The sequence below is a fragment of the Protomyctophum bolini genome, assembly GCF_963924005.1.
Source record: "Protomyctophum bolini genome assembly, chromosome: 3".
Taxonomy (NCBI): domain Eukaryota; kingdom Metazoa; phylum Chordata; class Actinopteri; order Myctophiformes; family Myctophidae; genus Protomyctophum; species Protomyctophum bolini.
Window position 1 is genome coordinate 35,125,361 of NC_137864.1, and position 144,179 is coordinate 35,269,539.

General features: G+C 42.9%; 4 protein-coding genes across 10 annotated transcripts in view; 1 reads left to right on the forward strand and 3 right to left on the reverse strand.

Annotated features, from left to right (window-relative positions):
- Positions 1-6,223, reverse strand: part of rptor (regulatory associated protein of MTOR, complex 1) — a 153,296-nt gene extending 147,073 nt beyond the window's left edge. For all 3 annotated transcript variants that reach the window (XR_013963856.1, XR_013963857.1, XM_080760133.1), the window contains exons 1-2: positions 5,779-6,223; positions 1,343-1,517 (exon numbers count right to left, since the gene is read on the reverse strand). Coding sequence is in view for 1 of the 3 variants with exons in the window: in XM_080760133.1 (XP_080616259.1) it covers positions 1,343-1,510 (168 nt within the window). In the remaining 2 variants the exon portion in view is untranslated. The remainder of the gene's footprint in view (positions 1-1,342; positions 1,518-5,778) is intronic.
- A 16,081-nt stretch (positions 6,224-22,304) lies between these two features.
- LOC308311471 (neuronal pentraxin-1-like) lies at positions 22,305-26,536 on the forward strand (the record flags this gene model as incomplete). Its single annotated transcript, XM_080758157.1, has 5 exons — positions 22,305-22,733; positions 23,063-23,270; positions 24,279-24,523; positions 24,700-24,879; positions 26,135-26,536. The coding sequence occupies 5 exons, from the start codon at positions 22,305-22,307 to the stop codon at positions 26,354-26,356; spliced, it is 1,284 nt and encodes a 427-aa protein (XP_080614283.1). The 3' UTR covers positions 26,357-26,536.
- Positions 26,537-26,717: 181 nt separating this feature from the next.
- LOC308311482 (endonuclease V-like) lies at positions 26,718-105,348 on the reverse strand. 4 transcript variants are annotated; one of them, XM_080758169.1, is made up of 9 exons: positions 105,184-105,348; positions 103,664-103,835; positions 101,488-101,622; positions 100,616-100,655; positions 100,090-100,202; positions 95,992-96,060; positions 95,778-95,906; positions 85,683-85,766; positions 26,718-26,850 (listed from the first exon to the last, which is right to left on the reverse strand). In XM_080758169.1, exons 1-8 carry the CDS (start codon positions 105,228-105,230, stop codon positions 85,710-85,712), a joined length of 762 nt encoding a protein of 253 aa, XP_080614295.1. In that variant the 5' UTR covers positions 105,231-105,348; the 3' UTR covers positions 26,718-26,850; positions 85,683-85,709. The 4 variants fall into 4 exon arrangements, with proteins under 4 accessions (XP_080614295.1, XP_080614293.1, XP_080614294.1 ...); XM_080758167.1 differs by lacking the exon at positions 26,718-26,850 and adding an exon at positions 52,205-52,331; XM_080758168.1 differs by lacking the exon at positions 26,718-26,850 and adding an exon at positions 80,855-81,256.
- A 13,352-nt stretch (positions 105,349-118,700) lies between these two features.
- LOC308313237 (SEC14-like protein 1) overlaps positions 118,701-144,179 on the reverse strand; it is a 39,684-nt gene continuing 14,205 nt past the window's right edge. Inside the window, exons 3-17 of one of the 2 annotated variants that reach the window (XM_080760239.1) lie at positions 137,781-137,930; positions 137,457-137,588; positions 135,488-135,616; positions 134,180-134,432; positions 133,895-134,004; positions 133,283-133,472; positions 132,657-132,745; positions 131,691-131,761; positions 129,765-129,936; positions 128,458-128,592; positions 127,053-127,187; positions 125,570-125,815; positions 125,105-125,283; positions 123,740-123,766; positions 118,701-121,680 (exon numbers count right to left, since the gene is read on the reverse strand). In XM_080760239.1, the coding sequence (XP_080616365.1) occupies positions 121,581-121,680; positions 123,740-123,766; positions 125,105-125,283; positions 125,570-125,815; positions 127,053-127,187; positions 128,458-128,592; positions 129,765-129,936; positions 131,691-131,761; positions 132,657-132,745; positions 133,283-133,472; positions 133,895-134,004; positions 134,180-134,432; positions 135,488-135,616; positions 137,457-137,588; positions 137,781-137,930 (2,118 nt within the window). In that variant the 3' untranslated portion in view covers positions 118,701-121,580. The remainder of the gene's footprint in view (positions 121,681-123,739; positions 123,767-125,104; positions 125,284-125,569; positions 125,816-127,052; positions 127,188-128,457; positions 128,593-129,764; positions 129,937-131,690; positions 131,762-132,656; positions 132,746-133,282; positions 133,473-133,894; positions 134,005-134,179; positions 134,433-135,487; positions 135,617-137,456; positions 137,589-137,780; positions 137,931-144,179) is intronic. The other variant, XM_080760240.1, reaches the window with a different exon arrangement.

Consider the following 144,179-nt stretch of genomic DNA (forward strand, 5'->3'; position numbering starts at 1 on the left):
AAAAATATCCTCTATGAGGCAGTTCTCTGGGCAATATCAGTAGAGGGCGCAGCGGAGTAACTAAAAATGTTTTTTTTTCCGGTGGAAACAAAATCCCTTTTTGGCCAAAAAGTACAGTTTATACGTGTGGTGGGGGGCTCAGAGTGCTTCCACTAAGGAAAGTAGTCTTTCTATTGACACAACCCGCCTTTGTTTTGGTGAGTAGCAAAAACGTTATTTTTATTTACACTAAAGAGTAGAGGCTGGTCTGCATTCATGCGAGCGGCGGAAGTTGAAAGTAACATAGCTCTAAGGCACGCATTAGAGCTATGGATCAGAGCTACATGTGCCCTATAAAAAAAGCTGCATATACTGTAGATGCACAATTGCACATTTTATCTTTGTACATTGTTTTTGTATGTATGTTTTTATGCTTTGTTTCCGAATGTAACGTATTACACTGTCTGTCCACACTGTTTTTTTTAGGTTGTGTGTGGGGAGTGGGTACTGCGGATGTAAACTAGCATCTTTGCTAAATCCGATGTATTGTATTTATGCTGCATTCATATATAATGTCCATTAATATGCAATGCAATGCTGTCTAAATAAACAAATGTAGCAAACACAGCCACATTAACATATAATCTGCAGCAACCACGTCTCTGTCTTTGACAAGACATTCCTCTAGCCCCAAACTGCCACCTCAGAATCAGGATATGATTTTCATTTTAGGCCTTGACACGCTTAAGGTTGCCCACCTGCCCCTGGCTGGTAAATAAACCTTTCAGGCAGGTGGAGTGTGAGAGGGGACACAACCATCTATAAACAACAGAACACGACTGTGGACGTGGACTGTAAAATAAGAGCACTGTTTACCTATAATGTGCGGTTTTCACTGTTGCTACACATGAAATACCCATAGTAATATTCATAGCTATGTAGGTATTTGGCATAAAAATGTAGTTATGACATTTTCTATTGCACAGCCTAAGAAAGTAAAAAAACTAAACGTGTTAAATTGAACAGTAATTCAACTTTTACAATGGACGATTCACTTTTCGGGCAAGTGGGGATGACCTTTGGGAAAGTTCTTTCCCAATGAGAAGTGCCCCTGAGACCTTAGCGTCAACCCCTGATTTAATTTAGCTGACAATCTATTTTTTATGCATTTGCATTTTTAAAATCTTCCTGGATCACCACCAGTATAGAACAACAATGCAGCAACAAAGGACTAAGGAGACAATGCGCCATTAACAGATCAAAATAAATCTGAATCATAATGTATGAGGAAAAGCAGAGCAATATTGATGGATTAACCTGTTGAATGACTGACAATTTTTACATACATTTTAACAACACTTACTCTGTCTTTCATTCTCCAGCTCTGTGCCAGGGCTTTGGAGCCCTCAATCTTCTCCGAGTGACGTTTCTTCATGAAGGCCAGTGGAAGCTTCCAGTCACTCATGTCCGGTTCCTCTTCCTCAGCAAGGCCTACAGCCGGTGAAAGCAGCATGTCCGAGTCCATTTTCATTTGGGCCCTACAAAGCGATAGCCACAACACAGATCATGAGTTAAGTCTGATGAGTGGTTACTGGTTATACAGTACAGTAGTCCATCCATCCATGCAGGATTTGAAAATAAACACCATCCAAAATCCCTACTAATTGACACAAGCCACTATGGAGTTCGGAGGAGCTCTTTGAGCACACATGCTCCAAATAATTCCTCATTATCCACAAATATCCCTCAGTATAATTGTGGTTATGGCTATTATAATAATAGGTGCTTTCTGCACCCTTACTGTATTTCCACCATGTACAGTTCGCATGACACTGCCTAATTCCTCAATACTTTCGCTAGTTACTTTCACAAGTAATGAGACGTCATATACGTCATCATTCACATCTACAAGATTCCCAGTTCTTTTCCACGACGTGATTTACCTTACATACAGTAGCGCATGCGTGGAGACAGATCACAGCAACCAAACAGACTTCTTTATTCAAATCAAACGCAGTGTATGCTGTAATGCATAACATCACGGACATACTTCAGGCCTCACCGTGGTCACACAGCAGCGATGGGACCACACAAAAACAAAAAACAGTCTTCACGCTCAAGCCACTGCAGCGGCACCAGCAACAGCAACTATTTCTGTTGCTGTTCTGCGCCTTATTTCCTCACCTTCACCTTGATGTGTTGCGTGTGCGCCTGTGTCCGTGCATTTGTGTGCAAAGTCACAGTAATGTGTGAATTACAGCACATGATTTAATTTTATTTAACGTCGCCTTATTTCAGCAACAGGCTATCCTCGGGTCCATTTCAGCTAATATAATCCCAACCTTTTCACGAGGCATAGCATGCACTGTGCAGTGCACGCGCAGTCGCACATGCATGCAAGCACAGACACACACACACACACACACACTCTCTGGGATGCAGCCATCTGCAACATTACACTACCCAGAAACTGCTGCATAGTGTAAAAAGTAGTTGTAGTTGCCCATTTCTTACCTCATCTGACATTTTCACTAGGCATAGCGTGCATGCAGATTTATACATTTGCATAATGATTAGCCTACCTGCGTTGTGCTATCTACTTCTAGTAGAAGCTCAAATTTCAAAGTCCCCAATACATTCTCCATAACTACATAGGAACTATTTGTGTAATCATGAGCATAACATCCTTAAATCAGGCGTACATATGTCTTAAAGGTTGATTTGCCATTTGTTTTTTCCAGCGAGACACGAAATCCCCCATAGTAAAACATAGGAGGTAGTCTGCCGTCTCTGTGGCGTGTGTTCTCTAGAGGGGGCAAAATTCTCCTGAGATTCCTTGCGAAGCATAGTGGAAGAATGCGCGGAAGCTTGCCAAGCTTCCACGTGCGTAACAGAAGTCCCAGAAAAGACACAATGTAATTGGCCAGTAGTCACTTGAGTGACAGCCAGAGACATGGAGGAGTTGCATGAGTGACGACATCACTAGAGCCAAATTCCAATACCCCAAATCTCTGCCACTCGCTCACTCACACTAGGTCACTCCAGCTCCAGCATGGTGGTGTTATGGTAAAATTGGTGACCTGCTGAAATGTTCACAATCGTGTTCACATCACATGATGTCAGTGTCCGAACATAAATCATTGCAGTTTGTTCATTAGCAGAGTTCAACTTAGTGGTATTTAGGCCAAGTATTTAAAGACTTGTAAGTTGTGTGAAGTCCACATTCTCCACAAGATGGTCACATATTTCACCATAATTTGCCATGCTGGAGTGACCGAGTGGGAGTGAGAGAGTGGCCGAGATTTGGGGTATTGGGTTGGCTTTGGGCAGCGACGCAGCGTGCCTTCAGCAATTCCTGCGCACTTCCGCCCCTTTTACACACACACATCGCTCCAACGAACCGCAGCGGCCAATCAGGCATCTATTTTTAAGTGGTGGAACCACTTCATTAAGTAGCTTTGTGTGTCCGTGGCTGGGTGGGTGGCTGGCTGGCTGGCTGGCTGGCTAGTGGCTGGGTCTGTCAGAGCACGAAAATAGCGTTTGGTTGGTTTTTTCACAACGTGTCACTGTTGCGCAGCTTAACACACACACACACACACACATTAACTGTGTATATATATATATATGATGATTTGGGGTGTTACAGTACAGTACAGTGACAGTAGAGAGAATGTACTGTACTGGAGACCCCCACACGGTAACTGTCATTTCTTAGCCATTTCGGACACGGGGCGGCTGGCCGGAACCGGCCCGGCCCCCTGGGTGCGTTCCTGGGGTTCTCTATGTTCCGGGCAACCCCTTACCCCACACAGATTTATTTTTTTAAATATCTATGGTCCCCTCTCCCTTTGCTACCTCCCTCCATGTGTGATGACATAAGTGCATTTTTCCCCTGCCCATAATAATTACAGGTGGAGCGGTCCAGGCACCTAACCTGACAGCGTGTCACGGGTTCGAGTCCCGATCCCGAAGACCTTTGCTGCATGTCTTCCTCCCATCTCGCTCTCCCTTTCCTGCCGTAATACTGTAAAAATCTATCAATAAAGGCAAAAAGCCAAAAAAATGTCAAGTCAGCAATATTTCTCTCTCTTGGGCAGAACATACTGGAATGAGTCAGGTCACATGACTCAGCCTATGGAGTGTGTTAACCTCAATGTCTTATGATGGCATCAAGCAGAAACAAATCACTCAGCTCTCTGTACTTCTGCATATGGTCCCACAGCAATGTGAGACTGCCTATGTTCTCTCTGTGTGTGTGTGTGCGGGCGCGCGCACGCACGCGGATCGCACTGAGACACAGACCCGCCACAGGCGTGTTGAGCTAGTTCACTGAATTTGTCAGACAAAAACTTACTTTTGTTTGCCAATGGTGCACGGGTATTGCATAACCAGGGGGGCATGCATTCCCAATGGGCATTGCCCATTTTTAACCCACATGCTGCCTCAGACTGGCAGTCGGGACGTGGTTATTAGCATTTCCTGAACTTATTTAAAGGGACACTTCACCCTTTTTGCAAAAAAATATATGTTAATGACGTTTAGAAGCTTTAGATCACTTTCCTGGGGGTATTTATGTGTGTAATATGTGGTTTTAGATATTTTAGATTGTAGCAGTGAGCCTGTTGTCTCTGATGTCATGGACACTGGTCTCACTACCTTCCTGGACTACAATTCCCATAATTCTTTGGTGCACTGCTCCTCCTTGTGGATAGGGGGGAGAGCTGTCTTACTGAGACAACATGTAGTCCAGGAAGGAAGTGAGCCCAGTGTCCATGACATCAGAGACAACAGGCTCACTGCTACAATCTAAAATATCTAAAACCACATATTACACACATACAGACCCCCAGGAAAGTGTTCTAAAGCTCCTAAACGTCATTAACATGTATTTTTTTGCAGTGTCCCTTTAACTTTTCCTGGCTTGATTGATCTTTTAGTTTAGACTAATGATCTAATTGTGTGTAGATATTTATCCAAGTTGCTCTGGTCTGGTGTTAAGAGCTGGACATATTAGCTGGGTCTATTGCCAGCCACAGCCAGTTTCACTCTGTCTAGGACATCAAGCAAGTATGAATGACAAAAATGTGAAACAGAAAACTTGCAGTGCAGTCTTTTTTGCAAACCAACTAGACTCACCTGTCTGACTACACACTGTATTCATTTAAACGTTTCCGCTATTTTATTTTACAAACATCTAAACGCCATCCAGCATACTGATCATGTTCCACTGAGCAGAATCAGCAGAGCAGAGTTCAATGCTCCTACTGTACTAGCTGGCTGGCCACGTGAACACAGCTCCAGACACTAAAAGAGTATACCATTACCTACTGCTACTACTGGTACTGATGTGTTGTGTTCAGCCATGTGTGCTGTTAGGTCTACCAGTCTACGCGCCCACGACAGCCTCCTTTGTGAGCTGTATGTAATGGGCACTACATGAACAGCTGGCCAGACACGACAGGTACAGGTAGCAGCAGATAAATAAGCCAACGTTGACATTAGCTAACCTGTTAGCTAAGCTAGCAGTCCTGCCGGTGGCGAGTTGTTGCTGGCCGGCGGCTAATTTTACAGTTCTGTCTGCAGCCTGGAAGCTGCCTATTCAGTTTCCTGTCGACTGTCTTTTACTATTGAAAACATTTCCAGTTAGCACTGCAGCTTGTGAAAACACTCCAATATACTAGATATACCGGACAGTTACACACACACACACACACACACACACACACACAGATAAGATTAGATGTGCAGAAATGGCGCTGCTCGTGGAAGTGAAGCGTGCAGTGAGGGAAGGCTGCAGACCTGGTTGGCGCTGTATGGTTTTCCTCAATAGGGGCTTGGGTTCCTCTCCGTCTCCGGACTATGACAGACACGGTCGCGCAGACAATTCGTGTGAGGAAATTGTACGGTAGCGCCCACAACCTGCTTAGAATGTCAAACCCGTCAAGTCCAAGTTCCACGGGTATGTGCTTGCAGGGGAATTTGCGGCTTCTCTCCCCACGGCTCTTCGCTATGGGAAGGGGCTGGAGACGAGGCCCATCTTCACACGGACACTCTGCCACAACAGCCACTCAAAACACACCACCGACTCGAGCCGTCCTTTACTCCGTTCACAGCGGGATCCTCGTGCACAGCGGTGCGTCGTTGCAGCGGATTCTGTGCTTTGTGTTTTAAAGTCCGAATCACTGAAAATTCCAACAATTTCTGAGGAGAGGCACTTCTTCAGCACTTCGGCAAGGGCGCAGCCATCTTGGGATAGACCCAGAATGCACCACCGTACCCCTCTGTGGGTGGAGATTGTGTCATGAAACGTCACACATCCATGGGTTGTCCTGACTCCTCCCGAGTGATCAAAATACAAACACATGTAGCTGAGCAAGCAATACACAAAATGTCAACATTCGTTGTAGTGAAATTTTAAATAGACGTTTAATGAAGGTGTTGTAAATTTACTGAAGCTCACTTGACTTGACATAGATCTACATCAGACTTGATTTATAATTAAGACATCTAAAGGACCATTTCTTCACCACTTTTCAACCTATCTTAAATTGGTCCACTCCTCACTAATGTTCATGATAAAATACCACAGTTATTTTTTACTCAGTCTGTGTCAGGAGGGCTGTGGGCAATTCAGAAACCCGTCTTCCAGTGACATTGTTAGGCAGATAAAAATATATTTAGATTTGTATTGTCATCATGAGAAGTGAGAACAATGGCTTCCATTATCGCATTGCAACTTTTCATGAATAGAAAGCTTGCAGTTTCTATTAGCTTGGATTTCCCATAATCAATGAGTCACTGGAAGACGAGGGATGCAATAATGTAGGCCTACTCAGTAGGCCTACTGTACTGAGTACTACTACTACTCGTAAAATGCTCCTGTGATCCATCTAAATTATAAAAGACCACCCCTGGGTCCCCAGATCCATTACATTGAAAACCTATTTACATCACATTCAATTTCCGCAATTTCCAATTTCCGCATTTTCCGCAATTTTTCAAAAAATATCAAAAACCGATGGGCTATAACCCATCTTTTTTTCTTTTTTTTTTAACACTCCGCAATTTTTCCGCAACACTCCGCAATTTGCTAATGTTTCTTATCCTCCGCAACACTCCGTAATTTGCTAATGTTTCTCATCCTCCGCAACAATACAACACATTGAGCAGGGCACTGCAGGGAGTTGAACCCCGTTCCGGTAAACCAGAAGTACCAGTACCAGTGCCTTAGCTTTTGTGTATTCAACTATTTGGGTAACATGTGAGCTTTATCCTCTAATTCATGGGCCTGGATTTTTTTTTTTTCAAATCCTCAAAAATGATGAAAAACGGCGTGCTATAGTATGCCGTACGATATGGGCTATAGCCCATGGTCCAAAATGATGAGAAACGAGGATAACGTTTTTTTCAAAATTTCAAAAAACATGGGCTATAACCCATCGTTAGACAATGATAATAAGTAATTCAGTTAAATAAAAATGAAAAAAATAACAGGCAATGTAAATGTTCCACATACAGTATAATAAAAAAGACATAAGTGTGATAAACATGAAAAAACAAAAAAGAGTTAAACAATGACACGTGTGAACAGATGTATTGTATACTTTTGATTGTATACTTTTATGAATCTGTGCTCCAAACCATGTGATCATGGTCGTGAGTTAAATAAATGATAATGATGATGATGATGATGATGATGATGATGGGAGTCCTTCCTTGCACAATGGCACACCCTGGGACAATAGATTGCTTGCAATTTAAAGGTAACCTAAAGGCTACACACTCTGATATTTATAACTCATGAATGAAAAGCAGTTTTCATATTTTTCAATCACACAAAATTCAGGGGATCCTTTTTTTCATTGGTAGAATGAAACCATATAGAGCAATGAATCAACTTGAAAATAAATGACGATTTAAAGGAGCATTCAGTGATTTGGGTGATGTAGAAAACCCCCGGTCCGCCCCGGTAACAAGATGTCCACGCTCTACAGTGGGGGGGACACGGAACAGGCCAACAGCACGCACACCAAGGCCCGCCCCCACTCGATCATGATTGGCTGAAGTCCCCTCTCTGATTGGATGAAGGCTTGGCCACCTAGCCAAAAACTTAACCTGTGTTTTTTTGACCCCCAGTGGTTAACTGCATAGGGACAGGGAGGAACTCCTTATATGGTCAGCATGAATACCAAAATTGAAATAAATCATTCAATAATTCATAATTATGTTGTCATACTTTTAATAAAACTAAGGATACTAAAATAAAAAATAAAAAGCATGAGAAAATACACATGGTGGTGGATAACAGTTTCACTATGAGGTTAGAGACAATGTGATATTCATGACATCTTTGCCTTTTGTTTTTTAGGAATATGATGTTTTCACCATGTTGTTAATGAACAGCACAAAATATATAGCTCTAATGATTTAGCTATAGGTTGCCCGAGCCGGCAACCTTCGGGGTCGCCACTCGCCACAGTGGCCAAATCCATATGGCCACCATTAACATCCCATAGGCAAAAATGTCTAAATTTCATTATGCTTTAAGTAGCATGTGACGTGTCAAAGGGGGTTTTCATGATTCTGAATCCATTCCAATTGTGCACAAAAAACAGTCATTGGGCTAAAAACGGCCATAGCAACTTGCCTAATTGTGTCCAAATGTGATGACCTGCTCACATTGGCCACCATTGGCCAAATGTGATGACCTCATCACATTTGTGATGACTATATGGCCGTTTTTAGCCCAAGGAGTGTTTTTCGTGCAAATAATGCTTGCATTGGATTCAGAAACATGAAAACTCCCTAGTTTGAGTTTGACACGTCACATGATACATTTTGATCTTATATAGGATGTTTATAATGGTGGCCATGTATTTCGCCGCTGTGGTGACCCCGAAGGTCGCCGGCTCGCCCTACGTAGCTAAATCATTAGTGCATGCCCTGGGCTATATATGTGCAAAATGTGGCGCTTTTAGACGCATTAGAGCAAAATATCTCTATGCTCCTCCACTACACCTTTCCCCTTGAATCCTTTATCACACTTCACCCTCATTTCTCAAACAGTGAGAGCATAACTATGTGTACACTGAGAGAAATACAGCAAAAGCTCAGCTTGCGCTGATCCAGGGGGAAAAGAAACGTACAGTACAAATTAAAAAGTTGCTATATTATACCGTAAGCCATGATGTAAATAAAATAGAACACAAATTTGTTCACAAAACTTCTTCTACGGTGTTGTGGCTTCAATCAGCCCTCAACAGTCTTTCTTGGTTAGAACAATGCAGCACTGAAATCTCAAATATGTTTTTTCTCCCTGCAGTCATCTCATCAGAAAACATGAAAATGCTACACCAAACGGATGTCCCTCATTGCATTCACCAGCACAGTATTCATTGCTGTGGCCTTTTGGTTTGCCGTGCTAGTAACAGCACAGTCGCAATCTGGTGAAACCCATAGATATGTCGTGTCAGATCTGCTGCCCCCACCCCAGTCCCCCAGTCTCCGCTGCAGTGGGGAAAACAATCTAATCTCATAGTGTGATAGAGGTTGGGACCCTGGGATATCTGGCAGGGGGGAGGTGGAAGAGGAGATTAGTCTACTTTTTTCCCATCTCCCCCTCCTTCAGATTGGGAGCAGGGTGACATGATCAACTGGGCTGGACCCCGGAAGTTGGACCCGTTCCCAAAGCCAAATCAAACAAGAGCAAGAGAGAGCAAGAAACTCTCAGAAGACTAATTATTTACAACAAGGGCGCCAAGATGGAAGAGAGAGAATGACATGGTTGTGTCAGTCATGTGACTCCTCTCGAGAAGGAAACTGGAGACACATGAATTGTAATGGAGCATTACGCCTCTTCTCTGCTCTAGGCTAGTCACATAAAGATATACATACACAGATCAGACATACAATAGCTTTCTGGCTAAGCATTACTTATACTGTAACATTACATGATTTAGAATGTTTAGCTCCGAGCATTTCAAACTGCTTTGAGGAAGTCTGGAGAAGTCTGGAGAACGATAAAATGTTATATTTTCTCCTGTCTTCGTCATAAGGATGAAAGGCCAGGCTCCCCGTCGTCCTGTTTTAATTATGCATGTCATTGCTGTTTTCAAGCCAAGTTTATGGTCTATCAATAAAAACATTGGTGCAGTGATTAATGGTTGGGATTCTTCCGCAGTATATGATCAGTATTTTCCCAACAACATCTTCAGTGAATGCTTATGTCCTCATAACTCTCATCCTAGGTTGATTTGGTCATAAATTATGTCTGCGCCTCCAAATGTTTGAATAGGTGATTGCAGCATCATTTACTTAAAGGACCACTTCACCACTTTTCAACATCTCTTCATATAATTGGTCCTCACTAATGTTCATGATAAAACAATTGTTTTTTTCTACTCGGTCTGTGCGCTGTATTTTGCGTGTCTTAAGTATACCAGGTCTTATTACTTAACTTAAGACCTGGAAGCCTGATCAATGCAACGACGTCGACTCTGTGGGGGCTATGGGGCTACAGCCCCCATGAAGAATTAAATAGCCCCTTTTAGCCCCCATGAAGATTTTCGTGGACATTTTATATTAACATTACAGACCATTAGACCATTTGGGAAATAAATAAATCCGCGGCGGCGGCCTCGCTCCGCTCGGCCTCGACAGTCCCCCCCCCCCAACGCAATTCTGTAGCCTACCCAAAGTACCAGTGAAAACATCAACTTCTTTTTTTCCACCGCTGCGGGGGGGGGGGGGGGGGGGGGCTGCGGGGAGGCGGGTAGCCCCCATGAGGATCATCAGAACTCGACGGCACTGGATCAATGCCATTTGGCTATTCTGAGTGGCCAAAGAGCATTGACCACACCCCCAGGTCTTAAGCAGGTTCTAAACATAAATGCATTTTGCATCTATTAAAACAAATAGCCCTTCCACTAATTAGCTTTGAGAGATACACGTAGATAGCCATTGTGTTTGTGTAATTTCTCTATAATCACTAGTGGCCTCAACAGACAAGATAATCAATAGCCATTTAGACATGTCTTTCAGGGCCATAAGGTAGGCTACAGGCATCATGGGTCACATGTCCATGTATCCATTTACACTTGATCAACACTTCCTCCAGGAGCTGTACGAGAAGCGGTGTGTAAAGCTCACCATATCATCAAGGATAGCCTATGTACCTCCCCAGACACAAACTGTTCACACCCTATGACCGCGGCCAGGCAAGGGGGCCTATACCGTCAAGGACAAGATCATCAGATTTGTGAACAGCTTCCACCCGTCTACCGTCTGACTGCTGAACAAAGCTTGATCACCGCCTATATCACCAGGCTTTTTGCACCTCACGTTTACATCATGCACATGCAGTAGGCCTACTTACTGCTATGTGGATCTACTTTCGCACCTTATGCTATGCTAAGTGTATGTAGAAATATTAACCAACCCCAAACGCAACCCCAACCAACCCCAACAATGTAAAAATAAAATAATAGATAGATCACAAACTAGAATGAAGTAGGATAGTCCTTGATATCAAATCTAACAAGTTTAAGAATCATACAGTAGAGTGTATACTACACCAAACCTGGCTTCTCTTTACTGGTTACTATAGGGGAAGGTCTGGTGACGAGGTTTCAGAAGATTCCTAGTCACATTTTAGATATGCTGGTCCCGTACTAGTCTGAGTTCTGGGAGATAGCCAGGGTTGTTTCTAAACTTGCCTCATTATCTGGTATATGGTCAGACTTTTGCGGCCTGGGGAGTAAAGTTTTGGAACACTGTGCCTGAGGATCCAAGGCAACAAATAATATTCAGGCAGATTATTTATTTTAATTTGTTGGCTCTCTTTCGAGCATTACTTGCCATCTATTTGTTTTTATTTATTTATTATGTTATGTTAAGTTAAATTATTATTATTATTATTATTATTATTAATTCCAATAAAGTTGATTTGCTGTTCAAAAGAGGACAGACAAGATAAAGTAGAACAAGAAACGAGGAGAAGAGGACAAAGAGAAAGCAGATAAATGACATTAACCTTGTGTCAAAGAGGAGCTATTTATGTGACACCAATGTTACTGTACAATAACAAAAGCAGCTAATGAAAGGATTTTTTATATCCTATTTTTTTGATCCCACGATTTTGTAACCCATTTTTTCACCCCTGTGTCAATTATCTAATGTGATCCTGGGCTCTACACACCCTCCGAGAGAAACGGACTTGAACTCATGCTTCCTGAGTGTCCAAGTTTCTCCTTTACACCTGACAGGGGGGAGTTTCCCTGGTTGGACATAGCGCGTGGAGGGAACACGTTATTCCAACCAGTTCCTTTCCCCTCCATCAGGTGCCCTGGCTGGCCAGGGGGAGGCAGTTTAGAAACCAGGATTACTGCATGTTTTTTGTGAGGGAACCTACCCTAGGGGACACCATGCAAACTCCACCTTTCGCCAAACCCACCTCGGGTATGGGCACTGATGACGCGGAGGAGGAAACACGCCGCCAGCACCCACAGCGCCCCGAGCGGGAATCGAACCCAGGACCTTCTAGCTGTGAGGCGACAGCACTACCAACTGTGCCACCGTGCCCCCGATGAAAGGATATTCAATGGGCTTAAATGTGACCGTCACAAAAGGAGAAATGGATAAAGTCACTTACATAGCTGTTGAACTTGGGTGACAATGGTGAAGTATGAAACCATGTCACAGTTTATCACTTTAAACCATGTTACAGTTTGATTATGCTGATGTATTCACAATTAGAACACAACACAGATGTAGGGGATGATAGCCTGGTTTTGAGAGCTTGAGATTTATTTTTCCTTTTAAGCTCAAAATTCATAGCTCACTCTTAAGCCTGCACATTACAGCTGACTTTGAGATCTGATTTGATTAAAATAACTGATCTATTCTTTGACCAATATGCTTCTTACACTTTTAATAGACACATTGCTTCTAGGAATTAGGAATGTTCGATAACATGGTTAACATTAAAGGCAGGATAAAGGCACCAGGTAAAACCATTATATATGTATTTCTACGGGAAAGTGTGTTGGTTGACAGAATTAGGAGTGTGATGAAGTGAGTGCTTTGTATGATATCAATCAAGAATAATGGGAGCAGTGGAGTGTTACGAGGAAGCTCTTCATGGTGAGTTTGTGACAGGGTTCCTTGTAGAAGATGGGAGAATGTCAAGTGGCCTTTCATATCACATCAAAAGGACATAATAAAGTCAGAGAGTCAAACAGATATAAAAGAGCTTTTGATATTCAAACACTAACCCTCTTATCATTCAGGGTCTTTAATGCTTGCACATACAGTGCAGTAAAACATGTGCACATCAAGAGAAGCACCTTGTTGCTTTGTATCAAGTGAGACATTGAATCTATAAAATGACACTATACAGACAACAGAGATCTGACAAAGGGTAACAGCTGTATCGGCATATGTATTACAGTGTGCATTATACATGTAACCAGTATATATAAATATGGGTGATTATTCTTAATTGACCTATATAGCTAAGCCCCTCCCCAAACTGCTATGGTCCAATCACAGCTAAGCATAACGTGAGTTAGACAAACTAATAGTTTTCCTATATGATAAAACATTGTTTAAAAAAAGAAATGTCATGCACATATTTTCCCAGTGCCTTGTTGACGGATTTGTATTCCAAAAATGAACCAGTATTTAATGTGTAAAGTCCATGATATTTATACATTGGAATGAATGAGCCTGGCTGAAAAGTGTCTAAGTGGGAGAGGGCGGGGCTTAGCTAAAGGTGAATTATACGCTGTGTCGCTGCAGCGTCTAAAGATATATTTATGGAATTCAGGGAGCAAACATGATAATATATTCAATATTATTTGTTGTGTATATAAGTCTGTGTTGTTTCTTGCTGTGTACATTGTGCTGAACATTGGTCTCCTTGCTGTCTGGACATATTTTATATATTATGCAAAGCATATTTTGTTAATATCTTTCAGATGTTCAAATGTAGGCTACTATAATAGCAGTTTAACTTTGATGCAGAAAAGGAAAACCTTTATACGTGTTACGTACTAACCTTTTAAGCATCACTATAGTAGGAAATACTGTATACGAGTTGGTCACTGTGGCAAAAATGTTCCCAAAGTAAGATGACAGCATGTTTTCTGCTTGGCAAATTTGTCTTCTCACATTACATAAGCAAAGCATACTGGCTCCCCTTTGGAAGACACCTTAAAGTGAGCCAATTCTCTGTGAGACAGAATCCAACTCACGTCTCAAAAAGTCACAAAAGAAGAAACAGGGCCACCTCAACACCTGCCGCAGGCCCAGCCATCTGGTGAGCTGCATCATGGGGTCTGTCTTCCTGGCCAGGAGGCAGTAAGCTACCTGGAATAGAGCACGCCTTTGGTAATGCAATTCATATCCAAACAGGTGCCAAACAATGTGCTGCTGAAGTTACTGAGGCGTTTTCTCCAGCAATGAAATGGAACACGTACGGTATGTTCATGAATCATTCCCCAGGTAAAGGAGACACGACTCTTGCCCAAATCTTTGGTCAATATGTATAGAGAAAGTCCAGTCTGCTTTCTCTCTCTGCGTTACTGACATTCTGGCCACTCTGGTTTACAGATTCTACATTATCTCCATATCATTACCACCAATTAAACACATCTGCTTCCACAGGCCTTGTGCTGCTCCTAAATATAAGTGCCTCAGCTTGTCTGTGAGAGCACCTCTATGGGAACTGTTGCACACCGTTATACTAAACATCTGGAGCGCATAGCCCAATTTTCTACATGGGCGATACTGTGGTCTGTAGCAGGGTGTGAATATGTGAACAGTTCCATAGCCACATCCTGCGGTAGTGACGTTTTTGAAATATCATTTGGTACATTCAAATGCATAATACAATGAGCTGTAAGAAGGTTAACTGTGAGTATAATCCCTAAAATAGGAACTTTCTTAAAATATCTTTACTTGACTGGAATAAAAATGTAAAGCTGCTAGAAGCAGTCTGTATGCGCAGTCTCTTGTAGGATATGGATTTTTTATATATATTAAGAAATGTAGTTGATTACATAATATTCATATATTTATTTGTTGCTGTAGATTTTGTGATCATAAAAGCCATGCAAGACATGTACTCTCTGTCCTTAAGCAAATTGTAAGATTGTATCAGTTACACACCACAATATCTTCATATGCTCTGTCCAAATAATATCATCGAAGTGACCAATATCACTCTGCTTGGGGATGAGGCTGCCTGTAGGGGAACAGGTACTGAGGAAAATAATATATAGATTTACCAAGGCAACACGTTTCGACATTTGGGTCTTCAACAGGGTCTGACAATCAGGGTGATTAGTCACACTTATAGTAAGGCTGCGGTGGCAGTCAAGTGATTTCGACCAATGAATAGCCTACATCACAGATCAGATCATCGTATGCTGATCAATAAATACATAATACCATAAGTGATCAAACCAACCAACCAATATTAACTCTGGGGAGACAAAAATGCCCAATCATCATAATATCAGAGAATCTAAGAACGGCAAAAAGTCAAATTAATAATTTCTGCTTGTAAATCAGTGATGATTTCGTCGACTAAAACTATCATAATTGTATTTATATTTGGTTGTGCTTTGGTGTAAATACATAATACCATAAGTGATCAAACCAACCAACCAATATTAACTCTGGGGAGACAAAAATGCCCAATCATCATAATATCAGAGAATCTAAGAACGGCAAAAAGTCAAATTAATAATTTCTGCTTGTAAATCAGTGATGATTTCGTCGACTAAAACTATCATAATTGTATTTATATTTGGTTGTGCTTTGGTGTTGTGCTCTGGAGATTTACAAGCTCACAACGTGTAGCGCTGCGACGCGTTGTGAGTTTGTAGATTTGTACTTTCAGCATGCAACCAAGTGGAAAATCAGCCATTACAACACCATCAAGGCCTGTCAAAATATTCTTATAGTCGACAAAATCAACTGTAGATTTAGTCGACTAAAATCTTATATTTAGTCGACTAAAACTACACTAAAACTACAACTTTTGAGATTACTAAAATATAACAAATTAAATGGAATTCTATTCAAAAGACTATGAGTAAAACTAAATCAAAACTTGCTGTGAAAATCAACACTGTTCAACACTGATTAGAATGACAATCCAGAATGCCTCCCTACAGGCTGCAGGGATGACTGGAGCTTTAAGAGAGGAGGGGCTCCCATGTCCTTTTTCATTACACTAAACAGCCATATTTTGGGTTATTTGTTCGGATGGCAGTTTTATTCTCTCCCAATCTATCTGTAAGACGACTTTTAGTTCTACCCGCAAAGAAACAACCACACAGACATTCAAAAAGATATACTACAACATTGCAAAGGGATTCGTTTTGTATATCTTCTCAGTGAACAACTCCATAAAACCATCATCTGTTACGTCCAAGATTCTTCAGTTATCTCAAGGTAAACAGCCTATGACAGGTGACTTCAAATCTTTATGCCAAATCTTTTACATTAACCAATTTGAATCCATAACATCCCTATTCTGAGGAGAACTTTAGCCTGAAATACCTGCTTCCACTTGGACACATTGGCAGTACACTTGTTGTTTAGGTGAGGCCTAATGGAGAAGATGTTTTTGGATGGAGTCCAACAAGACTAGCACAAGCAAGCTGATGAACTGCACTGTCATAACAAAAGCGCTAATATGCAAACTCAGGAGAATTATGATGAGGTTAGCTTCGTGCTTATATATACCACACAATGCCACTAGTATTTGTTAGTGTTATTTGGTATTTTAATGGCCAGGGAATAAGTTACAGAGTGAATCTCTTGTGTGGTCTGTCACATCAGTAAAACAAAGGCCTGTTGTGTGTGTGTGAGATATTGTGAGCAATTGATTATAGAGTTGAAGTTTGAATCAATCACCCACATATTCCCATCTATACTGTATACTGTGCATGTACTTCCAGAAGGAAAGATTCATTTACAAGGTCATACTTTCCCATAATGGAGAAACAATTTAAACGTCATGTCATCTTTGCATTTTATTGTAATTTAATTTAGAACTTGAAAAGTCTAGCTGGAAATAGTCCCTGGAGGATTTACATACTAAATCCAATCATCCAATATTATCGTCAGTCTAATTACATTTGGCCAATGTTGAATTCATTGTTAAATTAAAGTTCATTAGAATTCCAATAACTTAAACTTAAAGTGAACAAATGCGAAAATAGAGCCATTAACGGGGAAAAGGTCTATAATATCCGGTATGGCTGAGGCTATGAACAGACAATGACATGTCCTGTATTGACACTGCAGTCCATTGTTCCAAGCCATCTCCCATGGGTTTACACACACAAAGTATAGGCTACCACTATGTCAGATAAGACACTGATACCCTGTGGGACAGTTCTTGCCTGGCTGTCTCTTTATATCCCACCCTGTGGCATGATGGGAAGGAAGATAACAATGCAGGAGGGGCAGGGGAAGGTACAACCTGAAATCATCACAATGTTCTGATAGACAGCTTCACTTAACTGCCAGTCAGAGTAATGCAATGCAATGAGAAGTGCACAGATACAGTGTGTACTGTATATTAGACACAATAGACAAGTGACAATGTCACTTATTTTGTGACATTTGCATTATGAGCAGGCCAAACAATGTGTGCATATTAACCACTTAATCTAAATTAATTAGAAACTATAGCAGGTCTACAACAATTTCACAACGTATCATGGTGCAATCAATGCTATGTTAATATTGTAGGTGTGCTACTTTAGTACAAAAATATATAAATACAATCTGAACATTCAGCTATAGGAAGTGACTATCTGAAGCCAAGGCTGTGTCTTAATAACATGCCCAATGGTTACTAAATAAAACATTTTAAAGGGGCACTTTTTTGGACCATATATCTCCATATACCAGTGCTAATGGCCACTACAGGAAGCCTACCATTTCCATCACCATGAGGTATGTCTGACAGTCTGTCTATACTTGCTCAAGATGGATATCTTGAGCAACTATAGACAGAAAGGGTACCATCCTACAAGGATCCTAAGGGTACCATCCTATAGTGAACCTAGTGTTCACCCACATAGGAGACTGAAACCCCAAGGACAAATCATAAATACCACTCTGTAGTCTGTTCTTGACTTTCTGTGATACTGATATTAGTGTATAGGCCTATTGTAGTAGCTCTACAGTATTTTATTTAGCTCACCCCAAATATAATCTACATTCAGCTGCTGCCCTCAATATCATCCCTGTTGTTTTCTTGCTGTGTTTGCGCTTGTAGTCTGAGTTTCATAGCCCCCGCCCTCCTCCCCATTCTGCTACAGCGGATGCTGGATAAATAAGCAAGTATAGAGCTCTGCCAGTGTGTGAAATGGTCTTTATCTATCTCTGCCATCAGAGAGTGGGTTCTATTATAAAGCCTTGCATTATTCAGTGAGCCTGAGAGACTGATCATTATGGATCGCAGCCCTTTTCCCACACAGACCCCCGGGAGTCCAGCTCGGCTAGAATGAATGTTGGCTGAAGCACGTTGCAGTGATACTGCCCCGACCTTGTGCTATGAGCAGTGGTGTGCACAGCATCATCCAAGGTGCTGTGTATGTGTTAGTGTAAATAAAATAAGACAGTGTCTAATAACAAGTAACAGCAGGCTTCCCAGTGCAATCTGTAGCTATAGCAAGTCACTGCAGTTGAGTTGGGAGTACCGTGCTAAATCATGGAAGATAGAACTTAATGCTGAGCAGATCGGTTTACATTCCCATGCAAATCAACAGTTTTGTGATTGGTCGTGGGGAAAATAAATAAAGTTTCCAAGTATATACGGATGTCACCCTTTTCTCCTTGCTGGGAACATTAAATGTTATGCTAATAGCTGAGTTGTGTAGGCCACCGGGGTTGAACCGGTTCAGTTATTTTTTCAAGCCTATAATATTGAACCAGTTCAGAGTGTTTCCACTGAAAATGAATTGGTTCACATCACAACCCTAAAAGTTGGTTCAGAACTGGACCAAAAACAAATCTGCTGGTTCCATGAAAGCACCAAGGTTCCAAGAATCTAGAACGGAACCAGTTCTATAGAACCAAAGTTATTTTGGTGGAAAAGGGGCCTATGATTGGTCTAGAATGGTCTAAGCTAAGGGCACATTTAACATTACTCTAGGTTTCAGATTTTTCTGACTTTGAGAACTGTACTGTTCAAGAATGTGAAGAAGTTCAGGCTTTTTAAAGGCAGGTCTGTCTGCATCTGTGACATGTCTCTAAAACAGACCTGAGAACAGATCCATGTTACCTGGAAACATTATGCAGCATGCTTACTAATAATGGCAACTATATTGACTGGCATTTAGTGCAGTTTCTCTCAACTGAAGTATAATGAGAAACACTTGGTGTAAAAGATAAGAAAGCATGGCTGAACATATGGTGCTGCTGGCATTTTTATGCAGTAGCTAGGAGATGAATATTGATAAGATATATAATATAGCAAGCTAAGATATATATTATGGCAAGCTGTCAACTGCTGAAATTGTAGCTAGAGATGTGGTGGGCTATGGGTATTGACCATTTAAATACTGTAGCTATACAGTAGGCTATATCTGAAACATAGATTGTTTGCTTTCCTATGTTAAACAAACATCATATAGGTATTAAATGGGGGGAAGATAATGAACCATTACTTGATGATCTGTGCATGTGCTGACATAGAGGCATAATTTGTTACATGTCTGTCTCAGGCCAGCAATTAGACTTTGCCATTAACTATTTGTTACCTCATGTGTTCCTCGCCTTCAGCTTGGCATCTAGCTGATTACAAAATTTACAACGTGTGCAATCGATAATTAAACAAATTAAAATGGACTGATGGGTATTTTTTTTTCTTATTTTAGCCAGCGGCCTCCACCAATTCCTGCACGAGTCTAATAAACGTCTTGAAATGCGAGAGGGGGAAAGAATACGGGGTTGGCGAAAGCGCTTAGATTGCAGAATTGTTTCCAATATCACGTGCTATAATGCAGATTTACACACAATGCTGTATAGGCCTACTATGGAACATTACAGCAGAGCTGAGAGCAGGCTAAACAGAAACAGCAACTGTAATGTATCGTTGCTGAAATTACATTAGCCTACAGTAATAGCCTATAGGCTACTGACATACTGCTATACGAATAAGGTGATATAATATTTCCAACATCATCCATATACTAACTGTTGCTGCCGTGCTTCTCTGGCTGTATATCTTGTAAATATTAATGTAACAGCCTGGGGAATAGTTACATAACAGCCTGTTCAATTATTTCAAAACATTACACATTCCTTTAGCATATGGTGGGGTTCAGCATAATGACAGTCTACACAACCATTTTTGTTCCCCAAGCTGCGGAGATGCATCAGACGAGACAAAAGCTAAACCCAGAGGGTTTAATATGTGGTCGCTCTCATTAAGTCAGTGTTTCAAATGTATTCGACAAAAAGAAAACTGTAGGCCTACATTGAAATACATGCAGAGGAGTTAAATCATTAAACTTTTAAAACCGGATTTAAAGCATCTTTAAAGACGAAACGTTAGAAATGTAAGAAAACAAAATAAATGTTAAATTCTATCCATATGGGACATGCATTCATAATGGTGTAGGCTAATAAAGAAATGTGAAAACTTGCAAGCTTGTTATTACATGGACAGTCCATCACATGGACAGTAGCCGAAAATCCAACATTGCCAATGACATTTCACGGTACATGAATGGGTCGGTTCACCAGACAATAAGGGTCGGTCAGACAGACAGACAGACAGACAGACAGACAGACAGACAGACAGACAGACAGACAGACAGACAGAGAGAGAGAGACTGTGGGACATACCACCAGCCCCAGCATTATGAGGAGTGGCTTCCTTTTAAGGTTAACTTATACTTACACTTGCATGTTTATGTAAAAACATTTTCAGATAAAGAGGCATGGTTGGAGTCATACTATCTATTGGTTTAGATAGGCAGAGGGCATCTGCCTGGGTGATGGCAGACTGCTGGGCGAGCCCTGGCGCTTTGGCATGGTGGGTCAGATCAACATATGGAATGAATTCTGTACTGGCTATATGGAGCGTGAACAGGGTTTGATGAGGTCAGATCAACATACTGTATGGAATGTCAGAACAGGTCAGCTCCATATATGGAGATCTAAGGGTGGTAGCGGCAGTGTCTTGAGTGTACATGGGGTTTGATGAGGTCTGGCCATATGGAGCGTGATGAGGTCAGATCAACATTTTAGAACAGGTCAGCTCCATATGGAGATCTAAGGGTGGCAGCCCTGTCGAGTGTACAGGGTTTGACGAGGGCCTGCAGGTAGGGCCGGGCCTTATTTTTGGGCCTGTTGAGAACTCTAGTTTTCACCGGCTGCCGGGGCGGCTGCACTATAATAACTTTGGGGCGGGCCCGTCTACAGTTTGAATGGACAAGTATCAGTCGGAGGGGGCGGATGGGGGAGGATGGGGAAGGATAAACATATGGAATGTCAGAACAGGTGAGCTCCATATGGAGATCTAAGGGTTTGAGGTCAGATGTAAAGTTGCTGGCCGGCTCCATATATGCAGATCTATAGATGATCCATGCAGTCTTCTCCATGTATGGCTATCCAGGGTTTGATGAGGTCAGTGTTGTGATCTTCATATATGGAGACAGCCATGGAGTGTCGACCATATATGGAGATGGCCATAAATGGAGCGTCACAATGGTGGTGTGGTGTCACGAGGCGTGATGTCATGGCGTCTCACGAGGTGTGATGGGCTGCATAGTCGTGAACTGACTGACGGACGGACAGGTTTTGCAGGTTTTCATAGTAATCTACGACCTACTGTGCAACACAATTTCACAGGACTATCAAAAGCACATATTGAAGTGTATAGTGTATTATCTTTAACTTGTTTTCTTTATAAGGAATTAGGGAATTACATGTTAGCCATCTGACAATTCATGGCCCACCTTAAATAGGGGCTGGACACTTGAGCAAAACACCAAAACCCACTGCCTCCCCCACTGTGATGCAGTGAACGCGCGCTGGGCTGTCTCTGCTATAAAAACTATGAGCGACGGGAAAGTCTCACAGTCAGTACCCTATCAGTGGACAGCTCCGTGCATGGCGCAGCTAGCTCCGTGGAGCTGACTCTTCACAGCATCAGTGGACAGCTCCGTGGTGCTGAAGTCACGACGCGTCAGTGGACAGCTCCGTCGCGCTGAATTCACAGTTTCAGTGGTGCCGAATTCGCCCGCGCGCGCTCACAGCAAGCCACAAAACTCCACTCACGTCGTCAAAACATGACCGGAGCCATGGACAGAAGAATGTCGTGGAAACTTTTTCTACTTTCCTGCCTGGTCGTGGAAGGGTCCGCTCAAGATTTCGGACAGACCCAGTTTATTTGCACGTCGGTACCCAAGGATATGGACCTGTGCTCCGCGACGATGCAGAACAGCGGTCCGGCGGAGGACCTGAAAACCACAGTCATGCAGCTGAGGGAAACCGTGCTACAGCAAAAGGAGACCATTATGAACCAAAAGGAAACAATCAGGGAACTAACGTCCAAGTTGAGCCGTTGTGAGAGCCAGAGCCTGCCCGATGCGGGACCGGGCGGCAGGCGGCCGGGTTCCAAGAACACTATGGGGGATGTTTCTCGCGGTCCGTCGGACACTCTGGCCCAACTGGGGCAGACTTTAAAAACCCTCAAGCAGAGGCTGGAAAATCTCGAGGTAGGAGAGCAAGGGGTTTGATCATCAGGGCGAACGCAAGTGCGTTTCATATAGGCTACTTTTTGTATAAAGTTGGTCGAATTAGGTCCTAATTTAGCATTTATATTCTACACAAATAGTCTGCCCATGTGCAGTAATAGTATATACTTTAGTATATACTTGTGCATGGCATGCCACTGAGGTCAAATGCATTGTCTTTAGGTTTAGAAAGCTAAAAGAAAAGAAAAAAACCCTAAAACAAACACAAGAAAACAGTTGAATTAAAACAATACAATCGAATACAACCCATTTTCCGCCCTCCTTTAACCGAATTCCCTCTGTCCCTTCAGCAATACAGCCGAGGTAACAATACTGTGCAAGCAACTAGTCTAAAAGATCTCCTACAAAACAAAATAGACGATATGGAGAAGCAGGTCTTGTCCCGAGTCAACACTATAGAGGACACTAAACCGGTCCAAAGGAACGACACGGACCAGCGGAACAGAGTGGAATCCACGCTGACTTCTCTGCATCATCGCATAACGGACCTCGAGAAAGGTGCGTTCAGAATTATTATTCATTATATAAAAATGAAGACATGAGAAAGAATGGACTTTAAACTCCACAACATAACAGGAACCTTATGCCTATAGGCATTTAAGTGGCCGCATAAAGCTACGGGGGCTTCTTTAGGCGAGATGTCTTGACTCTCGCCTGGCATTATTTAGTATACTTATAGCTGCACATGTTCACAATGCCGCAGCCTTCGCGCTGCGCACACTATTGAGAGAGAGAGAGAGAGAGAGAGAGAGAGAGAGCTGCAGTGCTTTGCATAACTCAACGAAATCCCGATTATCACTTGTGCGGGTGACATTTTAATTTGGCTGTAGCCTAATTTAATTAGGCTAAATTATGTCCCGCCATAAAATGGGAAGCATAATTTACGTGCAGGGCTGAGAAACTTTAGGTGCTTGTTGTAACATTGCGCGACGTGTCCACTAATTGACACAGTCACAGAGAGAGGTGCGTTTTAGAACATTGATCAAGGTTGCAGGCTTGTTCAGCTCCCTGAAGATCTACGAAGAAACAATGGTGTGTGTGTGTGTGTGTGTGTGTGTGTGTGTGTGTGTGTGTGTGTGTGTGTGTGTGTGTGTGTGCAACATGACTGTGACATATGTATGCTCTTCACTCCAGCATCGTGGGAAATGAGGACCCATTCATGCGCATGCATGCACACACACGTCTATACAGTAGCCGGCAGGCTTTTTCACAGCACAGTATACTGATAGTGTGTGTGTGTGTGTGTGTGTGTGTGTGTGTGTGTGTGGTAGACTTTGTCACAGAGATATACAGTACTATACTGTGTGTGTGTGTGTGTGTGTGTGTGTGTGTGTGTGTGTGTGTGTGTGTGTGTGTGTGTGTGTGCGTGCATGCGCATTTAAGTGCACACATACACCTGCGACAAGTAGACATAATAAATACTATTTCCCATAACCCGGGTAAAAAAAAGAAAACCTTCAGAGCTGTTTTACTGGAGATCGACTCGAACATGATCTTTATCTGCAGGCAAAGACACCAACAGACCAATGGACAAGTTCCAGCTGACCTTCCCCCTGAGAACCAACTATATGTATGCCAAGGCCAAGAGGACCCTGCCGGAGATGTACTCCTTCACCGTGTGTCTGTGGATCAAGTCCAACGCCTCACCCGGGGTGGGGACACCCTTCTCCTACGCTGTCCCAGGCCAGTCCAACGAACTCGTGCTGATCGAATGGGGGAACAATCCCATGGAAATTCTCATCAATGACAAAGTAATGGCAGTCTTGCTATACTGAATATTGTAATTTTGTAATGTTTGATCATTTTAGTAACGAGTTTCATCGAGTTCATGCAGAATTGCCAAGATACATTGCCCATAATTTATTTTATTGATGAATACATTAATGTCAATGGGTTTCAGATTAACTGTAATTTGCCAATGTTGCAGGTTGCAAAATTGCCATTCCTTATCAATGATGGCAAATGGCATCATATTTGTATCACCTGGACCACACGTGACGGGATGTGGGAGGCCTTCCAGGATGGAGTGATGCGGGGCAACGGCGAGAACTTGGCACCGTACCACCCAATTAAACCACAGGGAGTGCTGGTTTTAGGACAAGAGCAGGTAAGGAAGGAAGCCATACTTTTAACATTTTCTGGTGGGGGGGGGGGGCTGACTTAATATTTACTTTGTGTTTACTGTCTTAGTATTCACTGACTTTACTGGCCCTGCATATCATTGACATGTAACACCCATGGGCATGCTCACTTTTAACACTCATGACACCACAACGCTTCGGAATCCGTCAGATGACGGGTTAAGATTTAACCCTGAAGGTCGCCATACCCGTCATATGGCGGGTTGTAAGATTTATATCAATTCCAAGCAGACGAAGCTCAACACTAACATTTCGTGTTGCCCAGGCTGCTAGAAAGCGTCTACGTTCTTCCCATCATGAGGATCAATGTGCACGCCTCCCATAAGGATCCACTTATTGTCGTTTGTTTGCTGCTTGTTTTCTCAGAAAAATACTCCAAAGTTGTTGTTTTTGTCCAATCCGCCCGACGTTCAGATGTAAATAGTGTTTTTTTATTGCTGCTCGTACAACTTTTTGCTCCTCCTCTCGCTGTATTGGGCTGTGTGTCACGGAAGTAGTTGATGCGAATTCACAGATATTGCCGCCTGCGGTAATTTCACATGAACACCAGGGGGACGATGAAAGTGTTAAAGACTCTGGTCCAAAATTATGGATATTTTCAGGAGCTATTACAATTCAGAAGCGAAGGAGTCCCCTGATAAATTCAGGGGTATTGGCAGGTATATGAAGGAAGCAGTTGACACATTTATTTTTTTATAAATGTGTCACTGAGTTTAATTTCACACAAACTGAGAAACAGGGCTGAACAAATTATGATTTTTATTTTGTAAATACCAGAGTGTCATTGCTGGAAAGATCAATGCAGGAATATTCATGCAATGGGACTATTCACTAACATTGATAGTTAAGATATAATTAGTGCCAGTTACAGTATATCGGACCTCCAATAGAAATCCCACCGGAATCTTATACAAAAATAAGTAAATAAATACAATTAAATAAAAAGAACTAATATTTTGGTAGAGACACTTTCCCAGATATTTCAAAGAGAAAGGCATTTAAAAAAAGCAACACTCATGGTTACAGGAATAAGCGTTAAACCATTCAAGTGATGGAATATTGGTCCAGCTGTTACATTATAGAAAGTAAAACTTTACTGATTTTATTTATAGACAGTCAGCAACTCATCACCCCCCCCCCTCTCCACCCCAAGCCTTTGTTGTATACTGTGCCTAGACCAAATTAAAATAACTGAAGAATTGCATCTGTCTTATTTTACAGGACACGATTGGAGGGGGGTTTGATGCCACACAAGCATTTGTCGGTGAGTTGGCAAACTTGAATATCTGGGATAGGAAGCTTTCAATAGGGGAGATCTACAACTTGGCAACCTGCAACAGCAAGGCGCAAGCTGGCAACGTGTTCTCTTGGACAGAGGCCAACGTCGAAGTATTTGGAGGAGCAACCAAATGGACATTTGAGCCTTGTCGTCCCCTCAACTGAAGGCCTCAACCTATTTCCGAGCTTTTGTCATTCCTATCTTCATTTGACATTTGTTAGAGACAATTTGATCTTTGTTTGTCGATAAGCTTAAATCCGGGATTTCTATTCACACCTACTTAGATATTTGTGGGCAGCATAAATGTTTTCATCTTGAGGAAAAAAAATCACATTCGTCTTGGAAACCTCAGTGGCAAAGTGTTATCTATTTCTCTTTCTTTCTTTCTTTCTTGGAGGTTTCGTTGAAAGCACACCTGAGCTTTTCTTATAGCTTATTTTGTCTTGGACTGGCAGCTGGGAAATGTGTTCCTTGTGTTGGACAATTCACAACCTAAGTGAGGAATTACATGACCACTCTCTCTTCCCCTTTTGAGAGTGAGAGATTAGGCTGTCCATCCAGTTCTTGTCAGTGTTTGGCACCGTAAAGTGATGTTTGACGCGGTACAGCTCCCAGACCTTTCCCTCTCTCCCCCACCCTTCCGGATCTTGCACTGTGACTGACAAAGAGAAAGCCAGAAGAGGAGGCTATGTTGAAGGACACTGCAAAGTCAGACTGTGGTACAAGTCAGTTTGTAATTGTTTGCTTCAAGTGTTTCTGTAAGAATGTCGTTACTTGCCAACATGCTACAAAGCCTGGGTGCCTTGGGCTGGTACAAATATTCTGCACATTCATTCACGTTCTTAAGTTGCAAATTTAAATGTATTGGTTCATGTTTTCTGGGCGGGTGGAACTGAGTTTCTCGTTCTTAAATGTTACTAATTTGTTTGGTTTGTTATCTGACATGATGTGTTTTGGCAGGCGTTTGTACTATGTATTAGGAATGTTACAGTATCTGTATAGTAACAGCATGAATGACAGAGTGCTGTGAAAGCATTGTTGAAGTCTGCTTTATGATCTTCTTTGGGTCTGGGTTTTTTACTGTATTGTTATATGCTACAAGCATGGCAAAAAGGAAAGTTGAAAAGTTTAATTTTTGTAATAAAATTGTGATACTAAATGTTATAGTTGAGCATTCCTGACTTTGGTGATGTGTCAAAGGCTGTGATAAAGCAAGAGGAGAGAATGAAGATCTTTCTTGCTGACTGCATAACTCACTTGGTGATGTGTCATACTGTAGGTGCTGGTGTGAAATGCACTGCCTGTGTTCATGGAAGGGTGGATGTTTAAGGAAAAGGCCTAGTCATGTCTCCCATTTGAGTCATTATGTTCAAGGAAAGGCACCCTCAACTCAGCTAACACCTCTTTCCTAATCATTTGAGTTTTAATCATCCCGATAAGAGTGGGGATTTCTGCAACGTGGACCAAAATGGCCACCATGTGACTATGGTCAATAGCGTACATATTTGCATGTACCGATGGTTCACATGATATTGGCTACAGTGACATTAGTAAAATACTGAATGTTAATTTGACTTTGAGAGTTACTGTAAATCAACAACCTTTTCACATGTCTAAAGAATTACTCCAGCCAAGGGACCTCAACTCCTATAAATCTGGCACTGATGGTCGTTGTTGACTTTGAAGCACACTTTGAAACACACTTTCTTAGGTGATGGGTGATGCATGCATTACCACTGACCCAGACCCCAGGCTAGGTGATGGGGACCTGCATGCATTACCACTGACCCAGACCCCAGGCTAGCAAATTACAATATACACAGTACTTCTTACTTAGCGACAGAAAGATGTACGGACCTTTAGGTTAACGTGGCACATAACCTACTTGACTCCAAATATAAGGTATGTCCCTTTACCAGCTGAAAACAGCTAATTGTGATTCTTCCACACCATAGGCCGCATTCAACCATGTCATCCGAACAAACACAGTCAAAAGCACAGTTGTCTTGAAATAAAACCTGATAACAACATGATTGCTTAACAATCATGATTATATCAAAAAGTGACTACAACAACAACAAGAGAAGTGTTCTGCAGGTACTTGACAAATATTGCCTCAGACTACAGCTGGCAGATGATCCATTGTCAGATTAAAACAGCCTCTCATCACCACACACAACAGCCATGAATGGGGAGCAATCATGGCCTTACTACAATGCTGATACCTTGCCAGCAAGCCAGGCACAATGCCGCCGTAGGCGTCATATACATTTAGAAAGTGTTGCTGGGATTTGAGCAGATGCATTAATGTTCCAGACATTGTTTTGTGCAGTCTTCCAAGAGATCTCACCCATGCAAGGGACGATCCTAGGGCTTTCGTAATGTATTGTATATGTTGTATCTCCATTTTTTTAAATATATATATAATTGTATAATAAGTAAAAGCAGCTAAATGTTTTTTTTAATTGTTACACCCCAAACTGTGCAACATTCTAAATGAAATAGATTGAGTCAGAGAATAATTATATAATATTAAAAATAATATAATAATAATAAAACATTTTTTTTTGTCTTAGACAGTTGCATTATCTTATCAATATGCAGCAGTTCTATAAGTCTATTTTTGCTACTTTTGAACATTTTAGCCTATAATGAGTAATGACATGCACAACATAGGAACATCAGGTTGAAAGTTATTAACAAGAGCTTGTGAATAACATTGTATCCTTGTTTGGATGATAGGTTAGGACATAAAAGGTTTCCACCCCACAGCAACGATATGAAGTGTATTAAATATCATTGTTGTGTTTATTTGGATATGAGCTGACCACCAAAGTTTCTCAGATCAAAAAGAGGTTTGTGACACCAAAGTATATTTCACAGGTTTGAGCATTTATTTCCCATTCACCATGGTTTCTGATAAACAACATGGAAATGGAACAACTCAATATATGGCATTTAGATGATAAATAGAACATTCATATCAATTATACTATTGCAGAGTAATCAGCATACAGTATACTGTAGCAAACAAGCACAATTACAATCCAGTCAGGTCAATACAGAACACAATGAATACATTAGTCAAATACGTATGCTGCCTGGTTGGAGCTGTCTGGGTCTGGGCACACAAGATTCCATGCGCGGACAGAAGAAGCTGTCTTTTGCGTAATTTCCGGGTTTTTAGACAGCTGGTGGATGGAAAAGAAGCTCCACCCATGCGGCAGATTGCCACGTCGGCCAGATTCCCGAAAGCTTGCTCCAGCGGCATTCTGCCGCGTGGGTGGAGAGGGGGAGCTTCATTTCCATCCACCAGCTGTCTAAAAAAACGGAAATGACGCAAAAGACAGCTTAGTTGTCCGCGCATGGAAGTTCAAGTGTGCCCAGGCTGTCTGTGGACTGAGTGACTGATTATATAGGGACACACCCGGACTGTCATTGGTATCGTTGGTGGTGTGGTGATGGCAGACACCTGTGCACTGGGGAGTGAACCGTAGACCGAGAGTGGTCATGTAATTCCTCACTTAGGTTGTGAATTGTCCAAACCGAACACTACAGCATAGAGTAAATTCTTAATAAGGTGGTTAACCCATCTCTTATGGATCCAATTTGTATCATTAAAATTAAAATCCATCCATTACTTAAGCCTTTTACTTTATAGTCACCCCCACCCCATCATCGCTGAAGAATAGTCATAATGATTTACTCTAAGTTCTAAACAGCACAGTTGGTAACATATTTTGTAATTATATTCTACAGGTACAGATGATTGCATAATATTTTGCTGGCAAAGCAGCATTTTGTAGGACATCTCACCTGGCAAGATAATGAGAAGGTGCCCTACTTCACTTTAAAAAGACAAACCTTTTACTGTACATAAAAAAGTGCTTTTCAAACAGTTTTCATAATTATTCAAGAATCCTGCCAGTATCTGTCAAAGCCAAGGACCAATATTCATGTCATTATTTGACAGCTTTGTGCATTTAGTATTTAGAGTTTGATTATATAACAGTCTGGTGATTTATTTAAATATATTGAATGCAAGCTTTAGTATTGGTTAAGAGATATTTCAGTCTTAGAAACATTATGCACTGACCTTGGGACACAGCTTCTTTCGGGGCACATTGAGTCATTGATTGTTTGTTTGATTGATTGGTTGTTCTTCTATGCATAAGCACATACTGTACACCCGTACTGAACTGTAAACATATACTGAACTTATAAATATATACAAACGCTCAACAACCATCGGGTAATTTATAAACGCTTCATAGACAGTACAGCAATTGTATGTCTCTATTATTCAAATCGATTTAAGAAAAGAAAATGCCTTGATGCCAAGAATCAGGTGGCATTCATTTACTCAATAATTGTTCTGCGAGATACCAAAAGATGAAGCAATTATCATCAATGATTCGATTAGTAAAAATAAAATAAAAAGGCTACAAGATCACAATGGGCCACGCTGCAGTGCATTGTGATCACTGATCATCATGTAGATTGGCTATTTTTATTTATTTATATATATTTTTAATGGGGACAGTTAAGCAGCACATCTGACAAAAAAATATGTGCAAAATAAAATAAATAAAATAAAAGTAAAGGTCACTGAGGCAGAGGCACTGTCTGTAAATCCTGAAATCCACAGTCCGCTATATTTGGGTCACACCGAGCAGTCTAATCCAGGGAGGTACGAATATTGAAGTATTCTATAAATTCTATATATATAAATATATATATTCTTCGGAGGTTCCTCTGAGAGAGAATTTGATTTTTTCTAAGCTTAAGAAGTACATCACATCGTTGAGCCAGATTGAGTGAGATGGTGGATTTGGCAACTTTCAAGATAGTAATATTCTTCTTCTAGCTAACAGTGTTGCAAAAGCAATAATCTCTAATTTACTTGTTTGTCTGGCCAGAAACAGAGATAAAACATATCCCCACAGGCGTTAAAAATGGGTGGCCAAAGGTTAGGAATGTATCAAAAGCAAAGGCATGCCCCCCCCCCCAGCAAATTGAACCCTGGTTATTAGCAAAGATTTGAACATGCAACATCGCTGTAAAATGACACCCCCAGAGGGAGGCCACTTGAAATCGACACAATTCAGACAAGATCCATGTCGCCTACTGAAAGTATTATTATTTGTGTGTGTGTGTGTGTGTGTGTGTGTGTGTGTGTGTGTGTGTGTGTGTGTGTGTGTGTGTGTGTGCGTGCGTGCGTGTGTGTGTGTCATGTGTCGTGTGTGTGTGTGTGTGTGTGTGTGTGTGTGTGTGTGTGTGTGTGTGTGTGTGTGTGTGTGCGTGCGTGTGCGTGAGAGAGAGAGAGAGAGAGAGAGAGAGAGAGAGATTGAGTGGATAAAGAGATGACATCTCTTCCGTCTCATTAATTCATAAACTGTCCCCGGTGGCACTTGTTAGAGAGGAATAATTCGGGTGATTTCAGAGGAGCAGCCATGCCTCTTGTTGACACTGGGGTACACAATGCTATGGTAACACTATGCAGTATGCACCATAATGAGAGAGCTTGGGGGGGGGGTGGTACTCTGTCAAACCCATACAATGTGGGGAAAGTCCCCTCTGAAAGATTTGTTTCCCCCCTCAACCTCATAGACAACGCAAGGTCTTTTCATGTATTTCCTGCCTCTACAACAGCTTATTTTTGTAAAGACACCAAGCACCTAGATGGTTGGCGCACAGTTGATGTATGACAGTGTTGCACAGAAAAACCCTGAGTGTTATGCTTAATTTTTACAGCATTGCACGATGGTGTTGCTTGCCGAAAATAACTGATTCAACAGCAGTTCTTTTCAGCAAGTACTGTCGTCGTACTACTGAGTAAAAAACCTAGACTTCAGTTCAACTATGATTGTGTAAAAATGTACCCCATTCTTACACTATCAGTTAAATTAACACTCAGGAGTTTGCCGTGTGTGCAAACATCACCTCAGTCTTCACATACGCTCACTCTTCCTCCTGGCCTCTTCCCCCTCCCCATTCTCCCTGGGTGTGTGTGTTCCCAGGAGGCATTGATGTGAACCCTGTGGTATTTAACAAGCAGCAGAGCCTTCCAGGATGGAGGGGTTGGATAATGAGGCTGCTTGCAAAGTGTGAGAGCCAGGTGGAGGAGGCCCACAGCAGGAGGCTCCTCTGACAGTCCAGCCCTACTGCATGGCACAGTAAGACACTGACCGCAATGCTGGTGTCTTCAGGCAGAACTAAACAAGAGCCTGCCAAGGTCCTCGTGTAAAAGGCATGACCTCTCCCCTAAAATCAGCTCAGGTGTTGGTCGACACCAGTTGCATTGACCCAATTCTGTGGGGTAGTTTTCCCCACAATAGAACCCCTTCTTTAACATGTGCTTCTAAACATGTTGTAGCACCGCAATTTGCGTTGGCAATTTTGACAATTCAAACCCTTCTACTGTAAGCCTTTGAAGTGTGCGTGTGTTTGATCTGAATCCCTGCAGAGTTTAGAAGCCACAGTCTAGATGTGGTTTCTTTCGTATATAAAGAGCTCTCATTTCTATCCTGGTCCACTTGGGTGGTTCTGATCAGCTGCTGCCAGCTGTCTCCACTCAACACTGAATAGGCACGTCAGATCATGACCAGCTGTGTGCCTGATGACTGCACCTGAAGTGTCAATAGGTGATGTCATCCAAACACTATCTTTGAAAAAATAACCTTTATATGAATGCAGAATATGATGCTGATATTTTTCTGTTGAATGTATACAATGTAGAAGGTCAAGAGTCTGCAGCACAGTTTATATACTAAATGTAGATAATCAATTAATTTTAAACAAAGGTACAAACACAAAATAAAATTAGGCTGGGAAGCTGCAGATTCTCCGGTCCAATGCCATATGAAATCCCATGATGCCACTTCTTATCCGGTTTGATTTATTAATGAGCCTTATAGCCTTAACCTGCCACCACCTTGGGTGATCAAACTCAATCATCCATGAAATATGCATGACTGTCACATGATAACAGGATGTCAGGTTCAGGTATAGGAAGAAGGACGCACTGGAGAAAGTGAAGTTGAGAGAGGCTGCATCCTCATGGGTCGTGACCCAGTTGATAAGGGTGTCTGTGCCAGACATCGCTATGGATTGTGATCCGACTCAGCAGCCCCAGAGTGTAGACTAGATTGTGCAGCTGTAGCCTAAAGGCGAGTGCGGCGGTTGCTGTGAATGAAAAACACCCTTCTCTACCTCAAAAACAATCAAAGTGGCTTCATGCAAAACCCTCAGAACTCCGGTGGAGTGGTGCAGAGGCCCTCAGAGAGAGAGAAAGAGCAAACTCCTCTCCCAGGTGTGTGTTTTTGATCGACAGTGGAAGTGAAAGTTTCATAAAGTTGAATGTTGAATAACAAGCATGCATGCTCAAAAGATAATGCTTCCCAGGGTGGCGCAGTCGGTAGTGCCGTCTTCTCACAGCTAGAAGGTACCGGTTCGATTCCCGCCTGGGACGCTGCAGGAACTGCGGGCGTGATTTCTCCGCGTCATCAGTGCCCATACCCTAGGTGAGGTTGGTGAAAGAGCCTTTCTGTGTGGAGTTTGCATGTTCTCCCCATGTGCCCTAGGGTAGGTACTCTGACAAAAGACATGCAGTAATCCTGGTCTCTATACTGCCTCCCCCTGGTCAGCCATTGCGCCTGATGGAGGGGATAACGTGTTCTGTCCACACGCTAGGTGATAAGAAGCGGCCTGCTCACTCCTCATGCATTGAAGGAAGTATTCAGGGCTTTTGACCATAGACATATAAAGATAGACGAAGATTCCTTGCGAAGCCCTGCGGAAGCATGAGCGTGCGTCACAGAGCGCATGTTCGGGTCCCGCAAAAGATGCGCTGTGATTGGCAGCGTGATGTAGCGTGCCTTCCACACTTCCGGCGTACTTCCTCCCCCAGTGTAAATTGTTCCACCCCTCTTTCAAAACACATCGCTCCAGCGAACTGCAGTGGCCAATGAGGCATCTATTTTTTTAATATAGATATGCTATTGACCTTATATGCAAACCGCGGCCATCTTGCCAGCAAGGTGCTAACTAGATGCAATTCATCGAAACAGAAAAGTCTGATTGTATTAAACAACATCAAACCCGCCAACATTGTAGCTTGAATATTATCCTTATCTGCAAGTTAAGTGTTTGTTTCATAAAAATCCACTGTAGACTTGTTATGAGCTACTGCCTGTCAAGAGATTCCTTGCAGGTGATTTTTAGTATTGAAGTTTGGAAGCACTCATTTTTAGTAAAGCAACCTCCTGCATTATGTGCAAATTCAAAACAGGTGGTACGCAGGGCTGTTGAGTGATATCCAACGAGCACTCCCAAACTCTGACACTTAAATAACCTGCACAGAATTTCTTGACAGGAAGTAGCTCATAACATGTCTAAGGTGGATTTTTATGAAACAAAAACTTTACAGATTACAGAATTGTGTTGGTAAGTCAATGGGAAGTTGCACCTAGTTAGCACCTTGCTGGCAAGATGGCAGCGATGTGCATAAGGTCAATTCAGGGCTCTCCCCAGGCTGGCAGAGGGAGAGCGCCAAGGATTACAGTTTATAGGTATTTGGCACCGGGTGAAAAATGGGTTACAAAATCGTGGGATAAAATATTTTGAGAAAAAAAGAAAAGAAAATATGCTTCCCTAAATCCATACTAACATACGGCTATGGATTCATCTTCTTCCCATCTTGTACTCTCTTTTTAGGCTCATGATGGTTTTCACCATGCACACTTCTTTCACCAAATATCTTTCACAATACTATTATATATTATATTATATATTTTTTGTGGCCAAACTACGCAAGAATCGTCTTCATGCTGTTTTCACCATGGCACAGGCTTTCTTTCTCTCTCCGCTTTCTCTTCTACTTTCTCCCACCAGAAGAGATGAGAGGAGACAAGGAGGAGGAAAGTAGACAAGGAGAGGAGAGAAGGGGAGAGGAAATAGGATGTATGCATATAAGTTAAAACAGGACAAGAAAAGTGATCTACAAGACAGATTATATTAAAAAGATATCACACACCTGTGTGAAGTGAGGGGCGCTCTTATCATCGTACATCATCATGAATCATCTCATACTGGCCAAGCAGAATGCTTGTCATATTTAGCGGACATTTGACCTAATTTATCCTTTCATTGTCGATAGCAAATATGAGACGTGTGGGGACAAGATTATGCCAAATTTCCATTCATTGTCACTGGCATTTAATGTTTGTGTTGTGGACATTTTGTGGGGACAAAAGCTGTCTATAGGAAGGGCTAGCGCCCCTCAAAAATAAATCACACTTGTGTGAAGTGAGGGGCGCCCACTGTATTTATATCGGCCACATGATGTCTTATGTCAGTATTTAGTGCCCTAAACTATAACATTAAAGTCCATAGACTTGGCTGGCAAACTATTTACGTCATAAGTGCTCTAAACAAATTCCATAGACTTGGCTGCCATGACGTACTGTGATCTTCAAAAGCCATGCATTGGAGGGAAGCGCCCCTCAAAAAGAAAAGGATATACTAATATGTACAGTATAAAGGATATTTTACAGTGGGTTCCCAGATTGCACAGTGTACAGGTCATTTCACAGTGACCACTAAGGGAGCTGTATTGTAATGTGTAGGCCATCTACATGTCATAACTTAACCTGAGGGGTCTGTAGGAGGGAAATGAATGATCACAAAGTCAAGGTCACTGGTGCCAGCCAGCCGTTGACCTTATAGGTGAGTGCACAGTAACACTTCCCTCTGAGTTGTCATATAGTTCTAATGGCAGGGAGTGTCCCAGAAGACAGTCATATAGTTATAATGGCAGGGAGTGTCCCAGAAGACATTCATATAGTTATAATGGCAGGGAGTGTCCCAGAAGACATTCATATAGTTCTAATGGCAGGGAGTGTCCCAGAAGACAGACATATAGTTCTAATGGCAGGGAGTGTCCCAGAAGACATTCATATAGTTATAATGGCAGGGAGTGTCCCAGAAGACAGACATATAGTTCTAATGGCAGGGAGTGTCCCAGAAGACAGTCATATAGTTCTAATGGCAGGGAGTGTCCCAGAAGACAGACATATAGTTCTAATGGCAGGGAGTGTCCCAGAAGACAGTCATATAGTTCTAATGGCAGGGAGTGTCCCAGAAGACAGACATAGTTATAATGGCAGGGAGTGTCCCAGAAGACAGATGTAGAGGGTTGGAAATAGATTAACGAAAAACAGGTACCCCTATTTCTTTAAGTTTCTTTGAATTTAGTCATTCCTTTAATTGCACAGAAGATAACAGATATTTACATTGCCTTTGCATTGGTGATATAGTTTCAGTGTGGTTGCTGTTTCACACCCAGGCCGCTAGAGGGCGCCTGCGGTTTTGGGATCATTATATGCTACGTGCCTGCGGAGATTTCTCATAATAAATCCAGCAGTGAAAAGAGCGACATGTAAACAGAGCCTGTTGTCTTTTCTTATACATTCTACAGGTTAGTAAAACGAATATAATGATCAGGATATGAATGTTAAACATGTATGTGTTGTAAAGGGTTGAACTAAGTTCATGTATAGTCTCAAGAAAATACGTTTTGAGTATTGTACAACACTGGTTGGTGCTGCCTAGCTGCTGTGTAGCATACTAATGCTAACGTGTCCCATACTAATACTGTTGTTACTGTTAGCATATTGTCACATCTACACTAAAGTATAGATGGTGAAACATTATGAATAATAATACAGTCAGTAATGTATGTGTTTAGCAAGGTGTTTATTGTGAGATAACATGGAGATGATTGGTTATATAAGCACAAGGAAAATGACAGATGAGGCTTATTGCATAAAAGACAAATACTGTTTTCTTATTTGTATCTCTGTAATGCTGTGAGTATTCACGTGAATACAGTACAACAAAGTGCCTTTATGGAGAGAAAGCATATATTTTTGGTGATGTGTATTGTTGTTGGATAATACTGCACTGTGTTTAGTGGAAATACTGGGAAGGAATTTCTGTGTTTAAATGTGTTCAAATGGCCAAGCCATCAAGAAATTGAATATATGAAGTGATTGTTTGTCCTATCATTTTGATATTTGAAATGGAATAATAAATCCAGCAGTGAAAAGAGCGACATGTAAACAGAGCCTGTTGTCTTTTCTTATACATTCTACAGACTCTGGTTACCCGCCCTCTGACCCCTAGCAGAGGCGGGCAACAATTTGGGGGCTCGTCCGGGATTAGCGCCTCCTGGTGGACGTGTTAATCATCTCAGAACTACGGGATCATAGCCAGTGAAGTGAGCAACAGACTGCGATGACTGCTCTACGAGACCTACGATGGGAAATACAGCAACAGCTACACAAGCTGACCAGCTCTGGCAACACAGACATACTCTACAAGCTTGCAACAGCATGCGAGGGTCCGGCGGAGGAAGAGGTGCCAGGCAAGGAATCGACCGCAGTGGAACTCTTTGACTTCATTGTTGACTTTTTGAGAAGTAAACGAGTGGGAAGCCAAGAGGACCAAGGGATGGCCTGCCTGCTTGCCTTCCGTGACCTCACCTTTGACCTGCAAGCTCCACAGGCAGGGACAGTGGAGGTACATTCTCATGGTCATGCATCTGATAAGGGACAAGAGTCTGAAGAAGAGGACCCTGATTCGGTGCCAGAGACTGAGTCAGTAACGGTGGCACCAGTGCTGAGTAATACCACAACAGCAGTTGCTGATCAGGTAACCGGTTTGGTCAAATTATCTGATTTCGCAGCATTCCTGCCGCGCAGAGAGTATAAGATTCATGGTGGTCAAATTTCTGATTCTGATTCTGACTTGAGTTTTAACAATCTGTGTAAACAAATTGATGAAGGTCTTGCTGAAAGGTTCACAGAGGCGGAGATCATTAGAACAGTGCTAAAGATAATTAAGCCTGGTACCTTCAAAGACATGCTCATTACCAAAGATAGCCTGACTGTGGCTGAGCTAAAGCGTTTTCTCAGAGCACACCTTAGAGATAAAAGCAATGCCGAATTATTTCAGGAGCTCAGCAACGCAAAACAAAATGACAGAGAAAGCCCACAACAGTTTATGTACAGGTTAATGGGATTGAAACAACGCATACTGTTTGCGTCCAAACAAAGTGCAGGATTTCAGTATGACAGCAAACTAGTGCACAGTGTGTTCCTTCATTCCCTTTACCAGGGTATGAACGAGAAATACTCTTACATCAGACGGGATATCAAACCACACATCTCAAATATGAGTATTACTGACGACTTCTTCTTAGAAATTATAACTATGTCAGTGAGTGAGGAAACTGAGAGGCAAAGTCGTTTGGGTCACACACATAAACAAAAAGCAGTCAGTGTCAGTGCAGTACAGCAGGACAGGGAGAGACAGGATGACGTTCAGATGCAGGCAGAAGTCCAAGCTAATCGCACTGCCATACATGAGCTAACAGCACAGGTCTCATCTTTAGCCAAGAGTCTAGAGAAAGCTCTCACCCCTGCTGTAATGAGTGTAACCCCAGAAAACACCCCTGCCACCCTATCACACCCAAAACAATTCCCCAGGCCGGACAGTAAAGGCAAATGTCAGCAGTGTGTAGCACAAAGGAATGATAGCTGCAACCACTGTTTTCGATGTGGACAAGAGGGACACCGAGCGATTGGTTGCCTCCTGAAAAACAACCAGTCGGGAAACCGAACAAGGTCACTGGGGAGGGACCACCAGTGACCCTAGCTAGTATAGAGTCCCCCGTCACAGCAAACTTCTGGCCCAAAAATCAAACATTGTCATCTACCCAGTCACCCAACCTTCACGGTACAGCCAAAGGAAAACGTGTAGCCAAACTGATTGGTGGGAGATGTATGCTCAGCTGTTATTTAAATGGGGTCAAAGCTCAGATGTTACTGGACAGTGGAGCACAAGTCAGTATGGTGGGAAAGTCCTGGGTGGAAGAAGCCTTGCCTAATGTCAAACTCCAACCCCTTGAAAGCCTTCTGTCAGACAAACCACTCAAAATCACAGCCGCTAATGGGACAGCTGTACCATATGATGGGTGGATTGAGGTCCTTTTGGAGATCAAAAGTCAAACACACGGAAATGTCGCAATACATGTACCGATGCTTGTGAGTCAAAGTTGTGCTACTAACCCACTGCTAGGTTTTAATGTTATCGAGGAGATCATCATGGAGAATGAGGAACAGCCAAATAACATTGGTCTATTGGACTTACTATCGGAGGCCATGAGTATCCAGAGGCACACCGTCCAAACTCTCGTGTCTACCATTAACGACATGTCAATTGAGGAAGAACAAGTAAACCCTGTGTTGAAAGTAGGAAAGAGAGGGCTTACGGTCCAAAGGGGCCAAATCGGCGAGATAAAATGTCGCCTCCGAATATGGTCAGAGGGAGGGACTATGTTATTCGAGCCAACCCTGGAGAGCAGCTTACCAGAAGGGTTGGAGCTGTTTCCTGCCCTTGTTGACGTGTCGGCCAGTGCCTCAAAGATAGTGAGAATACCAATACAGAACTCCACACTGCATGACATCTTCTTGCCCCCCAAAACAGTTCTTGGTTTTATTGAAGAAATGAGAGACCTCAAACCGGTGACTATTGTCTCTGCTCCCCAGACACCAATCAATCAAGACAATGACACTCTCCTGTGCTCAACTCAAGTAAGTGCGGCCTCTGAGCATGAGGACACCCATGACAAATGGCACCCACCCGTAGGATTAGATCATCTTAGTGAGGGTGAACAGAAAGTCGCTCGCCAAATGCTCTACGAAGAATCTGATGTGTTTGCACAAGAAGAGGGCGACATTGGCTGTATCCCTGATTTAAGGCTGAAAGTCAACACGGTAGATGACAATCCAGTGCAGAGGAGTTACAACTCCATTCCAAAACCCTTATATAAGGAGGTCAAAGAGTATGTGCAAAATCTTCTGGTCAGAGGCTGGGTCCGGAAGTCAACATCTGCCAATTCCTCTCCTGTGGTTTGCGTGCGCAAGAAGGACCAGAGCCTGCGCCTGTGTGTTGACTTTCGCGAACTGAACCGTAAAACCGTACCGGATCGTCACCCCTTGCCACGAATTCAGGACCTATTGGACAGCTTAGGAGGCCATTCGTGGTTCTCCATCCTGGATCAAGGCAGTGCCTATCACCAGGGATTTGTGAGCGAAGAATCTAGACATCTCACTGCCTTTAGTACCCCCTGGGGGCTGTACGAATGGGTGCGAATACCCTTCGGGCTAACGAATGCACCTGCTGCATTCCAGCGTTGTATGGAGGGAGTGTTGGAGGGCCTTAGAGATGAGTGCTGTGTGCCGTACCTAGACGACGTCTTGTGCTACTCTAAAAGCTTTGATGAACATGTCAACCACCTCAGACAAGTACTCCGCCAGATGAGACAACATGGCATCAAGCTCCGTCCAGCAAAATGTGAACTGTTTAAGAGTAAAATCAGGTACATTGGGCGGATAGTGTCAGGGGAAGGGATAGAGATGGACCAGAAGGATGTGGAAGCTGTGATTGCCCTGAAGGAGAAGAAACCCCGCACCGTCGGAGAGCTCCGAACCCTACTAGGCTTCTTGAGTTATTATCGGTCCTTCATCCAAGACTTTTCACGACTGGCAAAACCCCTGTACGAACTTCTCCAGAGCCCAGTGGAGACCAGCAATACCAACAAGATCCAGAAAGGGAGGGGGAAAGGTCAGTTGAAGAAGGGCGACAAAGGTCAACTTCCCTCACGCACACCTATTACTTGGACTGCTGAACACCAGAATGTGGTATCAAGGTTTGTGGAGTTGCTGACCAACCCTCCCATCCTAGCTTACCCAAACTTTGACCTTCCGTTTGTTTTGCACACGGATGCCTCAAACGAAGGCCTAGGAGCAGTATTGTACCAACGCCAGGACAACAAACTACGTGTCATCGGGTACGGGTCCAGGACATTATCACCTGCAGAGAAAAATTATCACCTGCATTCCGGTAAACTTGAATTCCTTGCGCTCAAATGGGCCATCTGCGACAAATTCCGTGATTATTTGTATTACGCCCCAAGCTTCACGGTTTATACAGATAATAACCCTTTGACCTACGTCCTAAGTACTGCCAGGTTAAATGCTGTGGGACACAGGTGGGTTGGAGAGTTAGCTGACTTTCACTTTGACATCAAGTATAGGCCGGGGAAAATGAATGCGGATGCCGACATGTTGTCTAGGTACCCCGTGAGCCTGCACTATCAAATGGAGGAGCATACAGAGACAGTGTCACCGGAGGTGGTGTCGGCAGTGTGGCAAGGAAGTAATGCTGTCCAAGACAATGATATCCCCTGGGTGGCTGCACTGCAACTTAATTGTGAAGAGGAGAATGCTGTGTCAACAGCTAGCATCTCTAGTGTAACTCCAAAAGACATCAGAGCTGCACAACAAGCAGACCCAGCAATCAAAGAAGTTGTGTCCTTGAAACTCAGAGCTTGGACCCCCAATGAAAAAGAGAAAAGAAACATGGGGAAACAGACGAGACGACTGCTATGTGAGTGGAACAAGCTAGAGGTGAATGAGGGGTTACTCTACCGGAAAACCAACCAACACAGACAACTGGTCCTCCCTGAAAAGCTAAAACCTGTCGTGTTGAAGAGCTTGCACAATGACATGGGGCATGTGGGTGCTGAGAAGGTGATACATCTTGCCCGTGAAAGGTTTTATTGGCCCTATATGCAGCAAGACATTGAGGACTATGTGACAAAGAAATGTGCTTGCATCAAACAAAAACGGCCCAATGTTCCACAGAGAGCCCCGATGGGATCCATCACAACTAGTGCCCCGTTTGAGCTAGTCTCTATTGACTATTTACATCTGGAAGCCAGCAAGGGAGGATTTGAGTACATCCTCGTCATTGTCGACCATTTCACACGCTTTGCTCAGGCGTATCCAACGAGGAACAAATCGGGTAAAACAGCAGCTGAAAAGATATTTCAGGACTTTATCCCTCGTTTTGGGTACCCGGAGAAGCTCCATCATGATCAAGGTCGTGAGTTTGAGAATAACCTGTTCCAGAGACTGCAGCAGCTGGCAGGAATTGCCCATTCACGGACTACTCCTTATCATCCACAGTGCAACCCAGTGGAAAGACTAAATCGCACACTTCTCCAAATGCTACGCACTCTACAGGAGGAAAAGAAGAGTGATTGGAAAGAACATCTGCCTCACATCGTGCACGCTTATAACTGCACGAGGCATGACGCGACAGGATACTCCCCGTTCTTCCTCTTGTATGGCAGGACTCCACGGTTACCAATTGACTTGATCTTTAACTCCAAGGAAGAGACTGAGGTACGAAACCCTCAGACCTTTGCACACCAGTGGGCAGAAAGGATGCGAGCAGCCTACCAAATCGCTTCTGACAACAGTCAGAAATCTTCAGCGAAAGGCAAGAAATTGTATGATCGAGGTGTGAGAGGTGTGACTCTTCAACCAGGTGACAGAGTACTGGTGAGAAATCTCTCGGAGAGAGGAGGCCCAGGTAAACTACGTGCCTATTGGGAAAAAGTCGTACATCACGTGGTGGAAAGAGTGGGAGATGGGCCAGTCTATAAAGTACAAACAGAGCGAGGTGACAAGGCCCTGCGTGTGCTTCACAGAAACCTGCTGCTCCCGGTAAATGACCTACCTCTTGACGAAGAGTTCCCTGTGGAAGGAAAGACAAGACAAAAAAACACGAGACCACCGGAAAAAGAGATAGACAGATCGGTACCAGATAGCTCTGATGAGGAAGAAGAGTACACTTACCGTCATGACCTCCGGAGCAGCATCCCATGCTTTAGACTTGTACAACCTCAACAACAAGCACCTGTCATGTCACAGCAAAATCGTCAGGTGCAGCCTGGGCTCCGTGCCACAGCCAGAGAATTCTCACCTGTCAGACAAGTAGCTGAGAGAGCACCGGACAGGGAGGAGGCTCCAGAGAGGCCCGAGCTAATTGAGGGAGAGCCTGATCAAGTGGAGGAGATGGACGACGTTGACGGAGAAGGAGAGGACGTGAGAAGGTCCGAACGCAGAGGGAGACCGACAGAAAGACTCACATATGACACTCTCGGTCAACCATCGTACCGACATTGGGGTGCAGATGTGAACACCCTGTTTCCAATCCAACCCCCAGCAGTAGCGCCACACTTTGCACCATTCCCCTACCCAGTTCAGCCCCAGTCTTACTGTTACAATTGTTACACTTTTGTACATTAGATGCGAACACGGTAAAATAGCAAACGTCAGGAGACATTCTTTTAAGTGGGGGAGAGTGTAGAGGGTTGGAAATAGATTAACGAAAAACAGGTACCCCTATTTCTTTAAGTTTCTTTGAATTTAGTCATTCCTTTAATTGCACAGAAGATAACAGATATTTACATTGCCTTTGCATTGGTGATATAGTTTCAGTGTGGTTGCTGTTTCACACCCAGGCCGCTAGAGGGCGCCTGCGGTTTTGGGATCATTATATGCTACGTGCCTGCGGAGATTTCTCATAATAAATCCAGCAGTGAAAAGAGCGACATGTAAACAGAGCCTGTTGTCTTTTCTTATACATTCTACAGGTTAGTAAAACGAATATAATGATCAGGATATGAATGTTAAACATGTATGTGTTGTAAAGGGTTGAACTAAGTTCATGTATAGTCTCAAGAAAATACGTTTTGAGTATTGTACAACACTGGTTGGTGCTGCCTAGCTGCTGTGTAGCATACTAATGCTAACGTGTCCCATACTAATACTGTTGTTACTGTTAGCATATTGTCACATCTACACTAAAGTATAGATGGTGAAACATTATGAATAATAATACAGTCAGTAATGTATGTGTTTAGCAAGGTGTTTATTGTGAGATAACATGGAGATGATTGGTTATATAAGCACAAGGAAAATGACAGATGAGGCTTATTGCATAAAAGACAAATACTGTTTTCTTATTTGTATCTCTGTAATGCTGTGAGTATTCACGTGAATACAGTACAACAAAGTGCCTTTATGGAGAGAAAGCATATATTTTTGGTGATGTGTATTGTTGTTGGATAATACTGCACTGTGTTTAGTGGAAATACTGGGAAGGAATTTCTGTGTTTAAATGTGTTCAAATGGCCAAGCCATCAAGAAATTGAATATATGAAGTGATTGTTTGTCCTATCATTTTGATATTTGAAATGGAATAATAAATCCAGCAGTGAAAAGAGCGACATGTAAACAGAGCCTGTTGTCTTTTCTTATACATTCTACAGACTCTGGTTACCCGCCCTCTGACCCCTAGCAGAGGCGGGCAACACAGACATATAGTTCTAATGGCAGGGAGTGTCCCAGAAGACAGACATATAGTTCTAATGGCAGGGAGTGTCCCAGAAGACAGTCATATAGTTCTAATGGCAGGGAGTGTCCCAGAAGACAGACATAGTTATAATGGCAGGGAGTGTCCCAGAAGACAGACATATAGTTCTAATGGCAGGGAGTGTCCCAGAAGACAGACATATAGTTCTAATGGCAGGGAGTGTCCCAGAAGACAGTCATATAGTTCTAATGGCAGGGAGTGTCCCAGAAGACAGACATAGTTATAATGGCAGGGAGTGTCCCAGAAGACAGCAAGGGTGGAAAAGAACCAAGAAAAGGAGAGACAGAGAAGAAGGGATGGAGGGAGGATGAGATGCGGGGTGATACCAGTGAAGTAAAGTGTGAGAGTGTGTGCGCGTGTGTGCGTGAGAGAGAGAGAGAGAAGACTAAAAAGGTGTGCACAGCTAAGCCCAGCGGGATAAGCACATCACAGTGGAGCAGAATGAAGAAAATGCAGCCGGTGGGTACACATACATATTCCATCTCCAACTCACAAAGCTGCCTTTCTCAGGGAATACCGATGTTTCTGCACCCTCCCTCCCTCTGCCGCTATACCACTCTCTCTCCCTCTCTACATCTCTCTGCCTCTATACCACTCTCTCTCTCTCCCTCCCTCTGCCTCTATACCACTCTCTCTCCCTCTCTACATCTCTGTGCCTCTATACCACTCTCTCTCTCCCTCTCTCTGCCTCTATACCACTCTCTCTCTCCCTCTCTGCCTCTATACCACTCTCTCTCTCTCTCTCCCTCTCTCTGCCTCTATACCACTCTCTCTCCCTCTCTACCTCTATACCACTCTCTCTCTCCATCCCTACATCTCTCTACCTCTATACCACTCTCTCTCTCTCTCCCTCTCTCTGCCTCTATACCACTCTCTCTCCCTCTACATCTCTCTACCTCTATACCACTCTCTCTCCCTCTCTACCTCTATACCACTCTCTCTCCCTCTCTACATCTCTCTACCTCTATACCACTCTCTCTCTCTCCCTCTCTCTGCCTCTATACCACTCTCTCTCCATCCCTACATCTCTCTGCCTCTATACCACTCTCTCTCTCTCCCTCTCTACCTCTCTACCACTCTCTCTCTCTCCCTCTCTCTACCTCTATACCACTCTCTCTCTCCATCCCTACATCTCTCTGCCTCTATACCACTCTCTCTCTCTCCCTCTCTCTGCCTCTATACCACTCTCTCTCCCTCTATACCACTCTCTCTCTCCCTCCCTCTGTCTCTCTGCCTCTATACCACTCTCTCTCTCCCTCTCTACATCTCACTTTCCATCCCTCTTGCTCGCTTTCTTCCTTGCTCTATCTTTCCTATCATTTTCTCTCCAACTCCCGGCCTACAGTCCCTATACTCCCTCCCTCTCTTTAACTCCACACTTCTCTCTCCCCCTCTCTCTCTCTAACAGAGCGCCGCAATAGCAGTATGAATAATTGAACAAGCCCAAGTCAGGATTGAGAATTTCTTGTTGCGGGGGTCTGCCAGTGCGTCAGCAACTGCTTTTTTCCCCACCCATGACTGAAAAACAAGGGCATACACACACTCACACTCACACACACACACACACACACGCACACGCACACGCACACGCACACGCACACGCACACGCACACGCACACGCACACGCACACGCACACGCACACACACACACACACACACACACACACACACACACACACACACACACACACACACACACACACACACACACACACACACACGATCTTGCAATTCTATTCTGAACAGGCTGGTCAAATATTACAATCTGTTTAGTGTTAATACACTGTTTTGGACTAATCTATGTACATACTGTACATACAGTATCGTGCATATATAGGGCCATATAGATGCCATTTGGGATTCAACGTGATCTCTGTGGAGAGAGAGAGGGAAAGTACTTGCAGATGCATTCCACTGGAGTATGCCTGCTTATTATTAGAATATCCCAGTGGAGAAGACTTTGGAAAAAACTAAAACTAAAATAAACCCACACAAAACAACTCGCGGCAGACACAATCATAATGTGGAAGAAATAAAGTTAGAAATGTACTGCAATGTGTCTGTGTGAGACAGAAAGATAGACAGACAGACAGATGAATAAAGACAGACACAATGTGTCTGTGTGAGACAGAAAGATAGACAGACAGACGGATGGATGAATAAAGACAGACACAATGTGTCTGTGTGAGACAGAAAGACAGACAGACAGATGGATGAATAAAGACAGACACAATGTGTCTGTGTGAGACAGAAAGACAGACAGACAGATGGATGAATAAAGACAGACACAATGTGTCTGTGTGAGACAGAAAGATAGACAGACAGACGGATGGATGAATAAAGACAGACACAATGTGTCTGTGTGAGACAGAAAGACAGACAGACAGATGGATGAATAAAGACAGACACAATGTGTCTGTGTGAGACAGAAAGACAGACAGACAGACAGATGGATGAATAAAGACAGACACAATGTGTCTGTGTGAGACAGAAAGATAGACAGACAGATGGATGAATGTGTCTGTGTGAGACAGAAAGACAGACAGACAGACAGACAGATGGATGAATAAAGACAGACACAATGTGTCTGTGTGAGACAGAAAGATAGACAGACCGATAGATGAATAAAAGGCAATAGCCAATCTACAAGTACAATAAGTAGAATTCATAGAATCAGACTGCTTGAAATGTACTGTAATTCTCCAATCTGTTAATAAATACTTATTAATACATTCTCCATGCACTAAATTGCTTTCTTTGCACTCTTCGTACATGACTCTGTCATCTGTTGACTACGGTCCATGCCAGCTTGCTCTGATTTCACACTTGGAAATTACTCTGGATAAGAGCTGTGCTAAATGGCTCGATCGTGAGTGTGTGTGTGTGTGTGTGTGTGTGTGTGTGTGTGTGTGTGTGTGTGTGTGTGTGCGTGCGAAATGTCGAACTGTGTGTGTGTGTGTGTGTGTACAGTATTTATACATGTTCTAGTTCTGGCTTAATTGACCCAAATCTGCCATTCAGTGTGGCTGGGCCCTCTCTGGTGGGAGGAGACATGGGACATATTAAACCAGTGCTTCTTTCACACGCACGCACGCACACACCTATCCCACCCACCTGTATGTGCCATCTGGGAACAAACATTAGGATGGCCATCGTAATTAGGTCCACTGGGCTCAATACAGTGCCGACTACACAGGTCATTGTGACATGAGCTTACAGTACTGTAGCAGTGGCACGCACACACCCATACAGGTCATGGTGACACATTTTGATCATATACTGCACATGTGAACTAAATTAAAAGCTGACCATCACTTAATGTACCTACCTACAGTACTTGATCATTTATGTGAGAGCTTACATACAGATAGTCATGTTTGTGTGTGCCTGCGTGCGTGCGCGTGTGTGTGTGTGTATGTGTGCACGCGTGTACAAGCCCAGAACTAGCACTAGCGCTAATCTAATGTAAAATCTGTTAAGGAAGGCACACAGACAAAACCGAAGGTGATGATGGCACACAATCATAATATGATAGTGTGCCATCACCTTTGGTAATATTAGCCAATATTATTTGCTGGTGCATGTAACATTAAGATACACATCTGTTCTATTGCAACAGTCAGGTAGAACTGACAGGCAAACTCACTTTCAGCATGATTAGGAAAAAAAAGGAAAGTAGCATAATATTGATTCAGTTAGCTATTTCTTATATCAGTGGCTGGGGACTGAGACACAACCGGCCCACTTCCCTGGTATCTGTGGTCTCGTCTCTGTTCTGGCCTGTTGTGGCCTGACACCAGAAGTTGAGACGTTAGTTCGGAAATTAATCAATTACATTTTGAGTTGTAAGCGTTCATCTTGCCATTGCCAACTATGAACTAATGAAAGACTTTCCTGCGTGACTTGGCTTGACAGCTGAATTTATGCTTGTTGTAAAATGCAGAGCGATAGAGAGTGAGAGTGAGCCGTTAGTTGAATAATAGATTTATAGAGGGAACAGGGCAGGAAAAGAAGACTAATTACACATTTTACTGGCACCACTGGGAGAACAAATCACAAAATTGGACAAAATGAGTACATTCCAGAGCCATGTCTTTGTTTTGTCTGTTATAAAAGTTTGGCAACTTTCTGTCCAGTTATTTACAATTTTCTCTTTCTAAATTTCCCCCAATTTATTCAGAGCTGTTGCTGCCAGCACTGTTGGCCTGTAGTGTGTAGACAGATATGTTTGGTCATTTGTTTCCAAGGTCCACCCAATCTTGCGTAGCCACATGATCATGATCAGAGATTGACACCTACTGTTTTTGTTTTTCTCTCTTTTACTCATGCTTCAACACCATTATCCCAGCAAAGTTTGACACAAAGCTGTGAGACCTAGAGCTACAACCACACATGTGAGATTGGATACTAGCTATATTTCCTGTCAAACTGACATCAGGTGGCGAGAATGGGCAGCATCACATCTCACTGACCCTGACCTCAACACTGCAGCACCCCAGGGATGCGTGCACAAGGCTGGCTACGCAATGGAGATGCATAGGTTTCCATGTTGACTTTAAATTTGTCAGGTAACAAGAACAGGGTAATGGGATACTGGCACAGCACTGGCTGTGGGAGTGATTGCCATGGAAAAATGACAAAAGTTGGAAGAAAGAGACATTTCTGTTGCCGAGTTTATATTTTTAAATTGTATATATTTGGAGGTTTTATTACACAATATTTACTCTGATCTTTTTTAATCCTATAACTGACAAATAATCCAAAGTACGAAAAAAAACTATAACTAAACTAAACTAAAACTAAGCATTTTCACCAAAATAAAAACTAGCAAACCCGCTCTAAAAACTAACTAAAACTAACTGAATTAGAAGAAAATAAATCTGAACTAACTAAAACTAAACTATAATGAAAAAAATATATATATATTATAACCTTGGTGCAAAGTAGCCTGGGGTCCACCTGTTCTATGGCATAGGCAGCTCCCGGCAGGATCTGCCCTTAGAGTATATACGAATAGAGAAGGCACCCGGAGGAAACCCTGAGGCGAAATGGACATAGTGGCCGAATTTGTCATTGCAGCTCGAGCCAGCGCTGGTCCGTTGACTATCATTGCGCACGTTCATGTGTTTGAGGCCATGACACGTGAACGAATGTTTCATACGTGAACGCGCACAAACGGCACAATGATAGTCAACGGCAGCGCGTTCATGTGTTTGAGGCAAATCCATCCCAGAATGCACTCTGTTCCTCCAATCCAATCCACTTTATTTATATAGCACGTTTCAAAACTCAAGAGTTTACAAAGTTCCTACACGGAAGGAGGAGTGAAATCGCCTCATGCGCTTTTGAGCAACTTAATGCAAGTGGATGGAAGGAGAATTCGGGTGTCTTCTCTATTCATATATACTCTAAGGATCTGCCGGGAGAATCTAGACGCAGCTGCGCGACATGAGACTAATTAATTAGAGCGACAGAGAGAAAGAGAGGAGTGTGTGTGTGTGTATGTATGTGTCAATGTGTGTGTGTCAATTTAACAAAGGTGCAGACGATCAGAAATCAGCAGAGTGATCGACGTTTGCGCTACTCATATGCCGAATTGAAGTGGACTCGTTCCCAGACTTTTTTTTTCTCCCTGGAAATAAAAACGTCTGGGTTTCCGAGGCTACCTGCAAAGCAACTCGATCCCAACGCACTCTAAACACTCAAGCACACAGTACCACCAAGGCATGTGAAAATAGTAACAAGTTACTTTTGGAAAATACCGGTAGTAACACATTAGTAATATTATTACTCAAAATGTGTTGGAAAAAGGTAATAATATGTAATAATGACTTTAAGTTACTTTCCAACACTGTCGGTCAGTCATTAATTTAACAATTACATTGACTAGCCCCAACCCGAGAAAGGAGTTAGCATGATTATGCACCTGAATGAAAGCCAGACAGAAACTGCAGGACCTCAGAGCTTATACAACCAAGACGAGGGCGGACCAAATCCAACGGGCCAAGGGAGAAAAGACATAAGACATTCTTGTCTTCCCCTCTACATATTGTGTCCGACCTCAGGTGTCAATTCTAAGATGTGCGTGCAGGTGTAACATAGAAAGGAACACAATGGCTGTCTAATGAGAGGACAGGTGTCAGACTGCACACCCAGGACATATGACCTAATGGCCAGTCGATGACTCCACATGGGTCGAGGGCAATGTGATCCTTTGAGCCGTTGTCTCCTGAACACCCTAACCAATTACTCCACAGTGGCCCCCAGGAAAGAAATCTTAAGCCCCTTGCAGAGTCCACAAATCCCATGCCTCTCTCTACCCAGGTATAGCTCACAGATTCATTAAATATCCTTCCTTTGGGCTTAGGTGTGTGTGTGCGTGTGCGTACGTGTGTGTGTGTGTGCCCGTGTGCATGTGTGCATGCATGTGTGTGTGGGTGTGTGAGTGTGTGGGTGTCAGGCCTGTCGGGGGGTTCTCCTTGCCTTCAAGCTCTGATGTCTTCCCTTGGGGGTCTCCTGAGTTCGGCCTCGCTCCTCCAGCTAACTAGGCCTATAACTGACCTTCAAACTCACGAACAAGGGTTCCGTTCCAGAGCAATTTCTGGTACATCAGCCTCAGTGAGACAGATCAAAGAATGTCTTAGACTTAGAAGTTCCAGATCGCTGCACAATTTCTAGACTTAAACTTGATCTATTTGCAAGACAGGAAATTCCATTGACACAAAAATATAAGGTGGTGATGTTTAAGAGTAGGATTGTCCCGATTGGATCGGGTGATTGAAAATCGGGGCCGATCATGTCAATTTCACATGACCGGAATCGGATCCGTAGCCAAAAGATGTGATCGGGACATCCCTAGTATATACATTATATCCATGTCTGGATATTGTCTGTGATATAAGATATTGTACTATTGTGATATGGCATAAACGTGTTCTATATTGGCCTGGGCCGTGGCTCAGCGGTCCAGGCACCTTGGCCGGTAGCCCGAATCTGGCAATGTGCCGCGTGTTCGACTCCCGATCCCGACGGCCTTCACTGCATGTCTCTCCCTCATTTCCTGTCAGCCTACTGTCTGTCCCTCTATAAAAAATAATAAAATATCGGATCGGGAAAAATCGGTATCGGCAGATGCTTAAAATCAAATGATCAGAATCGGATCGGGAGCCAAACAACGTGATCGGGACATTCCTATAGTTAAGAGGATGGCAGAACAGAAAATACACTGTGGTGGTACAACAGCACAAATTAATGTTGACACACACACACACACACACACACACACACACACACACACACACACAATCACAGTTCAGTGAACCAGTTTAAGGATTCATGGCTCACCCAGTGGCATGTGCAGCATCTGACATGTTTCCTCAGGTAATTTAATTTCACTGTAAGATTTTTTCCCCGCCTTCCTATTTCTCCAAAGAAAACAGTGAAGGTTAGTTTTGAAATATTGATTGGAAACAACCGTGGGGTCTGCTCCAGTGCATTTAGAGCAGGGAACATTTTTGAAGCATAAAAAAACATTTTATGAAACATTATGGAGAGCTTTCAGGCAATGATGAAGCGCAAACAACACATGGATGAATGTAACGACTTTGTTTGTTGTTTGCTTAAATTGCAGAAATAGCTGAACAAGTTCATTGATGGATTTATTGATGTTTTTATTGATAAAAATGCATAATAATGAACATTTTGTACATAAATTATCTGTCAAAGGGATAAAACACAATAAAGCTTGAGAGCTTATTTCCATTGAAGTAGAGGCACTCCTCTCTTGTTCTGACAATTTGAAAGAGAGGGGGAAAACAACTATTAGTAATGATAATAATTAAAGGACAACGTTGTTTTTTTTCGACCAAGGTTTTAGGTTGTTATTAGAGAAAGTAAAAAATTATTGTTAAATTGTTTTCATTTTCTGCTTCCTTTCGTTTTAACGATTTTAGCTTATTTTCTTTTTTTTACAACATTTTACGGCGATTCATTTATTATTTACTATAGTCCTACTAGACCCCACGAAATTACATCTGGCCACAAAGATCACGGAAACTATTGAATGTGAAGGGGGAGGTGACAAACTGACATATTGAGCCACGACACACAGTATGGCAGCCCCCCAGTAGTCAGACAAACGGAAAGCAACTACTGTGGCCAGATGTAATTTCCTGGGGTCTAGTAGAATAAAGAAATCGGAGTAAAAAAAAACATATTTAGCCACTTGTTCGACTGCCCTGTCAAAAATAGCTAAAATCTAAAGAAAGCAGAAAATGAAAATAATAATAATAATAATTAACACCTGTTGAAACAAATGAAGACAAACATGAAAAGGTATATTGTACAAGGAAATAAGCATAGATAAGAGGTAATGAAAGGTATGAAAAGGCATTGTAATAAAAGTTGGTTTTCAGAGAATGACACTAAATCAGCTAGCTTTATCCTCATGCACTGCACTGCAATTTTAGCCTTTTATCTGCAAAAAAACTAAAACTAAAATCAAATAGAAACTACATGGTCGCGTCTTTGCACTTTATCTATACTTAAACCATAGTTGACCATAGGGTCCTCCAGGGCTGTATACAAGGTCAGATCTTTTTCCCTCTACACCAACAATCGTGGAGCCAATAGCTTGTAGATCGGCCATTTTCGCTGAATGTTCATCTCAGAATAGGGATGTTAGGCCAGTTAGGAGGATCATGTGGTTAAGCTTGGCGACAAGAACTGAGTTTTAGCAAGCACCCACCATCGTGCGATGAAGTAAAATTATCTTTTGCCTCATCGCCTTATTGACAGCATGGTTCTCAATGTTGCCACTCAGTAACTCTGAGTGTAAATGTAACAATACGCCTCCATTTGGTTACATTACTTAGTATTATGCACTAACTACATTATATTACGTACTATCTTAGAGTTCCATTAACACTGAGGATTTTACTGTGTATCGCTTAGTGGAAACATCGTCTTACACTGCAGGTCATTTCTGCTGAGAAGGTCCATCCTTCCCCATGAAAATCTGTCCAGCTTTATTGGCCAACAGGTACACTAATTATAACAGGGACAAACAACCAAAAACAAAGTAAGAGAGTATAGCCTACTGTACACTGTACCGAGGCAGCTGATGCTAGCACCATAAGGATCTCTGTCCAAAGCATCTGCCTTGCGTTATCCTGCATACCATTACATGTGTCAGACTCTCTCGCCTTGTGTTATCCTGCATACCATTACATGTGTCAGACTCTCTCGCCACAGATGCTACCCATCTTTATTCATTTCCTCTTGCTATCGGAAGAGCATACGGCAGTTTCACTCATGTCCATGTCCCATCACACGTTTCCTGTCAGCGATGATCATTTGAGAGTGACACTTCATCTCTTCCCACAAACAGTTACTAGTCTTAAAACAGTACTGTACTAGTTGCTTCTCCTCATGGCCACTCAGTCCACAATCTGCTCCTGTGTCTATAGTCTATACTCTAACTAACCCTGTGGTTTGCAGACAGCCTCTGGCATATTCTTTAGCAGCATATGTACTGCACATATCAAAAGTTGTGTTCAGTGATTGATTGGTTGATTGTACTGACGTATCTTTCTTATTTTTCCTTATTTTTTCCTATTTTTTTTCTTATTTTCTTTCCTATTTTTTTTCTTATTCTTTCTTATTTCTTATTATTTTAGAAGATTTGAATTTGGTTCGATTTGAGATTTGTTCAATTCGATTTGAGATTTTGTTCGATTTGAGATTTGTTCGATTTGAATTTGTGAGATTTGTGAGATTTGTCACACACGTTACCGCAGTGAGATTTGTCCGATTTGTCGATTTGAGATTTGTTCGATTTGAGTTTCTCAATAGAGCAATACGGGTCACAGAACATGGGAGAGAAGGCAAGATGTGATGCAGAGTTGCGGGCGAAAGTAAAGGGAGATTTCTTTCCTTCTATTTAAAGTCATGAAAAGAACATGAGAAAAGAGAGTCTAAAGGCCCTGCTATCAGCCCGTAGAGCTCTGTGCCTTAAACCCAGACATTTTGTTCTAGACCAGCGGTCCCGAAACCTTTTTGATCTCGTTGAATCTCATGTGGGTTAAGTGGGGTTCATCCTCCTGGCAAGAATGAAGTTGCACAGCAAATTATATGGCAAGGCAGTCAGTAGTTTTCAATATCTTGTTTGGAACTGAAGTGTTGGGCGGACCAATGGACTAGCCTTTGCAATTCTTAGCTGGACTAAAAATACAGAACAAAGTGGGGGTGGGCGGGAGCTGTCTTTGTGGCCAAAATTAATGAGATCGCTGCTCTGTCAAGACTGTCAGGCAAGTGAGTGCTTCTGGGAAGAAACCAGCAGAGCTGCTGCTAACAAGAAAGAAACGGCGAGACAGTTCAGAGGAAGCTATAAAGAAAAGGAAGAAAATGGAGTCCAAACGGGCAGTGAAGGACCTAACGATCAATGCAATGTTTCAGAGGCTTCAAACTCTGACTGGAGAGAGAGGAGGAGTGTCGAGGGGAGATAAGTTAGAAGAATGGCAGAGCACACGGAACAGATAGCTGCTACTATCCTTGGACTTTCCCCTCTCCAAATGAATGTTAATATTTGCTGTAGTGTTATGATTTGAAGAATTGTATACTCTGGAACGATGTCTATCTGTGGGTCCTCCACAGACATATAGGCCAACAGACATACGATGACGGGTTCTGGACAACCACCAAAACCGACCAAAATTCTACTTGGCACAAACCATCGGTGACGCCCAAGCTTGAAGTCTATCGGTCAGACGGTGCCTGAGTTATGCCTGCAGCCTAACACACACACACACACACACACACACACACACACACACACACACACACACACACACACACACACACACACACACACACACACACACACACACACACACACACACACACACACACACACACACACACACACACACACACACACACACACACACACACACACACACACACACACACACACACACACACACACACACACACACACACACACACACACACACAGAGGCTGGCTGGCCGAAGGCCTGAGATTACATTTCACCCCTTTCGGTCTGTGTGTCTATCTGTCTATCTGTGAACAGCTAATCGTTTGCACCAGAGAACTCCTGATATACTGTAGTGTATACAACAGTTCTTCAATAAACAGTGTGACTGTCCTAAGCCTGCAAGATCACGACCTGATCCCCCAGTGTCGTTTGTCAGACAGTAGAAGTTTCCTTTTGAAACATGCAGGGAATACGCACTGGAACCGGTAAAGTTTGAAAATTACTGTAAAAATGTCTGCCAATTGATCCGGACATGCCTTAAAGGGGGAGTGTCAAAGCCCGAGATTAACATTGCTGATAAGGTACATCACGTGGTCTGAATGAAAACAGTTTCAAACGACACGTGACTATATCTCAGGCTCTGACGTGACCTAGCATCTAGCCGAGCTGAGTGGCTAGCGCAGTAAAGGCTAGTGGTTTTGAGGTGGCCTTTTGCGTCATACAAAGTGAAAGTGTAATAAAAAAAATTATTTTATTGCTCGAAAAGCTTCCTTACAATGACATTGAGTTGACGTGTAGGTCTTAGGGTAAGCTGTTGCATAATCGCTATTTCGCACTCGGAGTTCCATGCTGCGGCAGAGAGCTGGGATGCAGCCCTGCTCACGTCCGTTTGTCCCCTCTCACCGCCGGGGCACAGCCTAGTGCGCACACGGTATAGCCTCTGGTAGTCATGCAGGCTGCTCTCAGCCGGTCGGACTCTAAATGTGTGAAAATAAAATGTATATAACGTACTCAAATGTGTTAGTTTTACCAATATTGTTTGTTCATGTGAAATGTTTGTTTATGCATAATGAATTGATGAGAAGGCACATCAAAACGGGGAAATTGCCGTACTCTTTGAGTGTGTGTAAACGTATGTTTTCTCATGCCAATAAAGCCCATTGAATTGAATTGAATTGAATTGAGTGTGACTCTGTACCAAATAATAAATTGCCTCAACTGATCGTCTGACCTGTCCTAGATTATAAGCCATGAAAATATTCTGCATTCTTTCCCATTCTGCAGCAAGGGGCGATATAATGCTGTGATTCATTCCACTTTACTGACCGTTTCATTGCCTATATGTCCGATTGTCCGTCATGAGTGACTATACTCGTCGCCATAATATAAGAAAATGTGTGCTGTAACTGCAGACCCGAATAGTTCTGATGATCCTCATGGGGGCTATCCGCAGCCCCGCCTCCCCCCCCCCCCAGCGGTGAAAAAAAAGAAGTTGATGTTTTCTCGCGTTTACGCTGATATAATGACGTGAAGCTAGCGGAAAGGCATTTACGTGGATTTCATGTGTCCCGACCTAGACCTAGAATGCCTGTGATCATTTAATTATACTTCGTACTAGTCTATATATATGATATATAAATGCCGAGTGCACTTGCATGCCTATGCATGCATTCTAGAGGCAAGTCCCATAAGGAAACTGCCCCTGCAAGCGACACCTTTTTATTTATTTATTAGGATATTTCTATAGCATGCGCGATTGCGCTGCTCACTTGACAGCCTTCTCTAGGCTACTCGCAGTGCAACGCGTTGTGAGCTTGTAGATCGGCTCCCGTGGACTCGCGGTGCATGTTAAAAAACAAACTCACAATTATAATAAGAACATAGGCCTACACTTATCTGCATTCTGCACTGTACGAATCCAACGTTGTTTAGTGTTGTTTAGTGAGTCAGTTCTCTGACTGTCGGTGTGTGTGTGTGTGTGTGTGTGTGTATGGAGGGGTATAATATTTGATATACATAAAATGATCACCCATACAAGTTGATCATTATAGCCTAAATAACGCTATGTCAAGTTTCATCATACTTCTGGTGGCTATTTGGAGAGCTCCAAGTTGTGCACGGAGAGAGAGAGAGACCGCCCCCCCATATCGGTGTGTGTGTGAGAGAGAGAGAGAGAGAGAGAGTGTGTGTGTGTGTGTGTGTGTGTGTGTGTGTGTGTGTGTGTGTGTGTGTGTGTGTGTGTGTGTGTGTGTGTGTGTGTGTGTGTGTGTGTGTGTGTGTGTGTGTGTGTGTGTGTGTGTGTGTGTGTGTGTGTGTGTGTGTGTGTGTGTGTGTGAGAGAGAGAGACAGAGAGAGAGGGGCGGACACAGGTTAGGCCGGCCGCTAGAGTAGTCACAGGCAGTGATAACGTTACGTGAAGCTCCAGGGCTCCGTGAGCCCTGTTCAGCACTTAGCCGGCTGAGGGCGTGTCAGCGGGGGGAGACAGATAAGACAAGATAGGTACGATGGAACCCGTCACGCGAAATTGCGATTATGCAACAGTTCACCCTAAAACTTACACGTCAACTCAATATCATTCTAACGAGATTTTCGAGCAAAAAAATTAATTTTTCCACCAAACTTTTACCCAGCTATGAAGCTAAAAGTGACCTCAAAACCACTAGCATGAGTTGATAGCCACCAGGAACGCTAACTCGCAGAGCCCAGAGCCGCTCTGACATTTAGACCAGATACAAGATCAATTTTATTGGTCAAATTGAGCTGGCCCGTAAGTACGTCACAATCTAGATGCTAGCGTTAATAGCCTTAATAGCTTCCCGAGAGGCGTGTCAGTCCCGCTTTAAGGACTCCGCTAGGGATGCTGTCTAGCCCAAGTGCCTTGTGTGGATTCATCTTTTTCAAGGTTTCATAGACATTTCAAGCGGGCAGGGATCCTGGTCGATTTGCATGGCCATGGCAGATGGTCTTATCCTTATCCTCAAAGAAATCCCTGTCACTTTCCAGAAACAAAACAGACTTTCCACTGAACTCTACCTGGATGTCTTGTCCCATGCCGTCAGCATCTCTCTGACCCACGTCCCTATAAATGTCCATCCATATACAGTAGGCTGCTCCCTTGACCTCCCTCTCCTGCTGATCAATATTGGCAAACACGACTGCTTCTATTCCTGGCCACCATTCCTGCAGAGTCAGTCCCCTTCCGGCCTGTCCTTCCTGAACGCTGAGCTCTGTGGGACCAGCCTGGCACGATGGTTGCCCAATGCCAAGTCTTACTCATTTCACAACAATCATGGATAGAAAATAACACACGCCGTATGGTAGACCCAATGTGTCCTCTGCCCCCTTGGTCAGTACATAAAGAAAAAACACTTTCACAACACTGTATACACTGTAAAATCCTCTCTGTTAATCTATTTAACCCTGAGAGAATGAATAGTGCTCATGAATTGTGGTTTATTTCAAACCAAAGTGGCTGGCGGGGAAGACATCCTCTGTGAAAGGCACAGCTGAGAATGTCACTAGAAACAGTTTAATCTAATAAAGGTGTAGCTTTCCCATGCTATGGATAGAAAGTTACTGGGTGTGCAGCTTGTGAACGAAGAACCATTGTTATAATGTTATAATGTGAGCTTACTGTAGCGGTGTGCGGTGAGCTGTATTTGGCATATCAGTGTTTTATACAACGAGCCAGCCTGACCCATAAAGACAGCAAGAGATGATTATATATTAATAATAGATTAGATACAATACAATAGATTGATATTCACAGTACATTAAACATTTATGTATTGATAGACAGTACATTATGTTCACTCATGCAGAGTAGAGATCTAGTACAGATATCTTGGGCCAGCAAATCATTAGTCTCCACCAGGCCGACGGCCCCCTGTCCGTCCGTACAGTTAGTCTCTGGCACCATTGGCCTTGCCGATACCAAACTCTGCACACACTCCCTGGATGTATCTCTGTCAATGACTAACCTCTGCTCTAAATTCTGCAGAACGATCTGTTATAGTGCCACCATGAGGCCGATTTTATACACTATCTATACACTATCAACACGGATCTGTCATAGTTCCCATATTCCATCCCGATTGGATAAGATTGCCTTGCAAAGCTTGCAGGATTGATTCATTTCGAACAGTGCTTTACACCAGTATGCCTGAGGTAGTACTACGAAGCCTCATCTCCCCAACGACAAAAACTTGAAAGGGATCTGCTTCAAAACACACATTTTACAGGTAGAAATATTTAGACTTCAGAAAGAGTGAGTTTACAGTACACCAAGGAGTACGACTCCCAAACATCAACCCAATTACACAAGTATAACAGCCTGGAGCTAATAATATAATGACTGAGCCTGTTCTGAGAAGTATCTGACATCAAGTTCCAGAGGCCTCTGTTTTGACTTAACTGAGCTCACACCAACTAACTAAGCTATGTGCTTTGTTTAGCCACACAAGATATATCTTCAGCACATTTGGACAAAATACTGTTGATTTTGACAACATATTTTGATGTAGTTTTATGATATAGTCTTTTGAGTAAAATTGTATTTAGTTTTAGTCAGATGAAATGTTTTACAGTCAGTCTAGTTTTAGTCAACTAAATATCATAAGATTTTAGAGACAAAATCTACGAATCAAGATGTTGGGAGTGAAAGGAATGCACAGTAGAAGAGCCATCAAAAACATCACAGACGCGTCAGAAAAGGCGCGATGGCTGTGGATCAAGCAAGGAGATCTGTGGACAACACAAGCTACTTAGACACAAGCCAGGACCTGATCAGTTGCGGCTGGGTCGCCTAGGCGAGGGTGTCTGATGTTGCAAGACCCGAAAGACCCGAAGACCACAGGATACATCACTGATGATGTGTCTAAGTTGCACCAAAAGTGTATATTAGAACTACAGTTGATTTTGTCGACTAAAATGTGTTTTGGCAGGGCTTGATGACGTCGTAATGCCTGATTTTACACTTGGTTGCACTCTGAAAATAGCAGAACTTCACGCAGCGACGTGTTGTGAGCCAGTAGATCGGCTATTTTCAGAGTGCAACACCTGAGCACAACCAAACATGAAATGACTTGTCTTTTAGTTCTACTGGATCTCTCTTCTCCACTAGTCCCTCCTTAACATTGTTTGTCTAGTTTTTATTTGTTGACAAAATTTCCAGTATATTTAGTCGTCATAGCTATAGTTTTGATTACGTTTTCATTTAGTTTTGGTCAGTGAAAGAAGGTAGTCGACGAACATTTGTCGTCATAGTTTTAGTCCACAAAATCAACACTGGCAAGTATAAGTAAGTACACTGGGTCGGAGAGAGCGAGAATACAAGTACACTGGGTGGGAGAGAGCGAGAATACAAGTACACTGGGTGGGAGAGAGCGACAATACAAGTACACTAGGTGGGAGAGAGCGACAATACAAGTACACTGGGTGGGAGAGAACGACAATACAAGTACACTGGGTGGGAGAGAGCGACAATACAAGTACACTGGGTGGGAGAGAGCGAGAATACAAGTACACTGGGTGGGAGAGAGCGACAATGAGTGTGATGGTGAGACAGTAGACTGGGGTCAGGAAGACTGCCAGACAGAGAGAAAATGAGATGAGAGAAGTGTTATCTCATTATAGGAAACCACCGCGCCGATGGAGGTGCCGAGGAGGCAATAAAGGGCAACATAATAGACTTGGAATGGCCAGAGAGCTAGAAATCACACAGGGCTGACCTGGGATCAGCCAAGACCAATGATGAGGAGATCGCCTCCACGTCTCATAATATCGATGGATTTGATGGTATACTATAACCCATTCAAACCGGGAACGGATCTGTGTAACCACTTCAAAAACAACAGATATAGTAGCTCATATAGCGTACCACTTATCTTGAAAAGTTAGAGAAAATCTTTGAAGTGATCATTTGTAACTCTCAGGGTTCCTACAAATTTGAACCTTGAACTCTGGGGGGGGGGGGGGGGGGGGGGGGACAAAATATTTGGAGATGGGGGTGCGCGGCCAAACATATAATTTTGAGGGTCCTTGACATTAACAAGTTTGAGAACCACCGATATAGCAACATAGGTTTCCCAGAAAACGGTTAGGATTTAGAAGACATTTGTAGAATCGGCCTCAGGTCTTAAGGGGTTAATGTACTGCACGGTAGATTAGCTGCTCGATGTGGACACATCATATCATCATTATGTACCATACCTGTTATTAGGGGGAAGTGTCATTGGCTTAGCTCTGCTACAGTGTGGCCTTCTGTGTGTGTGTGTGTGTGTGTGTGTGTGTGTGTCTATTTACCTCTAAAACCACAGATTACCCTTTTATAGCTAACCCATCAGAAATGCTCTCATTTCTGGCTGCTAGTGAGTGTCCATTATAAAATGAACAGTTCCCTAGAGTTTCCCCTCGCAGGACATTAGCACGTGAGGTTATGACCTATTGTAATGGAGTCACCAGTGTGAGTTTTCAGCACTATACATCTTTATTCTGGCTAAAGTGTGAAGATATAGTATGTTACGTTAAATGTTATGTTTAATTTATTTTATAGCACTTTGTTGCTTTTCTCCCTTTGTATTATATCATACTTACAGTTAAATGGTACTGCACCTATGTTGGCAATTAAGCATTGTGTTTTATTATTCTGTTAGAGCTTTTTTTTTAAACCTAATGCTTCTTGTGGTCTATGTGTTCTACAAACTGAACAAGCTGGTGAGAAAGGCTCTGTAGTTGTGAGTTAAACTGGACAATCTGGAGGTGGTTGCAGAGGGGTAGATGAGGAGGAAGGTGAAAACCAGGACCCATACCCTGGCCTGGAGGTATGAGTAAGACTTTGTTACTTGAAGCGTCATGTCATTGCATTGAATCCCCGTAAGCACATGAATTTGGCAAAAATAGGCAAACATTCAGTGATGATCATTCAGCAAAAACAGTCAAACATTCTGCAGTAATAGCAGAACTACAAACTCACAAGCTTATAGATGAGCTATATTTGCTATATTTTGTGTACAACAAAAGTATATAGAGTTTAAGGGGCTTTAATGGTGTGTGCAGATCTTTCTGCTCCAATCTAAAGAATGATATAGGAAATTAGCTTACCTTATATCTTATTTCCTAACATATTTCTTTGTACGGTATAATGCAATTGGTAAAATTGAGTTTTAAAGTAGCGACAGGACTGACAGTTGTTATGGCAGTGTGATCTCACCCATTAGCCTGCATCACTTGACAAAGAAGATGTCATTCTGTCCCGACAGAATTGGGAAGGTGAGATAAGAATAGCAGAAATGAGAATGACACAGAAAATGTGTTTTATTCCGCTTGATTTTTCTCAATGTCAATCTGACATTGAGAAACCACATGAACTCGTGTCTATGGCATGTGACATGATAAGCATTACAAATAAAGTGTTTCTGATCCCGATTTACAGTGCTGTGGATGATACTTGGGTCTTAGAAGTTTGACTCTAAATGCTATCATTTTGAAATTTGTAATTGGACATGTTTCTCTGTTTTGCGACTGAAGGCCATGTTTACTATGAAAACCTGCATCTCCCGTCCGTTACGTCTCCATATGGTATCGTGCCTCGAGTCGTGGCATCTCATGACATCATGGAGACACTTAGAACTCCATATACAGTATGGTTGTCAGTCCATCATATGTCAGTCTGACATCATAAAACCCTCTACCCACGCTATACTGTATATGGCCATGAACCCTGACCATGGCCATGAACCCTGGCCATACCTGTTTTTCATTGTGCATTTTTTGGTCAAAGTTGATCCCATGCTAAAGCTTTACTATGAAAACCTGTCAGTTAGTTAGTCACCCACGCCTCCCTATATGGTCACGCCTCGAGACATCATGCCTCCATATATGGCCATCTCCATCTCCATATATGAAGATCACGACACTGACCTCATTTAACCCTTGGTAACCATACATGGAGAAGACTGGATCATCACCTAGATCTGCATATATGGAGCCGGCCAGCAACTCTACAAACCTCAAACCCATATATGGAGCTGACCTGTTCTGACATTCCATATGTTGATCCCTCCCCCCCCGTCCTTCCTGTTCTGACATGCCATATGTTGATCTGACCTCATCAAACCCGGTACACTCAAGACACACTCCATATATGGCCAGTACATAATTCCATTCCATATGGTGATCAGGGCCCCCAAGCCAAAGCGCCAGTGCTCGCCCAGCAGTCTGCCGTCACCCAGGCGGATGCGTGCACGACTTCCTCAGGGCATCTTACTGGTGTGTGTGTGTGTCTGTGTGTATGTGGTGGTGGGGGGACGGGGGTATTTATCAATGCGTATGTCCAGATCTGTGTGTAAATCCTGAGTACAATACATACGGTAATAATGAGTGCGATGTATGATCTACTTGTACTTCTATAGCTTTAGCAGCTTTATCCGTGCCTATGCAGGTAGAAATGCCAGAAACTCATAATTACCCTGCTTGAACGGATGTGTGGCAGACTGGCAGTATTATACAGTAATCAGATATCAGATTTAATTAAAGAGATAGCCCCTTGAGATGCAACAAGGTGAGTCAAGATGTGAATGTAGATCCTAAGGCGACCAAAGGATTAAGTAGATCTAAGAGATAGCGGAAGACTATTCCAATCAAAGACCTCCGTCAAACCACATTAGAGATAAATACATCGCCTCCTACAGTATCTGTGGACAAAATACATTGTCATGAAACTTGGTGGGAATGATCAGTAGGTTGCCACACTGAAGAGATTAATGGGTTTTTGTTGTTGTTGCGGTTGTTTTCATCATTTTAGCATTTATACAGTACTTTATTTCAGATAGGACAGTAACAGGAAAACAGATAAGACACGCGAGACAAGATGCAAGCAAGTCAGATTCAAACTTGGATCCTTGTGCCTACAAAGAGCATAATGGCACCAACTATCTGAGCCACGGAAGAGATGATTCACTTTGATATGTTTCCTGTTGAACTGATGATGGCTCTGCCAGCTGCCTGAAACAGCTGTACTTCCCACTGAGCTATTAGACGTCTACAATAGGCTACGTCTAAATGGCTAGCCTAAAACCAGGTTATAACTGGCCTTTTTCAAATGTAATTTCATTATCTAGACGCTTCAAAAGTTATAACCAGGTTTTAGTCTAAATGACACTAATATGCTGTCTAGCTAGCAGGTCGCAATCAAGTTTTACTAATGGATATATCACCAATGACACAATGAGGTATACTAAAACACCTCAATCACATATTGTCAATGACCATAATCGCCACATTCCAAGTTTGAGTCTGTCTGGAGGCCTGTGCTGCACACCATTCCTCCTCTTTCAGCCCACAAGTTCAACAAACAACCATCACATTATTTAAATCACGTGGGCACTAAAGTAGAAACATGGGAAATACTTGCTGATGTGAAAGTAAATCTCTCCATTTAATTAGTCCCTTTGACAAAACATACATCATGTATTGTGTTGGACTAAATCCCCTGCCTATAAATAAATTGCCACAGTAAACAACAGATGCCATGGCATATAGCTTTATATGAACATGCCATAAAAGCCCTGACTGTCGTTTCTGTATCTTTCCAAAGAAATTAAAGTGTGGAGTCAAAACATCAAGAGTACTCAAATATTTATGGATCCAACCCCCGAAGGGATACAGGGTTTTTGTGATGAAATACTTCAATGCTGAAGTCAAAAAGACACCGAAAAATCTAAACTGTGCAATAGATGGGATAATTCCTCTCGCTCGCATGCACGCACGCACACACAAACGCGCGCGCGCTCACACACATGCACACACACCTATCCCACCCACCTGTTATGTGCCAACTGGGAACAAACACAAGGATGGCCATCATAATTAGGTCCACTGGGCTCAATACAGTGCTGCATACAGTACACAGGTCATTGTGACATGAGCTTACAGTACTGTAGCACACACACACCCATACAGGTCATGGTGAGCCCAGCAACCCTAATGTTTTGTATGTTGTAAATCAAAAAACAATGAATACATGAATTGATTTGATTGATTAAAAAACATTCTGCACATTGTGAACTCTTGAAACAGAAGAGTGAGGACTCATCATCCCTCATGCTAAAGCAGTGTCAGAACTGAGAGTACAGTGCTACTGTGGGTCCTCGGACATGTATACAGTACAGTATACTGTAGGTCGGACATTATTGGGTATATAGAGCGTCGCAGTCCCGCCCCCTCGAGAGACCCGGAAAAGAAATCCGTGTTCATTTTCCTCATAGACTTTTCAGAAAGTATTTATTTAAAGACGTTTACGCCGCGGACAAAGCCAACTCTTGTCGTGACAAATCATGACAAACAACACAATTTTTCGGGCTGAACAAATAATTAGAAAGAAGAAAACGGCAGGTTACAACACTTTTTTAGTTGTTTTTCTTCTTTGAAATTATATATATTTTTTTTTTCATGATTTGTCACGACGAGAATTGGCTTTGTACGACGCGTATAAGGTCTTTAAAGGTAGAGTAAGTGATTTCACTCAAAAAACCGTAGGTTTCGTTTTTGGCTGTGGGACCTAAGCCTTCGTCCAATCAGGATAGAGAGTCAAAAACGAAACCTACGGTGTTTTGACCCCCAGGGGTTAACTGGGGACAGGGAGGAACTCCTTATATGGCCAGCACACTCTATAGTAGAGAGGATTATCACAACAAAACAAAAAAATAAGTGATATTTGAATTAAGTGAAATCACTTACTCTACCTTTAAATAAATACATTTTGAAATGTCTATGCGAAAAATGCATTGGTAACTATTTCCTGGGCCTGGCGTCGTCATGAAAGGGGGCGGGACTGCGACGCTCTATAAAGATAGTATAGATTTTCACTCAAAGGGTATTTCTTTTTCAGAAGTTGTTTGGGGTCATTTCGACGTCTACTCAGGCTTTTGTGAGCACTCTGGACAGTTTTTAAGTAGCTTGATTCAGTATTTTGATATTTGATATTGATTTGATCATACTACCGCTTCCATCCAATATAAACCCAGTGTAACTTCAAACTCCATTTGAACCATGATAGATTCATTGGAAACACCCATCATTGGTTCTGGTGACTCATCCTGCCCTCATAATACAGTATGTGAGGGGGCCATGTTTTTATAATAACCAAGGACTGGTGTTTTCCATGAGTGCTCAAAAAAGCCCGAGTAGGCGTTAAAATGACACCAAACACATCTGAAAGTGAAATATCCCTTTAAGTCTCTATAACCACGACACACCGAAGCAGCACATTTTGAATGACTGAGAGGAATTTTAACGAGTGCCAATATATCCTGGTAATAGTACTCATACCACTATTAAAGAATTCAAGAGCTCTATTAAAGTATTTACCCAGCTAGTGCAGTACATGTTGTCAGTATTGCGGCATCAGTCATTCAGACATGTATGATGCATCAACTTGGGAGAGTCTGGGAGTCATATGGGCATTGTAGGGACACACACAGACAGACAGACAGACAGACAGACTGTAGATAGCTTATACCTACAGTACAGCAACAGCCGCCAGCTGTCAGAAACAACATATTGTCAACCAGTGTCAGTTTGCTGCTGAGAGGAAGATTATAACAACTACTTTGTCAAATGTACTGTCTTTGAACACATGAGTTTTAATTAAATTGTTGATGATAAATTTGTACACTGCTACTGTAACTAACATGATTGTGTTCCTATGCCACTGTGTTGTGGAGGTAATAAACAGATAAGGTTTGTTGCTGTATTGTGAAAGACAGAGCAGAATAGAGCACAAGTCAAAGGAGACAGCTTCATACATATGGTTTCCTGCTATAGAAACCATCTGCAAGGCAGGTCAAATTAGCATTAGCAATTTCAATATGAAGCGTCTACATGCTTTTTTTCTGAAACACTGTCAAATGCTCATGGTGAAAGTCATCTGGGGGGAAAAAAAGAAAGAATAGGTTGGCCATATCTCAGTAATGAGCTGTTTTAATATCCAACGTAATAAAAGTGCATTGAGCCGAGTTGTTGATGTCTGCAAATAAAATCACATGTGATGCCCATACAGTCCCACATACACACACAGTCAAAACCCCTGATCTCAGCACATTTCCTGATAGAAAACCAGCTGCCGAGCTGCTTAACCATGCTGGCCAGGCTTCATAACACACACACACACACCACACCACACCACACACACACACACACACACACACACACACACACACACACAGAGTACACATACCCAGAGTACACAGGGCTGTAAACATTATAGGACAATTTTCCCATTTTCTCTGCAGACCAAGCTGGAGAGCAGTATGTCTTCTTGGGGCCGGGCCCTTCACTGATAATAATCTCCTTCACACTTCACACTGCCATGGAGATGAATCATGGTGGATGGCCTTGCTGTGCATATATGATAGCGCCTCTAATGCACCTTATGAAGCCTGGGTTTTTATGACCCGTGTGAGAGAGAGAGTGTGTGTGTGTGTGTGTGTTTAGAATCATGGGGAGAAAAGGACACAGTTCCTGTTCAGGGAGTGTAATGTCAGCTGATTATGGCTGCAGGACTGCTGATAAAAACCTGTGGACTTATAATACTAAATCAATAACTCACGACAGGCCGTGATATATTGTGATTATACTCACAGCTACAACGTCGTTGTTGGGCCCGACGTGAAGCACAGGGTCAACAACCTGCGTATGTGTCTCTGTCTCGAGCGTAACATTTTCTCTGCACCTCCCTGCTCCCCTGAGGATGCCCCCCTACTGATGTTGGTGACAGCATGGCCCTTCATCTACTGTAACGACACCATAAAGCAAAACTAAAAAAGATCCCCAAATCTACTGGGAGGATTGCCATGAAACGTGTTTGAAGCAAACTCATGCGCCCCAGAGGAAAAAAAACCCTACTGCTTTTGGTGACCCCATGGCCTTTCTTCTAATCTTCTAGCCAAAAGGACGTTTGTAGCAAAATAAATCTTGGTACTATATTTAATTGACCTTAAAACTTTTGCTGTTTTTTACAATATAAAGTGTAAACAATCCTTCCATGGTGCAATGAAAGAAAAGCCATGGAAAAGTGATGTCCTTGTGCGGGAGGTGCAGAGTCATCAAAAAGCTAATCCACACCACTACATCCACAGACTGCCGAAGGGGAGATGATGTGAAATTATCTTGGGAGGAAATTACAAAAGCCTATGAGAAATGTTAATCAGTGTGAAGCCCAGTTCATGAGCCAACATCATAGTCGACAAATGAACTATACAGACAGATGACTACAAAATGACTGCTGCATGGAGCCTATCCTTGACATATAGGCAAGGCTGCAGGCTGTTATATTATTATTATTACTGAACACACTTCACACACACTACAAGACAAAATAAAAGATAATAATTGTTTTTAAACTGTAAATGGCATTAATCTCTGTGTGTGTCAACAGTGTTTTGACCTCATATGGTTACTTGTACAAATGTACAAGTGTACTGATATAGGCGTGTACCAGTTTTTTGTTAATGCACAGATGTACCTGTAAGAGCAAGTAACAAATAAACCATTTTTCATTAATTGTAGTTGAAAATATATTGTTATTTATTATAGCTGTTGCTGTCCACCTCTCCCTCTCAGCTCAACACATTTGAGGTATAGAGGTTGGCCTTAAAGCTTGGTTTTGCTTGAGGTTTCTACCTGATAAAGGGAAGGTCTTCCGTTGCCCCAGTCGCCATATACTTCCTTAGGGGGTTGGCGGGTGGCCATGCATTGTGTTAAGACAACTTGTAATTTGGGACTATAATGTAATTGAATTACATTTTATAATATAGCTTTCAATGCAAGGTAAACTGATATGACTAGTAGTTGTGAAATGAAAAATGTAGACTTACTAACAAAGATTATTCAACCACACAGCACTGCTTAGAAGGTTGCTGAAATGTGGTGCACTTGCTTGTATGCCGTTTTATTTCAAGGTTTTTCAAGCCTATTATACTGCTGTGATATTAACCTAGTTCCCTTGTTGGTAATGTAGGCCTCCTCAACCTGTTATTAAGCTTATTCTGAACACGCACTTCCATCGAAAAGGCTTTCAATGTATTCCTCAAAGAGAAATTCAAAAGTCTGATCGCACTATTGACTATTGTTTTCTTTATTAGGCTTAGATTGGTTACTATTGTGAAAAAGATCTAAGTAGAAGGACACTGGAGACTACTGTGTGTGTGTGTGTGTGTGTGTGTGTGTGTGTGTGTGTGTGTGTGTGTGTGTGTGTGTGTGTGTGTGTGTGTGTGTGTGTGCGTGCGCGCGTGTGTGTGTGTGAGAGAGATCATTTCTCTTTGTGTTTCAGTGTTGGTGTATTCAGTACAATATGTAAATGAGATCACAGAGATCTCATTGGTCTTTCAATGAAGAATTTTAAATATGTATGCATATACTCAGTCATGGCCCCAAGGTCCTTTAATTTCAAAAACAAATCCATACCCTGTTGACTTGCTCAAACTCTTTCTGTTTCATTTAATCCTTTGTCAACCGACGGAGGAGAATTATTTTCACTTTCAAACCGAAAATGAAATGTGTTTTCAACGCATGGTTCTGAGAAACCCAAATTGTTTTTGCATTTATATTATGTTCATTAATAAATATTCTGGTTAGACGTCCTCTGTTAAACCATGGCTTGCTTTTCTTTTGTTACCAGATATGATATTCTCTCATTTCTGCCACTATTGGTGGAAATATATTTGTGTGGGAGAGAAAGAGGAAGGATAGGGGAGGGGTAGCAATTCAAACTGATCACGACTGAGAGAAAAAGCTATTGATAGAATTGAAAGCATAAAGACTGGAGGAAACTGACCATTGTTCGAACAAATTGAGTTTACTGTAAGTTGTACTGTAAGTCTGTAACGCAAGTGAGGTGCAAGTCGTACTGTAACTTATTTTAAATAATTGTCTTCTGTACGTCCCTTACTGTAAGTAAGAAAATATATATATATATTTTAGATATTTTGGGGGCTTTTTGCCTTTATTTATAGATTTACAGTAGGTCGTTGGGATCGGTTCTCGAACCTGTGGTCGATGTCAGGCTGGCATAGGTGCCTAGACCGCTAGGCCGGCCCAGGCCAAGAAAAATATATACCGGAATTACAAAGATTCATGTTTTCACAAATCCAAGAGGACCAAGAGGGTAATAATCTTGTGCTGACTGGTGAGCATGCCATATACAGTATAACCCAGAGGGGTTAGATAGCAGAACAACCAATCAGCACTGCTCTGCTCAAGTGTCAAGGCAGGCAGAACTGACATCTCAAGTAACCTCTGCTTAACCTAGAGCTTCAATCCGCAAGATTAATTTAAGCAACTCATCATGACAAAGTTGCTGTGGGTTGTTTGGTAGAATTCACGGCTGAGGAAACGCTCAAGTTTATCTGTGCACAGAGGAACCAAAACACGGAACAGAAAACAGTGACTTGATGGCTCACATAAGTCCTTCTTACCAGCAAAGGCAAGGCACACACGCAGGAACTTGTGACTAGCATGTTCCTCTACACTTGCGGTCCAATCCATAGAGTAATAAAAGGATAGAGACCGAACCGGAGCGTTATTCTTTCACCTAAACGTCATCAGTGATGTTCATTGCAATGCCATTTCAATGCCATTGGTCATGATATTTGCATATAAATACCCCCCACAGAGGCTGAAATTCACACAAATAAAAAGTTTCTGGACTTTTGAACATTTTTTTAACCTATGACTTTTTACCTTTTAGCCTAATAAAATTAAGTAAAATAATTGTAATATATGTTTTTTGTGATCATTAGAATGTCTAGAACATGTTTTATTCATTATTGTGAAAGATATCCCCAAATGTAAATTATTAATGTATTATATTATTATATAATTATTATATAATTATTATAATTTTTTCATCAAACTTTATTTTTTTAACATATTTTTTAATCTTAGTCCTAGTAGTACAAAGTAGTAGTAAGGTTGAAATCAATTTTTTGCAAGTAGAAACTAATGCGGGAACGGGAACAGGTTTTTGGGTTATTGTTGCTATGTACAGTATATAGCAGCAAAACATTCTTGTAATTGTAATTGTAATTTAATACATATTGTAAGTTGCATAGAAGTCATAGGTAATGCCATGCTTTTTAAAAATCAAACCCAGAGGGAGGAGGTACAGGGAAAAAAGGATGTGGCTATGCACTCGCTATGAAACTCCTCTGTCAGGGGGACACTATATGTGAAGAGTTGTGGTTGTCTAAAGCCTCCCATACCAACAAGTGGGGGTTAGATGTACCAAGGATCAAGTTTAGTTCATTGTTTGAGGGGGAATTGGGAGTAAAATAGAAAAAATAACAAATAAATAAATAAATGGCTGCCTTTAGATATTACTACAGGCTCCATATAAGTGATTGTTCCTCTAATACCCTGCGTGGGCAATCAGGGATTCTGTGGAGAGGTTAACGTTAACACTGAACAATGATAAGTTGATCCCCTGTTGCCTCACTTGGCTCTGGCTCCCATGGTTCTGTTCTGAATCAGCAGCTTACTGCTAGCCCGTTAGCACAGCACGACTGATGCTTTGAAGATGCTACCTGCCTCATATTGAATTCCGATTGGGTTAGGGAAGCAATCTGAATAGTTGCCGAGTCCGACAGTCATGCACCGGAATAAAATGGCAGTGATGGAGAGGAGAGGGACAGAGAGATAGAGAGGATAGAAATGCATAAACAAAAGGTGTAGAGACTCATCATCAGAACTTGATGTGCGGGGGGAAAGGGAGGATAGCTAGAAATAGATGGAGGAACAGGAGTGGAAGGTAATGAATAACAGAGGATTGAGTTCCATAAGGAGAAAAATAAATGGGGCTAAAAAATGTACAATAGAGATAGAGAAAGGAAGTGAACTAGTGAGATACAAAATGGAGAGAGGGGAAAGGAAGGGAGGGGAAGAGAAAGGGAAAGGAATGAGAGAGTGAGAAAGAGAGAAAATAATGAGAGTGAGAGTGAGAAAGGAAGGAGAGAGAGTGAAAAAAGGAAGTGAGAGATAGAGAAAGGAAGGCAAAGAGAGAGGGAAAGGAAGGGAGGGAGACATTGCACAAGAGGGGACAGGAAAAGTGAGAAGAGGGCAATGCAGAATGCAGGATGTTAGAGGAAGCCTGTCTGACATCAAACAACTGGGCTTGGAAAAGCAGCCTTTGACATTCGGGCCATCAGAGACCAGGAGGTGGGGAAGGGGAGCCAGTATGGAAAGAGAGAATATGAAGTATCCCTTTGATCTGTCACATCAGGAGATGTACAGTCTGGTCCAATCTCGACAGACACGCATATCAAATGGCACATGGGGATATGTCAAGAGTCAATATTCACAGCGAATATACACTGTACACAATATGTGGGGAATATCATGCGCACTTTACATACCGTATGTATGCAATATGCATGTACATATTTTATGTACAGTAGCACTATCTGAGGGGAAAACACATTAATATAATCCATCAACTTGAAATTACATATGATCAACACGGATTTCCACTTCTGTCTGGACCAATTTAGGGACCCAACAAATCATGGTTTCAGATCACCCAGGGTAAGAAGACAATCTTATACATCAATGCAAATCAGCTACACTGTAGCAGGGATGATGCATGGAATTGGATTTGCCATTTTCAGAAACTCAATGGTGATGCGAGCAGTGCAGTCACAACTCACACGGATCTACTCCACCACAGCTCATGAATGGCTTGGGAGAAGGCATTATGGTGGGCAGCGATGGAATTGCACCATAGCCACTGCTTGCCTATGGTGAGTAATGAGTGAGTGTGTGCGTACGTGTTTGTGCGCGCATGAGAATAGGACAGAGTGTGGGTGAGGGTGTGTGGGTTGGGTGCTCTTAAGAATCTTGAGAAACCGTGACAGTAAAACAAATCAAATGAAACACACACACACACACACACACACACACACACACACACACACACACACACACACAGTTTGCATCTCCCACAAAGCTGCATGCCATGCTACATTGTCTATACTGTCTATAGGGATTAGGGAACAACATGGTGTAACTGAACCAGGTATACATACTGTACATGACACTACATCGAGGCTGAGACAAGAGGCTGATGCTGCAGATCAGCATGTGATTACTCCAAGACTTGAGTGTGTGTGTGTGTGTGTGCACTGCATTCCATATTTCCACGGGGAATAGGATGAGTGTTTGCTGGCACAAGTTAATTTGTATGCACGTGCGACCGTGTGTGCGTTTGAGTGAGTGAGTGAGTGAGAGAGAGTTAAGTTGAGAAAAAGAGATATTGTGCATAAATTACTTCATCGCTATGTTTAATATTTAATCTGACGGACGGACGGAGAAGCAGACAGAGCATCTACCTGAGTGAGTGATGCCTCCGCAAGTTCATTGTAATGAGACCACAAAGTGCCACAGGCAGATGACTATCTGACGCTCTCCCTTGATTTACACAAAATATGTACATGAATGTGTGCAAATTAAATCTTTCAAATTGTTGTTGTGCACCGTTGACATTAACGGGACTAAACCCTGAAGTTTAGTTTAGGCAAAGAACTGAATACATTCCAGACAACATACATACTGTACATTACAATATCTTTAAAAAGCCTGGTTCAGACCACAATAGGATGAAGGATGAAATAAATGGTATGGGGGAATAAGAAGTGTGTGTAGTGTAGTGTGTGTGTGTGTGTGTGTGTGTGTGTGTGTGTGTGTGTGTGTGTGTGTGTGTGCGCGCGCGTGCGTGCGTGCGTGCGTGTGTGTGCACACCCACGTGCACGCACACAGCTAATTTGTCAAATCCACAGTGACTTAATCCATAATTATTACAAAATGTAGTTCACAAGACTGAAAGCAGAAATCTCTACATATGGAATTATTAAGTATTAGTAAATTACTTGTGCTGCAATTAGTTAATCATTTATGATCACAGAATGATAGATGATTGGCAAAAGATTTACTGCCAAATGCAAAAATCAGCCTGAGCCTGGTGGTTCAGCCAGTTAGTATGCTCCTTGTGAGTGCGAGAACCTGCCTGGGTTCAAATCCAACCCCCGTCTTGTCTCGCATGTCTCTTGTCTCGATTATCTCTGCCATTCGTTTCCTCTCTCTCTAGTAGTCTCTACACTGAACTACATCTGAAATAAAGCATAACAATGCCACACAGGGGCGCCTGCTGGCCAAGTGGTCCAGGCACATGCCACATATAGGCTTTGGCCTGACAGCACGTCGCATGTTCGAGTCCCGTTCATGACAACCTTTGCTGCATGTCTCTCCCCGTCTCTCTCCCTCTTTCCTGTCAATCTCCACTTGAAACTATCAATAACGGCAGAAAAGCCAGAAAACAAATCAAAAAAAAAACTAAAACAATGCCACACAAAAATAACTTTCAAAAGGAAGAAGATAGGGATGTTATTCATCTATCCATGTAACTGTTAGTCGTGGGGGGGAAAGAAGCTATTGAGCTGTACTAAAGCGTGATTTCTTTCTACGTCCGAGCATAGACATGGTAACGCCCCGCCTGCCTCTGATTGGCCTACCGACACAAATCTTTGTAGAAGAGCTCCCGACCGGATCATACGGACTTTTGAAACGGAGACCAGGCTTTCCTCCGAGGTGGTGGAAAGCCTGGTGAGGCGAGGTTACATGCTGGATAGTCTGCCGCGACTCCCGCAAGGTTTTCTTTTTACAGATAAGTAAGCATGGGATGGGACCGAGGCTACGAGGTTACTCCGTGGTGGGAAATAAATATAAGATATAATACAAGAGAATGACAGCTTGGCACGCACAACAGTAACTTTTATTTTTGTAGAAGAGGCAAACTAATATTGTTTATGCCGTTGGCCTGTTTATTTGTATACATTTGAAACATTATTGTACTGTAAAAGGTCTCTTTTCCCTTGATCTTTATCTTTTTAGTATTAGTTTACTATAATTAGATTAATACACGATAATCAACACTAACACATTAATTTAGAACACAGCCAAATCAGTTGTTAACTCAATTATTCAATCAAAGCAAATGGTACAAATAATATTGCTTTGCCTCTTCTACAAAAATTAAAGTCATCTCGGAGGACAGGCAAGACGGGCAGTGTCGGTAGGCCAATCAGAGGCAGGCGGGGCGTTACCATGTCTATGCTCGGACGTAGAAAGAAATCACGCTGTACGCAAGCGCTCTTATCTATAAGCTTGGCATTGCTGCTGTTCTGACTGAAGTGTCCTGAAAGCACAGGACAGCAGCATATTAGCTGAGACACAGTGCCCTGGTGGACTTACCAGAGGACCTTACACAACAGCCACTCGATGGAAACAAAAGGTCTGACTGAAAAAAACTAAAAACAAATCTAATAACCAATCTTTGCGGCATCTCTTCTGCCTTGTCCAAGGCTGACACGTTCTCATTACGATAGATCGGCCTTCATTGATTTGCCTTTAGAAGCTTGGGGGGGGGGGGGCATTGATTTTCCAGTTTACAGTGAGTGTATGCAAGGGGTTTGAGCTCAGAGCGGAGGCAGGACCAGGGAAAATGCTGTGTGTGAATCTGTACGGAATGCATGCTGTGTGTGTGTGTGTGTGTGTGTGTGTGTGTGTGTGTGTGTGTGTGTGTGTGTGTGTGTGTGTGTGTGTGTGTGTGTGTGATCAGAGTGAGATATACAGGGCTATTTGTCTGGCCTTTGTGGCAGCTTACCTGTCATGGCACTATAATTCAAGTGTCAGCCCGTGTTGGCCCCAGTCATTTATCAGTCAAACGTAGAGGTGGCTACACGACCCAATGAGAGGCTTCTGCCATTGGCAGAAATTGGGAAAACTACTTGGTCAGTTTTAGAGTGACAGAATGCACCAGGGTCTGTGAGTATGAGTTCCTATAACAAAAATAACGTAGTACCAGTTGGATCTCAGCTCATCAACATAAATTAATTGTCATTGTCATAATAAAGACGGATCATGGGGACCTCTGATAATAAACTCTAAGAAAGAGGTCCGGCACACTGTCTGGAACTTTGTTAGCCTTGATGAAGGTCTAATAATGACTAAAACGTCAGTTCCAACCTCCTGATTTTAAGACCAACATACTCCCACGCACAAAATCAATGTGGGCCGCAAAGCAGCAACGCATGGGGAAGTTACCATAGCGCTGGCACTGAAATCTGTTCAGTGCTGGCGGAAGATACTGTAGGGCCGTATATCTCCTTTCGTTCTTATTATAGGTTGGGCCTGTGCTTGATTAACTTCGTATCAGTACTGATGCATTCTCATGTGTGAGAATACAGACAGTTTGGGACGCCATATGGTCACTGCTTTATCGGGGCAATTACAGTATACAGGATGCAACTGTTGAAGCTCGTCTACATTGTGGAACATCATGTTGTATTGTTTACTTATTCATATCATACTCCTTTATCTATTATGACTCACATATCTTCTGATCACATAAAGTGACCTGTACTAAATATTCTCCAAGTGTTTAATAAACATCAGAAGAACTTGCCATGTTTTACTGCCTGTTGTGATCTTGTTCTCCGAGCTCGCTGCTTGCTCACAGAGAAGTAATACTGCATCATCACTCACCGCAATTAATAAAGGGAAAACTCTTAGGACTTCAACAAAAGATAACTTAATTCACAACAGTTCTACCCACAGACAACAACACTCCAAGCCTTCTTGAACACAGAAACATGCACACAAGCACGTTCACAGCACACAGCCCATGGGACTGGGTACATCTCTTTCAGCACCACAGCAAAGAAAAGGAGAGAGAGAAAGAGGCAGATGAAAAGGTCAAAGCATGATGGGAACCTGGAGAAAGAGACTCCTACAGATCATATTGATTACCCGCTGTATGGAGCTTGTTAAAGCCTTGAGACTAGTGCTATATGCTGTATAGCCGTTTCTGAAACTGTAGTAGCACACAATATGGTTTGATTCAAACATTGATAATTAATTTATTGGTCTACCATCCATCATAATCTTAACAAATCTGTTTCTGTACCACTTCTCACAGGAATCATCCTGAAAATGAGTAGCTGAGTAGGACTTATAGTAAACTGCTAATATTTGTACTTGTAATGCAGAGATTTCAAGAGTTTTAGCCTGTTTCATTCCCCCTGTGCAAGTGCAATTTGCACATCCCCCCTTAAAGTGCTGCAGGGATGTTCTGCGCTCGATGGCAGTGACTTCAGGTCAGTTGGCATGGAGTGAGCAGTGTTGTTTCTCTCTCCAATTAAGTGTCACAGCCCTGGACACAGCTTCCATTAGCAAAGGTTCATCCCTTTGTTTCAACACCACCACCACCCGCATGCCTTCCTTGTCTGTCTTCTCATCTCTCAATTCTTGGGGTTCAGTGAGGGTGAGGGCTCTTGTTATTGCTGAGGAGTGCACAGGAGCAAAAGTGTTGTCTCTGTGCGTGTGTGCGTGTGCGTGTGAATATGAGGCGGCGATCGTGAAAAATGGGGCAGGTGGCAGCAATTTATCAACACTTCAACGACACTTGGCGGCATTCTTGCAGAGGGAGACGAGGCGAGGCACGCACTGAACGTCAGGGGGGTTTTCTGCGGCGGTAGCCAGGCGTGATGAAACGGCTGTGGCTTTTCTCTGCAGCACGACAGAAGATGGATAAAGCCAGAGATAGAGATGAAGCGGACGAGAGCAAGAGAGAGAGAGGGTATATGGGGAGGAGGCGGAGTCAGAGGGTCTTTCCTCTGCGCGCTTTTGCTTTGCATCACGGAGCGCCTTTTTCCCCCCCGAGTGCTTCCCTTCCTATCAACCCTCCCCTCCGTCTATCCTAACATCCCAGATCACCCCATTTAAGGGGCTGCTCTGCAAACACGCAGCCCCCCACCCTCGCCCTCTTCTAGATCTGTTGGGGTGGCACTGGTGACAGAAGACAGAATGCCAATAGAGGGTGGTGGAGAGGAACTCCTTCAGAACTCTGTTGGCTGCCTGTATGTCATCTCTCTCTCTCTGTCATCCGTAACCAACATTACCCACCAGCTTTTTTTTCATCACTTTTCCCTATCCGCTTCTTCACCCAACCCCGAAAAGCCCCCCCCCCCCCCCCCCCCCCCGAACTGTCTTTCTGAAAACACAAACTCAGTCTCAACAGGATACCTGCATACAGTATGATAAAGAAAACCTTGCCATTCTCCACACACACACACACACACACACACACACACACACACACACACACACACACACACACACACAGTGTGCAGTCAGAGGAAACAGGGAAGACAGGCGCTGGGTTCTGTGCCAGGCCTCTTCTCGTTCCCTGAACAGACCCAGATGCTCTGAGCTGCCCGAGGCACTCTGTGTGCTACTCTTCCCCAACTGTGGCTCTGGCAGGTGGGGTGGGGTGGAGAGGAATGGGGGGACCACATCACAGATGGCTTCTTTTATTTCTTAGAAAACCTTAATACAAGTGAATGAGATTGCCAGCAATCCGTATAGTGTAGTTCCGAAAATATTGATGACTTTGTCACCACAAAATAAGGATTTCGCTTTTAACCAAACGCCTTCTTCTCAAACTGTAGACAACTAATAGTCGGAATTGCACGAGTGTACTGTTCTCACCACTGGGACAATATGGAGGAATTCGCTCGTTAAAAAAAAATCACCAACCCAGAGTAGAGTAAGACAGAGAGAGTCCAATGACGGCTCTTCTACATAGACTTCTATTGGCTAACAGGGACACCGGAGGTTTGAGTCTATGGGCTCGTGCGAGTATATGAACCACGTGACCGGGCTGTTTTCTGCCCCCTCAATGTCGCAACTCTGTCTATACCAACCTTAACGTCCCTCATTCAAAGTAGTTACTGATTGGTTTGCGTCTGGGCTAGGAGTGGCCAGTCGCTTGTTGACAGACAGACAGACAGACAGACATAACAGACAGACACAGTCACACACAGTTTTTCTTCAGCCATCAGCGTCAGCAAATTTAGTTAGTTATTCTTTGTCTCTCTATCTCTATCTCTCTACTGTTTTTTGGTCAATATGCGCACTTTCATATATATACATTGTTACGGTCCACGGTCCTTGTAACATACATACTGTACATACTTTTTTTTTAAATGAGGGTAATATTTTGCCTTTAACCACATGTCAGACATTCTGTACTGAGATGAAGAAGCTCACAAAGCAGAAAGCAAGTTTATCATAATTTACTGTAAGACGCATTGACAGCAGCAAGCGGGAGTAGAAATAAGGAGAGTTCAGAAGGGACGATGAAAGAAAGATAATGAAAAGAGAACAGGTGTGAAGAGAGTAAGTGAGGCAGATGAGATGGAGCCTGCAGGGATTCTGGAGCTGAGATCAATCAACCTATCCCGTCTTCACTTTTCACAAAATGAAATGGGGGATTTGTTACCTAAGGGCACAGGCATATACGGATTGGCCACTCATGCATGGCATATTCACTAAAACAGTAGGGGAGTAGAATACTAAGTTGTTTAGTTATAGTTTCCATCTGTTATGGCCTATCTTTAAAAACCCAGTGACACACTGACATCCTGACATTGATAGCCAGGGACTACAATCATCCAAGAACAGACATGCTCACACAAACGTATGCTACTGGGAGGCACATGACACAGAAACTCGGAAGTGAAGGCCCACGACATAGCATGAGCCGGACATGCATCGACAATCTCGCTTACAGCTCTTGCTAGGTCACGTGTTGTGCGCTCACACGTGGGTGGTCTTTTGGGGACTCGCCGTGTGCTGGTGCGGGAGGAGAGCTGCGGTAAGGCGGGGTGTGTCATCATTTGCCACGATTTGTTGACAACTCCACCTTCCGCACAAGATTAGGTTGGAGGGACTGCCGACGGGAGGGCCGTTTGCTATATGAGAATATATTTATGAGAATGACTTTCCGTGACTCAGCAACAACTCGACGGTGTGTGACTGCTGGTATTTATTGTAAAAGCCACTCTGTTGTGATCTGTAATGTCACAACAGAGTGCCCAGCGGTTCCCAAAGTTGGGGTCGGGACCCCACATGTGGGGTTGCAGGACACTGTCGCAGACTTATTTTCGGTCATCAAAAATATTTTACACACCTGAATAGAATTCAACAGAATGAGTGAAATACAATATAAAAATGATTCCAAATACATTTTAACCATGTTGTTACAAAACCCCTATAGCCCTAGGCTTAATATATTACAAATGCGCACCAAATGTGAACGTTTATGTGCAAAAAAGGACTTCCGAGGATAGGTTGGGGTCCCGACCAATGGCAGCATTATTTTGGGGTTGGGGGCTGAAAGCTTTGGGAACCCATGCTCTACCCATACTGTACATGTACAGTATATGATTGCAAGTGTGGTTGCAATCAACCCCAACCCTACTTAGCTCACCAAGTATAGTGTGATGATGATGATGTATTAGTGTATTACTATTGACTTTACCTACAACAGACTACACGTTCCACCTACTACAATTTACAATTTACAATTTAGGCATTTAGCAGACGCTCTTAATCCAGAGCGACTTACATTAAGCAAGAACTATAAGTCTTTGTCTAATGGCTATATTAACTGCTACTTCTATGATCACTCAATATCAAACAATGCATGCCCACAACAAACATTCCTGCTCTGAGGAGCAATTTTTATAGCAAACCATCATCAAAGAGCATTATGGCCATTTTCTATGGAAGGACGACTGGACAGCAGTAAAAACGGGAATAGCCGTTTAAATAGAAAACAATTAGCCCGTCAAGCTCTCACTTTAACAAAAGTCTTCTACTTATCTGGTTCTTTCTTAGACACATTGATTTTTGTACATTCTATCTCTCTTTTCCCTCGTGGACTCCTGCCGTTTTCCTCCTGTCTTCAGGTCTCTTCTTAGCCTATCCTGCCATGCCATTGCTTTCTTCTCACTATTCATTTTTTCCACAGGGTTGGAAATCCAATTTCTGCCAAGAAGGGACACCGACGACGACAGTTATCAGGTGGTTTCTCTCTCTAGAGACAGGGGTTCTCAACCTGTCGGTCATGACCCCTCGGGGGGTTCTCAACCTGTCGGTCATGACCCCTCGGGGGGTTCTCAACCTGTCGGTCATGACCCCTCGGGGGGTTCTCAACCTGTCGGTCATGACCCCTCTCTAGAGACAGGGGTTCTCAACCTGTCGGTCATGACCCCTCTCTAGAGACAGGGGTTCTCAACCTGTCAGTCATGACCCCTCGGGGGGTCTCTAGAGACAGGGGTTCTCAACCTGTCGGTCATGACCCCTCTGGGGTTCTCAACCTGTCGGTCATGACCCCTCGGGGGGTCTCAACCTGTCGGTCATGACCCCTCAGGGTTCTCAACCTGTCGGTCATGACCCCTCGGGGGGTTCTCAACCTGTCGGTCATGACCCCTCGGGGGGTCTCAACCTGTCGGTCATGACCCCTCGGGGGGTTCTCAACCTGTCGGTCATGACCCCTCGGGGGTTCTCAACCTGTCGGTCATGACCCCTCGGGGGGTCTCAACCTGTCGGTCATGTCCCCTCGGGGGGTCTCAACCTGTCGGTCATGACCCCTCGGGGGGTCTCAACCTGTCGGTCATGACCCCTCGGGGGGTCTCTAGATAGTTTTCTGAATTTCAGATATATTTTGTATGTTATTTTATTTTTTTGCAACTGAATGGCTGGAAAGTGGAAATGAAAGGACTACTTCACCACCTTTCAACCTATCTCCATATAATTCGTCCTCATTATGTTCATGACAAAATAGCACAAATCTTTTCCTGACTCAATCCGTCTCATAGGAGGGCTGTGGGCAGTTCAGAAACCCACCTTCCAGTGACATCATTTTTGCAACTGAATGGCTGGAAAGTGGAAATGAAAGGACTACTTCACCACATTTCAACCTATCTCCATATAATTCGTCCTCATTATGTTCATGACAAAATAGCACAAATCTTTTCCTGACTCAATCCGTCTCATAGGAGGGCTGTGGGCAGTTCAGAAACCCACCTTCCAGTGACATCATCAATGGGGAATCCAAGCGAGACATGGCCAAAGCATTCACGGGGGTCCCCAGCCAAAAAGGTTGAGAACCCCTGCTCTAGACCAGTGATTCTCAACCTGTTTCATTTCAACGACCCCCAGCTTGACTATTATTGATTATTATCTATGGGATCCCAATCTACACTGTAAAAGCCTCAATATTAATTTAACGGATGTGTACAAATGCAACCAAATGGACTGGGTCCATTCCACTTGTACAGTGTCTCAGTCAGAGTAACAACAGTAACATAGCTCTAAATGCGACGGCATTAGAGCTATAGTATAGTATGGACCAGAGCTAGTTCCTAACTATCTGCCGGGGAACTAAGCAGGGAAAAACCAGGGACCCCCCCACCCCCCAAGGACCCCTGTCCCTGGGGGTCCGCCAACCCCATGTTGTGAACCAATGCCCAGGGGTTCCAAAAGTTGGGGTCGGGACCCCACATACGGGGTTGCAGGACACTGTCGCAGACTTATTTTGGGTCATCAAAAATATTTTACACACCTGAATAGAATTCAACAGAATGAGTGAAATACAATGTAAAAATGATTCCAAATACATTTTAACCATGCTTACAAAACCCCTATAGCCCTAGGCTTAATACATTACATGTGCAGACAAATGCGCACCAAATGTGAACGTTTATGTGCAAAAAAGGACTTCCGGGGATAGGTTGGGGTCCCGACCAATGGCAGCATTATTTTGGGGTTGGGGGCTGAAAGCTTTGGGAACCCATGCTCTACCCATACAGGAGCAACTGGCGGCCCGGGGGCCACACGTGGCTCCCACCTTCACTTAATGTGGCAAAATGTGTAATAAATATGAAAAAGCTACTCCTGTGGAAGGGTTATCATATTAATTTACTTATATTGACCCTATAAACAATTTAACTGGCAAATAGAAATCCGGTTGTCCAGAGCCACAGATCCGACCGCTATGCCAACATATTGTCATGTGCAATGTACATATATTGGGAATGGGACTGACCGACTTCAAGGACAAGGACTGACAGATAGACAGACAGATACAGAGATCTATATGGGCAGTAAAGTGACACAGACATACGAGTACAAAGGGTACTCTGACAAAGCTCTATGACTCAGAGTCATACATATTGGTATGATGGCCACGTAACGACCACTATGACTCAGCCATAGTTCTTTAAAGATGGATGTCACTATATTACTGTTTTTTTCATTGGCACGTTTGACTGTCAAGGGTTCAGCCTCCAGGAAGAAACCCTAAATGCAAAGGGAATACATCATTGCACAGAAAACGACTCCAGGGTGTCTAATGAAGTACCTCATAGACACATGAAAAACTGGAAAAATAAAAAAATTGTAGCACTCCATCTTTAAAACTGACACTAAGCACTAACACTAATAATTTGTATGTGAATAATTATTTACTGGCTGGGAAAGGGAAAAGGACACTGTAATGATGTGTAATCCTCCCTCCAGCTGCAAGCAAAGACCTGACTGCTGCCCCCAAGAGGTTTTGCTGTGACAGTGACAGTGGCAGTGAGCGATGCTCCAGAGAAGGCTCACATTAAACCACCCTCAGTCAGAGTACTCACTATTTTACTGTGTGGTCTTGGCTTTATGTGAAAGACTGAACACGACGACATTGCATTACATTGCTTGACGACAACAACGACGTTTCTTGTGCTGGTACTGAGTCGTGACTGTCTCCAAAGACCTCCTCAGCTCAAATAAATAATCTTGCTTAACGCTGATGTTAGCAGCACACAATCTGACTACAGAGTATAAATTCCTGTACCACAAGCTTATTTAGTTGACACTGATGCGGAGACACAAGTTACATTTCTGCTATAACTTCAATCAACAGGCCACATTATACAAAAATCCATATATGGAGATTCTAAAGTGGACAAGCCTTTCGCAGAAGCCCAGGGGTGAAACGGAAAGGGTAAAGTTCGGTTACGGCCTAGAGAAATGTGGTGCAGCCCTGCCTACTCAGCATAAAGCCTCTCTACTCTGTGCGAGTCTCTGTAGAGAGGTTGATCAAAGCAGAGGAGACCATTCACAGGATTCTGCACGTCAGAGAGACTCTGAAGGGATATACAGACATACCATTATGCTTCACAATAGGATATGGGGATGAAAAAGTAATAACGTGTGTGCACGTTTGCATGTGCATGTGCGTGTGTGTGTGCAGTTGTGCACTTGCGTGTGTGTGTGTGTGTGTGTGTGTGTGTGTGAGAGAGAGAGAGAATCATAATTTGGAGAATGATCAAACCAGTTTGCATGTGTCTGCAAAAAACTCAGAAGTTTGTGTGCCGTCAGTCAGACTTTATACTGAAGAGTATTTGTGTGCCGTAAAGTCAGACTTTATACTGAAGAGTATTTGTGAAAATGAGATTGGCAGAATGTGTGTGTGTGTGTGTGTGTGTGTGTGTGTGCGTGTTTCTACGTGCATACTTTATGCTCTGCAGCTGCTTTGATGAATAATGAGGAAGGTGGCTGGGTGCCGAGTTGGGCCTGTTATTTCAGAGGAAGGTGGCAAGATCAAACCTGTTCTTTTTGCTGCCCTTTGCCACATGCTTTGTTTCATCCCTTCTTCCGTCTCTCTGCCTTCAACCTCAGGTGCCTCTGCCTCACCTAATGCCTGACTGATACTGGCCATGTGTCGTGCACTAAAAATAGCCAATGTACAAGCCCACAGCGTGTTGCACCGTGACGTGTTGTGAGCTTGTAGATCTGATATTTTAGAAAAACCTTTGGTTGGTCTATCATTTTGTTCTCCAAAGACACTAGCAGTTTCACTGCATTTCAAAAGCAGATGGACTGGGGAATACTGATCTCACAGACAGACATACCGTAGCTTTACTTACAATATGAAATTAGGAATCAAGAAAGACCATCGAAGTGGATTTTCTGACTTTTGAGAATTGCCTCACTGTAACAGGTACAGCATCTGGTGCAGTTTCCTATACTCCGTGGTGGAAAGTAACTAAGTACTGTACTTAAGTACAACTTCTACTCCACTACATATCAGAGGCACAAATTACAAATAATTACAAAACATATATTAACCACTTCAGTCTATACATTTTGGTAATTTGAAAATAGCCGATCTACAAGCTCACAATGCGACACATTTTGTGTGCTTGTAGATCTGCTATTTTCAAAAGATTTTGTATACATTTGAAAACGTGTGAAATGGGACCTTCTGCATAATTACTTTAATACTTTTGGTACTTTAAGTAGATTTAGATGCCAATACCTTTGTACTTTCACTCAAGTACATTTTGATTACTGGACTTTTACTTAAAATGTGAGTACATTTCCCACCACTGTTTCCTATAGTGTTTTTGTAATCTGTACTTACTGTAAAGCACAGACGTCTTCCGTCCTCTCACGCATCTTCAGATGGAAAGTGTACTCGAAGGTATTCTCGGGATCGAATGTCAGCCTGCACAGCACAATAGAGGAAAGGGAGAGAGACAACGAGACAAAGAGGGAAGAGAGCAAGAGAGAGGGAGGTGTATTTAATAAGTTGTCACAAAAGCTTTGTTTGACAATTTGTCGTGACTGCTTTTTCCTCAAGGATCTGCACCCTCATGACCACATATAGGAGTTCCACAATGCAAACTGAAACCCCGAGCTGTGATGCATGAAAATGAATACAAGCACAAAAGCACACAAAAAAGAGAAGAGATCCCCAGGAAGGAACCTCAACAGGAAGGAAGTCCTTTTGAATGTGTGTTTAAGCAAAGCCACCAGATATTCTGATGCCATCTTACAGGGGTTTCTCTACACACGAATCAATCAACGCTATGTGAGCCACTGCATTTAGAGGTGAGCCCCAGGGATTACACACAGACGATGCATGTGTGCAGTGGTGATTTTATGGGGGGGGTGGGGGTATACGAAGTTAACTCCCCACGCCACACAGGTGCACACCCACATGCACACAGCATGCACACACGTGAACGCGCACACAAATGCGTGCTCAAACACTCCGAGGAGACGGTGCCCCGGGGGCCGCTACTGGCCTCATGCCGTCCACAGGCTGAGCCTCTATCAGAAGGACTCAGGCCCCCGATTGACACCCGGCTCCTATACGCCACATTTCCCGCGCCCACCGTAGGCGGATATTTGGCGCTGGGGGAATCCTGGCTGCGATTTTCGGGGGCATGGACCAGGGGGCCACGGGGGGGAAGAGCGCCATGGGGGGCAAACCCCCTGGACTTTCTCAAATACATCATTAAAGTAATGCCACTTTTGGTTAAATGTACAACATAAGGCATAAGCTGAAGTTCAACCTTTAAATCCAGTATGTACTTTATTGCATTGCCCTCTGACCCCAACACCTTGGTGATGCTCACAGTTCCGTACAGTACAGTCACACAGTTCCTTCCTGCTTCAGCCAGTGAGTAAAAAATATCCAATAACTCTGAGAGCCAGAGCCAGAAAAAAGAGACAAGGGTCTGTGTCTCCAAAACAGAACAGAGCCGAACAGCAGGTGTGAGAACATTCATTTGCATATCACCCCAAATGTCCCTTGATGCACACACACAAATACTGTACAGATGCTCATATACTGTGTACTCTCGTGTGCGTGCACACACACACACACACACACACACACACACACCAAAATCGAACCAAACTGAAGTGTGTGTTGCATTCCACTTGTGCTTGCCTTGAATGTGCACCACGCACATTAATGTTTCTGAATTGCACCTACAGTTCTCGCAATTAAAGCCTCATTAATACTCACTCGTTCAGTCAGATAACTCACAAATAGATTTAACCAATATTTATTATAGAATGAGAATGTGTGCATATAATATTTTGCTACATTTTTCTCCCTGCTCGGCACAATTAAACACCATCATTAAACATTAAGAGCAGGGAAATAGATATACAATAACAACCCCCTGATGGGGAACAGAAGTAACAGAGCCCACTGGTGGTGCTGGGGTGGTGGTGGGAGCAAACATCACATAACAACCAGGAACCATATATGCAGATGGAAGGCAGGAAGAAGCATGCAGTCTAGTGAGCGTAAATACCCTGCCCAATTGGTCAGCTGACTGCCACATCAGCGAATGACATGTGGGCCTTGCACACACTGAATACACCCCACATAATAATGCAGCATATGAACCCCTTGAGTACTTGAGCACAGCATGAAACCCCTCGAGTATATCTGACTGAACTAACTCTGCAAGCTACGTATCATATTTCCTATTGCATGCCGAAGAACAAATTGCGCTGTAGTGATATCATGATGTAGATTGGCAGCTATTGATGTTCAAAATAACAATTATTCTACATTCTCTAATTGTGTAGATATCTTGTAAATTAAGTAATGCAGATGAATAACAATAATTTAACTCTTGAGAGTGTGAAATAAAACCAAATGGTTTTATAACCATAATTTTGGGTCCATTTGGATTTTAACCTCTCAAGAGTTAAAGATCTATAAGGGTCCATTTGATTACCAACAATCCATCATTTAGCTGGGTATCACCAGGAACGCCCTCAAAAACCACTGGTGGTCCCCGGACAACTGGTTGAAAACCACTGTGGCAACAGCTCTGTGGAAGAGTTACTTATCAGTTATCACAGATTTGGATATTGTCTCATAGGCAGAGAATGAAAGGGACAGGGAAGTAAAATAATAAATTAGAAAAAAAGAAAAAGTAAGACATCTGCACTGGGGGTTTATTTGGCTAAAGGACCTGATTGAAATTCTGCCCATCGGTTCCAAACCGGATTTCCTTTCTCTTCTTCCTGAGTGCATTCCCTGGCAACTTGTAAATCCTCAAGAGGACAGGTGCAAGCCACCGGTGTGCATTAGGCACCTTTGGCACATGCATGCGGATATACGTGTGCGCAGCAGTGCGTGTGCACGCACGCACGCAGCCACACACGCACGCACACACACACACGCACACTTGTCTTAGGCTTGATTCCTATAGCCTGGGGCAGGACTTTGCCTCTTTCCCCCCTGAGCCCCGAACCCCTGCAGCAAAATCTGTCTGCTCCTGTCCTAACCTTTATTAAAGTTCTATTTTTTTCCCCAAGCTATCTCTTTGCAATGCTCCATCATTTTCTTTTTCTGCCTACTTCTATTTCATTCTGGCCATTAAACTTTTACCTTTGTTCGACATGTTGTTTCCTCCCTCCCTCCCCGATTTCAATTGCTCATGTCAAGTCTCAACCTCTCTCTCTCTCTACATTACCACTTCACCTCAGTATTTGCTCCCACAGCTCACGTATCTCCCCAAACCTCCATCTCTGTCCAGTCTCTCAGTATTTCCCAGTCTGACTGTAGAGGTCCTGGGAGAGTAGTACAACAGCAGAATGTCAGGCAGTAATATATTAACATTTAAAGAGCCTCGAGGGGCAAGTGGACCACTACAGCTCGAAACACTCGGAACGAATATATAGTACTTTCTTGCATGTCAAAGAGTGAAAAATGCCAATCTACACGCTCGCAATCAATCTACATTACATATACAAGCTTGTAGATCTGCTAGTTTCACCAAATATTTGCTGAATGTTCGCCTATTTTTGCCAAATGTTTACAGACATTCACCAAATGTCTTACAGTCATCTTATTTGTATATGGCCAGAATAGGGATGCTAGGGTTCATGTTGTTAAAACAATGGCCTTTCTGTCACACGCTGAAAACATTCACATAGGCAGTATTGGCTCAGGCGGTACACCAGCCGCTCCCCCTGGCTTTGTGCCAAAGTGTTGTCATGATGTCGCCTTGCATGATTACCACTATAGAAATGCAGGCCATTTAACATTTACAAGTATACGACAGCTAGGGTGTTACATGCAGATCGTTAGTCTTTCCAGACACCTCATCCTCATTTCTCTCCTTTTCCTCTCAGATTCTCTCTCAGATTACTGGCTACGAACCACTTTCAGTGTTGTTCTGTCTCTGAAGTAAACGAGGTGCAGGCGTCTTGAAGAGAAAATGCTCTTGAGCTCAAGAAGTGGATAAATGAAAGTTAAATAAAGAAGAGCTACAGTACTTGTACCACACTAATTCAATCCATTTTATGCTTTTATACGCTTGGATGCCTTTCATGTTTAGGTAATTACATTTCTTGTTATGCCTAATTGAGTGTGAAATCTGTTATACAAATATACCTGACCTGTCTGTCTAGCTAGCCTATATCTTATATGTCTTGCCAAAGTTTTGACTTCCAACATAATAGCCGATTAGCTGTGCGTAAATAACTAAAGTCACAAAAAGGTCAAAAGGAAAATGAAGAATTGTTGCATCTGTAGTGCAGAATGATAACATGAAAACCATGTCACTAGAACACCTGCAGCCGCATTTGTTCCCATACTAAGTGCATGTACGTATGTATGTGTTGCTATACAGCATGTGAGTATTGTGTTAATGCAGAGGTGTCGTACAGTAACTCTGTGAATTATTCAAAGAGTAGAAAGGAGAGCCGGTAGGGGGTTAGTGATAGATGGATGAGTAAGACAGAAAGCCATGTAGAAAGAACAGAAGCATAGATGGATGGATAAGACAGAGAGAGGGCGGCATAGAGGGCACCTGCCCAGGCACACAATCAACTACAACTGTGTTGGGTTCCCCGTGTGGCAGGCTACGCGTTGTTGCATCTGAACTGTCTTTCTGAAAACACAAACTCAGTCTCAACAGGATACCTGCATACAGTATGATAAAGTAAACCTTGCCATTCTCCTCTCTCTCTTCATCGTTCTGTCGCACGCACGCGCGCACACACACACACACACACACACACACACACACACACACACACACACACACACACACACACACACACACACACACACACACACACACACACACACACACACACACACACACACACACGATAAGAGCGCCCCTCAATTCACACGGGTGTGATTTTTTATTTTTCTTTGACCAATATGTGATTTGAAAAAGTTAATAAAGAAACTCTGAAAAAAGAGAGACATTTGTCTGGAGTGTGGAGGCCGAATTTCATGGTTCCAGGGACGTCGCTGACCATTTGGTTGCCCTACTCATAGGATATTTGTACTGCCCCCCCCTCCCGACGAGAGCACTGTGTTTCCTCATACAGAGGAGGATGCATACACAGCCACTTGTTACTACGCGGCGAAGCCGCAGATTCAATTGTTACTATGGGGGTCAACTTGGCCCTTTTTGTTGCCCCCCTCGGCGTGTTGCCCTATGCGCAGTGCGTATTGCGAGTATATGATTGCACTGCATGGTTCAATATCAGAAATGAGATGTAAATAGGGAATTACACTGGCACAGGGGTAACGTGCCTATACACCAGCACAAAAGAATCAATGCGTTGGAATCCACCGTGGACCGTGGTGCATCTGGCTTGCAATTTGCTAAACAGGGAGGGCAATCTTTGTTTGCTGCCCCGCCAGCGACTCCAACGGCTGGGGCAGGCGGTGTTGAAACGGCAGGAGCATAGGATGGAGATGGTAGCTACATTCTCCTGCTTGGGGGCACCTCACATGCAGGTGCGTTAATTAGCACGGTATGACAGCAAGTGGCAAAATACAGAAAAGTGTTGGAAAGACTAATTGGGGGTAAACACGTATTGCCTACTAAATGTAAGGGGAATACAGTATATATATATATATATATATATATATATATATATATATATATATATATATATATATATACACACACACACACACACACACACAAACTGAAGTGTGGGCTATCAGTGGAGTGTGAGAATTTAATGGAGCAAGCGAGTGAGCGAGCGAGCGAGCGAGAGAGAGAGAGAGAGAGAGAGAGAGAGAGAGAGAAGGGGGAGGGAGAGAGTGGGAGTGGGAGAGAGACAGAGAGAGAGAGAGAGAGAGAGAGCGAGAGAGACGGAGATCACATCTAGTGTGTTGGTCTACTCTGCGCGTGTCTTCACATGTGTTGTATAGGCAGCTCTTCCACTGTGGTGGGTGCGAGATATTCTGCTGCAGTGCATTCACACCATCAACCCTTCCCTGCAGAATTCACCAATGATGTCATCTTTCCCTTTCATCTCGCTCTCTCTCCTTCTCTCAGGCTGTGAAGGGGTGTTTTTCCACAGTGATGAGAGGCAAGAGAAGACAACCAGATTTCATTTAGACAGGGAAGGGAAGAAGATTTTAAAGAAAAATTAGATTAAAATGAAGGAAAAGTATAAAAGGGATGAAGTGTGTTCCATGAGAGAATCATATAGCATATAATCATCATGTACATCATGGCATTTAGTGGATGCTTTTGGTGAGAAGAAAATCGAATCCCCATTTAAAAGATAAATAAAAATCACACCCGTGTGAAGTGAGGGGCGCTCTTATCATCGCACATCACCATGACGTAACATTGTTAATGGGAATTTAATGTTTGTGTACGACGGAAATAGCCAATTTGCTCAGACACATGACGTAAATTCTCCATTCATTGTCAATGGGAATTTTATGTTTGCGTAAGACGAAAATCGACACCAATAGCTGAATATGAAATTTTAAAGACGTTAATTCTGTGCTCTATCCTTTGAGCTACACACGATCACAACCTCATGACAACATAATGCATGCACCTCCATCTACGGATGCAGCATTACTTTCTCAACGGTCCAGTTTACCCAATACAGACTCATTAATTCACTAAACATTATTTTATTTTTTTCAGCACATTGGTTTTTCAACACAATAATGCTTTTCCTTTCCAACATCCTTAAATGTATGAAAAACCATGAATTCGACTTGATTTCTGACATTTTTACACAATTCTCTTGACATTGGAAAATGCTTAATGCTACAGCTTTGATTGTAAGTAACAGTTTGGATTTCAGGCAGCATTGGGAGACATTCTGTAACACTGGCCCCCTACTCCAGTGCCCTATAGTGCTGTAGATGCCACTATCATAAACACAGTGTGTTCAGTCTACTGAATGCATAAACATTAACGGCATTCTGCCCTGGCAAGTTACAGCCACTGTTCCCAGTGGTGAACCTCAATTAGACACAGGCAAACCGCAACATACTGTTCTGCTGCCAAGAACAGGGTAACCATTCATGCTGACTGCAAGCAGGTGTGTGTGTGTGTGTGTGTGTGCGTGTGTGCATGCGTGCGTATTCCATAATGTGTATGCATGCGTGCTTCTCAGTTTATTTGTGCATGCACGCTGTGTGTATGCACACTACAAATATGTGTGCTTGTTCACAAGTTAGTGGGTGTATCCAAGTGTGAGTGTGTGCCTATGTGCATGATTAAGCGCTAGTTGGCATCCGAGTGGCCTGTCGAGAGTCGAGTACACTAGCACGGATAATGAAAAGCATGTCAAGTGTTCAGTTAATTTGGACAGTTGGAGATGTTTTTGTCCCTGGCCAAGGTAGAACCGCGGCGCTATAACAGGCCTACTAATGATACGTAGCTTGGGGAGTTAGTTCAGTCAGATATACCCGAGCGGCTTCATGCTGTGCTCAAGGGCGCATACATATACCACATTACTATGTGGGTGTATTCAGTGTGTGCAAGCCCCACATGTCATTCGCTGATGTGGCAGTCAGCTCACCAATTGGGCAGGGTATTTACGCTCACTAGACTGCATGCTTCTTCCTGCCTTCCTTCTGCATATGGTTCCTGGTTGTTGTTATGTGATGTTTGCATGCAAAACAGTACACATTATCTCTGGTGTCATGTGACAAATGTATCACAAATGTATCATTCTACTTACAATTACCTTCCAAAATATTGTATTTAAAATAACTGTCCGATCGAACCCAAATTTGAATCACAGATTAAGGTGCTTATAAATAACATATAGCCAAACGTGATTTCACGTGATTTCACTCAAATGGAGTGACAATTACCGTCAAACAAGGGTTTTGATACCTGCTGCCTTCAAAAATGTGTGTGTGGGACTGTGGGACCTATTTCTTACAAAAAAGCTATATATACTAGTAAACCGCAAATTAGAATAACATGTACTGTACATCTATAGAGCACACCTCGAAGAATATAGGGGGTCATGGGGATGCCACAAATGCATGTATGTTGTAGAAATGCAAAATTGAGTCGGCTGAAGCAAACTTCACAACGTTCGGCACGGCAACTTGCTCAGTGGTGCCTCTTGTGGCTCAAGTACGCTTAAGATACCGCGCCCCCGTCGCGGTCAAAAACTATACTTTATCGGCCACAAAAAGTAGCCATCATCAACCAACGGAATAACTGTTTAATTTAGAACAGAATAATTTAGTCCCTTGTTTGTGCCGAATCTGGGTTGCACATGGTTTGTTGAACTCCCTCTGGTGTTGTGGGTGTGGACTTCGTTGACATTAAGTTAGTATTTAGACAGGTACATGGGCCATTGCAAGAAGCTGTACTCTGTTGTCAACCCTAAGCCTGCGACATACAGTAAAAACGTCATTACCAGGTGGTGTACTTGTACATGATGTTCAGGGGTGTACTTGCACATCAAGCTGCCTCACGCTACAGAAACAGGAGATAGGCTCCTGCCCTATGGGCCTCATGGCTTACTTGTATACTGTATACTGTACTATGTATAGTATACAGTATAATTACTATATTATACTGTGGCTAACTAGCCACAAGCCGGACACCGCAGTGGAGCTACAAGGATTCGGTCTCGTGAGGGCGAAAAGAGACAACAAAGTGTGTCGGTAGACGAAAGGTGGGGGTCTTATACTGTATGTTAACAGATTGTGTAACCCGGGCCATGTGACTGTTAAAGAGATCATCTGCTCCCCTGATATAGAGCTGTTAGCTGTTAAGACCCTACTATGTCCCAAGAGAAATATCACACGTCATTGCTATCTGTGTTTACATTCACCCGAGAGCTGACGCAGGGGCGGCGTGTGAGACGCTACACTCAACCGTAGCTAGGCTACAGACACAGCACCCAGATTATAGCCATATCGGGAGATTTTAACCATGTCCATGTCCATTTTGGGGAGGGGAAAGCGGCTGACGTGTCCAAGGTTACTGAAGGCCTGCGCAACCAGGCGGGAGCGGGCACGTGCACGCAACCTCACCCTTTAGGGCGTCTTACTGGTATACTGTAGTATGTAGAAAATCTTCACCGCCAACTTGGCGCCAAGTAAAAACATCAAACACAGTTTGCAAATTGCTGCTTTCACATGGTTTTCCTTGTGGCAGAGAGAGAGAGGTCACAAAGAAAGAAAGAAAGAAAGAAAGGACATTTACAGAAAAAAGGAAAGAAAGTTCAGAGCTCAGATGGGATTATGTAATATCTTTGAGTAAAAAGTGTTAAGTTGAACTCTTTAGTGTCTTAACAACTAACCTTCATACTGCGAGTGAGATTTGTACTGTGTGCTCCTCCATGGTGTTCCTACTGCTGGTATAACCTCTCGCCATCTAAACACATCGGCTTGATGAAATGAACACACAGTGGACACTACCCCTGGCTAAAACCGTCAGTGGTGTGTGTGTGTGTGTGTGTGTGTGTGTGTGTGTGCGCGGCGCGCGCGTGTGCGTTCAGTCAGGCACAAGCATGCATCGATTTGTGTTTTAGCTTGTTTAGTCTTTTATTATTATTATTTTGTTTTTGCAATTGTGTGTCTGCGTGTGAGATCAAAGTGATGGATTGCATGGCTATGAATGTCCTCAGTGCAGCTTGTTTGGAAAAGCAGACTAGAGAAAAAGAGCCCTTAACCCATTTTGACCTGAGATCAGATTCTAAAAATGTCTTCTACATCCTGACAGTTTTCTGAAAAAGCTATGTTTCTATGTCAGTGGTTCTTCGATTTTTCAAAAATAGCAGACCTACAAGCTCGTAGAGCTTGTAGATCTGCTATTTTTCAATAGCTAAAGCATAACATAATGCTAAAACCAAAATGGGTTCCCGCCCAAAATGGGTTAAACTGTGGGAGAACAGCACCGCCTAGTGGCTGGAGGACAATCACCCATCAGAGACGGAAGGAAGAGAGATCTACCTATAACTTACACTTACTTTATAATTTTTTTCATGAAGTACAACATCTTAGATGATGAATACAAAGTAACAGAAGGCAACAGATGTCAGGACAGCTGTGTGATCCAGAACAGCTGTGTGAATGTTGGAAAGAGTAGTGTCTCCAATCCAATCCAATCCACTTTATTTATATGGCACATTTCACAACGCAAGCTTTACAAAGTGCTGTACAGAAAGTTAAAAGCTGAATACACTCAAGACGTATTGTTGTGAAACTCGTCAAGCAACAAACAACTCTTCATAAAGTGGACTTCACATAAGAACACATGCACCAATGCAAGGAAGCATGTAGTCTGCAGAGCTCATTTTACCTGTCAGATTTGCTAATGTGACTATCTCAGTGTCTCACAGTGAGTGATAGAAGACTGAACAGAACACGCACAAAGAAAATGTGTGTGTGTGTGTGTGTGTGTGTGTGTGTGTGTGTGTGTGTGTGTGTGTGTGTGTGTGTGTATACCTGTCTGATGGGCTCAGGAACTCGATAGCGACAGCACGAGTATGTGAGGCGTACTGCTGTGTCCAGACTGATCTTGTGGCCGACAGACACATACACGGGTTTAGTACTGCTGTCTGAGCTACGCAGGGCCTAGAGAGAGAGGGGGGGGTCAGCAACAACTCCATTAGAGTTTTAATTTTATTTTATTATTGTTTGTGTCTGTCAGCTTACACACCTTGCCCAGTATTTTTCCTGAGGCTGCTGTGAGTGGGAAGCAGTCTCCTCCTTTCTGCAGTGCAGCTATCTGTGGAGGAGAAGAAAACAAACGTATAACAAACCGGACATCCACTATAAACACTCGGCAGTCGAACCCAGGACTCCCGCATGGGAAACCAAACATCTACTGCTCAAAAAAGAGGGGAGTTATATTGTACTAAAATACCATACAATACCATGTAGACTAATAAAATATAAATGTATTCCATGAAAAACAAGTTCTAAATTGCAGTTTAAAGGACCATACCAGCATGTCATTATTATATTCATAGCTTCGGGCCATATGTTGTACATAAATGACAATCTTCATGCTAATCTCTCCATTCGTTTTTGAGATATCATGTGTGCAAGTGGACATTTTGTCCTAAAGGGGAACTAGAGGAAAGGCCACTGGGTTACCTTCACAATGATATTACTATGTTAGATTAACTATCTCAAGCAAGTTTCCAATCTCTGTAAGATCATCATATTGTTCTGAAATGAATGGAACCAAGCGGCTTCCTTGGAAATCAATCAACCCTCAGTATTATTTTGGAAAATGGTACTTAGCAGTAAGGCCAATACCCTGGGTTCGTAGTCATAGGATTAAACATGCCACATACTGTACATTTGTCAAAGTCTTAAAATCACTTGCACTTGCCAGAGGGCAAATATTTAAAAACATAAATAAAAAGGCTATATAATCTAGAGGACTACTTATGCGTTTCATTGACCTCAGTCGTCTAACTCCGAGATATCATGAACTTCTTTTTAATTAAGATAGACACTCCAATACATGGCTTTTGAAGATTACATCTATGGGTATGGGCCAAGTCTATGAGAGTTTGTTTAGAGCACTTATGATGTAAATCGTTTGCCAGCCAAGTCTAGGGACTTTAATGTTTGTTTTGGACATGACATGAGAATAGTCTTTTTTTTCAGTAGAAACTAAAGCTCGTCTTCTCCACAGTCAAAGGCAGATTGCAATGCCAATTGCACCACACCAGACTGGTATTCACAGGTGTGCTGTGCATTATGGGCCAAAAAGATGAAGGCAGCTTAGCCTCCATGATGGATGCGATGTCTGCACTTCTATGACTGATTACAACACAGGACGAGTCACTAGGGAGACAGCCAGGCAGTGCCAGAAGCAGCCACAGAGGACCTGGGGCCATGGCTGATGTGCACATTATCACTGTCGGGCAGAAACCTTCTATGTCCATTGTCCACACACCCACACAAAAGAACACGTCGCAAATACCTTTTCAGTTTGCAGTGCAAACAAATGTAAAGAAATGTGCGTGCGCCAGGCCTCCTGGAGCTTTTGACTCCTGGGCTGCAGCCTTGTTAGCCTGTGCATTAACACAGGTGATTGACAGAGAAGAGATGAAAAACAGGTCTCTGTTTTTCATCTCTTCCCTGTCAATCACCTGTGTTAATGGTGCTGAGAGAAAGCGATAGAGAGACAGAGAGAGAGACAGCCAGAGAGAAGAGACAGAGAGAGACAGAGAGAGAGTGTTGAAAGGGTCAGAGGCTGGAGGAACACTCTTCTACTCAGTAAGAAGAGGATGTGTGGGTCTTAGAACCATGTACTGTATGCAAGAGGAAAGACAGCAGTAATACAGGGCTTAAAGCAAAGAAAATCCCATGACTGAAAATGTTTTTTTGCATCTCATAAAATGACCCCTATGAAATCCTCAGGACTGAAATCAGTCCCCAGGACTGAGAACTTTAAGCCCAGAGTAATATCATGGCAACAATTAAATCGGAGGGCACAATATGAGAGAGCACATGTGTCTTCATATGGCAACTGTTCTTGGGACTTAATTGCAACACCTTTCAATTTCTGTGATGTGCAGGTGGGACTTCAGGGTCTTCCTCAAAGACACTTTAACTTTTTCAGATATCTACAGCTACTGTATAAGAGACTTTGTACTTGTTTTTGGTCAAAATATTTCAGAGGATACCATGGTGATGCTGCTTGGAGTGGTCCCAGAAGGATTAGAGGGTTTTCTATTCCACAGTCCACATTTCAATAGGGTGTTGTAGAAGCTTCACAGATTGTTACTAGCTACATTGTGTGTGTGTATAAAGCTATTAAGAACTAGCTAATATTATTCCCTGCTATTTTCTTTAAAAACACAGTTTCTGCTACTTCACCTACCGATTTTGTCCAAATCTCACGCAAATCGGTATATATTATCTTTGTAGTCATGTGATCAAGACGTATCTGTCACATTTTATGATTGGCTTCCAAAATGTGTGGGGGTGCAGCGCCAAATCCGCCGATTGCTGGGAATCTTTGCACGCACATCGATTCCCACTAGTCAACACATTTTTTCCCCTAGGTTTCAACAAGGCTAAGTTGTGCCCTAAGCATCACTGAATGTTGCTATTAATGGCTGTTGAGATGTTGTGTCTCTCAATACCCCGAAGACGACTTATGTCAAAACGTTGGTAACCTTACATTGAATTATTCTTGCAAGGCTACAAGTGTGCGACTGCCTTCCTTCACAGTTCACACTTGTACTTTCATCATAATGGTCAGCAGCACCTCTCTATCACTGGTGTGTGCTCCTCCCCTATCCTGCAACCTCAGAGTCAGGCCGAAGTTAATTTGCTGAGCCTGCTGTCGTATGTACAGCAGCCAGACATCTGTTCATAACACACAATTAACTTCTACTTGTTTTTCTTCCTTTCCCTGACAGGTCATTGAGGCTCCAGACTGCAACGAAATGAACATTTGCATATTAATGAAACCCAAATTTTGCTTTCCCACAGGTATGCTTTGACTAACAGGCATTTGTTCCAAGTTGATTTGTATTCAAAACTTGGCTTGTAACAAAACTAACACCGTCAAACAGTAACACATGAATGAACACACACACACACACACACACACACACACACACTCGCAGTATGAATGTTAGTTGGTAAGACACTCAAGAGTTCTACTTAACACTCATAGTTTTTACTCACAGATATTACATATTCCCCTCTGAGCTCTGAACTTTCTTTCCTTTTTCCTGTCAATGTGACCTCTCTCTCTGCCACAAGGAAAACCATGTGAAAGCAGCAATTTTCAAACTAGCCAACTGTGTTTGGTGTTTTTACTTGGCGCCAAGTTGGCGGTGAAGATTTTCTACATACTCTACACTGTAGAGTATGTCTTACTGGTATACTGTAGAGTCTACAGTATACCAGTAAGACGCCCTAAAGGGTGAGGTTGCGTGCACGCGACCGCCTGGTTGCGCAGACCTTCAGTAACCTTGGACACGTCTTGTCGGGGCCAGCCGCTTTCCCCTCCCAAAAATGGACATAGACGTGGTTAAAATCTCCCGATATGGCTATAAAAGAATCTGGGTGCTGCTGATGTGTTATTAACGTACAGTATAAGACCCCCACCCACTTCAGTCCTTTGTTTGTGTATGACAGGATGGGTGATTGCCTACCCAAGTACCCAGGGCTGTGTATGTTGTGGATTGCAGCTGTCCCATGGGCCATAGGAAGCTGTGGGGGTGAAATAGTGTTGACGACATACGGTTCAACTTTTCACATTTGTGGCGACCCTATGGGGGATCCACAACAGCCAAATAGTCGGTAGCACTGTCACCACACAGCTAGAATCCCGCTAGTGACGCTGTGGGAGCTGGGGGTGTTCTCTCCTCCGCGTCATCAGCGCCCATACCCTAGGTGGGGTTGGCAAAAGGGCCTTTCTGTGCGGAGTTTGCATGTTCTCCCTGCATCCTCTAGGGTAACTTCATGCAGTAATCCTAGTCTCTACTCTCTATACTGCCTCCCCCTGGTCAGCCGGGGCGCCTGATCCGAGGGAAAGGAACAACCAGTTCCTTTCCACACGCTGTCCTACTGGGGAAACTCCCCTGTGTCAGGTGATAAGAAGCGGCCTGCTAACTCCTCATGCATTGAAGGAAGCATGAGTTCAGTCCAGGGCTCTCCCCAGGTTGAGAGTAGCACCCAGGATTACAGCTTATTGGCACCGGCCCTAACCATCTTCAATCTTCAGCTACATGCCCAAAGCGGTACAACAAATGGTCTACTGGAGTACTGATGCTCTCACCTGTGACTGGTGCTCCTCACTCTTGGTCACACCATGCACCTGCAGTAGGTTCTTGGCCACGCCTACACAGGGAAGTTCTGTCAGGACTCCAAGATGACAAGCAAGGCCAAACTCTGGAAGGTTATACAACAGCATTGTTTAGTTCCAAAACGTGTAGTTAAGACCACTTCAGTCCAGCCCTCATCAAGGCCCCAACATCAAAGTAAGTCAAAACCTTTTCCAAGACAGAACAACTGAAATAATTTGCAATTAAGCCTTTATTTGAGCCTATATTTTCCATGGCAGAGGGGAATCATAGGTATATCATCTGTATCAGCGCTAGGGCTGAGGAAACATGGATAAAAACCTGACCTGACCAACATACAGAGCAAAGGAAAAGAAAGACAGCAGGGTACTACAAACAAGGGTGGCCACCAACAGTACAGTACACAACACACATTATATGAAAGCCAGGCTTAAATCAAAAGGAGGATATCATATCAGGAATGTAAACCTACTGTACACAATTATTAACAGCCACACTCACCTCTGTAGTGGAAGAGACCATTTCCATCTACTAAGACCACCTGTGGAAGGACAAATTACAAAATTAAGTGTGTAGATGTAGAACAAATAGTATAAATAGGTCATTAGCGCAATTTCTGTACTTCTTTTGTCACAGCCACTGACTTTGCTAGGAACCCTGATGACACTTACTGTATTGCTGTGGAAAATGTAAAGCCAACACAGATGGATTACTTCAGACTCTGTGTCTGACATGGAAGCACAGTTTTGCTATGAATGGACATATTCATTCTATACATTTATTTTCATTCTATGGGATGAAGTAAGGGAGCAAGGGAGGTATCCATGGTCTGGATCTGGATGCTGAACTATAGCGCTCTAGCACTGCCTATTTTTACAATGTGTTGACAAAAGAGATACCCTGTCTAAAACTAGCATAAAAGAATGACAAAAATGCAAGACAGAAGCAGTCCACTCTACTAGCGCTGTCATGATTCCAATTGAAGTTGACGATTAATTGTCACACAAATAATTGCAAATAACAATTTAATTGTGTTTTTTACGTTGCACATTGGACAATATGAATACAAATTAGATTTCAGATTGCCTTTAAGGCTTCGTAATAATAAATTGCAGGGCAGATATTACAAAGACATTACAGTCCGACATATTTAATAATTTTATACATTAATACTGTATACTGGAAATAGCTGATCTAAGCTTACAAGTTACAACGCATCACAAAGTGTAAGCTTGTTGATCTGCTATCTGTGCTTTTTTTTATTTTTTTTTACTATTATGCAAAAAAGAAATAATTCTAGTCTACATGTTAAAATGACTTTAAATGCAATTGAGCTGTATTGAAGGGCCCTGGTATTCACGTTGTTAGCAGACCTGAGGCAGAAGAGCGGGTTGGCTCTTCTCTAAACGTTGCAGGGCCTCCAGGAGGTATGGGGTCTCTCTGAAAGCCAAGAAGCCAGCGATGTACGGCGCAGTGAGTGTAACCATCTTAGTGTCCTCATACAGCACCTGGGAAGCGGGGGTGGGGGGCAGATTACAAACAGTGGGTCATTTTTGATATGCACAGTTTAGATATTGACCATGAAAATTGGAAGCGCTCTGTGGCCATATGTGCCACAAGACACAAAGTGGAGTAGATTTGATGGACCAACATATGCTGCTATTAGCTGGGTAACGATGGCCTTTTATTACATAATAATAATAATAATGCATTTTATTTATAAAGCACTTTACATTATCACGAATCTCTGAGTGCTTACAGCCAGGGTTAAAAGCATGGCAAGAAATAAGAATAAAAAGTAAAAACAGCATACCGGTATGCAACAATCAATTTTGTGGGACCCAGCTTGGCTAAACTAAAAGGGTCAACTTAAAACTAAGTTCCCTTAACTAAAGAAAGTTAAGGGAATGCTTTGGTAAACTACAGGCAAGTATCATTTTTGTTTGTTGCTCTGAAACAGTCGCTGATTAAGAGACTTCTAGTATACCACACAGCAGTAGAAAACATTTCCAGAAAGACAAGATGACTTTATTTGGTCACTGTTCACCTTGTCATCTCTGTCTAATGAGACGTTCAAATAGGCTACATACAGTGTGATTGATACTGTTGGTGTGTCCAAGGCTCCTGACATGAGCTGACACTTTTCATTTGTTTAAATACGTTTAACCGCGTTTAACCCCGGATCACTGCATGTGTATAAGTTTTAAAGAATAATGCCCTATTCAAATCTTACTTTTCATGAAAAACTGGAGAGCAAGCCAATAGAATAATGTGGAAAACTAAATATGGACCGAACATTGTGCTGATATCTAGGTTTTGAATTCAACAGCATTGCTAAATAATAGACTATCCTTTACTGTACCATTAGTAAATGTGTTGCAAATGGACCTCACTGTCAGAGGTAGAGTAGGACCTAAGTCACATATTTGGAAATCCTATTCCAAAGTACATTTCATTAAACTTTGTTGTACAGTATATTACCATGGAAATGAATCACGTACCAACAAAATATGCTGACAAAACTCATTAATTATGAAGGACTACAGAGCCCAGCAGCAACCCATGATAAGGTACACGTAGATGGAAGGCAGGGGAAATGGATCTGTAAGGCTGCCTGCATTACAAGAACATTAAATAAAAATCACACTCGTGTGAAGTGCACCCAGATTTTTGGGTTCATGTTGATGTTCTCATGTCCGTGAAAAATGAAATAAATGTATTACACAACGTATTTACGAGATGACGTCTTGCATTGTCAATCATTACCCCAAACAAACATTAAAGTCCATAGACTTGGCGGACACAAATTACATCATAATTTATCCTAAACAAACATTAAAGACCATAGGCTGGCATAATTTTTTTTTTTTTTTTTTAACAAATGTTTAAAACCATAAAATTTACAGGAAATCTATAATTAGGCTCTCGACAAACAGACTTGGATGGCCTATGATGTCATTTCGGAAAGCCATGCACAAATTGACACTCAGGATTACTTTTACTCAAGACTGAACAGGAATTGAATTAGAGCTAATTTAGAGCTTTAGGGCTTCATGTTACGTATGTTTATTAAGATGCTTATGCTAGAACTGAGATTAGGGTTGGTGTTATATGGATTATGGATCAAATATCTAAATATTGCTATTTTTATTGTGACAATATGCCTATTGGTGATTTCACAAAATATTGGCACAATACTTTTTTATACATCAGTGATGCCTATTATATATACAGTATGTATATATAACTAATGACTGGGTAAAGTAAAATAACAGCTAGAACAGTTCTGATAGAACAGACGATAATTATTTTCATATTATGATATTCAATCAAGTCTCTCCCACTCTCACACACCTGAATTTCTCACACAGGGTCAATAAAGGTAGGTAGGCCCGGGGCGGCTAGCGTAGTGGTCCGGGCAGGCGGGTACCTACACTGTAGGCTGCAATGCAGCCTGACAGCGTGTCACAGGTTTGAACTCTGACACACAATTGGTTGACATGATATTAATTAGCAGTGAGGCTTTAGTAGTGAATGAGTCTCACTCACCTCCAGGTCAGGGTAGCTCAGCACCACAAGCTGGGCACAGGCATTGACATCGTCCCCTTTGATGAAGGACAGGTCCACCCCACCAATTCTTTGTAGACCAGAGAACTCTGGACTCCTCTGCCAATCTTCGGTGTCCTCTTCCACTAGCTGCTTCCTCAACGTGGCCTGCTCACTGCACATACAACAGGAGTGTCGACATAAGTTTGAGCACCACTAATATAGCAACATACGTTTTTCAGAAAACTGTTAGAATGTTAGACATGTAGAATCGGTCTTAATCGACTTAGTACGCATACTGGTCCAGTGGGCTGTTTTATCCTAAACGTAAAAAACGTAAAGAATATTTATGTATGCTTCGGAAAATGGTCTGAAATAATGTAAAGTATACATGATTTTAGCACTGTGCATCATTACTAGACGTAAATGTACCCATCAATTTGTTCTTGTTTATCCCCAAAATGTCTATCGGTCTATTCATCACAGTAACAGGAAGGGTGGGCACCAAAACATTCTGGCACTAGTGGGCACTAGGGAAATGGGCACCCAAACACAATAGCAGGTTTTGTACCTATTTGTAGAAATATTGGGCGTTAAATGTAATTACAAAATATTATCGTCATAATATATTATATGATGTCCTCATTTGTAAAATAAATAAATAATAAAATCAAATATAAAATTAATATTTATCTTAAACAGTGGTTAATTCTCAGGGTTCCACTGTTCCAGTTACTCATATAACTATAATTTATGTTAATTGATTTGTTTCTTCTGCTTCTGAAGTACAGTCTGAAAGTTGGCAAGGTGAATGTATACATTAAATAACTATTGAATCATATCTGTCAGGGTGAGCCTGCTGGCACTTAACTCTGCTTCTTCAGGACATCACTACCTTTGACAAACGTTGTCTATTCAAAGTGCTATGAGGCGACAACTTTCACTACAGCCGCAAGTTGCAATACCCTCCTCCCCACTCAACCAATTTGCTTTTGCGATCTAGGCCAAGCTTGAATTATCCTCTTTCAATCTGCCAAGCTTTTGTTTAATAAAAATCCACCGTAGACATGTTAGAATCACCTGCACAGCATTTCTTGACAGAAAGTAGTTCATAACATGTCTACGGTGGATTTTTATGAAACAAAAGCTTGACAGATTGAAAGAGGATAATTCAAGCTTGGCCTAGCCCCGCTCAGAAACTTTACTTAGGGTTCCAAGCGGGGCTATAGCTTGGCCTAGAGTTGAAATGTTGGTGAGTTTAACTTCGAGCAAATCGCAAAAGCAAATTGGATGAGTGGGGATCGAGTCAATGGAAGATTCATCCCAGGCAGTATAAAAGTTGAAAATTGCGGCTAAGAAACACCGTGACCTCATTAAATCAGACCAGACCGCAGGCGCAAGGTGTCTTGGAAGCAGGCAGGAAGAATTAGTTGCAATGTGCGGTGGACGTGGTCGTGGTGTATGTGTAGTTGTGTACAAGACAAGTAGACATAATGCCTACACAAAAACAACTGTCTTCTGACCTTTCCCATTGCTTGACCAACTCTTCGTCGGCTGAAAGAACAGACATGTGATAAATGTGTCAGCGCAGTAGAGAAGATACTGCTGATTTGAAGATGAAAGGATGAATACAGCTGGAGCCAGGTAAGGGAACGAAATACTAATTCTCAAATCTCACCAGCTTCCGTGTTTACTAATGTGACGTTCCTGCTGCTGCGGGGGCGGAGGGGCGGAGTAACTCAGTCTGGAAGTGTGTGTGAGGGGGGGGGGGACCCTTTATGCTCATAGTTTGTGATAGTCTACACTGCCATCTAGTGGGTATTAATGGCACTGGCAGGCAAATCTGTTTTGATTGATTGACTTCAATTATGTCCACAACTTCAGTTATGATATTTAGCGTGGTGACTTCTCCTTGCACCAGCCATCCAAATACACTTTCCAGTGCAACTACCGGTAGTCCTTCATTCAGTCTCTCCATTTTTCCTGTGACCATTTTCCAATATTGGTCTCCGCCAATTAGGACTCCTAATTCCACTGCATCCATCCCTATGATGGGTACATCTGCTATGGGCGTTTGGCGCTTTAATCATAGAAGAGCTCAACTTGGGTGTTTCCAATAAATGGACATTAATGCTTTGATTGTTCTTAATATTTCTCAAACGAGCCTTCACTTTCCTGCAGGTAATTATCTGGGGTGTTTTGGAACCAAACACATACATACACACATACACATATTCAACGTTTCTTTACCTATAACTGGCAGGTTAAGTGCTCTGGAAATATCCTCTTTAATGAAACTGCGGGTGCTACCCCCATTTAATAGGCACCTGGCTACTTGGCTTATTTGCGTTGGTCCAAATGGTAGCTATGTCTGCACTCTGCAGTAATACTGTACGTCAGAGTTGCTTATTGCTACACTACTGCATCTGCAACACTGTGGTCAGCCTACTTCAATATCCAATAGGAACTATGTCACCATTAGTTCTAAATTCACGCCTTTTTTACATTACTGGATACATTTTCCCCTTTATTTATTTAGTTCTTTATATGATGATTTCCTGAGTTCATTTCATAGAAGTGTATATCTTTACGTCTAAATTGAAACCGAAATACCCTAATGTAAACAAGTCTTAGTGCTTTTTGGTCTGCTTTCTTTTTAAATGTACCCTAGTGTGAAATAACATGTATGATCAATCACAGTTCATAGGCCTACTGACTGAATTACATCTGAATAGTTGTATTGACACCCCCCCCCCCCCAACAATGATGATGGCTACTGCTAATTACATATTAGCATGTGAGAAATTACAAGTGACCTTAGATACATTTTAGATATGACAACTTTTTTTCTATAGTTTTTGTACAAATTGATGTAGGCCTATTTCTAAAAACCTTTTATGTTTACCTTTTTTCTATATTTTTTGTACAAACTTGATGTTTTTGGAAAACTGGTGAGTTTTCTTCACGTTTGGGTAAAAAGGGTGAGTTGTCTTGTTACCATTGATTGAAGTAGCCTATTTCTTAAAGGTTTCATGACATTCATTTTTCATTTATTTCGTTTTCCTTTTAGGTTTTATGACCTCAATTACACCCAAAAAATGAACTTTGAACATTCAGTGGGTTTTCTGTGGTCTGGTCAAACTGTTTCTCCCTGTTTCTCAGGAAATACCTTATTCTCTCAAGATGAAGTGTACTAGTCATTTCATTTAACCAGTGCTTAAATGCAGGAGCCTCTTCCTTCTTCCAGTGTGTCAGAATTAGTTTTTTCGCTGTAATCAGACCATATGAGAAGAGTTGTTTCTGTGCTTTCGTCAACATAGGCATGGAGTCTGACAAACCGAGAATTATTAGTACAGGATCGGGGTCAATATGAATACTCAAAATATCAGAGAGCGTCTCAAATATCTTAATCCAATATCTTTGTATCCGAGGGCAAAGGGCGAAGCTATGAAGAAGATTTGCATCTATTGTATTACATTTGTCACAATGCGAAGAAATATCTGGGTATATGTTATGTAATTTTAATTTTGAATAATGGAGTCTATGTATGACACGAAACTGGATAAGGCAATGTCTGGAATTGATAGAGCACGCATTAATTTCTTCAAGGCTGTCTTCCCAGAGCTCGTCTGAGATTGAAGTCCCCAGTTCATTTTCCCATGCCAGCTTAATAGCTGATGTAGTAGGTAGATTTGCCACTTGAAATGATTCATAAAGATGTGACACCCTTACGTCTGGTACTGTATTATTAAGAAGGAACCTATCTAGGGATGAAGGTGTATCTCTCTCAAAAGTGGGAGAAAAGTTACGGATATAGTTCCTAACCTGTAGAAACCTAAAAAAGTCACTCCTAGGGAGTCTATACTTTTCCTGCAGTTGAGCAAATGAGGCAAAAGTTCTACCCATGTATAAGTCTTCAAATAACCTGTTTTATGTGTTCCTGTGAGGTCTGGTGTGTGTTCATGTGAACTACAACACAACTGTGTGTGTGCACTGGGCATTAGAAAGAAAATAAATATCTGTATACTTTATGTTGTCAATAGTAAATAGGCCTACCTGGGGTTGGTTTGAGTTGAGGATGTCACAAGTTTGATTCAGGGTTTGAGAGAGAGAGAGAGAGAGAGAGAGAGAGAGAGACACCGGGGTGGCACCTGCTATGCCAATGATGCTGAGATTGATGAAGAGGCCTGATACACTCAGACAATTCTATGTGTGGGGGCACAGTGTTAAAAAAGAGAAAAAGGCTGCACACTCGTAGCCACGATGCTGTATATTTATTAGTTACCAACGTTTCGGCCTTTCGGCCTTCTTCATGGCACAGTGGTGCCATGATGCTATGAAGTCCTATTTGTGGCATGATGCATGGAGTGGAGATCTCCAAATGTCACCCTGGGAGCAGTCAAAACTGTCACTGCAAGGCCAGGGTGTTGCAGAGTGGAGAGACTTGACAATTCTACCTGCAGAAAGAGAACATGGCTGATATGGCCTGCCTAAGTGCATACATAGTCCAGGGACTATAATAGCCTATATAGACTAACATACCCCTGCTAATATCCTCGATATTAAACAAGAATAGGCCTTCGCTCCAATTTTATTTACAGCAGCAGCTGTTGGCTATTATAAAATATGAGCTTTAGTGAGTTGCTAGGCCTCTTCTTGTTTTGCATGATTCTGCTGTTTTGCAGTTTGGCTCGGCGTGTGCGTGACTATATTTTCTTTGAACTCCTCAATGAAGCCATCTGGGGTTAGTGGGGGGAAATGGGAGCTTACAGTACAAATAATGTACAAAAGAATAATTTCACCGGTAAACCTGATGTCCACTGGTGATGGCATTGCCGCGAGGTATATGAAACCTACAAACCAACTTAAAGTGAAATTTAAATACTTTTTTTGGACGTTTTGACTGCAATATTGATTAAACGATTATATGCTTAGAAACCACTCCCCTTTTTACCAATCATGGCCAAATATTATACAATGAATTGGACATAGGAAAGGGGCTTGCAGGCAGCAGCAGGAGCTGTGAGTGGATATACAGTGTAGAATATGACAGTTTGGGGTTGACTGTTTTATAGGCCCCAGAATATTTTTTTATGGTTTGCTGGCCATTGTCATGTTTCTGCAACAAACACAAACAGATTTATGGCACTCCTCAAATTTGGAAAAGATTGGATGTCATTTTGCCTTTTTTCTTTTAAATGGGCCCCTTCAGCAAAGTTTGATACAGATCAGTCCAACAGTACGTGTTTGAGATAGACACACGGACAGAGGCAAAATTATAGTCTTCACCTCCTGGCCTGTAGGCTATTAATTAAGTAAATAAAAACACAGCTGTGCAGCTAATTACCAGATAGGCTATTCATGCATTTTTGGTATTTGTGGTGCCCCTCTAGTGACAGAATATCCAGGACAATGCAGCAAAGCTAGGCCATATAACTGCGTGCACCAGTTTGGCAATTTAGATTTATAAGTGTAAAAGTGTATAACTTAACATATACAGTATATGTTTAAAGTCATATTAAAAAGTCATCAGAACTATGTTTTTCCCCCCAGCTCGGTCCAGATAATGCTCAAAATTGGTAGTAGCGAAAATCAGATGACAAAATTCTAAATGGTGGAAAAACTAGATGAAAATGGGTGTGGCCTATTGAGACAGATGTGGAACAAATCAATCCACAGTATAATACTTACAAAAGTTTTAGCCAAAATGTATATATGTAGCCACCATAAAGCCAAGTGATATGGATTTTGTAACCCAAGTAGTGACAGAGACTTTGGACCTATATCTGCTAAGTTTGGCAATTTTGGTCTTGCGGTTCCTGAGATCCAAATAATTGTAGGGATGGAAAAATATGACAGTTTGGTGCTTAAGGACCAGTAAAAAATAACACATTGTACAACATCCAACCCAATCTAGGAGCCCATCGGCAAAAAAGGAAAAAACAGCACCTTGCCTTTTGCCTCTGGGGGTGCCACCCAATAGACTGTATAGATAACTTGATGTTGCCCTCAGCCCTCCTTTTCCGGTGTGGCACCTATGTTTGTATTCCCACTAACAACAATGTATATACGTTCCGAATGCCCCTGACTAGAGATTCAGTAGCGCAGCTCAGAATCTGTTCTTGAGATGGCAGAGATTTCCTGGAACTTCTCGTCTTTGCATTGACTTTGTATGTAATCGCGCCGCTCTAACCATCCAAGTCTGAACACACCTTTTGACATGAGGGGAAAAAGCAGCTTCAGGTGGCTGAGCCACAAAGTTAATGTGATTCTGGCCTTGGCTTCACCCGATCTCTGGTGCTGCCTGCACCACCTGTGTGGATAGAGCTAGGTTGTACTCTACTGCGAGATGTTTTGCTGCCTTTTCGTTTAGGCCTGCGTCGGCCACTGGTCATGGACACGACAGGGGAGAGAACAGCGAAGGGAGGTTTACCAAACCGTGAGCACAGGACATTTCTCTCCTCCTTTTGACGAGCTTGCAGGGTCTGAATCTCTACCATGTGTTTCTCTCGGAGGCGGCTGACTTCTCTTTGGAAAGCCTCATCCTCGGGACCCGAGTTGTCGCCGTCTTCATCACTGCTGCTGATGTAAGAGGGACAAGGGTTGCAGGGATCTGAGGGAGCTGAAGAGGGACCATTCTGCACACTGGAGCTCTGGGAGGGACTAGAGACCACTGCTGTGGCCTGAGCCTCCATTACTGACAAATGGCCCACTTTGGATTTGGGCTTGGTGCTGGCATTAGCACTCATGGACACCTGGAACCGTCCATTGGTGGTAGGCTGATTGAGACGAGTATCAGAAACTGCCTGCACTCTTTTGGACAGAGGGCTTGACCGTTGGAGGGTGTTCTCTGGACTGGAGAGAGGTGACGATGAAGAGGAGGATGTGACAGATAAAGAGGATACTGCATTTGATGGATCTGGTATACTGCTGGCACCATCAGGAGCAACAACGACCTGGAAGCGTCCCAACCTGCTGAATCCTGCTGCGGGAGTGGGAACTTGTTTGCATCCCTGAACATTTTCTGGGTTCAGAGCACTACTCGACTGGGCATCTAAATTACTCAGTGGCTGAACCTGAGCTGGTCCAGGGTATGGAGGTATAAGCTCTGAGGGACTACAAACCTGATCGAAACCAGCTGAAGTCAGATTTACTGCAAGATGTCCCACTTTAAGGTTGGTCTCAGTGCTGCCACTCGTGGACACCTGGAAGCGTCCAGTAGTGGTAGGCCGAGTGGGAGGCGTAGGGGAAATGGGGGGGACTACGTCTATAGTGTCACCTCCCTGGACTTCTTTGGACAGAGGAGCTGACAGATGGAGGGTGTCCTCTGGACTGGAGAGAGAAGACCACAAAGATGAGGTTGAAGATGTCCTGCATGGGTCTGGGATACTGGCGCTGGCATCATCAGTAGCAACAGATACATGGAAGAATCCCATCCCACTGAAGCCTGCTGCAGGAGGATGAAGTTGATTGCATCCCTGGACAGTTTCTGGGTTCAGAGCTCTCACCTGGGCATCCAAATTATCCACTGGTTGCTGGAACTTAACGGGGAATGGAGCTATATGCTCTGAAGGAGGAGTACTGACATGATTAAAACCGGACGACGTCAACATTACAGAGAAACGTCCCACTTTGAAGTTGGGCTCGATGCTGCCTTTGGCGCTCACCTGGAAGCTCCCAGTGGTGGTACGCTGAGTGGGTGGAGTGGTGGAATCACGGCAACCTCCATCTGTAGTGTCACCACCCCACACTCCATTGGACACAGGGGTTGACTGATGGAGGGTGTTTTCCAGACTAGAGGGCGAGGACAATGAAGAGGAGGCTGAAGATGTGACAGATGATGAGACTACATTGCATGGGTCTGGGGTGCTGCTTCTGGGACTATTGGTAACAAGAGGAACTTGATTGCATCCCTGAACATTTTCTGGGTTCAGAGTGCTACTCAATTCAGCATCCAAATTAACAAGTGGTTGCTCGGACTGAGCTGGTTCAGGGAATGAAGGTATTAGCTCAAAGGGAATACTAACAGCTGAAGTTGATGTTACTGAGAAACGGCCCACTTTGAAGTTGGGCTCTGTGTTGCCGTTAGCACTCGTGGATCCCGGGAAGCCTCTAGTGGTGGGAGAAGTGGAGACTCTGTCTATAGTCTCGCTTCCCTGGACTCCTTTGGACAAAGAGGTTGACCAATGGAGTGTGTCCTCTGGACTAGATAGAGAAGAGGAAGAGTAGATTGAAAATGATCTGGATGCATCTGGCATACTGCTGTTGGCATCATCACTAGCAACAGAGACTTGGAAGCGCCCCAGCCTGCTGAAGCCTGTTGCAGGAGGAGGAACTTCATTGCCTACCTGAACAGTTTCTGGGCTCAGGCCTCTCCCTAATTGCGCATTCAAATTACCCAGATTGGTTGGAGGTATCAGGGCTACTTCAGGTGGAGGGGAAGTGGTCAAGCAACCTTCCACACAGGGTGGTACTAATACAGACGTTCCTGCTGGCTGCTGCACTGCTGCTGCTTGGTCACTACTCACAGGGGTCTGTTGTTGCTGAGCTCCAGGCTGTGTCTGTGTTAGAGGAGTGGAGCTGCCCTCTGGCGGATGTGTTGGGGTGGCACTTTGTGCTTTAAAAAGGGATTGGAGCTTCTTATCCAGAGCATGAATGGGATCCTTACTCTGGGGTTCAACACCCTCTGGCTCCACTGGTTGGGCTTGGGACAGGGGCTGGACCTGGTTCTGGTTGGTAGAAAGTGGTGGTTGGGAAGGCTGAGTGACGGGGATGGAAGTTGGAACAGACTGATAAGAGGTGGTGTATTGGGCAACAGCACTGGTGGCAGGCTGTTGCTCTGAAACAGACACAGTCTCACTTGTACTGGCTGTAGCAGCAGCTACAGAGGAAATAGAAACAGCAGCACTGCTCAGCAGAGGCCCAGACACAGGAAGCATAGAGGCCTGTAATTGCGGTGGGATATGGGACAAAGCTGAAGGGGAGATTGTGGAAGAGAGCGGAGGGATGGTGGCAGATGGTTCTGGGGGGGAGGGGACCATTTGGTGACAAGGCTGCAACTGTGGACTCAGATCACCAGTGGCGGGTGCAGACGATGGGGACAATGTAGGGATAAGCCTGCCAGCTGCTGGGGAGAGAGAGGAGCTTGACATGGAGGTGACAGACACAATGGGCAGGGTGAAGGTAGTGGTGGCAGGAGATGTGACCTGCCGAGAAGTCATGGCATGGTTAGAATTTGGGTCAAGTCCAGCCTGAGAAGACAGAACACTCATATCTGGCTCAGTGAGTGGTGGGGTGACAGTGGCGCATTTCTCTCCATGGGTCTGTTTCATCTCACTGAAGACTTGCTGCACAGTGTTAGAAGGGGCAGACAGGGAGAGACCCACACTCACTGGGCAAGCTGGGACATCTACAAATGAAGTATTAGCAGCAGTAGGGGGACCGTTTCGGAGGCGTGAGTCTGGAACAGGGCTGACTATGAACCGGCGTCCGGCTGAGTGAAACACCTGGGCTGGAATGCTGGGTGCAATGCCTGTAGGGGTTGCCTCTGGTTGCTGCTGATCACTCATCTGAGTGAAGCCTCCTTTCATGCTCTCTCTTATCTCATCAGCCAGTTCTATGACCTTGCGGACCTCCTCAATGAAGTAATTCCTCTCACTCTCCAGGAGGAAATCATTCTCAACCATGACCTGTGCAATTTCCACTGGATTATCACCATCGAGATCAAATTTGAAGGTCACCATCTTCATGTTGTGTGTTTCCAACTGGCACTCTGCAACTCTGTCTCCCTTAGAAATATTGAGAACATTGAGCTTAGCCTTGGCAGTCTTGTCATGTCGAGAGCGGCTGCGTACGGACCGCCGTTGTTGGCCCTCATGGCGGCATCCTGATGCAGAATTCCCCTCATAGCCATCACTGAGACCTGAGGCATCTGACAGGCAACTTCCAGAGGCTGTATCTGACAGGCAACTTTCCCCAGGTGGTATTGATACAGATGTTCCTGCTGGTTGCTCCACTGGGGCCTGTTGATACTGAGCTACAGGCTGCGTCTGTGTTAGAGGAGTGGCACTCTGCATAGAACTGCTGCCCTCAGTCAAAAGCCCTGGCCTGGCATCACAGTGGGGAGGGTGAGTGGCAGTTAAGGCTGCGGTGGGGCCAATGGTACTCTGTTCCTCTGAGCTGAGATTGATTGGAGGTACTGTGGCTGCTCCAGGTGGAGAGGAAATAGTCCCAGCAGAGGGAGCGGGTATGTCAGCATTTTGAGAGGGTTCCGCTGAGGAGGCAGAACTCTGGTCCTTAAAAAGCGATTGGAGCTTCTTATCCAGAATGTGAATGTTATCTATACCAGGGTCCTTATACTCAGCCTCCTCTGGCTCTTCTGGCTGGGCAGACTGGAGTTGATTCTGACTGGTAGACGGAGGTGGTTGGGCAGGAACAAGCTGAGCGGCAGGCTGACACTGGGGGGTGGTGAGCTGTGCAACAGCAATGGTGACAGGCTGCTGCTTTGAAGCAGACACAGTCCTAGTGGTACTACTGGCTATAGCAGGGGCTACATGTGAAATGGTGACAGCAGTGCCATTCAGAGGACCAGACACAGGAGGGATAGAGGCCAGTGAATGCTGGGGGATTTGGCAGACAGCTATAGGGGAGATGGTGGAAGTGGGAGGGATGGTGGCAGGTGGTGCAGGCTGGGAGTTGACCGTCTGGTGACAACACTGCAATGGTGAGCTGTGATCACTGGCAGAAAGCATGGATGCTGAGGACAGCTGTTGCTGTATCTGCTCTGTTTGTGTATGAGTGTAAGATGCCTGGGAATGAAGCTGCTGATTGGCCAGAGAGATGTATGACATCATGGTCTGAGCAGTCTGGGGCTCTGGGAGAATATAGGAAATCGGGGGTCTGTCTATCATTTGACTGGCTCCACTCACATACTGTGAGTGCTGCTGCTGTTCACCAAACTTAAACTCCGCCAACTCTGGTGGCTGGATGGGGTCCACGCTTTGGCCCTGTCCTGCAGCTGAAGTTTGGACAGGCACTGTGTGCTGGGGGTCATAGGTTTGTGTTATGGGTTGGACCAGTTGATGAGTGTTAGAGATGGGTGTCTGAATGCTCAGCTGGGATGTGAGTTGAGGAACCATCTGCTGAGTATGTGGCTGGCTCAGCTGAGGTGGAACATAGGATGCTGGCGGCTGCACAATCTGTGAGGCTTCGGTGCTGGGTGAAGGGCCTGGCTGTAATGGTGGAAACTGACCTTGCTGTTCTTTGATTCTCCTGTTCTGCCTCTGTGCTCTCTTACGACAGATGAGGGCCACCCTGTCCCTTATGGCCTTGGTTATAGTCTTATGGTCACCTTCACACACATAGCCACCCTCCACCATTTCCTGTGCCACATCCTCCGGCAAGTGCTTGCTTAGGTCAAAGGAGAATTCGATAGCCTCACTGACATTGTAATTACCCTTCAGCTTCTCAGAATCCTGAATCCTGAGCCGCAGCGTGATGGCCTCCATCTCTCCATCATCCTCCTCTGCCAGCTCCACACGCAACCCTGTCTCCTCCTGGAAGAAGGCATGGTTCAGGAGGTCCTTGATTGAGTACCTTTCATTTTTGTTTTGGCAAATGCATCCCTCAATGATCTCCTTCAACTCAGGAAAGGCCACCTTGTCAAAGCTGCATGGCTTCACCCCACTGGTGACTTTGCGGTAGATCTGTGCAGCATTCTGACACTCTTGGTAAGGAAACTCAGAGGTGGCCATCTCCAGCAAGCACATTCCAAAGGCATACACATCCACTGACTCGTCATACTTCTCTTCATACATTTCAGGTGCCATGAACTCAGGGGTGCCTATGACACTCTTGGCGAACGATGCACGCATGAGTGTGGCCAATCCAAGGTCACCTATCTTGACGGACCCTGAGGGACCTGTAATGAAGATGTTGTCACACTTGAGATCCCTGTGGATGATAGGAGGAACCCGAGTGTGCAGGAAGTGTAGCCCCTTGAGGATCTGTAGACACCATTTCCGCAGTGGTTTAATCTTCATCACCTTGAACCCTCTCAGATATGTTTTGAGTGTGCCAGAAGTCATGAGTTCAGTGACCAGCACAATGCACTTCTTGCCTTTAGTGGGGTCCTCCCAAGAGTCACAGAAACGGACAATGTTTGGATGCTGCAGTCCCTTCAACATTTCTGCCTCCTCTTTGAACCGTTGTCTGTCTGGCTTGGACAGCTTATGATCATGCATCTCACACCACGCAACCTCTAAGTAACCCTGAGTATCCACTCCCCTATAGACAGTCTTGAATGAACCGCGACCAATTTCTATGTCAAACTTCAGGAAGCGCCCATCTGGCGATGTTCCCACCGCTTTGGTCTTGGCCTCTTCCTTAACTTTGTTCTGATATTCTTTGGCCTCTGCCTCTACCTGTGCACTGGCAGAGTCCTTCTCTTGGTCCTCCCCCTCACGCTGTACTGTCACCTCATCTGTGCTCCCCTCTGATCTGGACTGACCCAGCACTTCTGCAGCTAGACTAGGTGCTGAGTGTACCTCCACATCTCCGTCACAGATGTCTTGCCCTACAATGGCCTGCTGTTCATTGGTGACGGTGTCCACTATAACTACTTCTTGTCTGTTTCCTTGATCACTGATGCCCCTTGCAGAGTCCTCTGTCAGGGGCACACAGAGTTCAATCTGAGGTATGCGAGCTGTGGCAGCAGCCTGCACCCCCCCGGGAGCATCTTCGTGGAAACGCTGCGGCACGAGAACAGGTATGTTGCTGGGTAAAGGAAGGTCCAAAGCCGTAGCAGTGGAGTCGCTGATGACGTTGCGGCGTAAGAAGCGGTGTTCTGGGTTAGACCGGTTCCTAGGTCCTCTCTTTCTAGGTTGTCCACGCTCCATGGTGTGGTGGCTACTCTCTTGACTCTTAATTTCTTGACTCGTTCGTCTCACTTTCTCTTTTCTCTCCCTCTCGTCTGTCTCACTCATGTCTCGTCCGTCGGTCTATCTCTGTCTGTCCCTTATCTATTTCAGTCTGTTGCTTCCTATCTCTATCCCTACAGCACAATAAAAAAAAACTTAAATAATGGGCTGACTGAGATCTGGTTGACGCCACACACAAACCGCTGCCTAACAGCACCGATTTGTCGCAGTGGTGTTCGGTAAGAACCGAGATGTCTAGATCCCTGATCCCTGCAGAGATATCTGAGTTGTAAGGCACAAATATCTTATATGTTGACACGATAGTCAACTATATCCATATATGGAGCTCAATCAACCTGGTCCAAATATGGAATTTGTGATGTCAGACTTCCATATGTTAATTAGATATGTCAGATATATGGAGTACCAATATTAGTGCTTAACTATTTCAACCTAATCAAATATCCATATGACTTGAAAGCCTTTATAACAGCCACCCCCAGATTTGTACAATATCGAGAAGACATGAACAGGATATTGGCCATTCCATTCCACACCATCAAAAGCGTACCCAGTCAATGGGTTGGAGTTGGCCACCACAGGTTCAGTTTGAGGTAATACCCTCTAGTCTCTGACCTGGCTTCGCGGGCTATTGATTTCTTGACAATCAATCATCTTCAGGGGGACTATGTCCCCTCGAAGGAGTTTGATTACCATTTCCGCAATTTCCATTTCCGCAATTTCCTCAATTTCCATTTCCGCAATTTCCATTTCCACCATTTCCGCAATTACAATTTCCGCAATTTCCGCAATTTCCATTTCCGCAATTTCCGCAATTTCCATTTCCATTTCCAACTATTAATGGCAGCTGGGTTTCATCATTCAAATAAAATAGAATTCTGTCCGTTTAGCTATAAAATTATGTCAGGGAATAGGGATACACAGTATATGTCTTTAATTTGCATTGCATCCCCCCCCCCCCCCCCCCAAGCTTTTATTTTCGTTCGAGTAATAGTACAACTCTAATAGTATTACTTATAATAATGTAATTAAAGATAACTTCATTCAGATTTATTTATTTTTATTTCATTTTCCAGATTTTTTTTTCTTTTTTTTAGATTTTCATTGGTGGGCCAGTCATAATGGTCCCGCGGGCCTGATGTGGCCCGCGGGCCTGAGGTTGAGTATCACTGGACTAGGCTGTACTAACATCTGTTAAATTAATTTAAAAAAATCACACCCGTGTGAAGTGAGGGGCACTCTTATCATCGTACATCATCCAATAAAAAAATGAATATACTTCCTCGTGAATTAATTTGTCAACTTATATTATTATCTTTTAACCATGATGATACAATGTTAAAAACACATAGTTTGTATGTGTGTGTGTGTGTATATATATATATATATATATATATATGCCCGGGTTGAATTAAAACAGTTGCACTGTGTTTAGAAAAGTCGATTTTCTCATCCACATGACGCAAATGATCCTTTGCGTGACAAATGTGACACGTGTTGTGATGAAAAGCTGTATATAGGAGGGGCTAGAACCCCTCAAAAATAGTTAATGAAAGAAACCAGCTAATTAAAAAAATAAATAAAAATACTGTTCACCTTTTACTTTCTCTAACAACCTAAAACATGAACCTTGGTTGAAAAAAAAGAAAGTTGTCCTTTAACATTTCTATAGTAATGTAAAGTATCTACACAGGTGTAAGAAGAATACAGGTGTAATTATTGTATGTCAAAAGATGAAGATACAATAAAGGAAGCAGAAAATGAAAACAGCTACGTTGAACAGTAAGCGGTATTGTGCTGATCTTTAAATGAGACTTAATCGGAGATCTCCCCCTACCTATTGGGTACTTATAAATGCAATGTAGGCCTATGGGCTAGAACAACGTTGAGAACTGGCACTAACATACATATTCAAAAGATGCAAGCGTACAGTTGCATGAGTAGCACGGTTTGGTCCAGCAAGTCGTGTGGGAAGTACTTGGAGCTGATGGTAGGTGTGGCGCTCCACCTCAGCAATCCATCTCCCAGGGGTCTAGCGTATTGTAACGGGGATAGACTCCCACGTGTTACCGGCTGATACAGACAATAAGCCACTCCCGACCTACTTCTTCTTGTCACATTACTTTATTTAATCATCCTTTCACTCCCCCAATCAATAAAATAGCCCTCATTCTAAGCAGGTCCCTTTCTCAGTAAAGTATTTCATGTTATTGCAAGTAATGACAGATGGATATCATGGGATCATCAACCACTGACCTTTTCATTGCATGGTTTGAAAACAGCAGTGTTCCTGGAGGAGTTCAAAACAAGTAACTACTAGGCAATGATTTCTGGAAAATCATCAGTCCCCTATCTGGGATAATCTGAGTCCCAAAACTTCCGTTACTTAAGGTGGTGATACACAAGGGAAATGTTTCCAATTTCCAATAACATGTACTGTACATCTCTAAACACAAAATGTTCAAACAAATTAGTTGCCCATTGTAAGGAGTACACATCTGCATTGCCTTCAAAACTCCATGATCACAGATCTATTGTTGTAATGGATGTTTACCAATTACCCCATTTTGATATGTGCTCAACTTTACTCTTCGTTGACTGAAACACATCCTGTATAGGCAATTATGTATAGATTGAACTAGTATTTATGTTTCGCTTGGACGCATTACATCAATTACAGTATTCCACAGTTGATCATCATCTAACCAAAGTAGTAATCCACAAGAGAGAAGAAAAAAAACACCGATTACAAAGGCTAAACTGACACATGGCTGTCAAATCACTAGAAGTATTTCAGAAATGTAAACCCCATTATCGTGTGTGCATACAGCAACACTGCATCAACCTCCCAAAATAAACGTAATAAAAACACTAGTACATGTAGAGTATCAATACATACTAAAGGCGCGCAGGAGCAAATGATAAGCTCTATCCAAAAATAACATTCGTTTATGCATGCTCAATCTACACCACTGATATATCATGGCAGTTTTGATCAAGTCATGAACCCTCCAAATTCAGGCAGTTCATTGCTTGGCAAACCACTCAGTAGCACAATCATAAATCAATGACAAGGCTGTCTCTCCCCATAGCATCTTTACAGGTGCTTCTCAATCCTAGAAACGAAACAGTGGCCATTCCAATAATGATCTTGGTTAAAAAATATATTTTATTAATAAATAAATGTCCCATTCAATTCGGATTCAAATGGAAACTGCATGATAGCAAACGTGCGACATCTATGTCACATAATGTATCCATTTACCACATTAGCTGGCCTACCTCTCTGCCCATCAGTCTGCTTGTGATTAGCACATACCGGTAACTGAAAGGGCTCCGTTCTGAGCATCTCTGGGCCACATACTGTACATTTTGAAGAGAAAAATTAATATTTCACAAAATACAAATTCAAACTTGGGTTATTGCTTCTAGCAGATTACCTCGTCAAGAAGGACCATTCCTGGGTCAAACAGCATTAGAAAAAGCATTTCACGGTTGGTTTTAGCCTACTCAGTCGCCAAATGGTTGAAGGTTCACCACACGAGACCACATTATGAATGCCAGGCTTAGGACGACTTCACCACTTTTCAACCTATCTTCGTATTCTGCCCATAGTCCTCCTATGAGACAGACAGAGTAGAAAAAATTGTGCTATTTTATCATGAGCATGTGCGGACCAATTATATGGAGATTATAAAGTGGATAAGGTTGTAAAGTGGTGAAGTTGTCCTTTAAACTCAGTCACAATTTCGTATCATTTTGGCATCCAATCTGGCACTCTGACCCCCTTTCCACCGGTTGGTTCCCAATGGGAACCGAACGGGTTCAGTTCTTTTTGGTTCTTAGTCAATGAGCCAGAGCTCCAAAATTGGTGGGAAAAACTAGACCTATATTAAATTATTTATAGGATCAATACAAGTAAATTAATACATGATAACACTTCCACAGTAGTAGCTTTTTCATATTTTCGATTATTTTGCATATTTTCCTACATTTCCTAAAAAAATGTAAAATTTGTAATACAATAAATCATTGTCTTAGTACTCAATTGGAGAAGTTCTAATATAATAATCTAATATAGGTATGGTTTTGCACACTCAATTCATAATTAACGTTACAATTTTGGAGCTCTGGCTCATGGACTAAGAACCAAAAAGAACTGAACCGGTTCCCATTGGGAACCAACCGGTGGAAAAGGGGCTTCTGTGTAGGTTTAAACTAAATCTAAAAAAAAAAATAACAAGTGCCATTTAGCCCAAAAGTGAATACCAACCACTCAAACTGGACCTAAAATGCACCAGGTTAAACACACCCAACTGGTGATATGGCAAGGACTGTTTGCATACATAGCAACAAGTATTTAATGTGCGTGCGCGCGTGTGTATACGCAATTACGCATGCACTCACGCACAAGTGTTTGCAGTAACAGCCCATCCGGTCTTCTTAGTCCCTTGCACAATGAAGTGATTGTGTGCGTGTGTGTGCGCGTGTGTGTAAGTGCAGATGGATACATGTAACAGTGCCTCCTGTTTCTTCAACGAGTCCCACCGTTTCCGCAGAAGAACATATTGCTTCTTTCAGTGCCCTGAAGGCACCAGACTATCAACTAAGTTGACAGTCAACCACTTGTTAGCCTCTCTTGGTAAGAGACACAAAGCAAACTTGTCCCGATTATGTTCAGATTCTACCTGTATCCTGAAAGAGATGCCAGGCGAGAAAAATACATGACCTTTGTGCAAAAAAACAACAAAAAACAGCCCTTTTTTAAATGGTACAGTCTGTTTCTACTTTTTTGCTCTGGATTTTTTTGTCTTTCTCCTCCGTTTGTGCAAGCATGCTTCAGTTCCACATTGTGACTGACTAGAAATACAGAGTCATAAGAAGGAGGGAGGGACGGAAAGTAGTTGACTTGAGGGTGAACTGGAAAAAAGTAGATTTTGTAGGTATCGCAGTCCAGAGTGTAGTTACTCTGCTTCCATTTTCTATCTGGAGATCAGGGAACTAGACTGCGACTGGCTGGAGGAGGTGGCGCTGAGTTGAGAGAAACCGCTGTGGCTCGACTCCAGGCTGGTCATTGAGCCCCTGAGGACAGATGGAGATAATGGGGGGAGAAAAGGAACAACCAGAAAGAGTGCCATTAGTTTGCATGTTACCCTTTAGCTAAGACTTTAGCTACCAAGTCTGCCAGTGAACCAATAGGCTCTATGCACACAGAAGAACTCTTCCTACTTCCGGGCCCCTTCCCTACTATCGATGTTACCAATGATATTAATTAAGGTTCTGTTCCATTTAGTGTACAGTGGTTCTCAAACCTTTTAATTTCAAGGACCCCCATATAACTCTCAGAGTTACACACCCGTACAGGGCCATTTGTAACCCACTCAAGGACACTTTGAGACCCACTGGTGTAGGAGAGTGTTTCCAGTGAGCCAACATGCCCAACAGCAGCACCCTGACTCCGTTTGACAAGAATGGAACAGAGCCTTCATTAGAATCATCAGTAATACCTGTGAAGGAAGTAGGGAAGGGGCCCAAGTTCTTTCTAGCCCGTGCTCTATCCAACCCAGTGATCATGATGTAGACTGAGAACCATACAGCCAAATTGAAATAGAAGAGAACAGTTTCACTCTGTTAGACAGTCAAGGTTCAGGCTCTAATAGAATATGGATACCAAGCCAAACACCAGCATTGGGCAAGAGTGGATGCCAAAATGCTTTTGCTTTATGTTCCAGAGTTGTTTTACTAAAATACTTGTGTGCAAAGAAGATGCTCATTGGAGTCAAGAGTAGTGTGAAAGGAAGTTGAGGCATAATTTATATGGGGGCAAAAGTTAGGGATTGTTTTTATTGTTATATACAATTAAAGCGTAACCTACTTCCCTTGTCAAAAGCTACAATTGAGCCATTTGTTATATAATGAGGTAAATAAAAATCACATTCAGTTGATTAAAGGGTGACTTCCCAGATTTTATTTTAACGGAATCTTATTCTATATTGAGGAGGACATGAAAATCTGATTAAAAAAATCTGATGCATAGATTAGGACTCAGGTTAAAAAAAATAGAGGTCATCTGATCATCTGATTTTCAAGACCGATACAGATTCCAATTTTTTTTTTAACAGGAAGACCGATATCAACCCATTTCTCTCTAAAGAAAAACGTTATCTATAATTAATATAGCAAACTCCATACCCTAAAAGGCATCTGGTTTCAGTGTCTTAAACATGCCTTTCATTATAGGCAGGCAAGTTTATTGTTTATCCTGTATTTTAACCACAAAAACCCTAATGTCCCTATTCTGGGGTGAATATTTGGTGAAAATAGCAGATCTATAAAAGGTCACAACACACGTAGATGTGCTATTTTCGGAATAAGATATTTTGTGTAGAGGGAAAAAAAGGAGTGGACCATAATAGGCTCTGATGCAGCCTATTATGATGCCCAGGAATCGAAGTCTTGGGTCGATTCCTGCAGCCCGACAGACCTTTGCTGCTTGTCACTCCAGACTCTCTCCCTGTCTCAGCCAGGGCAATCTCCACTGTACTATCAAATAAATGCAGTAATGAGTAATCCCCCCCTGCTTGGCTGCCACCCGATCTGCATTAGTATGACACGTGTACGGTTTTGCGCTCCATTTTAGCTAAAATGAGGCCAATCACAATTGTCAAAATACCCTCCTGTTATGAACAAGTTACATGGCACTCACTCACTGTTTGTAATGTTGCTAGGTGGGGTTTGTTAGGTTGGTAGTACAAATTAGATGGTTGCATAAAAACAAAGGCCTTTGCTATAAGTGTATGTGGGTGGAGTCAGTGGACACACATAATTGACTCAAACATCAAGTACACTTATATTGTTAGTCATGCAAGCAATTTGGTTTAGCCAGCAAGTGGATAGTAAGACCATGGCCTCAGGGTGAGGACCTTTTCTCCAATGCAAGCAAGGTGCATTGAGAAAGCATTGAGAAAGTCTATGGCAGGCTCTTAGCTGATGCCAATGAGCCGTTTGCAACATCGGTGCAAACAAGTATCTCCTTTCCTGTAACTGCTAGAGAAGGACCAATGAAATTAAAAGCCAAAAGCAGCAATGATGCTAAGCTAAAGCTAACGGGAACAAAATGGGGCAAACACTGGCCACTTACAAACTCCGCACATCACAGCAAGCCGTTCTTCACAGGAAGAGACCGAGAGAAGGAGGGGTTGGTGAGTGATGGAACAGAAGAGCATTGAAAGGAAAAGGCTGGTGCTAAATAAAATTAAGTCTTACAGGGAGGGAAGGCTCCTATTTAATAGATCAGGGCTTATGGACAATTCATTCATGATGCTTGTGAACTTGTAGTCATTTTGCAGATTTAATTAATCAAAAGATGAAACTTTATAATGGCACTAGTGATATATTGTAGAGGGGCAATACTGAAACACAATACACGTGAGAAATTAAGAGTCAAAGAAGCTAGTGTCATAATATTAACAACTATAGAACTGCACTCTGTCGAGTGCCTACTTGCTTGTTGCACACTAGTAGGCCATAAATGGCCTACTAGTGCGCAAGCAGAGTGCGCAAGTACTGTTGACCGCTACAAACTGTCAAATCTCAGCTTCTCTGTGAAGGAACGTTTGAAATGTTGAATTATTAGGTTTAGCTATTTGCTACCTACCTACTTTATGCATGTAAAAAAAAGTAGTATTATGAATGTATTACAAATAGCTCCCGTATGGTACAAGTTTCCATCTATAAAAGAAATACAGTTTTATCGATTTAGAATTATTCTGGATCCCTTTTTAGTTTCTCAAAGAAAAATAAATCATTGATATCCGATGAAAAAAAAGGTATATAAACTGAAATAAAATGTTATCACGTATACAGTATAATTATTAATTTTAAATTGTCAATTGCTTTAAATGTACTTAATCTTGGACTATAGTGATATTATTACTAAATGCCTCTGTGTATATGTATATGTCATTTGTAAATTGATTAGCGGTATACTGTGGTTACTTTGCACCACTTTTGATGTGTATGCACCGTCCCAGCATATTCGATGCATATGCACCGTCCCAGCAAATGACGTAATGACTACTTGTGCCTGATACGGCAGTGGTGACAGATTACATACATTTATACATAGGAGCATTACCTTTAATCCTCCCGACACTAAAACATATCGTCATTACGTCACCATCGAAAACCAATTACACTCTGGCATTGGGTCCTTTAATCCACATCTTTATAACGTCATCATAGAGAGCTAGTTATACCAGTTATACCCTGACGTCATACGCATGGAATATGCTGGGACGGTACATACGCATGGAATATGCTGGGACGGTGCATACGCATCGAATATCGTCCTGGGCGAAACTAGTACTTGCGTGCTCTGCTTGCGCAAGTAATAATAATAACACAATAAAAACACCACCATCGTGAACAAATATATTACCAACATGTGGCTTATAAATATTAGATATGAACACATATTTTCTCTCTCTGTCACACAGTTACCAACCTGAAGTCCTCCGAGCCAAGCACCTCTGTGTAGTACATGACTTTACACTTGTGCGAGGAGACCTGCAGGGTGGCCAACACGTCATCCATGCAGGGGAGGTTGGTGGCAGCGCAGGCTGCCATGTTATGGAACTTCCACTGCAGGATGTAGAAACCTGGCCACCGTGTTATGTGGGAGCCCTGGGGACAGCATGGGGTTCATCATCTTCTTCATCATCATCATCTGTCCTCAATCATCCCAAGACTATCCCTTTTTCATTTTCATCCTTTCTAGTTACCGTTTAGATGAGCTAAGAACATTTTAGTTGCCTTTTACTCTGTGAGATAAAACATTGCTTGTTCCACAGTCTCAGTTAACTAAACTAAAGCACTTAACTGGAGGGTTCATGCTTTTGCTAGTGCCTCCACTGTGGAACAAACTACCCCCTGCCTCTCTTGGTCTGCCCCTACCACCACCGAGTCTTACCTGAACACTCTCTCCCTCCTTGCAGCAGAGTGGGGACTCCACCATGCTGTAATCCTGGCCCAGGGTCCACGACCTTTCAATGAGCTGGACATTGTTGCCTCCCGGGGAGCTGACCCCTCCCAGGGGGTCCTTGCGCAGTGGCTGTGGGGCCCGCTTGGAGTGGTAGATATTGAACACCACATCCCCTTTGCACACGTCAAAGTCCCAGGTGATCACTGAGGAGGCATCGATGATCTCTATCAGCAGCTGGGTGTGGAAGGAAGTGGTCATAGGAGGCAAGAAGAGAAGGATTAGCACATTCACTGCCATTGATTGACGGAATATTCCGTCATTTGAGAGTTTATTGATTACGTTTGATCGAGTCATATGAATAGCTCTTGGTTACCAGGCGATTGATAAAACCAGAAATTATTAAAGATAATTTTACCAGATTGCGTTTTACTCAAAAATGACCCATAACATAAGGGTTGCTGATCGTGGTTACAAAATGTATGCTTTTGTGTGAAACTTTACACAGCCGTTTTTTACTTCCGTTTCAAGGTCTCGGGATTTTTTGGCCTTGAAAATAAGAGTATGCACTGAAAAGACTGTGGCAGAGCGGAATAAATAAAAGGTTTGTTTTTGGCTTTTCTGCCTTTATTGATAGATTCAAGTGAAGATTGACAGGAACGAGGGAGAGAGAGACAGGGGGAGACATGCAGCAAAGGTCGTCATGAGCAGGACTCGAACATGCGACACGCTGTCAGGCCAGACCCTATATATGGCATGTGCCTGGACCGATAGGCCAGGCGCAAGGCATTTTGAGAAGAAAAAAAAGGGAAAGACTAACGACCAACATGAGAGATAATGTTGAAGGCAAAGTAAGAACAGAACAGAGAAATGGGAACATCTGTTTGAGAGGTCACACGCTCATTAACCTGAAATAAAACAGATTTCCAGCTGAATGAACTCATATGGCGCGGTAGCACAGACCGTTATGGATTGCATAATGCTACCTATGCATCACTGAGGGCAACCTGCGAAAGAGGGGGGCCGTGGTGGGTTTGTGCCCAGGAACCATGGTCATGTTAATCTATCCATGACTGTGCTGATCTCTGAAATGAAGACACAAAGCTAACTGTTTTGCGGGGGACCGACTCGTGCTTTTAAATGATTGTGTAAGAAGTCTGCACCAGGTTAAAGGCTGAATGCAAGGTTCCATTTCTCTTAGGAGCAGCATAAGGACATGACATGTTAAATCTACTAGGTGTTACATGCTAAATCCACTAGGGGGCAGTGACAGACTTCAGAAATAAACTGAAGCACTGGACAAACCAGTGGCCACTATTGTTTGCTCAATACCGATCTACATTATACATTTCCAATTACCGCCCCTTCCTACACACAATTTTGGCTCTTGTGACGTTGTTTCCTCCCCTCCCTAGTGATTGCCTTCACAGTTTGAGACCACTATTAGAGAGGCGTGTTCTGTGTTGGGTCAAACCTCGTGTGGAGCTCCCTTGAAGATGCTGGCAGTTTGGTAGATGGTCTCAGTCCACAGGCGGACATCCTCGTTCTCCAGCTCCTCAGCTGTACGGTACATTGACTTGGGAACCAGGCCACCCTCTGGCACCTCACACTGCAAGAGCATGCACACACACACACACACACACACACACACACACACACACACACGCACACACACACACGTGTCAGGAAAGACATTCTAAAAAGGTGGTTGGTATTCTACACCTTGCTTGTCCCACAACTTTACAAAATCTAGAACTGATTCAGAATTATGTCTACCAGTGTGCAGCAGATGTAGGTGTACTGATGTTACTTTAACACACCAACTTTCGACATGTCTTGTGTCTTGTAATTATCCAACTTCAATGGTAATCAGTGTTTAACAAATAGCTCCCGACACAGAAACATCTTTGCTTGGACAATTCACCGTTCTTGAAGGACTCAACCCCAGCAGCAGTAGTGTATTGATATGAACATTGCCACGAGATGCATTCTGAAGGCTGTGGAAATCAGACTCTGTGCTAACCATTTGACTCATGGCTGAGAGAGCTAGTTGGCATAATTTTACATGTGGAAAGACTGAGTTTTCAACTGTTTGGTAGCCTGGTGGAATTCTCAGCAAAATGGTCCTGGTGCAAATGAGCAGTGGTGTAATGTAATGCCAGTTTAGTTTAATTGTGTTATATATAATTTTTGTATCATTGTTGGTGATGGTGTCTGTGTCTGCTGTGTACGTATTGGTTACTTTCCTTTCCATTAGTCGTTTCTTTCCAATTGTCTACTCGTTTAGTTTTTTGGGTAACAGTTGTTTGTGTAATTTTGTTTGTGGTGTTTGTTGGGTTGTGCAGAGAAAGAAATCGTTTTTTTTAAACAAGCTACTATAAAAACTAAACAAAAATAATCGTGTCTCTCTTTTGTCTCATCAATTCAGGCTTTTGAGTAGCAATACATCGATCTCATAGTGGCTGTTCCGACTAGATCACTACATCTCTGACCATGGAACTTGGAAGTAGTGAAATTACTAGGGTTGTCCTGATCCGATCACTTTATCGTAAATCGGGGCTAATCGTGTCATTTTCAAATGATGGGAATCGGATCGGGAGCAAAAATTTGTGATTGGGACATCCCTAGTATCAGTATTATATCCATATCATGTGATATGGCATAAATGTTCTATAAAATATAAATTTCGGATCGGGAGAAAATCAAAATCAGATCGGAATCAGATCGGGAGCAAAAAAAATGTGATTGGGACACCCCTAATGCAAAACTAAAAATATCTTTATGAAGAGGTTATTATCTTAGTTTAAACACACACACACACACACACACACACACACACACACACACACGCATGCAAGCAAACAAATAAACACACTCACCATGCACTCTCCCCCCAGGAAGTCAGGAATGATCTCCTTGTCAATGTAGTCCACCATTCCTCCAGGGCCCTGGTAGTCATTACCTGCGTAGATCAAAAACTTCTTGCGGGTGTTCTCATCGATGAACGGACTCACCTAGCATGGAAGACGGACCGAGATTACTCATGTTAATGTAGCAGTGGTTCTCAACCTTTTCACGTCTCAGTTCAAATAACCAGTAAGACGCGCAAACGCGGGAAGCGAACGCAGCTCGTACATATTTGGGTTTTGGACGTATAGCTGCTTTGGGGACTCCTTATATGGTTATGGCTGAGTCATGGTGACACAAATCACTCAGCTCCATATATGGGCACAAAAGCGGGACAGACAGACAGACAGACAGACACACAGACAGACATGATCTGCTAGGTCTCATAGTAAGTGCTCACTGAGTTCGCAATCAAATTTGAGCTGGGGACCCCCCACCCGAGGCGTATTTTCAACATTTTTGCCTTTGACAATTTGGCCAATGTTTGACCAGTTTTTATAGTATACGGTAAGTTGTTGATTACTTTCGATGCCGTTTTATCCCAAGCAATAGCTTTCCCCTTGCCGAGTACCTGGGTCTCACACATTGCTGTCATACTCTAAAGTTGTACCCCAGCTTTGGATACATTGTTGATTTTATAATTCAACTTTTTTCCACGTTATACACTGTCTCAGTCTGCGCATAAAATGCAGCCTCTGCTGACCTTTCTTATAGATAGCATCAGTGTTGGAATTCCATGATGGCTTGGAATCAATTGTTGTGCCCAAGTACTTGTATTCCTCCACAGTCACTATCTCGTTCGCACCAAATCAATGTCTATTTGCTGGTGTGCATGAGCACTAGTACTACAATCAAATATGACCTCCTTAGTAATGTAATGTACCTACTATGTAAGTGTAAGGCATGAGAAAACTGCAGCTATGCTACAAAATCATGATTGCTGATTTAACCAGGTTAAATTGAGTATAGATATTTACACTGTCACAGTGTGTTTACATGGAGGTGATAAAGATTTTAGTTATTCATGCTAGTTTGACCACAAGATCATTTGCGTTTGTTCACGTCAAGTTGGAAAATGTCAACTTGCACGAATAAACAAAATCACGTCGTCGGCCCAGTGTGAATTTACATCTTTGCACTGACGTCACGTGTAACAGTGTCTTGAAATGAAAAACTAAATTACTTTGTGTCCTGAAAACACACCATCAAACTTAAAACTCAGGATTTTGTGCTGTAGGCCTACTACAGTGCGTGCATGCGTCTCCTTCCTGGGTCTCACCAGTGTCCAGAGCACAGGGAAGACTCTGGGAGCTCTGAGTATCAGCAGACGGCCCAGTGTCTCAGGGTAGTTGGCCTCCACCACCTCTATGATCCTCAGCAGAGCCTTCACGCCTGGCCTCCATAGGTGACGCATGTTCAGACCCTCCAGATCCACCACACACGTCCAACAGCTACACACACACACACACACACACACACACACACACACACACACACACACACACACACACACACACACAGACGACACACACACACAGACGCACACACACACTATGAATACAATTGAAAGTACTCTATAAGCAATGTCACAAGAAAATAACAAAATTAATATGTTATTGCATGTAGTACCATATTTTCAAGCCCTTTGTTCAAGACGTTAAATGGCTTCATCGGGAACAGAACACTGTATACTAGTGTACAGTAATACAGTCGTAAACGGCTCCCATCGAACCACTAAACATGTCAAACAGACATGAAGTTATGAAAGCGCCTCTGGCTAACACTGTCAACACCCCTCCCTCGTAGCTCACTTCACATGCATTCCTGCATAGGCCTGTCACAATTACTACATAATCGCCTAATCGCAATTGATTGAGATAATCGCAATTAATTTTTGCATAATCGTCAATCGTTCCCACGTTGAAAAATGTCCATACATTAAAGAAATAAAAAATAAATACATTTGTGGAAATAGTTGATCGGTGTTGTGTTTTTGGAAAGAAATAATATATATTTTTTTTTTAATGTGTCAGTGATTTCTTTTGTATATTTATTTAAGTTTTTTGTCATAATTATCTGCCCTGTGCAATTTGTGATTATGAATCCTAAAAGGCAAACAGAAATACAAGTTGTAACGTTCCAATGTTCAATGCAAAAAAATAAAAAATAAATTGTTAATCGCAGTCATTTGTGTCCTATTCCTGCTTGGCTTCTCTCCCAGCCACCTCACTTCACCCACTCCACTCTGATAGATCTGTCAGCTAAGAGATACTATAAGTAAGAGATACCATTCTGTCTCTCTCCAGGCAGTGCATACTTTAGATACCATTCTCCATTAGGTCTGTCTCTCTCCAGTCAGTGCATACTTTAGATTGTTCTAGCAGTTCAGACTCTTCTCGACTTGCTCACTGTAGATGTAAATCAGGCACCTGTGATGAACCCAAATAGCTTAAAGGGATATTTCACTTTTCACTTTCAAACATGTCTGAGGTATCACCAAAGAGCACCCATCTAAGAGCCACTAACAGATCCCTGCAGCGCTTCCATTCCTCTATTTCTAAAATGTCTGAGGTCATTTTACTGAGGCTTTTGCCTCTTCCTACAGCTATTGTAACTGAGAAAGTTAGATCATTTGAAAACAGCCTGCTCACGCAATAGAAGGACAATATCAGTGGCCAGAACCAGAGACGAAATGTTTTTATAATCGTTCCCCCCTCCCCCCGTATCATAATCATAGCGAGGTAAGAAAACAACATCATTTCTCCCAGTTTTTGTACGGAACGGAAGGGGGGGGCTTTCAGAGTAAAAGCTGCCATATCTGCGCGGCACCCCGAGCTGCTATTTTGAAAGAAATCCCGGCGCCGGGGCACGGTGGCACAGTTGGTAGTGCTGTCGCCTCACAGCTAGAAGGTCGGAATAACGTGTCCCTTCCACGCGCTACGTCCGGCCGGGGAAATTCCCCCCTGTCAGGTGAAAAGAAGCAGCTTGGACTCCTCATGCATAGGAGGAGGCATGAGGTCAGTCCGCTGCCCCCCCAGGTTGGCAGAGGAAGTGTAGCGCCCAGGATTACATGATTAGATAATTGGCACTGGGTGAAAAGAAAACTGGGTTACAAAATTGTGGGATAAAAATAAAAAAATAAAAAATAAAAAATCCCGGCGCCGATTGTGATTATTAACAAGAGACGTGTGCACTGCAGGTTTACCTGATGGGTCGACCAAACACCTTGGTGTTTTCCTCGCACCGTCTTAAGCCCTCTTCATTGATGGACAGCACCTGAAACACAGAGAACACAAGAGGACGGTTGATGTTCATACAGCCTTACAGGATCATTTGGGTCCATTATTATACTCTCAGGAGTTAAATTAACATTGCAGATTTTACTATGATGAGAGGAAGCTCTCGCTTGCACATAAACATACCCGTTAACACACACTGCCAACAACGTAGATCTACGTCGTCCAATGCTTGACTGCCATGGACTAGATCTATGTCAGCTGGTGTTTTCAGTGATTACGCTACAGGGCGTTCTTCGCCAACCTATAAATCATGCTAGGACTTGCAGAGAAGAATACAACTGGAAATCACGTGATCCAAAAACACTCCAGCCCGTCCACTCCAACGCTAAAGAATTTATAAAAATGCTTCTATCTCAGTATCGGATTTAATTTCCCAGATTGCGTTTTTGGTGGAAAAAGAGCCATATTCAACTGCCAATAACTAAAGAACGGCAGATTGCGGTTTGCAATGTTTTTTTCCCCGTTGGGAAAGAAGGGAGACTCATATTTTTAACGGGATATCTTTCATTTACATCCGCATTGAAAAACAAATTGGTCGATCTGGAATGAGTAAAAACGCTGGTAGTAGTGGCGATGACTTAATACCTGGCATTTAATGTGTGAATTAATTAAAGGGACTTTGCAAAAGAATATATGTTAATGACATTTAGAAGATTTAGAACACTTTTCTGGGGGTCTTTGTGTGTGTAATATGTGGTTTTAGATATTTTAGATTTAAGCAGTGAGCCCAGTGTCTCTGATGTCATGGACACTGGGCTCACTTCCTTCCTGGACTGGAGTGTTCTAAATCTTCTAAACATCATTAACTTAATTTTTTCTTTTTTCAAAAAAAAAAGTGTCCCTTTAATGCATGTTGCAGAAATGTTACTCACATGCCTAAGCAGAGATTCCTCTCCCAGTGCACGGACCAGTCCTTTGGTGTCCATCTGGCCCAGCCTCAGGACGTACATTGGACGGCCATCTGGCAGAACACACAGTTATCAGGCTACGTAGTGCTGTGCATACTACAGGCCCTTATAGAAGATTTCAACCGAACGCCGTTTGACACAAGGCAAAGCCTTAGCACACATCCAGTCGGCTGTTTGTTGGTAGCTACTGTATATTATCTAATTGTGCATATTTTAAATAGCTTAATTCATCAGTAGAAACCATGTGGGTATGTGACATGTAAGGTGTGTAAGTTATTTGGTATCAAGTAGGGAACATATAGGTCTCTTATTTAATTCAAACCCTCCACTAGAGGGTTTGAATTTGGGGAAAATAAATACAAAATAGGCTAGTCTTGATGCATTTCTGAGTGTGTATAACTTGAGCCTCGGAGGGTAATTGCAGATCCACGTCTTCTCCAGGTGACAACATGGATATGACCAGCTGTGGGTGTATATATCCACACAGGCATACTATACTGTAATGTCGAAATGTATTTCAGTGCGGGTGCAGTGCACCCAAACAGCAACAACACCCATCCCACCCTCTCATGTTGGCAGCTGCTGCCTACCTCTGTCGTGGTGGTGCCAGCCTCCGGTGTAATAGTCGAGGAGGACCTGTGGCGAGGTCCAGGTCTCCAGCAGGTAGTCCACCTGGTGCTGCTTCCTCCAGGTCAGAGACTGACACAGGAACTCCCTGGCCTTGTCCATGTTGAAGTCCCTGGCCCGCAGGAAACGCAGGATGTGCTCGTCCTTAGGGATCTTGACAGAGTGTTAAAGAAAGTTAGTGGGGATGTGCAAATACAAACTGTAGAGAAACAGAAGTCATTTAGACTAGAGGCTTAAGCAGGCAGGGATGTCAGGGATGACATGTAGATTAAGTGGCTTCTTTAAATGTATCCTAATTAATCTTTCAGGGGTGTGTGTGTGTGTGTGTGTGTGTGTGTGTGTGTGTGTGTGTGTGTGTGTGTGTGTGTGTGTGTGCGTGTGTGCGCTATAACAAGCTTTTCACAAAATATATAACTTTTATGGTCACATATAGTTAGGACTTAAGCTAAATTCCAGTGCATAGTCAACTTGTAAGTGTAATATAATGTTCACACATTTATTCAATAGTGTGTGTGTGTGTGTGTGTGTGTGTGTGTGTGTGTGTGTGTGTGTGTGTGTGTGCTTGCATGAATTACTTTGCCTTTGTGCATCTCCTGCAACCACTGGCGTAGTCTGATCAAACAGCTCTCCTGTAGGGGCGTCAGGTCGCCCAGGTAACGCTGGATGTAGTCTGCATCCAGCTTGTCTGTACCACACAAGCATCACCAAACATCTTACATTATCATGGCAAAGTCAAACACTGCAAGCTAAATGAAATTCCAGTGCAATTCTTCTATTCCCTTGACCAACAAAAGAGAGCCTTATGTTACATTACCCATAGATAAAATTAAGCGCCTATTCAGCAGTGATTGATTACCAACCTTCAGCCTGGCTCTCCGTTAGGCCGTCTGCCTCGCTGCCATTGACCTCCTTGGCTGTGTCCTGGGTGGTGCAGTCCTTGGCATTGACAGGCAGGGGGATGGCGATGTCGGGTGTGGCCACCGGGACAGGCGGGCTGGTAGAAAGGGGGCTGGCAGGGGGTGTCAGGGGAGGGGCGGACGGTGCCCAGGGGGGCACGTGGGTGATTCCCTCATCGTCCAGTTCCTTTAGGTAGAATTCTATGATCTCTTTGCCCTGAGGTGAAGGAGAGGCAAGGACAAAAAGTAAACAAGATGTTTTCTTCATCTACGACCGACCTGGGCATTACATGGCCCCGGGGGCCAAATGCGGTCCTTTGGCTGACTCTGACCGGCCCGTGAAAGGTTACTTGTAAAATTAGAAAGTAGGTTCTATTTTCTAATCCCCCTTATGCGTGGACTAAAACTGCATTGCTTTTATTTTGAAGCCTGTTTATTCACGTACACAAGTTTCCTGCCGTGAACCTGTTTACCATTGTTTTGGAAAATTGTATTGAATAAATTACATTTTTGTAAGGCAACCTCACTTTTTCATTGCCTAATAACATATACTCTTACCAGCTTGTCAAAAAAGTTTAAAGTTGCAGAAATTACATTACGTTTTAAACTTAAGTTTGTCCAAGCAAAATACTTCCCAAAGCTATTCTAAGGGGTTGCATGAAGCCTCTTCGGCTGTCTCCTTCCCCAAGTGTTTTGACTGAGGACTTTCATAGTAGATACCGTCGTATGACAGCACAGGTACACTTCAGTTACTATGGTTACAAGTCATTACACTAAAACAATAATAAGAATAAAGTTCTGCTTCAATGTACGTGATAGAATCATTACCAGTGTTAATTAGCAACTGCAAAACTGGACAAAAGATGAGAATGTTTTAAGAATGGAAAGCACAATTCAATCATCAAAAATAAATGTAATCCAGATGTGGCAAATAAACTGATATAATCAATGATGTGATGTGGTTGGTGGTATAGGCCACTTAAAATCCTCTACGGTCCTTCTAGCAAGTTATGAGCCAACACTTACAATAGATGTGAAGGGGTTTTCCCTTACGTCTTAATCAACAGCAATGGCGGTAAGCGTAGTATAAAGAAATAGGCTTCAATTGCCATTAATCAACAGCAATGACGCTGAAAGAATTAAGGAAATCCTTATGGTGATTTTAATGCAACACATTTTCTTACCAAGATGAAAATGCCTGACTTATGCTTTGTTATACACAACTGTGATGCAACGGTAAATTGCTAGTAATTAGTAGTTGTGTAAACGGACCTTGTTGATGCTACTAGCATACTGCTTCATAGCGATCTTCTCCACAGTGCTCTCAAAGCCGAAAAATGACTTGATGTCCAGGCTGGCGGTCTGCTCGAAACACGTCCACTCTTCATTTTCAGGGTGAACCTGTGTACCGTACCCACACACACACACACACACACACACACACACACACACACACACACACACACACACACGTTACTATGGTAACCACAGACACGCAGCTTGACTAAATGATGACTCAGAGAGAAAATTACAGTGGGAGCTGTGAGTGGGGGCAGCAAGCAATCATGTGATCACACATGCACGTCTCTGTATGTAGTCCCAGCAGGTGGATTCGTGTATACAGTGCACACAGTAAACCTTTTTGGTAACACTATAGAAGTAGTTAACCCTGTAAAACCCGGATTCATTTCTACTTGCAAAAAAACAATTTCAACCTTACTACTACTTTTTACTACTAGGACTTATCAGAGGAAATGATGCAAATTTTATGCACATTTATAATAATTATTAAAATAAAACAATAATAATTTACATTTGGGGGATATCTTTCACAATAATGAATAAAAAATGTTCTAGACATTCTAATGATCACAAAATCATATTATACTTACTTTTATTAGGGTTAAAGGTCAAAGGTCATAGGTTAAAAATTGTTAAGTCCAGAGATTTTTAATTTGTGTAAATTTCAGCCTCTGTGGGGGGTATTTATATGCAAATATCAGGACCAATGGCATTGCAATGAACATCAATGGTGACGTTTAGGTGAAAAAATAATGTTTTTTTAATTAATTAATTAATTAATTAATTAATTAAAATATGTTGTAGTATGGCAACGCTGGGTGTTACATCATCATTTTAACAGTTTTTGTTTTTCAGGGATCACAATGTTCTCCTGGATAGGATATCCAGCTACAAAACAAATAAAGTTTATTATTACAAAAAAGTTCATCAATGTCATTACATGACTCTTTAAACATATCCTAATCAGTGCAGTCCAGACAACCCTGTAGAGACAGACAGGCGTCAGCATCCTTAACCCGGATGGTCTGTACCTTTTCCCTTTTCAACACTGCGATATACAGGGATGAGATGCCCACAGTGCATCTCGACTCCAAGGGGTGGAGCGAGTAGAGACAATGTGGGCATTCAGGAAGTATAGGAGTACCGTTTATGAGAGGGAATGTGGGCATTCAGGAAGTACATAAGTATATGAGAGGGATAAGTTGCGTTGGTGAGTTAGTAGCAGAATGCCACGTATTGTCTAGTCTTTCTGTGCATGTTTCATAACAATGAACTATACTCCTGTCGTACTAGCTGGCCCTGTAAGCCTTACTAACTCTACAGTAGGTGTGCTGCATACATAACAGTACAAGTGCACAGCACACTTGCAGCCAGATAGCTGTAGCTACCAAAACATTTCAGTCTTGGCCAAGTCCATCAGCTGTATTTAATAAAAGTCAGAGTCAATGTCTGCTACTGCAACGTGCCAAATCACATGATAATAATTACCTGTGTGTGCAGCCATGGACCAAAAATTGTTTGGAGGATAATATAGTGTGCTTGACCTCATTCATTCAGAGTGGATCCATTCATTCTAGAGCAGGCCTAAGGTTAGAGTTGGGGTTACTAATACACAGTCGTTCGGGCCTGGGGGGTGAGCACAGACTGTGCTGGCTTCAGATCTGTATTTGTGTGAGCGTATTCGGGCATAATGTGTTTGTGTGTGTGTGGGGGCGCTAAATAATTCAGCAGGAAAATGTCTTGGAATAGCTAGTGACAAGTAGGAACACAGCTTTCTCTGTCTATTTAGAGAAGCTTTCAAAAGGAGGCAGGAAGGAAAGGAGGAAGCGAGAACATTAACATCAGTGCATTGTCCACGGCTGTCTAGGCTGAGGCTGAGACTGAATACAAATGTTAAGACGTGTTTAAATGCATGTGTGTGTGTCTGTGCACTACTGACGGAGTAGCAGCAGGTTTCATGGATGATAACCCTATTGGAGAAGGTCTCATTGTGGGACTCAATGTGAAGTGTCCTCTCCAGTCGGTTCAGTGTGTTCCTCTGGATGAAGTACACGTAATCCACCCCCGCAATCTGCAACACACAAATACTTGCAGTGAAGAGAGCTGCAACTTTAACAATGTGGAATGGAAAATTCACTCAATAATAAAGTATTGGTATTTATACTTAAACCACACAGAGATGAGGTAGATTGAGTAGCATTTTAAAACACTATATTTTCCCCAATATTTATATTTTTTCATCTGATCAAGACTCGCCACACACCCTTTTGAGGAGGCGCGGGGCGTCCACATCCAGGGCACAGCGCCGCTCCACATTGTGAGTGGAACCATCCTCGCTGGTCTCCTCGCTGACCACATCGCTGGCCACGAACATGGGGATGAGGTGACATTTCGGGAAGCGCCTCTCATAGGCCTGAGAAAGGAGCATAAGAAAGAGAACGTCGTTTAATTGTCTCCACCAAGCCAAAGGCATGAGGAGATAGTATGTTTTGCACTCCATCCGTACGTCCCTGTGTGTCCGTCCGCAGGAGTGCTCAGTTTCAAACAAAATGCTGCAAATCATGAACACATCGTGCGATTTCCGTGAAATTGTGCATGCACATTCCCACTATGCCGAGGAAGAAATGCCACTTGGACATTTTGAACTCACTCATGGGGGTGTTTTTACCTCTAACTGCACGGATCTGTGTATAACTTTGTATGTCAACTCCCTAGAGGCCAAGGAAAAAACTTTGCCTGCAATTTTTCACATCTGCTCTTTATAGCGCCAACAGGAGGCCGACATATGTAAAACACATTTTCTAATATTACTCCTTCAGATTTTAGCCAAATTTCACGCAAATCGGTACACATGCTCTCCATAGTCATCAAGACGGGTTTGTTTGACTTCTCATTATCCACCCTGATTGGCTACGATTGGCTTCTAAACTTTTCAGGAGTAGCCCGCTTTGTACAAATCTCCACAACTACTCAACGCAGCGTCCGATTGCGGTGAAACTGTGCATGCATATTCCCACTAGGCCGCTGAGGAAGAAATGCCACTTGACAGTTTTCAAATCAGCCTCATGGTGGCGCTACAACAGGCCAAGCCGCGACACACACACACACACACACACACACACACACACACCCCCCCCCCCCTCCTGGTGGAGACCTGTGCCCAGAAGGGCACTTTTTCTAGTTGGTATCTTTGACATCCTCTGAAATACGTTTTGCATTGCAGTACAGACAGATTACTGCATTTTGTATAACCTAAGAGCCCCAAAGAATAGTGTGGTGAGGAATCCTTTGTTTAATGGACTCAATGTAAGATAGATCAAAATTCATGGTCAGAACAAAAACTAAGACCAAACAAAAGTTCATTCAGCAATCTGCACTGCTCCTGGTTCCAAAAGGTTCTCACAGGAGTTGAGCCAGAACAGCTGGCTCGGCTACTACACTAAATGGTTCAATACAAAATAATTGTTGCCGTTCCCAGGTGTAGCCCAACCGTGTTCTCATAAACAGAAAACAGAGACACGCTATTGTGCAGATGCCAAGGCGAGCTGTTATGCAAGCAACCGCCTTTGCCGATACACACAGTAATACTGCATCAGTATGACTGCTATTTGTTTGGATCTGATTTGCATGATTATATAACTGTATGGAAAGTCTAAAACAACAGACAGAAGTGGTCTGCTGAGGGTGAATAGGGTTAAGAATTTCTATCCGGTGTGGGAGACCAAACTCTGCAGATAGTTAGTTGTATTTTCTCCCACATTTAGCAGTTAAGTTATGTTTATAATTCCTCCCCACACACATTTCTGTATGTTGTCACTGCTGTTGCCAGTGAGGAGCCCCCAACGGGAGGACGTAGTCTACATTCCACTCCTCCTGCCCAACACTCCCTGGTGACAGGTGCCGGCCCAGCCTAAGTACATGCAGTGACCAACAACAACCTCTGCAGTCCACACCAGGCTTCCCTCCCCCAAACACGAGCCAATAGGGTTTGTATAGACACTCGACAAACCTGGTTTCACCACAGTGGATCATGAGGCCTTTTCTAAAGTTTAGAAATTACTGTGAAACTCTTTGACTGAACGTCAAACATTGTGTAGTAAATTAGTAATGCAATCTGAGACTGCAATGCTGAGAAGGATACAGAGTGAGGGAACAACAAAAGACAGTGCAAAACCACCACTTTCATCAAAGGGAAAACAGAGCATGCTGTATTACTGTACACAGTGTGCGACTGAATCAGTGTTGTTTTTGGCAGCAAATTTAGATTTTAGTTTTAGTCCTAGTCTTTTGAATAGTTTAAATTTAGTTTTTTGTCAGTAATTTTAGTCACCTGAAATGTTTTAGTGTTAGTCGACTAAATGTCATGCGATTTTAGTCAACTAAATCTACAGTTGATTCAGTCGACTAAAATGTATTTTGGCGGGCCTTGATGCCGTCGTAATGACTGGTTTTTTTTTCACTTGCTGAAAATAGCCAACCTACAAGCCCACAACGTGTCACAGGGCGACACGTTGTGAGCTTGTAGATCTGTTATTTTCAGCATGCAACCAAGTGTAAAATGACTTATACTGGATCTCTTGTCCACTAGTCCCTTCCTGACATTTGAGTCTAGTTTTTATTTGTTGACGAAATCGTCAGTATATTTAGTCTTAGTTTTAGTCATCATAGCTTAGTTTTTGCCAGTGGAAAAAGGTAGTCGAATATTTTTCGTCTAGTTTTAGTCGACGAAAACAACACTGGACTGAATGCAGAAACTCTCTTTCAGAGGAGAGAGGAGAAAAGAGGGAGAGAGTTCTCAGGGGGGGGGGGGGAGTTGGGGTTGGCTGAGCTCAGTTGAGGCCTTAGTTATAAACTATATTGTTCAGGTCCTGCATGTGGAAACTATAACAGGACAGCAATACTGCCACATAAAGATGGTGCAAACAATTAAGCAGGAGCAACCTACAGTACAGTATCCCACACACCTTTGCGTCCGTCAACAGCACATTTATATTGAGTGGGACTGGGACATACATGTCACTGTACTTAGCAATGGTTTTATTTGTATTGTAAATTAACTTAATTTAGCATTTACAAGAGGGTTTGGACTGTTTAGTATGGGAGCAGTATCAGCAGCGGGATACTTTTGTGCCATTAGTAGGCAGTCAGCAGGGTACAGCAGTTTCTGACATACCAGTGCCAGGGCTATTGAGCCACTGACTCCATGCCCTCTGCCCACTGGCTGGGTGAATGCTGAGCTCTGTTGTTCAGTGCCTGACACTCGTCTAGAACACAGGGCCCGTCCTTTGTAGTTTGTACAGCAGTCAGTCAGCACTACAGCACTGACTGTAAACATCAGCTGTCCATCAAAACAAACCTTGATCAACAACAAAGCACCAGCTCAACCACGCAAGTCCCACAGCATCCCCCAAACGTAATATGGTAAACAATATAGTTTTGGAATGTTGAGAGCTCTGTGTTGGTGAAAAGGGGGAAAAAACCTGATGGTCTGAAAGGATTCATTGTATTATATCAATGATGAATCAAATATAAAATTCCCCTCGCCAAAAAACGATGTTAAAATTAGCCCGAGTTGCATCTTTGAAAACAGCCAATTGTTTTTAAATGGGGTGAAAAACAGGAAGCCGAGTAAAGGTCATCTTTCCAGGCTATTCTTCACAGGGAAATGGATAGGCATGCTGCTTTGTTCAGTTAATAGACACTTGATGACACATGATTGGCATTCAAAATGTTTTTGATTACAATGTTGCTTTGATAACAGACATTGTTGCAATCAATTTCTGCAATGTTATTCCAATATTGGCACTGAACACATTTGAAATGAGAGAAAATCTTTCAGAGAATTACTTTTACCAATCCCCATAACGCAATGTGTACAGCAGGCTGTGCAGGTAGATCACATGACATGCACCCTTAAAGAATATATTATTTAAAAAAGGGCAAGCGAGCTCAAACCCACAAACATTTTGGTTTTAAGATGTTGATATTGATTTTGTATTCATCTTTAGGGCCCTAAAAAGCACTAGTGTCTATTTAAAACACAAAGTGTTTTTTGACTGTATTCATCCTTAGAGCACCAAATCACAACCTTAGAAAGCATGAGTGTCTATTTCAAACACAAAGTGTTTTTGACTGGGGAGTCATATTTTGACAGCAGAAACTGCCTGTCATAATTTCACCCTCCTCCCTATGTAATTATTGGACAGTATTAAAATTGCTTTGCCAGTGAGATGTAGGTTGCAAGTATATCCCACTATATAGAGCTGTGCAGCTCCAAGAGAACCAACTTCAAGCACAAATATTGGTTTCCCCATCATGCATAAGGGGTAGTCATTCTAATTTCAAGTTCACAGCTAAACCACCTTACTCAATTGAGTGGTTTGTTTACACCGAGGTTCCTTACAGTTACAACCTATGCAGGATATCTCCACCTTGCTCCAACAGGATCTGACCCACAATCAAAGGTCTGAGGGTTGATCCTGACTGAGTCACAATTTAAAGTATGGTTCTCCACTCGTGACAAGGACTGATACGGTAACACATCTGTACAGATAGCAGCTCTGTTTATATGTGCAGTAGGCCTAGAGGTCTACTTGGTACAGACACTCATGGTTAGTAGTTTTAGGGTGGTTATTTTGCCATTGGCCAACTTTCTTTTATCGCAAGAGTTTACAAATCTTGCTGCAGTGTTCGCACATTGTTGCACTTCTCCCAGTAGGTATGGGAGTTTCTTCTTTTTTTTGTCGTTGCGTCATGTTTTCAAACTTACTTTGGGTGTAATCTGTCTCTGAATTATGGTGGGCAGGTGGTTAGAAAGTGAAGCTCTGTTTGCACCACATTGTGTGTGCAGTGGGAGGGTGCATACTCTGTCTTCCCTTGAAAGCGGAGTCTGTTTTTGGCAGCCATTTCTAAACTGTGTTCACCGAAGTCTGTAACTAGTCAAGGCTTTCATAAATTATGAGTTGTTTAAGTTTAAGAAACTAAAATAAGAATTGTATAGGTAAAACCACTTAGCAGGATTGCAGGGATACATAACTTCATGTTATGTTAGTATGTGCAGTATGTACTACAGGGAAAGAGTGTTGATCTTACAGAGAGGCAGCTATACAACATCTGGCCTGCTAGAAATGTGACATGAAGCCTGGCTAGCAGCACTTTTGTTATGTAATGCAAAATTCAGAATTGCCTGTTCACTTGATGAATAGCCTATTATGAATATGAAAATAGCCACTATAGCCTACTGTCTGTCCCTTCAAAAAAAACAAAAAAAAAAACAATAAAAGGCGTAAGCCGCAAAAAAATATCTTAAAAAAAAAAAGGAGGGAAAAAAATAGCCACTATGTAACTATAACCAACCAACCAACTAAAAACACAGATTATGAAAACAGTTGCAGTAACACAACTGACTGACTCAGGACTCAAACACTATATGTAGAGTAGCCCCATGTAGTGTAGTTTAGTGGGTTGTGTAACAAGCTGACCAGAGGTCAGCCACCGCTATTTTTATCATCAGGTTTTTCTGGCATCTGGGAAAGTGGAAACATTTTGGTTGAGGGCAATAAGCAATTTCATGATTAAGATCTTAAGGACACAGAACAGCTTGTTCGTCAAGCCAAGTCAAAAACAAACAAAGCAACAACAAAGCACCCTGATATTGGTATTCGGTGGTCATGCTGATTTTTCATGACAAAACACAGTTGGACCCATCTGAAAGGAGAACTTAGCAAGCAGAAAATGAATTAATAGTACATAAGTCTATGCTTTTCAAACAAAACGTTTGAAACATTGCTACATAAGCAATGTTGTTTGACAGACAAAAGACCCAAGTCGTTATTTTAAACATTTGGCTTTAAGCAAAGAAACGTTCTTTCTTGCACACATTAAACACATTTAAAGTAATGTATCTGCCAATACTAAGAGCATTTTCACAATCATTCTAATATACAGAATAGGGGAAACTGTTGTGCCGTTCTTTGTCCTGCATGGGTTGACTGCAGGTGCATTGTCTCGATATACGAAAACTGGCAGAAAAAGTCTTGCTGGCCACATAAATAGTTTCACCACCTGAGCTAAGCTAGAGCCCTATAAGAGCAACTTGTTTGTCTGTGATCCACTTATATAGCACTGACGAAGGTCCCAGGACCGAAATATTTGCTAGTTTAAACCTCACTTTGAGGCAGCCCAGAGCACTTACAGTGCAGTGAATTATAATAAATAAATTATATTTTCTTAAGTCTCTGTCTAATGAGTCTTCCTTAACCATTTATGCAGCAGGCATAAGTCTTTTCCAATAATAGTGAATAAAAAAAATAAAAAGATGATGTAGCTATTTTTCTAAAGGTATTGTGTAGAAAGATAAACAGGCATGGCCATTTGTTAAATGTAATATTGCACTAAAGATTTAGCCAAGTATTTTAAGCATTTAAATGTTTAAATATTGATAAATGAGGCGCACCCCATTGTCAGAGATATGGCTCCAAACAAAGGCATCAACCTGTTAGGGAATCATTAGGGGGTTTGGGATCACACATTAGCCCGGTCACATACACCACGGTCAAGTGGTTAAGAAGCAATTGAACATTGTCTAGTAGTTTCAGCATGCCAATACAAGATTGGATTGGCTGCCCTGGGTCACTTTCATTCAACACCAAGATATTAGGAT

Bases quoted from the DNA above. Each gene is read 5' to 3' on its own strand.
- LOC308311482 (XM_080758166.1), bottom strand. From the start codon at position 105,230: ATGTCTGTTCTTTCAGCCGACGAAGAGTTGGTCAAGCAATGGGAAAG. The intron at 100,656-101,487 runs GTCTGCTAACAA...GTCCTTCCACAG, and splicing joins AACCCGCTCTTCTGCCTCAG to GTGGTCTTAGTAGATGGAAA. The intron at 100,203-100,615 runs GTGAGTGTGGCT...ATAACCTTCCAG, and splicing joins TGGTCTCTTCCACTACAGAG to AGTTTGGCCTTGCTTGTCAT.